The following is a 144,179-nucleotide window of genomic DNA, read 5'->3' as shown; positions in this document are numbered from 1 at the left end:
TTTTTTTTTTTTCTTTTCTAAATCGTATTTTCAGATTCCCGAGGGGGAAAAAAAATACCATATAAACCAGGTGATCTTGTTTAGTTAAGTCCTAGCCTCCACTCTCAACAGATCTTTTAGGAATGTTCCAGTCAGTTCCAGCTATTGCTCAGCCATGTAGGGACAGCCTGTGCTAACGTGGTCTGTGGCGGAAACTGACTGCAGAGGGAAGAGATTACGAACAGAAGAGTGGCTGGCGGTCTCACTGGCCCTCCCTAGGGCCACTACCCATGATGGTCAGGCAGGGCAGCTGTCCCTCCTGCTCTCTGGAATGTGGGATTGAATGTTACAACGGAGAATGACCAGCACATAGTATGTGCAGGAGGAACCCGAGTCCTCAGACTTTACTCTGACTCTGGTCCCTCAGAGACTTGCTTTCTCCATTGGTGGAAACAACTTACCTGGAATCTACCAAAAACAGTCTAAAAAATATTCAATGTAATTTCCAGGGAATCCGGGGATTCTCATTGCTTCAATATTCTTTTTTAGCAGATGATTGTGGATGGAGTATTCATTAGAGAAGAAGCAAGGGCAAGAGATGTGGAAATGCATTAACTTGGACAGTAGTCGGGGTTTGTTTTTTGCCCCAGAAAGACACCAGACCTCTGGGCCCCACATCTTTCTGGGAAGTTTGTGGTACAGGACTGAGAGCAGATTTTGCCCAAATCCAAGCTCTGTGGGTTTTGTTCCAAATGCTTTAAGCCATTTAGGAGATGATGAGCTTCAGCTCAAGGATGGTACCCCCCACCTCTGTGTGCGCGCGTGTGTGTGTGTGTGTGTGTGTGTGTGTGTGTGTGTGTACATGTATGCAGTGTGCACTTGCGTGTGTGAGAGTTGATGTTAGTGCTTTTGTTATAGTGAGGGAACGGACTGCTCGATGAGGCGGCAGAAGTGCTTGCCTGTGGCTGGGAAAGAGTGGGTTGGTGTTAACCCAGCCTCGATCACTGCGACAAATAACCAAGATCAATCCATCTAAGTAGAGGAGAGTTCTTTGGGGCTCTGGACTGCTTTCAGAGGTTTCAGCTCAGATGCTGCCCTGTTGCTTTGGGTCTATAATGAGGTAGTATTTCCTGGCAGGGAGCATGGTGGAGCAAATCAACCACGGAGGAGAGAGGTTGTAAAGGGAGGAAGGAGGAAATGAAGGAAGTGAGACAGGTGCCAATATCTCCCCCGTGAGCATGTGCCACTGACCGTAATCCATTCACTAGGCCCCACCTCCTAAGGTTCCACCACCTCCCAGTATGGCCACAGGGTGACAAATCAGCCTTCAGTACATGGCTCTGGGGTTACACACGAATCATAGCAGATGGGACTTCCAGAGGGAGCCTTGGGGATCTGAGTCCCATGCTGTAACTCCCAAGGAGTCAGGACAGCGAAGGTAGCTCTGCTCAGAGCTTCCTGTGATAAGTATGCAGACTTCTCCTAAGGCAGCTGCCATCCAAGACAGTGACACATCAGCCCATAAGGGCCAAGAGGGAGCCCTTGGATGCTTCCTTTGCTTTTGCTTTTGGGACCTTCCAATCAACTCTGAACCTGGGGACAAACAAGGCAGTAACCAGGCAGGCAGAGAAGGAATATCTTTTCTTGTCATTGCTATCAACTATAGCCTAGGCTGGACTTGAACTAGCAGTAATCCTCCAGCCTCAGCCTCCTGAATACTGGGTTTCCCAGCTTCAGCCACCGTGTCTGGATGAGACTGAATTTGCTTTGTTTTTGTTCTCTGTCTCTCTGACTCTGTCTCTGTCTTTGTCTCTCTGTCTCTCTCTGTCTCTCTGCCCCTCTGTCTCTCTCTCTCTTTGTCTATCTTTCTGTCTTCATCTCTCAGACCTCTCTCTCTGTCTCTCTCTGTCTCTCTCTGTCTCTCTGTCTCTCTCTCTCTCTCTCTGTCTCTCTCTCTCTCTTTCTCAAGTAGGGTCTCTAATGTAGCTCTGGCTGGCCTGGAAGTTGCTATGAAGACCAGGCTGGCCTTGAACTCACAGAGATCTGTCTACCTATCTCTGTGCTCAAGTGTAGGATTACAGACATCTATCACTGTTTGGTTTGGGTTTTTTTTGAAATGACTCATGTAACCCAGGCCGGTCTTGAACTTGTTATGCAACCAAGGCTGGCCTTGAACTCCTGACTTTATGTAGCTCTTGAGTGCTGCACCACTACACTTGGCTCCTGAAATGGAGTTTCTTACTGCTCTTGTAGTGTTTGAATGGCGATAGTTTCTTTAGACCTAAATTTCTGGGGTGGGGGGTAAATTTCCAATTGGCCCGTTATAAACGAAATGAAGATTGCCTGGTGCAGGGCTCCTGCGGGTGTGGGAGGGAAGGTGAGTGAGGTGTGTGAGTAGCATTTAACAAGCAGAAGAACCCCCATCCAGTCCCGCTGGGTTGGCTGCGCTGTTTCCAGAATAGAACTCTGCATGGCTGCCAAGAGGTGGGCTTTCCAGACTGGAGCTAAGTCCTGGATCTCTTGCGTCCGTGCATCTGTGTATCCACGCATCTCTCGTATCCATGCATCAGTGCGTCCGTGCATCCTTGGCTGCCAGGGCAGGATACTGACAGTGTTGCTGCTTCCTCTGGGGATGGGCAGGATGTTGACTCTGGGTGCTGAGGCTGCTGCGTTCACTCAGTTTTTATGGGAAAGAAGAGACTTAGACACTTCTGGGGAGAGCGTCAACAGTTTCCTAACAAGCTTTGGTGTCGGCTACACTCTAGCTGGATGCAGAGAGCGCTGGGGGAAAGTTTTCTTTTGCCAGTAGAAGTCAGTTACAGGGTGAGGGAACCCACTGAGCAGAGAGGGACTTTAGTTTGAGTTGGGCCCCCATGCTGGGCTGGGGAAATTAAAAGTGGTTCAGTGTGAACAACATGTTTTATGTCAAGTTTCTCAGCAGCTACATTATAAGAAGAGGGAAGAAAAAAGTTAAAATGAATTAGAATATTTTAATTTCCCTGGTGAGTTAAAAAAAATCATGGCAGTATAAACAGCACCAAATATAGACAGGCTGAAATATGTAAGCATAATTCATAATAATTTACACGGTTTGTTTTTCATTTAAATGTTTGAATTTATTATGATGCCATATCTCAATTTGAAGTAACTGCATTCAGAAATGACCACATGTGGCTTCTAGCTTGGACATTGCAGTTTACACTAAGGTTTCAACTAAGGCCAGTCTCCCATACCCATGAGATGTGTGGCAACATTTCAGGACATTTTCGTTACAACTGGCAGCTTTGTGGACAGAGTCCCGGCCTGTCACCTAATGTCATATAGTACATAAGAGAATTTCCACAACATGGACTAATGTGTCCTGAGATACTGACAGCTCCCGGGTGAAGAACACCACTGTAGACCAAGCTCTTCCTTTGCCTGGTGCTATGCCCATAAGCCTTACCGAAATCTCGTGTGCTAAAGATTTGGTCCATGGCGTATAGTGAGAGGTGTTAGAATGTTTAGAGATAGAACTACTGATAGATGCACTTAGGGGATCTCCTAGGCTGCCCTACAAAGAAACCAGACCAATGGTTCATTAAATGGCCTTTCGGGTTCCAGCTACAGGTGGGGACTACTGAGAACAAGAGACAGGAAGTGGACAAGCAGCCCAGGGCAGGGACTCTAAAGGCGGCAGCCAGCCTCAGAAAGGTGCTTGGTCGACTCAATCTCCCAGCCAAGAAACCACCAATCAGGAAAGCAGGTAACTATTAAGTCACGCTAAAAAGATAGGATAGGAGGAATAGTTATCCCTTGAAGGAATTAATGTGCTTTCCTTTTCAGAATCTTGGTCCCCTGTGCAGTCCCTCACAGCCACAAAAAAGCAAAGCCCTTCTTTCCCCATTCCCACCTCTTTTCTGGGTGTGCTTTCTTTAGCACATTGGGTGTCACTCTTCTCTAAAGCTCCCCTCCCCACCATGTGTCTGCTTGTCCACCATGTGTCTGATTTCCATGCCAGCTTAACCCAGACAGCCTGGCTTCCTCTCTTCCTTATCTCTGTCTTCCTCCTCCAGGCCACTGCTGAGATTTACAGCTTGTCTACTTTGGAGTTTCTCTGTTAAACTCTAATAGAAATCATCCTTGAATTTTGAAGAAAAAAAAAGGCATATCATATCACAGAACCTTCTGCTCACGCAGGTCTCAAAAGAGATTGCCAAAGGTTGCTTTCTCCTCTCTTGCAGCCTGGGCACCACAATGTGAGCAACCATCATGTTTGACTTCAGCCCAGGCCCAACCAGCAAATCCTGGACTAAAGGCTCCAAAACAGTGAACCTTAATAAAACTTTTCTCTTTATAATCAGATCATCTGAGGTGTTTGTTACAGTACTGGAGAGCTGCAGAGTGCAGCTTACCACGGCGAGATACACAGGATTGGTGTTGACACACGAGTCTCCTGAGCTGATCATGGGGTGTCTAAGGGGAGCATCTTGTCATAAGAATGTGTTTCTTGCTCATTTAGGAGAGGACCCCAAATAGTTTTCTAAATGTCCTAATAAATGTTATTCTTGTCTGTCAATGGAAAGTATCTCGCAAAAAGAAGAGGCTATATCTTAAGTTGATGGGGACCAATAGTTTTGCTTTTCTCTTCTGTCTCCTCAGAGGGTCTTTCCCCCCCCCCAATTGTTGTGGAATTAGAAATTTCTGTAGAGAATAGTGGGGAAGGGGTGATGCACCCCTGGAATGAATGAAGTCCAGAAGATAGCTGGAGGTGTGAACTGGTGTTTCTTCTTGCCTTGCTGTTCAATCACCTAGCTTTGGTGATAGCAAGGGCGGATGCTCTTGACTGACCTTTGGCCTTGCTGATATCTCCCTTTTTCTTTTGTCTCCTCTCTGGGTTCCTCGCCTGCTTCCTGCATTTGTTTGTGGATGGATTGATTCTACACGGAGATTATCCGGGCCATCTCCTTGGAAGTCTTCCTCTAGCCAAACCCCATGAATCTGGGTTTGGGTTGCACTATGAAAACGTCCTTTCTGTGTCCCCTGGGACTGTCTAAGTCTGTGCCCTCTGGGCTGTCAAGGAGGGGCCCCTTTTTATGGTCCTGCTTATCTACAGTTGTTCCACTTACTCAGGCGCAGGCGAGCTCCCATGAATGGGCTTGTTGATGGGCAAACCACAGACCGTTGATCACTCAGTCTGTTCCCATTGTACTGGGACCCTGTAGCTCATCTTTGCTCATCATCATGTGCTTTCCTGCCTGCTAACTCAGTCAGGGATAAGGAAGCGGGCTCAATCCATCTTGTCATTACGGTTGGAGCTGGAAAGGAAACAGAAACTTTTGGGCAGGGCGATTAGATGAGATGCTGGGTAGCTTTCACGCTAGCCTGGACTCCAACCCCATCCGTGTAATCACAGGTTAACAGTCCCAAGGTGCATACATCTCAGGAGTGGTGAAATGCCGGGAATTCCCAACTGGCCCATCAGCGCAGTTTTCTGTTTTCTCTCCACAGACCGTCATTTTCTCAAACCGTCAGTACAAGGATGAGATTTTTCTCACGTGATGAGCTGTGTGTCGCCTTTTTGGCTTTCTGGAAAACAGTCTCAGCCCTTGACAGCGGGAAAGATGGGGTCATAAGCCAAGAACTAAAGGATTGTCTAGGGGAGAAGAGAACCCCTGTGCAGAGTTACGCACAGCTGAGCAGATCTCCATAACTCGTCCTCTAGCTGTGGGTGTAAAATGAACCCTTGGTTCCACTGCGCACTAGAGAGGAGGCCATGGCTACGGCACCAGCATCAGAACCTTTGATGGTGACCCAGCATGTTCACAGGGACAAGCACGAGAGTCTTCTGTTCCCTGCCAACTGTGGATTAAACCCTCTGTGGGTTCAGGCAGATTCTTTCCTTGGTGAATTAAGAGTAGCTTTTAAAAAAAAAGTTTCCTTTCCTCCTCTCACTTTAAACCATATACCTCCAAAGAAGACACCCGGAATCATCCGGGGATCTATTTGAAAGCACAGCTGACTTCTCCAGACTTCAGGACATGGCTGTTGAATATTGTTGAATGTTTCAGTCGTGTGGATCTTCGGGGGGTGTGTGTGTGCTTGTGTGTGTGTGTGTGTGTGTGTGTGTGTGTGTGTGTGTGTGCACGCACACACATGCACGTAGACATCTGTTGCTCTCTTGCTCAGCATCTCTGAAGCTTGGCTCTGTAGAGCCATAAAGTAGGACCCAGATGTGGGGTTGTTTGCTGACCACCTTTGCACACAGGCAGCTCCCGAAGCTGAACATCAGCTCATGCTCCTGTGTAGTCTGGCCTTTTGCTGCAGTCAAATGTCAGGACAGTGTAGACTCTGCAATGTACGGGTCATAATTCATGGTGGGGAAGTGCTCCTCTTGTCTCCGGGACCACGATTTTCACAGTTGTAATTGCTAATCTGGAACATCCTATGGCTGATCTAAAAGTGAATGTGGATGCTCCGAGATGAATTCCCTGAATGCTTCATGAGACATTTTCAGAACATGATGGCTCGGATTTTTCCATGCTTCCACAGAGAGTACGGAAGAGCTCTATTCTGGCTTCCACCGTGGAAGTGGAACTGTGGCTAGAGCATCCCGAGATAACACAGCTCATTTTTCTTTTTCATCCACAATTTCTGCTGCCCTCTGTTTGTATTTTAAAAGTCAATGCCACCTTTTGGTGGAAGGTACGTGCCCGGGGAGGGTGGCAGTTTTAGTAGAAACAAAGAAAACCTGATGTTCCAACTGTGTTTGTTTTTCTGGGCCTTTTCCTATTGTTGCTTAAGAAGCTGGGAGTGCAGAAACCCTTAGAATGCCAATGTGTGTGCCTTAATGGCACCCAAGTGGATCTTAAAGCCATCCACCCCTCCAGCTTGTCTATGTTTGAGGACTGTGAAGCCAAATAGAACTATAAAAACCATTTTGTGCAGTGACCCGCCAATGCTGCCACAGCCAGCCAGCATCCCCACCCCCTTCAGAGGAGTGTTTGCTGAGCCCTGACTGCTGGGTTCCTGCAAGCCATCACTGCTCACTTTTGCACGCCTCGCAGCATCTCCCCCAAAAGAAAACACACTCAAGACTCAAGACGCTGGGCCTGGCCTCTCTCTTTTGTGGCAGCTCCCGGTCTCTGTTTGGCCTATCTTCTTCCTCAGGTCTTCACCCCAGCAGGCTGGTGTGGGCAGCAGGGGAGGGTGGTGATGCATGCTTGAGCCCCAGTAGGGAGGGCTGGGAGGCTGCAGAATCCTCCCAGTCACCTTACCCTGTTTTTCTCCTCTCTTGCCTTCTTGGCATTTATCTCATTCCCTAACAGATTTCCACACTGAGAGTTTAATTCAGGCCAAGAGAGCAGCCCTGAAAGGGAGGTGAGGTAAGGGTCAGGGCATGCGCTAATGAGGCTGGGGCTCCAGTCCCCAGCAGACTCTCCCTGTGGGTCTCTGTTGGCTCCCAGGAAGGCCTTCCCACTTCTCCTGACTCTGTCTAAAGACTCAGAGAGGCTGGCCCCTTCCTTATCTCCACCCCATTGGGAAGGCAGCCTGTTTGCCTTGCTCTTTCAAGGGTGCACCTTCCTCACGAAAGCAGAGGAGTTCTGGGGTTAACTGAACTCCAGTGCCCCTCAGAGGAGAGTTAAGTGGAAAATACCATCCGATGCTAAGGACTTAATAGCTATTCAAACTGGCCTTATAATCATTTTTTATAGTTATAATAAAACTTTAAAGCACTAGAGCTGGGCAGATATCTACCCTATAAGCTGCGAGTATCTACTTCCCTATCAATAACCCTGAGTTATGACTTTGCCATGTTCCCTCTGGGCCACTCTTACTCCATTTTTATTTGGGGGCCCAAGAGTCACAGGTACATAAAGCCACACTGTGGGAACAAGCAGACCGATGACAAGACACCCAGGAGGGAGCACTGGGGAGAAGCTTCCTGGTCACTTACCTCCAGCGTTCCTTGAGTGAACCCGAGGAGAAAGGGTAGAAGACAGAGAGAATTTAATGATGTAGAAACTGAAGGCATTGAAGTCTCTCACCAGCTTCAAGTCAAGAATTCCAACATGATTACCATTTGCTGTGGGGGCTGCCTGCACAGAGACGGTGTCACCTTCAAGTCCTTTGTATACTTTTCAGAGAAGAACGTTAAAATGTCTGTGCATCATGCTTAAGGGCAATGCATGTATGACCCCCAGTACATCCCTTTACAAACCTGCAGTTTTCTAGGACTCTTCCAAGGACCGCCCACCCCACCCCCATTTACAATAAAAGACTTGCCTTTACTCTCTTGTACTACCTCAGGGTCCCATGGCTTGCCTTATTGGATTACAACCCTAACCCAGGCACCTGCAGAGCCCCTCTGTAACCCCAGGACCTGTATGTGGGGGAAGGAGATTAAGAGAATCCCTCTGAACAACTTAGTCATTCCAAAAGCTCCCCAAACTCGGTAGACTGCTTTGCTGGACACTTAAGCAACACTCTCCCTTATGAAGCCCCCACCCATGCTTGGATGTGTCTTATCTGTCCCCAGATGACCCTCTTTCTTCAGCCCCTGTGCTTAAAATCTATGTTAACATTTTTCTTCTGAATAAACTCCAACTCCGCCTCGTACCATCTCAGGCTGAAATTCTTCTCTGGGCCACGTCAAGGGTCCCTACTGTATGAAGTGGATGTGTGCACAAGGAACCTGGCTGCACAGGCAGAGCCCTGTCTCTGACCTTCCTCTGCCACTGACAGGGACAGATAGCCCAGACCTCTGACTTCTTGGTTGGCAACAAATAAATATACCGACGAGTTCCCAGGGCTGTGAAGGGCGAGCTGTTGCCGTGAATCAATATAGCAAAGGCTTGCCAGTGAGGGGGAGCAATCCCTTTACTTACTTCTCTAGTTCCCTGACTAGACTCCTTTCTCTCCTCAGGTCGAGCCTTCAGCTATTTCTGGGTCTCATCTTCTCTCATTGTCAACTTCAGATTACAGCCCCTCAGCCACTTCCACTATATATAATCTTCTTTACTTCTTTTCTCTGGGATTCTCTTTAACCTCTCTGGTTCCCTCAGCAATCTCTGTCCTTTCTGCTCTTCCAGGGGGGCAGTGGGAAGGCTTCAGGGGAGAAAAACAAACAAGGGGCCACTCCCTAAGAGTGTAGATCTCTCTTTACCCCTGTGGCAAGGACTATCCTCCAGTCTTGTTTGTGGGAAGGCTTCTACTTTCCCTATTCCTAGAAATGACTCCCTGCAAAGGTCCACCTTTCCTGCGTGGTTAGAGAAGAGCCTCTATCATGAGGCTAAGTTGTGGCCCCAACAGGCATCTGCTAAAGGCCTGACCCCCACTTCCATATCATAGAATGGCTGCATACGAAGATGGCCCATTTGAGTGTGAAATTGAGTTAAAATGGTCATTTGAGAGGACACACTCATCCAACATGCCTTTATAGGAAGACACTAGGACGCTAACACACACAGGGAGACCACCTACAAGCTAAAGAGAGCCTCAGGAGCAGCTCAGGCCATAACTTAGCCTTAGACAAGAACTGTGAGGAAATAGCAGCCTGCTCTTTAGGCTGCCTTATCTGTGGTATTTGTTATGCAGCCCCAGCAAACAGGTCCACTCTCAAATGGTGAGCACTCCATGTGACACCCACAAGACTCCCAAAGACTATCCTTGTTTACCTCTGACAAGCCTAGAAACAGACCCTCCAATTATCATTACGTGTTTATTTAATGACTCATTCAACTGCCTGTCCTGCAAACTAGCTAAACACAGAAAGAGGGCTGTCTTGTCCAGATGACTGACGGATTGCTCACAGAGCAAAAGCATTGTACCTGTGTAGCAGCACCCTCAGATACGAAAGTCTAAAAGTTTGGGACACTCTTGTCTTTGGATCCAGGTGCCCTTCTGATCACAACAGCTTCATTCCAAGGAGCTCCCTCCCCTGTTAGGACGTAGAAGGAACCAGAACTTTGACCTGTCTTCTCCCGGGCCACGAACTGCTCACTCTTCTATGCCTCCTCCTGCCTGGACATCTTCCCATAGCAAAATAGTGAGGATTTGATTCTCACTCTTAACATTTCTGTATGTCTTTTGTTTTGTTTTCGTTTTCATTTTCTACTTTGTTTTTCCTTGAGCACCTTCATGCTACATCAGAACACAGCAGAAGAAGAGAAAAGTAGCCAAAAGCATCCTTTGTATGCAGGGGCCTGCCTATTCCTGAGATAAGGAAACCATTCTCCTGATATCTATCATGAGATAGAACTGTCATGGCTTAAGCATCTCTGAAAGGCCTCAATTCTTAATATTGTTACCATGGTAGTCGATTTCCACAGACAAGATGAAGGCGATGCTCAAACCGTGGCCATTACTAGTTTTGCTAATGGCTTGTGGTGAGAAATTAGAGATATTACCTAGAAATATAATATAGTGTCTGTTTTCACAGAGTACCTTCTCAACAGCATGAGGCCTCCATCAGAGAGTGGTTCAAGTCAGCACAGTACAAACGAACGCCTTGCAGAACATAGCTAAGAACAGGATATTAAACCAGGGCAGCCTGCTTCTGCCAGAACCTCCTGAAGTAAGAGATACTTGGAGATGTTGTAAACAAAAAGAATGTTAACCTTAATACATGAAAGTGGGAAATGCCCGTTTAGTCCATCTCTCCTTCGCCTTTGTCCAAGGGCCCTTTGTCTTACGTCCACACTAGTGTGCAAGAAGAGATAACCGGTCCCACCCGTGGGTGTCCTGTTCCCTTCCAGGTGCACCCAAGGCACCCAAGCATTGTTACCACTTCTTATTTCTTACCATCCTCCCTAGGAATACACAAGCCATATCTACGGTGACGAATCTGGTAATCAATCACGGGAAGCCTACATCTGAAACTTTTTCTTTCTTATGAGAGCCCCAGGCTATGTAACACAGCTTTCTGTTTAGTTCAACTTGTTGAACTTCTGAAAAAAAAAATATTTTCCCACTGGACTTTCAGTATTCTTTGTGCTCCTGAAGAGCACACATTTGATGTTCTTGGCCTCCCACCTTTTATATTTGTCCTTTTATGGCTGTCATCGATCATCTAATTGTTCTTGTTTGCCTCAAAAGGCCCAGCCCCCCCATTTTTAACCTGTCAAGTGCAAACTATGTTACTTAAAATACCTGATTCCCATTCAGCTCCTGACTCCATCAACAGACCAAATTTGAGATTCCGGACTGCTTCAAGTAGAGCTAGAACTTTCTACACTGCTTGCCGCATTACTGTGCAAAAGCAAGAGTCCTACAAAGTCTTCAGCCTATAGTGACAGGCTTCTTTGACAAGGAGCACCAAGCACCCATGCCTAGTTCCTGTAATGTTTTTATCCTCTAGACAGACAAATCAATGAGATACAGCTGGTCCGAGGTTTGTAAGCGTAAGCAAAACAATCAATCTTGTGTTCCTTCCACCTTCTGAGGACCCAGCACCGTTCTGACCTCATCGTCCTAAAGCTATTCATTCACTTTACAGTCAATTTCGATTTTGTTCTTAAGTACACTTTCAAATTCTCCCCACCCTGCCCTTTGCCCTAGCATGGAAAGGTCAGCGTATATTTGGAGAGTCATGCTCCAGGACTCTACTGAAATCAAATTTATTTCTCTGGAACCCCAGATGTACAAGATGAACCCTATCCCAAAAGTTCACATTGCTGAGACTGAAAACCTCTGGTCTTCACAGCCGTCCTAATTCCAGGTCATTCTCTAGTTTAAAAACCAAATGACTACATATATTTCATTTTGCTGATGGGGACGGATTCTTACAGTCGTGGTCTGCCTGTGAATATTATGGGGTGCAACAAGGACATGAAGACAGTATGGTTATCTGGTATTGTTTTTGGCTAAGAATTGGTCTTCTTGGTTGTAGAAATATAAATTAGCCCAGAGACTATGGGAATTAGTATAAATCTCAAAAAATGAAAGCTAGGACTACCAAATGGGTTGGTTACACTAATCCTGAGTATGACCTAGAGGGATCAAACCATCACATGAAGTAGACTCTTGTACGCCCATCTTTGTGTACACTACTCACAGTAGCCATGCTATAAACCTAGCGTAGTACCTATCAAAGGTTAAAGGAGATGTGGAATATAGACACAACGAATCTCTATTCAGTCATAAAAAATGAAATGGTGTCATCTGTAGAGAAAGGGGTGGGCGTAAAGGTCATTGTATGAAATGAAATCCATTAGACTCAGAGTCGAATGCTACATGGTTTTTTTTTCTGCGTGTGAAGAATATAGAGATAAGTAGGAAGACACAAAAGAAGAGGGGGACATTTTAAAGACATTTGCACTACAGCTACAAATGTGACAGAAAGAACTACAGCTATAAACGTGACAGAAATAGCTTGCCAGGAGGTGGTTTCTTGATTTGTGGTTATCTCGTGCTACCCCATGATAACACAGAAGGCATGGAAGGACTCAGTCTACAATAGTGGAGGAACTTGGCAGGGATCATTTATGCAGAGATGGCTTGGAAGCAGAGGGAGTGGAATCTGAACCAGAACCTTCGAAGCCCTACTGCTGGAGTCTACTTCTGCCAGCCAGACCCCTCTTCTTATGGGTCCACAGCCTCCTAGACCACAGCAGGGATGACTTGAACAGAGGAAGGTGGCCCATGGGACGGAGGGGAGGAGATGAGGCTTAGTGAGGTTGTAAATATGATTTGAGTACGCTGTAAATGTATGATAACCTCATAATAAAATCCATTATCTGTATGAACGGTATAGATTAATTTAAAGGTCTTTAACAATTTGGTCTTGTCACATCATGAAGGGTGACTCTGTGTTGCTGGGACAATAAGGGAGCACACTATGAGTGTGGCGGCCTGTGTCTCGGCTGTGGCTTCCACGGAGGCTTGCTGAGTATCTTCCGGAGTGTTGCTTCTCTCTTAGGGTGGAACAAAAGCACCTTCAGGACTTTGCTGGCTTAAACAGAACTTAGTCTAGAACAGGCCCACTCATGAATGAGTTTGGAAAGTTACTAAATCCTAAGAAAGTAGGAAGGAGAAACCACCAGAGCTCTGCCCTTCCACTGCCTGCTGCGGGCGTGCCCACCCCTAGCATGTGCTTGCCGTGTGACCCACTTCCTTCCCTCTGCATGGGCTGCAAAGCTAGCTGTTGGGAAATGAGGAGGTCTGGCAGGCAGCAAGGCCAGCCAGGGGTGAGGCTCTGGGTGTGTGAAGACGGGCTGGCAGAGGCAGCTCTTTGGCATTTGTCCTCAAAATGAAGGCTAGGGATGAGCAGTGACTCAGTCGGTACTCTGCGCTCAGAAGCTCCACATTTGCACACCCAACCGACCGTGGATTGAAAATAACAAAAACTTGTCTGTGTACTAAACATGCGGTTATCTCTCGCCATCATTCATTAAGCAATGAAGAGGTGATCTGAAGCAAATAAGTAGTCATGCTAGGTCATAGGAGGACACATCACCGGCTTACGACGTGCTTGTGCACCTGATGCATTCACTGCCTCTGGGGCCAGAAGAGGGCGCTGGATTCCCTGGACCCGGCATTATAGCCAATTATTAGCTGTCATGTGGGTGTGCGGAATCCATCCAGAGTCCTCTGGAAGAGCAGCCAATGCTCTTAACCACTGAGTCATCTTTCCAGGCCTCCAACTACCGAAGTTCCAAACAGCCAATCAGCCTTTGTAGAATGCTCAGCCTAGACATTGCTTCTTCCTGGGAGCTTTGGTTCATAGGGAAAACAGCACAACCTCTTATTTTGTCTTTGCGTCATTTATACTGTTTTTGCTTGAGATAAGCTCTCCCTAAGTAGCTCAGGCCGCTCTCAGTTACCAGGATTATGTGTGTCCATCTCTATGCCCAGCCGTGCCGAGTTCGACACCAGTGGATAGGAGGTGCTGGGAGCCATGTCGGTAGCCTTGAAAACACTTTGGAACTCAGCAACCAATGAAGACTAAAGGGGCCAAGTTGGAAGTAGGCTCCACCATCAGATTCCACATAGCACGCCATTTTGAACAACTATCTAACCAAGGCATGTTCCCACCTAAAGAGGCCATATGAGGGAGCACATGACCATTTACCATTTAAGAGCCAACTTATGACCTGAACAAAAGAACTATCAGTCCAATCTCACCTAGGCTAAAGTTAAGCCGGGGGTCTCACTACCTCTCTGTGTCACTTCCTCATGGGTTGAACTTCTGCGACACTTTGTTGAAGAAAGACCTCAGAAGCCATTGGCTTTGCTGTAGACTGTAGTAAGCAAAGCCATGCAGATAATTCCATCAGCCTGCAAGTTTGCCTTTCCCTAGACTTGATAAGTGCCCACCTGGGCCAGGATTGCTTTGACACTGCATAGCACAAAGGCTTCTGGGAGCAGAACTACTTAGGAGGATTTTATAGACTCAAAGCCAACCCCTCAAAGATCATAGGATCCGTCGGGTCACAACCTCACCTGTGGCGTAAGGTGGTCACTTGGGTCACAGATGAAGACTATTTATAGGTAACAAACATGACTGGGAAATGCCAACACTCCAATGTGTTAACACTGCTGTCAACATTCTTAAGTCCCTGAACTTCTCAGAACCATGAAGTATATGGCTGCAGGTGTCCAGTGGAAGGTGGAGGCCTAGCCCCTTCCAAGGTATGACTTGCTCTCAGTTACTGCTGACCTGGGATTAGGAGTTCTGATGACTCATTGCCCAGTGCCCTCTTGGCCCACCACCCCTTACTTCATCCTAAATTATTGCAGGTCCCTCTGGCTGTGGAGCCTTTTAATTGGTACTATTTACAAGATACCCTCTCGAGAATAAGATTACACTTTTATTTTTCTTTTCTTTACTTCCCACTCCTCCCTGATCCACAAAGCCCCAACGCCGACGCCTTCAGTCCCGGCCACTGAAACTCTGGATGAAACCAGTCAGAAAGGCTTCCTGCCAAGTGACTTTTGGCCAGGCAGCGAGCAAGCGTGATGAGCTGAGTGCAAAGGAAAGCCTCCCTGGTTTTCTCATGGATGTTCCACATCAGCCCTGAGCTAATTTGATCCAGCTCAAAAATGTGCCCCAGCTATCCAACAAACGCTTAGAAGGACCGAATTGTCAGGTCCGGAAACAGAGGTAGAGCGTTCAGCCGGAGGCTCTCTAACTGTGCCTCAAAGGACTCTAGATGCTTCCTTGGGAGGGAGCTGTCTCCCATTCAGTTTCTAAGGGTAGGTGAGCTGGGAGTCGATCAGACCCAGTTCGAGGCATCATACAGTTCCTTTGTTTACCTTGGGTTCCTTGTCAGAGCTCTTGTGTGTGGGGACTTTGAGGATGAAAACGATCATTGACAGTTGCAATTGTAAACCAGAGCTTCCAGAACGGTTTTATTCAGGTTGAGGGGAGAAACAGTGATCACCCCGAGGGCAGGGTGCACCTTGCTAGTGACAGGATAGGGCTGGAAGCCGGCTATAGATGCTGCCCCTGACTATTCCACAGGGCTGGCCTGGCCCTTCAAAGAACCCATAGTTTGGCCTTCACTACGATTCCAGCTTCAGCAAAAAGCACGAGGCTGCTTACCTGGCAAAGGAAAGGGACAAAAATCAACACTTACGGAGTGACGCCTGTACCACAGCCACAGAAAATATCTACACTCAGGGCAGATTCTGCAGTTTGAAGAGTTTCAAACGAAGTGGGTTTGTTTTTTCCTTCGTTAAGCTCCATAGGAGCCTGAAGAAGTTCTACCAAGGTTCAAAGAGGGGCATGTGACTGATAGGGCAACTTGGATCCTAAGAAGCAGGACCACCTACAGGCTGACAGCCTTTAACTCCATCCACATCTGCTTTTCCAGGCACCATTTTGCATCCCAATAGGAGTTCAATTTAAAAAAAAATTTTTTTTTTAAGATCTTGATGCAAGGAGTTGAAACTCAGTTAAAATCAAAATGGAACTTGAGTTTTTCTATTTGGAAAATGGCTGGGCCCCCTCTATGCCTTTCAGCTTCTTGTGGTTCGCAGTTTGCAATCTTAGCCCTGTTTTTATTTTTTTTGCTCCAAGTGGAAAATACTATTCATCTTGTCCCTCAGCTGCTGGGTGGATCCTGGAGCAGCTGTCCCTCGGGGACATGGGTGAGACACAGCGCTGTGCCTGCAAATGCCAGTGATGGCAAGATAATAAATGTGCCTCAGAGAGAGAAACCATCACGACATCAGGGTGCCAGCCCTCATCCGTGTCAGACATCTTCAATTGCTGCTGTCTCTCAAAGGACCCTGCGTCTCATGAGAGTGACGGTGGCGCTGAAGCGATTTCAGGTCTTCCTCTTTCAATCACGGGCGGGGGATTTTCACAAGGTGTGGACCCAGCTCGGCTTCTAGTTATGTAAACCTCCCTCCTAGAAACGAGGAGTCGTCTTGAATAAACTGGACTGATGTAAAGGGCTGAGACCCGTGGGCCCGTGGGGTGAGACTGCTCGGCTCAACGTGCAATTGGTGCCAGCTCCTGCCAGGACCCTGAGCACATCATCGAGGGCGTGTCCCAGCTGCTGTTCTTCATGGAGGAAACAGGGTGCAAGCTGTCCTTTGGAATATTTGTATTGTCAGCCTGCGGACCCAGCATCTGTATCTCTTGCTCTTGGAAGAACAAAAGTTGGTGGTAGTGAAGTTGGTTGGTGACTTTGGCTTGGTTGTATGATCTGAATATTAAACTTCATTCTTAAGCCTTTTTTTTTTTTAAATGCCAGCTTTAGAGATAAATATAATTATCCTTCAATCTCAACACTAAGCCCAAACTAACTTTAAAAAATTTTTTGAATCTAAATAATAAAGTGAAGAAACTGTTTCAACTGTTGTTGTTGGTTTTTTGTGTGTTTTTTTTGTTTGTTTGTTTTTTGTTTTTTGGTTTTTTTTGGTTTGTTTTACCTTTTTTTTTTTTTTTTTTGTTCTTTTTTTGAGCTGGGGACCTAACCCAGGGCCTTATGCCTTCCTAGGTAAGCGCTCTACCACTGAGCTAAATCCCCAGCCCTTTTTTGCTTTTTTTTAAGGCACGAAAGTAATACATTAAAGCCACAGTTCCTCGATGACTTTGAGGTTATTATTTATGGTTATATTTATATCTGCTTTAAATGGGTAGCCCTCCGTATCTTATTTTTAATTTTCACTTATTCTCAGAGAAGAGTTCTCACTATCCAGGTGGCCTGGGCTTGCTACAGAGACCAGGCTGGTTTTGAACTGTTAGTATTCTGTGGTCTCTGCTTCCCCAGTGCTAAGATGATAGGTGTATGTCACCAAGCCCAACCTCTCTATTCCTTTTATTTATTCATTTTTATACTTTTAAAGAAGAGCTAAACACTTTGCTTTTCCAAGCATCTGAATCTAAATATTATTTTACTTTTTTTTTTTTTAACTCTTCAGCACGTTAGCAAACATGAAGCAGAGGCCAGCAAAGACTCTTTGAGCAGAGGATCAGTGTCCTTCCTCCTCTGAACACTAGGACACTGTGGACATATCCCTGGGCATTCTCACTTACCATTGGAGGGGCAGAGGGAAAGCCACCTTACACTCTGATGGGCACTGTCCTCACTACCTAATATAAAGTGCATCTGATGTCTTCTCACAATGGAGGAGTCCAAGGACAATACTGGGGCAGACAGACAGACAGAGCCGACCGTCTACCCCAGGGACAGATGTTAGTTGAGAGTGTTGCTGTTCATGGACCACTCCTGACAGTCCCTCTTCTCTGTAGTTGTAGTGAGTGAGCTCAAGCATCGGACCAAAACAAACAATCCAGGGATGAACCACGCTTTCGTGGTGTGCTACACCCAGGAAGGGCTTTCTGTGTTTGTTTTAGAAGAGATTGACTCTCTGTTCTCCGCTGACGTGATCTGTGCTCCCTCTGTCTTTGGTTTCTTTCTCTCTGGGAGAGCCATTTTAGATCACAGGACTGTGGAGAAGAACATGCTGGAGCCTCGGGAATAGGCCTGGAACTCTAGGGACAACATTCTTCATGCTTTCTGAAGAGCTTAGAGGTTTGGAACTGGTGGCAACTGGTAGTTTTCAGTGTTTGGTAAACAGCCAGTATCCGGAGCCCTGGGAACAGCCTCGTTTAGCTCTTTGTTTAAGTTTTGGGATAGAGACTCTGAGAAGTTGGTGCAGGGGAGAGAAATTAGCAACCACTGCTCGTTCACAGCTGGGCAGCCAAGTGGACAGCCCTGAAAGGCCCAAGCTGACGGGAGAGAAAGGGGCCCCTGACCAGTCTTGGACCAATAGCTTTTAGAGCAGGACACTCCCTCACCCCAACCCCCAATTGCTTTGCATCTGCCTGGCCTCTGGCCAGAGATCTGTGCACACTACAGCGTTGGTATGCTTTGGGTGAGGCTCGTGGCCATAGCAACAGGATGGGAGAGACCCAGTTCCTGGGAGTAAGAACTGTGGCCAAGATACAGATTGGGCAGGCAAGGCGTAGGGAGGGGAAGTCAAGGTTGGTTTTGCCTAAAGAATGGAGCCCTTTACTGTTGTGGACAGAGTCACTTCACTCTGGGGTACTAATGGTCCATCTCAAGCCCCTCCTTTCTCCAAGGAGATGTGGCTCAGGCTGATCTCGGGTGAATGTAATCAACCCACTGACCTGCTGATTTCAGAGAGAATTAACCCCTGATCTACTTACTGGTGCCTCACAGCCACGTTTAAATACGTATGCACCTAAATTCTTCCACAAAGGCAAGTTTTTACTTTAGGAAAAAGAGATGTTCAGTGTACATGAGGTCTGTGATTAAAGCCCTGGGTTCACACTGCGGGAACTGAGGTCTAATCCTAGTACTGACTCTTCCCCTTTCCCTGCGTGACTTCTCTGGGCCCTGATTTCTTTATCTATGAAATGAAAGCATTTGGTGATGAGGTAAAAAAAAAAAAAAAAAAAAAAAGAACTGGCTCACGTTCTGAGCTTCTACATCTATGACTACAGAATAAAGGATAAGGGGCATTTCTATCGCCGAGTGTTTCTTGGTTGGGTTTCTTTACAGCCAGCAGGTGTAGCTGACAAGAGGAAAAGTCAACATAGTTCCTTTTCAACGTTCGATCTCTTTAAATTATTTCCTTTAGAGCAGTTTTAAGCTCACACACAGTTGAAAAGTGGGATGCCACACACAGAGATTTCCCACACAACCCTCATGCACCCCCTCCCCCATTGTTGCCATCCTACCAGAGTGGTCTATTTGTTACAGCTGATAAGTACATTGACAGACCACGGTCATGCAAAGGCCCTGGTTTACAGCAGGGCTCTGTCTTGGTGTTGCTCCATTTATGGGTTCACAGAGAATAAGTTAAGTAAGCTATGAATCTACCAGGGCTTAGTGGGTAAGACTACTTGCAACGTAAGCATGGGGCTCTGAGTTCAAATCCCCACCACCTACGTAAAAAGCTGGGTGTGGCCACACACTTGCCTAGAGCCCCAGTTGGTGAGGAAGTGAAGATAGGATTTCTGGGGCTTGCTGGCCATCAGCCTAGCTCCAGGTATAGGGAGAGAACCTGTCTAAAGGGATAAGCGGAGAGGGATAGGGAGCTGGGTACTCAACAGTATCCCCTGGACTCTACACGTGAGTGTAGTAACACGCAGTAAGACACAGACATGCACATACAGCACATACACATACACACACAGCATAAAAAATTAAAAGAAAAAAAGATACATACATTCATCACTATTACATTGCAGCCTGCCCCTCCCCCGCTTTCCCTAAGTCTCTGGCAATAAGGGATTTTTTCCTGTCTCGATGGTTTTGCCTTCCCCAGAACATCATGTGTCTGGAATCACAGCGTGTGGCCTGTGCAGACTGGCTCCAGATCAACTTCCTATTTTGTTGTTACCCTGTGCTTGTGGTGATGCAGGGTCTCAAGGACCTGGGAGCTCACTTTGGAGCCTAGGTGGCCCTTGAACTCAGCAATCCTCCTGCTTCAGCTACACGAGTGCATGACCCAACACACCCAGCTCACGAGCTTTCTTTTCCTTTCTGCCTACCACCCCCACCCCCTTGTCTCTCTTGCACGTGTCACCTGGCACCGGAACTCTCTGGTGGCCTTGCTTTGGTGGCCATTGTAACAACTTCATCATCTCTTGTCACTCTCTATCTGCTTATCCCCCAGTTGTCCCAGAACTCCTTAAGGCCCAATCACTCTCCTCTCTTCCTCCCTCCTTTCCTCCCCCATCCCCTCCACCTCTCTCTCCCTGGTCTCTCCCAGAAATCTAAGCTTCCAGGTCCTCCATCTTCTCCCTCAGCGACTATCACCACAGGCCCAACGGTTATTCATCATTTGGGGTTGTTTTGTTTTGTTTGTTTTGGTTTTCATCTCACCCCAACTCTGCAGAAGAATCAGGCAGGAAATTTTAAAAGAAACAAACAAACAAACAAACAAACAAAAAACAAACAAACAAGCCAAAAAAAAAAAAAACAAAACAAAAAAACCAAACCTAGAAAATGACCCACTTCTGCCTGGTCCCAGGGTCTTGGGTGAGACCTGGACATTTTTCTTTTCAGTTCCCTGGAGATTCTAAAGTGCAGTCACTTGCAAAGCCACTGCTCAAGGAGAATCAACATCCCGTTACAAGTTGTAAGGCATCCTTGTCGGTGACAGTGGAGGTGACGAGGAGGTGACATGCTTGTGTGCAGATGCAGTTGCTCTGTTGAGGCATGGCTAGCTGTGAGATCACTCCCCGAAGAGGATCCTGTGAGCCCCAATTCCTGGTACTTAGGATTTTGTGTTCTCCTCTCCCCTTAAGCCTGGGTTGTACCTAATGACTCAGACCTAACCAAGAGCATATGTCAGAGCTGATGGGAGGGTACTTCCAAGATTGTATGTCCTGCTTCTCTTGCCTGGCTTCCGGGTCCCTTCCCCAGCCCTTGCAGAGTTCTTGCTCTGAGGGACAATGGCTAACAGTGATCCATAGCTCAGTGATGGGGAAGTGAGGCAGTGATGTCCTGATGCCTGCTGACTTCCTGGTGAGCGAGCTGGAATTCACAAGGAGCTGCCCTCTGGTACAGTCCCACTGCCCTGCTGTGACTACAGCTCCAAACCTATGCAGACTGCAGCCTCTGTCAGAGGTCTCCCGCTAAACCACACCTAGACTGGTGACTCACAGAAGCCAGAAGATGGAGAAACGCTTTTCATTTTGAAGCATTCAGTTTTGGGGATTTGTTATAGTTTAAGCGCATAATGCCACACACACCCCATACCCTCCCCCACAGGGTCCTATGTTTGAACACTTGGCCCACAGCTGTTGGAGGAAGCTGAAGAACCTTTGAAAACTAAGATCCGGCTAGGGGATGGGGCAGGAGGGATGGGCGGGCCTGGAGAATTGCAGCTCAGTTCTGTCTTAGGCCTGCCCCTCTGTACCTCATCCAAGGTTATCTGCTACCTTGAGCTCCTGCCACACCTTCCTTGTGGAGATGGACTGTCTTCTGAAGAAGAGCCAAAATAAACCTCTCCTCCTTTAAGGAGACTCTGTAAGGTCAGATACTTTGTCACAGTCACAGTGAGAAAAGTCACTAAAGTCACAGCAAAAATAACTGATACATTTCTTAAGAAAAAACCCTACCTTCTTAAAAAAAGAGCACCTTTCTCTTGGAAGGGACAGATTAAATGTTGAGTTTGAGCTGTGGGAAGGTCTGAGAGAATGTTCCTGGGGGTGGTTGCTATAGGGGCAGTGCCCAAATTGTTGGGGGCAAGGGAAGGGCAGGCAATCAAGAAATAGCACCTTGTTGGCAAGGCCATTGCTCCTCCAAGGTGGATTTGTATAGAGAGGTCCCAGGAGAGCCTTGTTAAGATGTTGACAATTTCAAGCAGGAGCCAATCGGGGTAGTGGTGGGCAAGCTTCTGGTTGGTGATACCGTTGTCTCTTGGGGACCCCGTGTAAGGGGCTAAGGAGTTAAAATGTATTTTTGTTTCTTTCTGTGAGTGTTCCCCTTTAAATGTCTGCAGGAACTCTGAAGGTGAGGCCTCCCGAATGCATCACTTGCCTTTGGGGAGTTTAGGAAGTGGAGCAGCGCCCTCTTGAGGCCACAAGGCGGAGGTGCTGGGGAGGAGGTGCACCAAAGGTTCGCTGAATCAAGCCAGGTAGTCATTTACTAAGCCACAAGCTTCGTCAGCTGGTTTTCTTAAATTGGCCTCATCGTAAAAGGACACGAATCTTAGGAAACAGCTTCAGAAAATCTTTGCGAGTTTTGTTGGTGTTGGTGGTGATGAGTTTTTCCTCCATTTCTTACAAATCAGTAGAATGTGTTTATTGCCATATTAATCTAATTTCCCCCCCTAAACTAAATTTCTACCTTAGCAAGATGCAATTGGTCTAAGTAGTGTTCTCCTGGGAGTATGCCCTTCTTAGGTTGATGGCGACTACCTGCACATCCCATCCCTCAACTCCAAGATTCTACCTCTTCCCTGCTTCTTCATCTTCCTCGGCTTCTGTCTTGACTCTCCTCATAGCCTAGCAGAACTCTTGTCTTTGGTCTCTGCCATGGGTCAAGCATGTTGAATGCTGCAATGTCCCAGGCTTCCGACCATACCACTCTGGGGAGATTGTCCTCCAATTGCACCCAACATTTTGATTCATTTCCATCTTCCTGTCTAGACACCACCCCTGACTGGACTCCCTCTCTGTGCTGTCCCTTTCCAGACCTTTCCTCCTCGGGAAAGGGTGTTCTCTGCCTTCTGGCTCAGTTCCACCCTCCTGGCCAGACCACGCCCTATTTGCTAGGCTCTGCTGCCTTAGCTAGACCACTCCCTCCCGGATATACCACACCTTCCTGGGCAGACCTGGATAGACTCCTCCCTCCTGGATAGATACACAGGCACACAGCTAACCCCCACCTCTGGTTTTCTTCCCTACAGCCTCCTGGTGGAGGAGTTTGGCCAAGAAAAGGATTCAAAGCGATTTCCCCGGGGTCATGTTTTCCAGCCGTTTCTGGGTCTTCCTGAGCACAACAGTTCTCACACTCACGAGTCTCTCAAGAGCCTGATAGCTTGTGTTCTCGGAACCCATCCTGATGACATAGATTTCTGTCCACCCCGGTTCTGCAGGATACACATCTGGAGGGAGAAGTTTGGGGATCCGCACTGCCACACTGTTCGCCATTGCGTTTACAGGCAGGCTTGAGAAGCACAGCTGTGGCTAGCCTACGATCCAGCCCAGACCCCCATGGCCATTAAGGACTCCTCCACTCCAGTCGCCCATCCGCACCGAGCTAACTGCTGTCTTGTTTCTCACTTATAAGATTGAGGCCATCTGTTGTGGGCTTCCCGCATTTCCTGACCCCACCCTCGACATTCTCCACATTTCCCAGTCTGCCTCCTTCTCCTCTCTTAGAAAATAAACATCTTCCCATGGCTGGATCTCTACCCTCCTTGACCGTCTCCTCTGGAACGATGACCCTCTTGATTCTTTCTCTGTACATTTTTTTTCCCCTCGCTAATGGCTTTTTCTTTTTTCAATTAAAAATCATTTTTTGGATTGGACCTTAAGTCTTTTCTTTCCTAAATTACAAAACATATCTGAGTAACTTGGCTTCTCCCTCAAGCTCCCAGCTCACCTCCTGCTTCCTTCTTGAGCCCATCTCCTCTCTGTGTGGATCTCAGCCTAGCACTTACCCTTTCTCATCTTACAGGGTACCCTGGTCAGTGCTGCGCAGAACCCTCTACCGTGAACCTAGTTCAGTGCCCTGAGCCGCTAAGCTAGAAGTCAAACTTCTAAGCTAAGCTAGGTTCCAGGTTTGCCCTCAGACATGAATTTTGCTTTCTCAGACGTGACTGCTCAGATCCAAGGCTACGTCCTTAGAGCCTCCTTACAAGCACATGACACTTACCACCATTTGTCTGTCCGTTTACATTGCTATAACAAAACACCTGAGCTGATGGATTTATAACATGTAGAAGAAGTTTATGTTGGTCCACGATTCCAGTCCACTGTCACTTGGTTTTGCTGAACTAACTCAAGCACGCGGCTGAGCTGTTCATTTCCTAGTGACCAGGAAGAAACACACACACACACACACACACACACACACACAGAACAAAACCAACCAACCAACCAAACACCCAAAACCTAATATCCTAACCTGATGGCTTAACTGCCTCTCAGGTTCCACCTCTTTAAGAATTTTGCCACTTCTAAGCATTACCTTGAGCCTGGGACCAGATCTCCAATACAGAAGCCTTTTGGGTGACACATAACTAAGCCACAGAAATGTGAAGAGCTAAAGGAAGCCTGAAGAGAATGGGTAAAGTGACTGTTGTATGTGGTCATAAGAGCTGCTGAGCTCTACGGGAGAGTTTCTTCCCACAGACTTTGTGTAAGGATTACCAGGAGCTAAGGGACTTCAAGATGGAGTCCACTTATGGGCTGGGCCCAAACCTGGTGTCCCATCTTTATCTACCAGCCTCAGCAGGCAGTTATAATTAGTTAATTAATTAATTAATTAACTTTCCAGAGACTAAGTTTCACTGTGTATTCTTGGCTGGCTTGGAGCTTTTAAACCAGCCTGGCCTTGAACTCATAGAGATCCACCTGCCTCAGCTTCCCAAGTGCCAGAATTAAAGATGTGTGCCAGCACGCCTGGCTTAATGGTCAGTCGTTCTGGAAGGGGAGATGGGCTCTCTGTGCTGCTCACTCATGGCCCTGCAGCTTGGCCTCTCCCTCCCCCATTCTGCCTGATGGTGAGCATCTCTGAGGCTTGTAGGATACCGCATTCGAAATGGACTAGGAAATCCACACTCACAAAGACTCCTTGCTTATTCAGATCAGAATTGCAAATAAAAGCCAGGAGGCGGCCCAGGGCCTTGGTCTTCCCTGTGATGTCTCATACTTTCTTCCAGATGAGCTTCTTTTACAGTTCTTTCACTAGGATCTATCGGGTGCAGCTAAGAGAATTCTTTATGATAATGACCCTTTAATTGAAGTCAGATTCTAGAATGACAACAAGCAGAAAGGAAGATTGCCTGATTGATAATTCAGTTATAATTTGGTGGCTTTGGAATAGACGGTTGGGACAGAACGACCCAGGAGTCTCTTCTGTCATTCCACAGGCATCCTGGTTAATGAAGAACAGGTCAAAGAGAAGCCCAAGAGAAGGAGAACCTTGGCTTTGCAGGGTGGCTGAAAAATACCAGTAAATAAGCACCTCAAAGGAATTATGGTTCTTCTGGTTCCTGTAGCATAACGTCACTTGGGAAGGACAGCACAGAACCGTTGGATGGGCTCTTACCCCCATCTCAAATCTGACACCGAGCTGCGTTCAGTGTACTTTATGACTTGTTCTCTTTTGTGTCTGTGGCGTCTAGCACAATTCTTACTCAGATTAAAGCACGACAAACGTTATTAATTCTGGAAAGCCACATACTTTTGTGGATCCTCTGTCTTGATGAAAAGGGTATTTTAAGAACATATGGAAAAACTCGCAGCCTGTTTGGAATACAGAGCTCAACGGATGTAGAGTCGAATTTGTTAGCTTTGACTCTGAGGTGTGAAGGGATCAACCAATCCAAATCAGCTTGTTTGTTTGTTTGCTTTTTGAGGGAAGGTTTATTATTATTATTATTATTATTATTATTATTATTATTATTTTATTATTATTGTAGACCTGGCTGTCTTGGAACTCTGGGCTTCGAACTCACAGAGATCCACCTGCCTCTGTCTCCCCATTACTGGAATTAAAGGCATTGGGCCACCACGCCCAGATCCGCTCTCGATTACAGTAAGACATCCTGCTAGCCCGAAGTTTAAGCTTACTCGGGAGAAGGGACTGCATTTCTTGCTGTGTGGGTCTCCCTGATTGCTCTTTCCAAGGGCCTCTTTGAGGACAGGACGTGTGTGGAAGACAGGCTTCCATCCTAAAATACATCTGATCCCATTACTGATATCTCCAGGCCGAAAGACTTCACCAAGCCATGCGACTTCAGTTCCAGCTATGTTTGTCTTTGCTTTGAACTTTAGGCTCCACATAAATACCCTTTGGTGTCAGCCAATGAATAGCAGGGGTCAGTGTTCCCAGGTGTGGGGTCTGCTGCCAGCAGGGACAAATAAGGTCCACCAGGCACTGGACTTTCTAACTTGTGGTCAGGGATGTGAGTTTTTCATGCTCAAATACCCTCCGCCTTTCCCAGAATGGACGATTGCTATGTGAGTACTACTTGACATATTGGGGCGTTTCCAAGGGTTTCTGTTTGGTACTATGATAGGTCTTACATCGTGGCCCATGGAACTGATGCTAAAGCTAACCAAACTCCTGAGGATGCTGATTACAACTGTGCACTTGGGATCCCAGGTTTGCCCACCACATGCCACTGAATTCCATAGCAGCACTAGGAGCAGGACAACAGTCATGATTCTGTCTCGTGCATGGCTCTGGGTATTCACTCTTATGTGCGGGGTAGGGGTCATAATGACACTTAAAAGCTTCATTGACCACTAGTCCCGGGACTGAGTCTTCCCCTTTTCTAGTGTCCTGAGCAAATGTCCAACGTCTACCTTTTGAGTGAGGATTACCATAGGTTCGCCTGTGTTCTCTAAAAGACAATCCACTGAAGTCCCACTTCCTAGGACCCGTGGATGGGACTTCACTTGAAACCAGTTTTTGCAGCTCTAAGTGAAGAGAAGGTCATCAGGGCGGATCCTGTTTCAGTTTGACTTGTTTCCTTGCAAAATGGTAATGTACGGGCAGTTACCATGCAGGAAGCCCTGCGGGCTGCAAGAAGCAAGTCCTGAGGGTGCATTCTACGGAGAGTTGAAAACATGGGCCAGCCTTCTTTCTAGGGCCAAGGCACAAATGTACCATGACCTTTTTACCCAAGACTTTCAGATAAACATTCTTAGCGAAGTCTAGAGCTGGTGGGCTCCAAATGAAACGCTACTCTCAGGGAGAAGCTAGATCTCTTGTCTGGCCCCGCCTCCAAAAAACCTTTGCTGGGAATCCTAAGGTCTTTCCAAAGCTTAACTGGCAGCTATGTTTAATGAGTATAGCCCATGACTTCCGGGTATTCTGTTAGGACTTTATTATCCAAACAGTACATCGTAAAAACTCAGGGCCCATTGGGAAGGCACTCATTTCCTTGCGTTGGTTATTTGCCAGTTTTGGATTTAGGAAAGTAAAGGGTGGAGGCCGTGGTTACCGTGGTGACAAGCGCAAGAAGTTGAATGCGCATGCGTAGACACAGAGTGGCTAGGGAGGTGGATGGGTGTGGAGGATCTTGGGACAGGGGAAAAGGCGTGTGCTCCTCCATGGGTCTCATGGGGGTCATGGATCTGTTCGAGTAGGGGAAGGCCACAAATATGACTTCACAGCATTCAAACCCTTCTGGTTTTTAGAAGTAAAATGAAGATGAAAGGATGAACGGAACATTTTTTCTGCCCCATCCCAACTCCCAACTAATTAGAATTCATTCCTCCCTCCATTTCCCCTCCCCTCACTTCCTCCCTCTCTCCCTCTCTCCCTCTCTCCCTCCTTCTTTCCCTCTGTTCCTCCCTCTCTCACTCTTTTCTTCTTCCCATCCTGTTCCTTTCTTCGTGAGCAGTTCTCACCGGCCTGATTCTCCAAATTTCGCTCTGCCTTAGCGTACAAGAAGAGGGTGCAGGGATCCAGCAATGGCATTTCATGCTCTCAGTGATGGATATTGGGATTTGAAGAAAATCATTTATATTTCTTATGCTCAGAAAGTTTTCCAAGGCCTGTTGTGATGGCTTACTCCCTAGAAATGAGCTCGCATGGAATAGGAAAAAGATACAGAACTCAGCTGCCTGGAATTCACAGTGGAGGATCCTTAGAGCTCCAGATGTTACAGTGATGGGAAGGAGGTGGCCGCCGGGAAGAGCCGACTTTTCAAATGGCCCTCACGACCAGCACAGTTCCATCTTCTCAAATGGTCTCCGCGACTGGCACAATTGTACCAAATACCCACCTTATACCTCACCACCTCCTTGAATCTCTCCTGGGGCCTGCAAAAGATGGCTTCTGCTTTATCAGAGGGCCTATGTGGACACGCCACAGGGCCCCTCAAATAGATGAGAAGTATCCATGCTTCCAGAAACAGCTTCTCAACGACCTCAGACAACACATGACAGTTTAACAGCAGAATGTGCTTTACACCGTGGAATTTGGATCCCTTACACGAATCTACCATGTGTGTGTCAAATGATCATAAGCAGAAGGGTAGGGATCTCTACCACAGGGTCCCAAACAGTCTTTACTCTTCACAGTAGCCTACAACTGTAGAGAGGGCCAAACAAGTTGAGATGATGGGGAGCGATTTTACACAGCAACAAAGAAAATTATGAGTGACCTCATGAAAACTAAGGTAAAAATGATGTCACTGTTCAGAAAATTTGCTAAAACAATAAAAATCCTCTTGCTGGTGGTTGTGAATATAAATGGAAATTCAAAATGTCTCTAATCTTTAATAGCATTAGAGACATTGAAAAAAATAGTGACCCTGCCCCACGCTCACTTTAGGGTTCATATAACATATTAGTTTGCAGAGCTTAGCTTCCATGATGTAATCAAGACCCCTAACAAGTCTCTTGACCCTTAGGTTGTGTGCCTCGTGAGAATGCTTAGAGATGCTGTGAAGAAATGCCCAAAGGGCTGCCTCCATCATATCCCCTTCATTGGGAAAAACAATGGCTGACTTAAAGCCTATAGAGAAGAATTGCACAGAGAGTGAAGAATGTGTAGTATTATTCCTTCCTCCACCCCTTTCCTCTTCCCCCTTTCCCTTCCTGTCTCTTCAACTGTTTCCCACTATGTAATCCAGGCTGAGCCTTTAGCCTCAGGTCCTAAACTGAGATCGCAGGAGTGAAGAAGCATCTTGCCTAGGAAAGAATTTATATTTATCTAGAGTCAAAGAGACACCCGTATGTCTAGGATGCACAATGCATATCTAGACTCTAGATCATGAAACGTGCATTTAAAATCTACAAGGTAGGGGCTGGAGAGAGGGCTCAGCGGTTAAGAGCACTGACTGCTCTTCCAGAGGTCCTGAGTTCAAATCCCAGCGACCACATGGTGGCTCACAAACATCCGTAATGAGATCTGAAACCTCTCTTCTGGTGTGTCTAAGTCAGCTACAGTGTACTCATATACATTAAATAAATAAATCTTTAAAAAGAAAAGAATCTACAAGGTATATCTTGGATCTGTCTCTATATCCTCAAAAATGGAGCAAGAGCTGGTAATAAATCCCTTATCTGAATTAGCAGACACAATAGAAAAAATTAACAGATCCATTTACACTCTGGTGGGTTTTTTTTTCCACTCAGATTTTTCAATAGGCAAGATAGTCATCCTTAATCCATATTGCCTATAGCTTAGAATTCAAAAGAGAGAATTTTACTCAGTTCTTCCTAATGTATATTTATCGTACATATTAATGGAGTGATATTTAGGTGCTTAGTACAATGCCAGTTAGATGATTTGGGACATTACCGTTTCTCTGTTTATGAACGTCTCTTCAGCTGTGTAACAGCCCAATTGCGAGCTATAGTCGCATCACATGGTTCCCTAGAACACCAGGACTCCCTCCATCTCTACAGCTGGGCTTTGCTGTTCTTCTAGGTCTTTGTGAAAACTTTTATCGAGAGTAAGCTGAACAGTGCCTTCCCCTCACCATAAAACTCATAGCACAGACCAAACACCATTTCCACGGTGTGGGGAGTTGTCACGCTCTTCTAAATTTGGGTAAGCCACAGCATGTCACACCTTGTCTTTTCAATGCCATGAAATAGCCCCAAAGCTCCTTCAATGTGAACTGCGATTGCAGCTCTGTCGAGGTCCCCTGGCTTCATCTCAGAATCTCTTGAAAGACAGCAGCAGGTTCGCCCGTGGGGCCAGCAGCTCCTCCTGGAATTCCATTTATAGTTCATCATTGCTCACTTACAGAATGATCATTTTTCTCTTTGGCCACAATGCTTTCTCTAGATTATCCTTCCTTCCTTCCTTCCTTTCTTCCTTTCTTCCTTCCTTCCTCTCTCTCTCTCTCTCTCTCTCTCTCTCTCTCTCTCTTTCTTTCTTTCTTTTTCTTTCAAAGCCTCACATGGTTTTGCCATTAGGAGCCCAGAAGGGCGTATATTTTCTACCGTTTGCTGTCTGTCCATGAACTGAACACTTACTGATCATCAACAGATTTTGAAGGAAGATGGTCACTGATCCTGGTTCACACCTATTCCTTATGTACCGATTCGTGGGCTCAGTTGTGCAGCAGAATCCATGATGGCTCTTGGCTAGCATAACTTCCTGTCTGGTCTCTCATTGGTACTCAGCTTCCTGATGTGTCTCAGCATGGCCTGTCCTTTGTAGCCGAGCATCTCTGGTGTCTCTACCCAGGCTTGCTCTTCTTAGAAGCTTGCCGCTTACATCTGGCTTACAGGTTACCTTGGTGACATCATTTTAACATAGTTACCTCTTCAAAGGCACAGTCACCTTCTGATGTTCTGGAGCCAGAATCTGTGTATGAAGTTTGGGGGGGTGGCACAGGTCGTGGTAAGGAGGCAGGACACACACATTTCAAGATGAATTATGATGATTTTAGACATGTGGGAAGAAGGAAAAACATGAATGAGAGAATCAAGAAATCCAGTCGCCTACAGGACTGGTTAGAGTTACTGGATGGACTCAGGTACTTTCCCCCAGTCACCTCTGGCCTATAATACCAGCAGCACTTGGGAGGTGGATGCAGGGAATTGACATGAATTCAAGACCAATCTGGTTTACTTTGTGAGTTCTAGGCCACCCAGGGCTATCTAATGAGATTCCGTTGCCTCCCTTCCCAAAAGGTGGTGTCTATGGATCATACTTACTATGAGGTATTGAAGTGGCCAGTAAATATAGAGGAATAGATCGCTCTGCTGTTTTTGTAAGGCGTGGATAAATATAAGTAGTTAAAATAAGATTCTGCTTGGGGTTTCTAAACATATGTACTGAGGTCCAACCACAACAGCCAGAAGTTGAAACTCTTGTCGTCCTTCCCATCCCCAGAAAGACAAGTTTAAAAAGGGCTCCTTAATTGCTGCTTGCAAAATAGTCCTCCCAGCGGGGAGCAGACCTTCCTTTGGTGGCGCTCTGACCCGTGGGCTGTCTGGGAGTAGTGACACTCCCCTGTCACGGTTCTCTCTGGCCGCACATAAAACACTGATGGGGGGGGGGGAGGATGGGAACAAAAAGGAAATTGCCAGAAACATGGCCCAGGATTGTTTCTTGATAGAGTTTGAAGTGTTAACCAGATTTCTGTCACAGAGACTTAACACCTGCAGACACAGCTTTCCTATTGATGTATTTATTTCTTTTAATTTTTTTTCTTTTGAGACAAAGTCTCGTTTAGCTGTCCAAGCTGGCCTTGAACTCACTTTGTAGTCGAGCTGGCCTTGCTTGAGGTTTGGCTCTTACTGGCTCGGCTTCCTAAACAGCTGGGGTTGCAGGTCTGAGGAGTCTGCCTTAGCTGAGATAAGCGCCTTCTGAGGCGAAAAGTTTGTTTTGGCTCCGCGGTCGCTGTCTCTGGTTGTTAGGTTTCATTGTTTCTAAGCCTGTGGGAGGCCACTCTCCTGATATTCAAGAAGGGGAAGAGGAAGGGAGAGGGAGGAGAGGGAGGAGAGAAGATGGGAGCTGAGGAGGAGGTGGAGGTAAAGAAGACAAGAGGCAGAGAGCAGTCAGCTAGTGGTCCCAGTACCCACCTATCAAGGGCACATTCCCTAAACCTAACGTTTACTCTACCTACCTTTCAAAAGTTTTAGTCTTTACTTGCAAAAAGGACTCAAGTTACAAACAAGACCTTTAATATACTGGACTCTGGGAGACTTTTAAGATCCAAACTCTAGTGTCTGTCTCACATTGACTTATCTCAGTCACAGGTTCAGCTTACAGTCTGAGAGCTCCCCACTGAGCCACCTTTAACCACAGGAGTCCTGCAGCCTTTCTTACCTCAGGAGAAAAGCCTGAGAGACCTCGTGTGGCACGTGTTAATTCTGGAACAAGGAACCAAAAGGGTCTGGGGACAGCAGCCAAGGGATGAAGGCCCCTTCCCTCATCCCTCAAGCTGGTGACACTACTGGTGCATTGTGATTGGATTGGTTGCTATGAATTCCCAGATGTCTCCAGACTTTCCTCTGTGGCCTTGTGACAAGGCCTGTAAGCCTCTGCTTCTTTCACTCCTGCTCCCTGTTCCTCCTTCCTGAGTTGAGTATCTGTCTACTTTAGGGTAAATCCTAGCGGAGGCAGACGAGGGAGGCCTGAGTCCTGAGACCTTGGGCTCTCTACATAGGAGAAAGATGCAACGGGATATTGTGAGGGCACCAAAAACGATACAGATGCTCGAGGGGAAAGGAGGCTGCTGCCCCAGTGGAGAAATAAACCAACGTGGACTAAAAATACCACAGGGGAAGGAAAGAGGAGAGAATGGCCCACTATATTTAAAACAGCCCAGAGAAATGGTAAAAAACCAGTCTCCTAGGAATATGGTTTGCTAAAGGGTGGGGCTGGGAGTTTGCCCACAATTATGCCCTAATGGTACTTAGCACTCCCTCTGCATTCCATCCACCAGTACATGCAAAACGGCCTTCCTCCCCCCCATTCTTAGTTCTACAGCACTAAGGAGGTGAGCCTGTAGCTCCCATTGCAGAGATGGGAAACCAAGGCAAAATGATTGGTTCCTCTGCCAAAGCCAAAAGAGAAAGCCTTGCTGAGTTTGGGGTTATGCTTTGTGGCTGTGGCTTGGGCCTGGCCCCACCTCTTACTGGATGTGACTCTAGGGCAGACAGTTTGCTAGGTTCCTGGAAGGCAGAGGTTTGCATGTGCATGCCTTGCAGTGGATGGGACATTTCACAAGGACAGGAGGAGAAAGCTGCAGCTGGCAAGTCTGAAACTGGGAGGGGAGAGGAAATCGGAGAGCAAGCTGCACTGGGGCGGGGTGGGTTGAGTCCCCCGCCTTCTGTCTTCCCATGACTGGACTTGCCTCTGCCACGGAAGAGCCGGCATCTCCAGCAGCGGCAGCATAGAGCAGGGCTGAGTGTTGTCCAAATACTGCTCTCCAAAACACCACTGTTTAGGTCAAATGCAAAAGACAGTGAGAAGAATACTAAAACTGCCCCCAACGTTAAGCTGCTGCTTTCTCTGCCTACTGGGGGCAAAGAAAGTTGAACTAGCAAGACAATTGGTGCCCACGTGTGACGCTCACAAAACTCCACAGAGGGGCGAGCTTTCAGCTGCGGCTCCTGCTTCTCCTTAGGCTCTGTGTGACTTTCAGCCTTCAGGATGATGATGCTTGGCACTACATTTTGAGTGTGGGAAAAGTGGCCGGACCACAATGTCCTTGGCATGTATCAGTGGCATTTACACGCTTCGCTTACCCCTTCTGACAGTCCCGGGAGGCACGGATTACAGTCTTCCATCCTTTACCCATGAGCAATGAGGAGTTTAGCAAGGTAAGGTAAGCCGAGTATCCCTAGGCAGCCCCACCCTAGCCTGTGCTATTTCCACCCCCATGAAGAAGCCTCCCTGGCTTCTGAACCTTGGCTGTTCAGTTAGCTTCCTGCACAGCTGACTCAGCCTGCCCATGAGTCAGAGACGGCCCAGAGAGCTCTGGGCAAGGTAATCTCAAATCACGGGTTTGTCTCTGGGTTTTCCCACCTTTTTTTTTTTTTTTTTTTTTTTTTTTTTTTTTATGGGTGGCAGGTTTTCCTCCCTTCTAGATTTTACCTTTGGGTAACTGTCAGTGTACCTGGCTGGAGGGAAGCAGGGACACAGAGGTAGAAGGCAAAAGAGAGAAGCAGCTGTTGAATGCCAGTGCTCGGTTTATCGATGGCAGGAGGAATTCCTTCGCAGTGTGAAGACTCCGTACTGCTGTTAGCCTGGTATTCTAGGTGACGTAGCTGGAGATGCTGTTGGTCCTTTGGGAATGTTAAAGCTCCAAGAATTGGTGCCACGGTTTGTTGGTATGGAAATCCTGAAGACTGGTCCGTAGCTCTCTATCTTTGAACTTGCAATTCTGCCAGTGGCTCCAGAGTTCTGGGATCACTTCTGTGGATCACATTAACCAAGACAACACCCGCCTTAAAACCCCCAAGAAGCTCTCGCTGGCTGGTAGACAGAGCAAACAGTGCCTGGGAAAGGACATGGATAACACGATCTCAGAGTGATTCGACAGAGTTAGATTGTGAATGGAAAGGGGCTTAGGTATGTTGTGGCCCGTTTGCTTACATAATTTCCTCTTTGAATCGTGGTACATAATTTAAAATATTATAATCAAGTCTCAACATGATTATTAGTTTTGTGCGTTTGCGTGCATGAGTGTGTGTGGACACACCACAGAGCACGAGTGGAGAAGGCTCCCATCCCTCCATCACATGAGATGGGAATGGAAGCAAGATCACCAAGCTTGGGAGAAAGCAACTTTCTCTGTTGAGCCACCTTGCTGTAGTCTCCGATACGATGAAAAGAAGGATTCTAAGCACTAGGGAATCTATGTGATGCGCCTGGCTCCCCATCAATATTTCCTCTTCTGTGGACCTTCAGGAAAAAAAGATCAATATGGGTAGCGTTTTAGGCTCCATGGAATGTGGTAAGATCTATGCCTTAGGTTTCAATAATTATCAATCTGTTTCTAATGTATTCATGGAAAAATATGGGAGCCATCTTGTCATGAAGCTATTTTTGAAATCTTGTGGAAAAGTGCCAATGTGTCTGTGAGCTAGCTAAGAAACACTTGCACATGAGAGGGAATCGCCGGGATGTGTCCCTGGTGGTCTCTTTGGTGAACTCTTCATTAAGTTAGGATTATTCTAGAGCCAAGATAAATACACAAGCAAGTAAATAAATAGGGATAGGAACAGCTAAAATGTTCCCATTGCAAAATGTGCATTTAAGAAATGACTTTGGTGTAGTATTTTTGCAATGTTTTACTTATTTATTTTCCTCCTTTCCTGCCTTCCTTCCTTTCATTTTTATTTATAATACTATTATAAATAGTTTCTCTGTATAGCCTGGCTGTCCTGGAACTAGCTCTGTAGACCAGGCTGGCCCTGAACTCACAGAGATCTGCCTGCCTCTGCCTCTCGAGTGCTGGAATTAAAGGCATGCGCCACCAGTATGTTTTATTTTCTTAAGATGTCTTTTTTTGCAAGCCAGGCTGACCTGGAACTCAATTCGTGATGCTCCTCCATCAGTCTCCTGAGTGCTGGGATGAGAGGCTTGCAGCACTCGGCATGGCTCGGAATGGCTTCCATGTGAGCATGTTTGTTTAGGAGGCTGGCCCATTCGCTCACTTGCTCCCATGTTGAGTGGCTCAGAATATGGAACCCATGCTTGTAGAGGGCCGCAATAACATTCGCCACCACTAGATGGCGCTGGCTTCCACTGCGCCCCACGTGGAAGGCCAGGTCAGTCAAGATGGCGCTAGCCTTTACCGCGCAAGCCGGCTCCCTATGGGGAGGTTAACTGTGTGCGCATGTGCAAGAGTGCCTTCTTGCCAGGTCTTTGCCCATGTCCTGGGCGTACCTGATGATGTCATGAGTAAGCAACCAATCAGGTGTGGGTGCGTGCACGGGGATAAATAGGCGCCTGGCGGCGCAAGCGGGCTTCCACCATGAGAGAGGAATAGACAGGAATAAAAGTCACTCATAGTAAGAATTTCTATGTCTCGCGTGCTTCTTGCCGGCGGGAAGTCGTGCGTGGGACATTTGGTGCCAAGAAACCCTGGATAAAAACATCGCCGGTGCCACGGGAAGCCTCCATTTCGTGGGAGAAATTCAGAAGCTATGAGTGGGGTAAGACTCTGAGAGACCATGGCTAGCCTTGATCCGCTCCAACTCAGCCCCTTGCCGGACGCTGCAGGTGCCGGAGGTTGCTCTGGCAACCTCGGGCTTTTTTCTATTGACCTTTGAGTTTCTAGCTACCGCCAAAAGGCGTCAGAGGTTACATGGGAACTGCCTAGGTAAAACAACAAAGCGGAGAGTGTTGGGGCGAGGGCGGAAAAGATGGTCAGAAACAGGGGGTAGTGAAAAGTTGCAACGAGAAAAGGAAACTGATCGATCTCAAGTAGCAGTCCCCTCCAATTCGGAGGTGAGAAGTTGGGAAAAGAATGTCCCGGGAGAGAATAAAAGAGGAGGTAAAAGGAACACAGTATTTTGGGAGAAAAACTTTGTCTTGGTGCTTATAAAAGGTATAATTAAGCTCCCGCGCCGGCTCTCGGGACGCCGCGGCGTCCGTGCGCTGACGCGACAGCTTTACAGAGTCATGCTGATCAGATTTGATCGAGGCAGACCGCCTGAAAATTTATTCAGGAGAATCAAACAAAAGGACATCTCAGTGCCCGTGCACAGCCTGATGGAGTTTATGTAATTGGGTTGTGAGTAAAAATATTCAGGGCTGTGTTTCACTCCCATACCATTGGCAAATGTCGGTTGTGCCGCTCAGATAATATATCTTAGTATCTTACAGGAATTGGGTTTCAACACGTTGGTGGACTAGTCCAGGAATTGAGACAATCCATCGCCCATATCAACTCCACCCGAGTGGATAGTCACCGTGGACACCATCTGGTTTTTTCCCTCTTTGTCTATTGTTTGTCTCTGGTGCACCAGGATGTCTCCATGTCTGTCAGTTTATGTCTGTGATTTTTGTTTCTCGTTGTTTAAATGTTTTACGTTTCATGTTCAAAAGAAAAAATGGTAAAAACCTTATCTGCCGGTCGTGCACACCTTGACTTGGTTTTAACTCGTTTCAAAAGGGAACAAATGAATAGAAAAAGGTTTCAATCAGGTCTTTAAAGCCCTGTGCCTAGAGCCAGGTGTCTAGATTAGCTGGAGGAGCTGCTTAGAAGCTGGCTAAGCGTCTACACGGGCTGATCTTAAAGGTGCTAACAGCTTCTCAGCTTTTTTGGTACAAGAGTTGATAGCTGTTTCTCTTAGAAAAATCCCTGACTGGTTAATTGACTCAACAGGTGACAAGGTGCATCTCTTAAAATCATAGCTAAAAAGGTAAAAATGGTGTTTGGTATATGTATTAAGATATGTGTAGCCACTTCAATTTTGTTTCTCATTGGTTTTAAATGTATAAATATGCTCTGCTTGCCTTGGTTGTGGACTATTGGCTTTCAAGTTATTGGATATGGTTAAAAAGGTATAATATTGGTAACAGAAAGTTGGCTTAAAACTGTAATTTAGATGAAATAATTCTAGATAACATGTGACATTGGGCCACCCTAGTGAGACAGGTCTAAATTGAGGTAATATTTTTATGGAATTCTTATGCTAGAAACCAGGCTTCTAAAAGAATTTAGGACATTGTCTCGAAAGGTATTGGAGACCACGCCATTGTGCGTTCTAATGTAGAATTGATAGTCAAACTTTACAACATAATAGATAGACTTGTGGTGCCTTGGTGACTAGATTGTTGTTGGGGGTTGAGTTTTGCTTTCCATAGGTGTGGCTTGCCCTGAAGTTATCTGTATTCTAATGCTAATTTCCACTGCCCAGAGAACAGCTGCCTAGTCACGTATTCAAAGCTCAGGTGACCTTGTGGTGGTGGTCTGCTGTTACAAGGAGAATTTAAGATTGTGATTTAGGATTGCCAGTGTTACATTGACTAACTCAAACTTATTTTCAATTGAGGAAAAATCAAACAGGTAGAGATTGTATTGGATAGAGATTGTTACAGGATTTATAAAGGATTGATGAGGTTTTAGAACTTATGAGAACATTACAGCCAGTTTCCTTACTCCAACTGCCATTTCAAGATAGATTTAGAGGATTGTTTTTATACAGTTTGTTTACATCCTGGCGATTGTGAGTTTTTATTTTGTGAGCTTGCTTATAATTTTAGAGAGCCCATAGAGTGATATCATTAAAAGTGGCTAATAGCCTTATATTATGTAATTTTGTTGCTTCTTCAATGTAAGAAGTTAGAACTTTGAATCTTTCAGTGTATATAAAAAATTTTACTACAAACTTTTGCTCTCAAAATGAGCTTTAATATTTGGGGAGTAGCATGTTACACTACTCCAGAAAAGAATATTTAAAGCTAATTTCAAGCTTCTAAAGATATGTTAATTGGCTAAGTACCTCCCCTTACCAGAGGACTTAGGTCTTTGTTATGCACATTGGAGATAAAGCTTCAGCTGTTTTAGTACAGAGTTGTGGACTGGAGTCATGGAAGTATTTTAATAAGAAACCTAGTAAAACATATCTTGTTTCCAAACAACAGTTAATTGGTTATTACAAAATACTGATATTTGGCCTATCACTTATACAAATTTTTCAGACAAAATTGATAATTTTACTCTTTACATGCTTTTGTACTTCCTACATATTTGTGCGTACTACCCATAGAAAATGCGCTTAGAGTATTTTTCATCTAATGAAAAGGCTACAGGTATGATTAGATCACTTGCTTATTCTCTTGAGTTTCTGCTGCTTCAGCACAGATTATTAAATTCCATGCGCTTTCACTGTTTTTTATATGTTAAAAAATCAAGCTTTCACTTCATATACTGATAGTCATTGTGTGGTTTGTGGTTTACAATTGATTTCAATCACTTAATGCTTTATTGGAGACAGGTTTTCTACTTGAAATCAGTGAGTGATTCCAGTGTAAATTGTCTGACAACTCACTGTCCTTTCAGTGCTCTGGCTCAGAGAACTAAACAAAACCATAGACCCAGCTCTTTGAAATGATAATGGAGTTGATAACACACCCTCACGAAAAGAGGAAGACTCCATTTGCTTACTTTCAACGCCCAGCCTCACCCTGCCAACTCAGATTTCTAAATAAGGCTAAATCTAGACCTTGTTTACAGGATTTGACATTTCTAATTAATGCTTATGTTTAGGTAAATAAAGTTTGTGAGGTGCTGGAGAGATGGCTTAGTGGTTAAGAGCACTAAATACTGTTCCTTTATAGGACATTCAAGAACTCAAACTGGATTGCCTAGACTCCTTAACTAGGGAGGACAGATACCAGACAGATTAGGCCTTACATAAGAAAAATTAGTGAAAAAATCTCATTCTTTATATATCCAAAACAATAATGCTGGAAACAATAATTTGGTATACAAGTCAAATTATAAATACAAGTGCTCAGTGTCCTCAATTTAATCCTCGAGGACTTATCTTAATAAATAATATTTTAACAATTTTAATAAATAAAAGGGGGAGCTACCCCTGAATGCTAATAATGCTCCTTTTATTTCAATTTTAAAATTTGGATGCCAAGGTTTATGGCACCGTACAACTAGGCATACTTCTGCCTAGGTATAATAGAGAGATCCACATATTGACATGATCCTGTCCAGATATTTTATATGGGGAAGAGGGAATGTTTGTGTTTTTTCTACAGGATGCTACAAGAGTGTGCCAGCTGCCTGGGTGGTTGCTGAGACTTGCTGATCCTGGTTACATGAAGATTCAGCTCTTGTGGTTCGGGTCCCTAGAGTCATTCCTCTGCCCTGAAAGGAAGACGGAAGATCCCCCTTCACCTTTTTGTCATCACAGAAATCTTGCCGTTGCTGCAGTCAGTGTTACCGCTGCAAGTGTTCCCGTCCCCACTGTGGCCTACGCTCAGACTCTGTACACTGCTGCTTACTGATTCCAGCTGTTACCCCTGTCCTTCATTTCCCTGGTGACTCTTGCTGCCTTAACTGGTAACTGGTGTTGCCATTTTACAGACTGTAGCTTCACAGAAAGCCACCTGTGTAAAGCTACAATGACTGAGAACTCTGTCCTGGTCATACAGATCTCAGAAATTGGTTCCATTGTCTGCTGGTTGTTCCAGAGAAAAAATGACTGATCCTGAACTGTCCTGAAAAGACCTTGACACTTTCGCTGCTATTGTAGCAGCCATTACAGCTGCAGACATTGTGTCTGCAGTGTCTGGAGTTATCCTCCACCAATCTATTGTTAGACAAGTACAGTGGGTGAACTTTCTGGAGTAGTTACTAACAATTGGGAATTCTAAATTTCATTATAGGAGTGGCTTGACCATGGCCCTTGGTGGCAACAGCTGAGGAGGACCAAATGAGGTGCCCACTACTTATCGGGAGTGGCTCTGTTTGATACAGCCCTATGCTGTGGATCAGTATTCATACCATTGGTTGGTTTGCAAACTCAGACCTCAACAATAATGTGACAAGGCCGTTATTCACTCAAGCACTTATGGCCATTGTACAAAGGGCCTCCACTGAATTTGGTTATCTTGCTCAGGACTTACTCTGTATCTGAGTTCCTGTCCCTGCACCCCAAGGACCTGTGGGTCCATTTGCACTGGGAGGAGAGGGTCTCTCTCTGTATTCTGAGTTCTCTGCTCTTGCACCCCATAGATCTGTGGATCATTGCACTGGGATTGAGAGAGACTCAGTGATTTCCTTTTTGATCAGCCCCCTGCACATCGCTGAGGTTTCCTCATTACCGATATGGGTGATCATGACTGCTATAAAATTTATAAATAAAAAAAAAGGGTGAGATGTAGAGGGCAAGAATAACATTCGCCACCACTAGATGGCGCTGGCTTCCACTGCGCCCACGTGGAAGGCCAGGTCAGTCAAGATGGCGCTAGCCTTTACAAGTAAGCCGGCTCCCTATGGGAGGTTAACTGTGTCTTGCATGCAAGAGTGCCTTCTTGCCAGGTCTTTGCCCATTTCCGGGCGCACCTGATGAGGTCATGAGTAAGCAACCAATCAGGTGTGGAGTGCGTGCAAGGGGATAAATAGGTGCGCCTGGCGGCAAGGGGCTTCCACCATGAGAGGAATAGACAGGAATAAAAGTCACTCATAGTAAGAATTTCTATGTCTCGCGTGCTTCTTGCCGGCGGGAAGTCGTGCGTGGGACACATGCTTCCTTTTGTTCTCTCGAGTTGTCCCATGAGCATCAGTACACACAGTGCGCTAACTTTATCATCAGTGCTGTGGATGTGCACTACGTTTGCTTTTAGAAAAAACACTGTCGACCATAACAGCATTTCCACCAGGACCTTCTTCCCACAAGCCTTAGCTCCCATGCAAGTTAAACCTGAGCCTTGAGAAGCATCAGTACCTGCTGACCTCATGATGAACTTTGTTTCTGCCATGATCCAGAGGACGACAGATGATCTCCACACGAAGGATCCAGTCCTCTGATCTACATCGTTATTTTGAGTATGGCCACTGAATTGTCACTGCGTCTCTGGGCTAGTGGTATAGTCTGGGCTCTGAGGGAATCCAAGTTCAAGAAAGTAGGATTCAGGGAAATGGCATTAAAGCAGAGACCTCCCTGTCTCTTTCTGACCTGGGATGTGGACCCGGGGCTTCTTGTTCAAGCGTCTCCTCTCCTGCTCCCCGTGACTTCTGGGCTCTCAATGCTGAAGTCATGAACTTCACCCATGGGCCCCCACACCCTTCCTCCCCTCAGTTCGCTCTGCTTTCCTGAAGCTTCCATAGCTCCTTGTCTGGGTCCTGCCGTCCATGCTACATGCCTTGAAGGGAAAAAGCATCAGTCTTCTTTTTTTCCCCCTGGTCTGGTGGCTCCACTCTATGTGATAGTATTTAGCCATAAAGAAGAATAAAATGGGTCTGGAGAGATGGCACAGTGGTTAAGAGCATTGTCTGCTCTTCCAGAGGTCCTGAGTTCAATTCCCAGCAACCACACGGTGACTCACAACCATCTGTAATGGGATCTGGTGCCCTCTTCTGGTGTCTGAGGACAGCTACAGTGTACTTATATGCATTAAATAAATAAATCTTTAAAAAAAAAGGAGAATAACAAAATGACCTTGTTTTCAAGAAAATGCTTGTAAGTGGAGATCAGTAAGGGGTGCAAACTTAATTACACCCAGAAAGACAAATTATTCTCATTTGTGGATCCTAGATTTTCTAGCAATAGACGCAATCGTGAATGCATGTTTTACATGAAGTAGAAGCAAAATCGACCAGGGCTAAGAAGGGGATCAGTGGGAGGGAGGAAGGGAAGGAAAAGACAGAGATATGCACACGGGGAACTTAGTCAAAGTACATTACACACTGCAGTAAGATGTCCCTGTGAAAGCCAGTGGGATGTACCATGAATGCACACCAAACCCTTTCACACAGCACCCATTGTCTTCAACATTAGACTGAGCTTCTCTGAATCTTCCGTCTTGCCCCTCCATCCCCCATCAGTTCTCTAGCCACTTTGTATGTGCCTCAGTTTCCCCAAGTGCACAAAGCTTTCCTGCTAGCACAGAGACTCATTCCACAGGAGGAGGTGGGGGTGGAGTCCTGGGATCACACTCACTCCGAACCTCATTGTTCTAAAAACGTACGTTCCACATCTACTTCAGAGCGCAAGGTGCAGAAGGTGTTATTAAAGGAATCCAGTTTGTACCCAGGCACCTGAGCCGTCCTGCTCTGTTCCAGCCTCACGGGGCCTGTGAAGGCAGATACGTTCTTGCTCTGCTTTGGAAAACAGTACATGCTCCCATGAGCCAGGTTGGCCCAATGCAGAGCTTGCCAAATAGTATACCCAGTTCGCTTGCAAATGACACCCAGGACTGGTTGAAGATCATTCCCCTGGGTAATAGGTGTGAAATCGGTGTTCATCACAAGTGGCTCTCCGTTCAGTGGCTTAGGTGAGTTCCTATCTCCCCTCTGACCTGGGCAAGCCTTTCTTTTCTTCCGGTCAGAGGGTTGAAGTGTTTCAAAACCCCAGGCTTCTGGAGCGGAGGAAATCTACACCCCTTAGTGATGCTTATCCAAGCCAGCAGGTGACTTCTCTCCATTTACAAGAAATGGAAAGGCTTGCTGGGGGGAGACTGGAATCAACATCCTCCCACACCCCCCAGGAGCAGAATTTGAGAAGCCCTCTAGGGGTGCTCTGATGTATTTTCATGCAGAGAGAAGAGGGTCTCTGACATTCTTGGCTGAAGCTGAGAAGTCTTAGCAAGTCTGGTGGGTGTGTAGGGTGGGGGAGGGGGAGGGATTCCGGTATGGAATGGTAGTTGATTCTGGGCTAGGGGAGGAATTCTGACTCTCTCTCTCTCTCTCTCTCTCTTTCTCTCTCTCTCTCTCTCTCTCTCTCTCTCTCTCTCTCTCTCTCTCTCTCATGTACGTGTGTGTAGGTGCTAGTATTACAGGTGATGGAATAAGATTTAGGGCTTAAATGAGTGCCCAGTAAGTTTTCAAACTAGCACTACAATTTGGAATAAAACATTATGTAAACTAATAAAACCACAACATGGAAGTGAGTTAAGGATTCTAGGAGGCATAATATTCTCCACATAGTTTATAAAGAAATCAGAAAGTCTGTGGATGTAGCTTGGTGTGAACCCACTTGCCTGCAATCCCCAGTCTCTTTGTCTCTTTGTCTCTTTGTCTCTGTCTCTCTCTGTCTCTGTCTCTCTCTGTCTCTGTCTCTCTCTGTCTCTGTCTCTCTCTCTGTCTCTCTCTCTCTCTCTCTCTCTCTCTCTCTCTCTCACACACACACACACACACACACACACACTCACTCGAGTGCCTTAACCCCTCCCCCCAAAAAAACCCCAAAAAACCACATTCCAGAATCAATAGAATGTATTTTTCAAGTACAAATCTGTGTAACAACAATTAAAATGTCATTTGGTAAATGCCATGGTAGTAACTATTTTAGGTAGGGGTTATGAATATGCTAAAATTAGAGGGCAAAGGTTTGCTGAGGATCAAGATACTTACACAGTTTGCAACATTATGGCAGAGGACCTAGTGGGCACCATCTTAAACATGAGGCAAACATGAGGCCAAAAGGATCACTAGTAATGGATAATCCACCCCAAGAGCCTTCGAATACAATGCAGAACCCCATCTCTGTCTGTCTCTTGCCACAACAGCCGGACTTCAATTTAATCAAGAGAATGTCTCAGGCACACCCAAACCAAGGCGTAGTTCACTAAAAAAACTGGTAGCAAGCTTGGGAAGTGTCAAGGTCACAAGTAAAAACGGACCCAGCAGCTTTAAAGTTTAAGAGTTGAGAGACATAGACAATAGATTCATTGTTTCATCCCGAGCCAGAAAAGGACACTAAGTAAAATTTAAATGAGGTTCTGAAAGTTAGATAATAGTCCTATCTAAATGTTATTTTCTGATTTTAATCATTGCCTCTTGCTTTCCGCCTAATATTTAGAGAACCTCTAAAAGGTATAAATTACTGAAAATATTTCTGTAAGTCTGATTTTCAAAATTAAAAGTGCAATCCTCTATGTTCTAACTATCTGGCTTGTATATCTTTTGGTGGCCCGTTTGCTCTGTGTCCTGATGGTTTGCTGTTCAGGACTGCCATCTCTAATTAACATGCAAGGAAATGAGGAAATGGAGTTTCCAGAGCTTTCGCTGCTTTTCCAAATCCCAAAGCCAAGTCCCTCTGGTGCTCTAGCTGCTTCCTGCCTGCAGCAGAGAAAGGAGACAGAGCAAATTCTAGACTTTCCTCAGCGTTCTCCAGGATACACTATCAAAGACTCCATAAGAGCGACCTAGTGCTGAGACTCAAGGATAGACTTTCTCGACCTTTTCTTTTCTTTTCTTTTCTTTTCTTTTTGATCACTTCTAAGTTAATTTGATCATGTGATTCCTACACACACCACACACACACACACACACACACACACACACACACACACACACACACACACACACACACCCCAGGCTTAACTTTTTATTCTGTCTGGACACTAAACTGTGGCTTCTCCAAACCTTCTCTGTCTGAGCTGCCCCGCAGCTGTTCTGCAGTATGTCAGTTCGCGATAGCCATTTAAACTCCATCTCTCAGGAAGGACGCCATGAAACATGTGTTTGCTTGCGCAAAGACAGCTGGGTACTGCATCTAGGCAAGCATCTGGATTGAGCTGCTCAGGTCTTGGGAAAATCGCTTTCACAACAAAAAGAGCTGGTTATTCACTGCAGCATCCTTCCACCCGCTCCACTTCCCGGAGTTGGGATCTGTGTGGTGGCTGGATGGGTGCTGCCCCTAGACACACCTTCCCACCAGCCCGGAGGAAATTCAGCTGCTTTTCTTGCTTTGCTTCCTGGACGAACTTGTAGCTGCTGGGAAAATACTTGACAGTCAAGCGATAGCTGGGAGGGTTCGACAACTGGAAAGGCACAAACATCCTTTATCTGTAGGGTGAGGTTAGTTTCTGTTTGGGCTTGTGCTTTTGAAAGGAGGAAATAGTTTTCATAAGCATCAGATTAGATTCAGGAAATGTCCACAGGACAATAAGGGGCCGGAGGCCGAGCAAGAGGATTTTTGTCCTTGATTACTACTGCCATCTCCTGGCAGAGTTTGAGAACTACAGGTCATGGACTTGGCCGGTAAAGTACGGAAGCTCATTTTTTTTTTTTTTTTTTTAAAAACAAGTTCTTAGTGGCACAAAAGGGAAATGCCAAGAACTATTTTTTTAGATAGAGTATTTATCGGCATCTTTCACTTATCCTGGAATGATAAATCAAACATAAGAACGAGGACTAATACTGCAGAGGGCTTTTCTTAACTGAAGCATTAGGGCAGTAGTTCTCATATCTTGCATGTCAGATATGTACATTATGGTTCATAACAGTAGCAAAATTACAGTTATGAAGTAACAACGGAAATTATTTTATGGTTGGGAGGGTCACCAACCTCAACTTGAAGAACCGTATTAAAGGGTTGCCCACAGCATTAGGAAGGTGAGAGGAAAAGAATTCACCAAGGTGGCATATCATACTTCTGCTTTAGTCGCATAAACCAATTTATGGAAGAAAGGGTTTATTTTCATTCATCCTGGGGGTACAGTACTACAGGGTAGGGAAGACCCTGATTTAGCTGGCGGCGGCAGGGGCCTCAAGTCTACAGTCCGAGTCAGGAGGCAGAAAGAGGAATACTAAGCCTCATCTTCCTTCCCCCATTTTTATTCTTTACAGGAGTCCAGCCCATGAGCTGGGACTTTACATATGGAGGGTGGTTCTTCTCTCTTCAGCTAAACCTCCCTGGAAACCCTCAACCAGTCTTCTGCAGGGGTGTCTCCTAGGAGCTTTCAAATCCAGGAAGAGGGACCTGCTACTGTTCTGTACCTAAAGTAAGGGTTGTCACAATCTGGATTTTAAAGATCCTTTCAAAAGTTTAGGGAAATGGGCTGGAAGGATGGCACAGGGGTTAAGAGCTCTTCCAGGGGTCCTGGGTTCAATTCCCAGAAACCACATGGTAGCTCATAACTATGTATAATGGGATCTGGTGCCCTCTTCTGGTGTGTCTGAAGACAGCTACAGTGTACTCACATACATAAAACAAAAAGTAAGTCTTTAAAAATATTTTTTAAAGTGTAGGGAAATCTAGAAGGAATGTTGGAAAATCAGTGCAAACGTAAGAGATTGAGTAAAAGGTGCAATATAAGATGGCGTGCCTCTTTAGACACCCCTAAATCGAGCAGTGAAAACATTCAAGATTTGAGACTAATCCCACAGATCTGAGGAGAGTATAGACCCAAATCATGGCCACATTAAATAAAGCACAGGCTGAAGGGTTCCAGAGACCAACACTAGGCATGGGGAAGAGAAGGTTTTTATATGTCAGGAGTAGGAGTTGTCCAAATGGGGGACTTGGCAGGCAATTAAATAGGGGTCACAGAAGCAGAACAGAAGCTCAACACATTGGTCATAAGGACCTCCTGAAACAAAGGCATGGTTGCCAAATGGTCATAACAAGGTGGTTGTCATGACAACTCTTTTGAAAGAAAGGCTTGGCTGCTGAGAGACCAAGTCTTTCGGCTTCAGACTCCATCTTAAAGAGCCTTACCTAAGGTTGAACGCCAGTTAACTAACAGGAACCGGTTCCCAGGTCACCCCCCACCCCCATCCACACCCACACCCACCATAAGACCTGCATCTAACACCAGGTTATTCCCCAACAAATCTGCACCTCCGGGCTACAAGCCGGCCCATGACACTTCACCTCCTCATAACCACCAATCAGGAGGAATGCAGAAGTTAAGTTTATGGTTTGGCCCCCAGCACCAGCCAATTATGTTAAAGGGCATAATGGTCTCCCAATCAGATGTGTATCAGGCTAGATACCCCTTTCTTGCCTCTATAAATGCTTGCCTCAAACTGGGCTGGGGACGGGGCGGGGCGGGGGGGGGGCGGTGTGTGCTCCCATTCTCCTGCAGCAGAGACAGTGGTGTGGCCCAAGCTCTAACTTGAATAAAGAGACCCTAATGCGATTGTACTGGAATCAGCCCCTTGGTGGTCTTTTTGGGGTTCATGAATATTCCATGGCCCAAGAGTTGCCATTTCCTGGAGCAGGCACTGCAGAACCTTGTGTGGTTAAGGCTACAGGTGGGGCATAGCCCACTGCTTGAGGAACAGATTTAATTATACACAGGAGCGGCTTTCAAGCCCGAGATAGAAGCAGGCTGCTTTATCAGGACCTGCCCCTTTTATCACTTGGTATTATTAGTTTAATACACTGGCCCTTACCCTCCTGGAAGGTAAATTCTCTTACTTAAGGCTTAGTGGAGCAGACACCTTCTATACATACACTGGTAGACATATAAAGCCTTCCCGAGTATTTAAGGGTTTGTTTTGGGAAGAAATTACGTTTTATATTTAATAGTGAAAGTGCTGCTACATGGAGTAGGATTTCTGAACCATGTTAGGGATACAAACATGTATCTCTTCCACACCAACAAACCTCAGGTTCCCCTCGCGGAGGCCACAATGGACTGACTATGTTCATAGAAGAGCGACATAAATGTCCGACTTGTGTAAACCAGTGCGAGAATTTTTGTTACAACAGCGGTTTCTCCCAACTGGAAAAAAACCCAAGATTTTATTTAGAAACTCCGAAGGTAAATCACATCAAATGAGGGCTAACGAGTAGTTTGCTTAGCCCGGCTTAGCCCTGAAAGAAACAAGAAAGGAAAACTCAATTATCCAGAACAATCACTGGAGATTGTCTTTGCTCCGTAAGCACCTTTAAGGTGCTAACCTACTCCTTCCTTTCTGTGCTAGAAAGACCCACCTCCTACTAAGGTCTCAGAAGAGGAAACGCTCCACTTCCCACCTCAGCCAGGCTGGCTTAAGAGAGAGGGAGGAAGGGAAAGAAGGAAAGCACCTTGATTTTGACTGTCTGTCAACTCTGGAGAAACCCATTTCCTCCTAAACTAATCCTTCATGAAACTCTGAGAACCTAATAAATACAACCCTCTCTGTGGCTTGACAGTCACCTAGCCCTGTGCTGTTTTCTTGGCCAGTGATATAGGGAATAGGGAGTGTTTTTTTTTTTCCTTTCTTCCTTTCTTCCTTTCTTCCTTTCTTCCTTCCTTCCTTCCTTCCTTCCTTCCTCCCTTCCTTTCTATCCTTTTTTTTGTTAGTATAGAACAGAGTTTATTTGGGGGCATGAGAAGAGGAGTTGAGAAGGGAGGAGAGAAAGAGAGAGAGAGAGAAAGAGAGAGAGAGAGAGAGAGAGAGAGAGAGAGAGAGAGAGAGAGAAAGTGGGGTGCTGGTGGCCAGGAACATGTGGAAAGGGGGAGGGGGAAGAGAGGGAGAAAAGGGTCAGAGAGAGAAGAGGAACAGAGAGCATATGCTTACCCTTTGTGATGACTCTCAAAACACGAATTTACCCATCAAAGCATTTGGGTTGGGCTGGCAGAAGTGGCAGAGTGCCTGCTGGAGTGCACGGCAGCTCAGGAAAAGCCCTGCAAAATGAAGTCAAAACACAAGGCTGTTTGATGATGATGTTCACGATAAATTCAGCCAATATATGTTTTTAACGTGTCCTTGATAACCTAGAGTTACCGGGTTCTCTAAGTCTGCTGATTGGTTAGCAATGTTGGGCCATGTGAGCCGGGAATCTGGATGTAGTCTCGTCTCTGCTGCTCAGTTTCCTGTGTCAGTCATATGTGAATTCTTAGTCTGTGAGACTGCTTCCTCATCTGGAGTATGGGCTTTAGGATAGTCCCTGGGTGGGGGCATTGCTACAAAGATTAAGTCTGATGGGCACTCAAAGCCTTGATAGTAGGAGGCAAGCTCTAAGCAAACAGCAACATTGTAAGCATACAGTAATGATTGACAGTTACTGTCGTTATTTGTAGGACAACTTCCAGCCAGGTGTTATCCAAAGTGGTGTCAACTACCAGCTTCCTGTGGCCACTGAGAGCTTGAAATGAGGTTAGACCGAAGTGGCATGTGCTATAAATATAAGACACTAGGTACTGTACACCTGGAATCTCAGCCCTCCAGAAGTGGAAGCAGGAGGACCATGAGTTCAAGGCCATTCTTGCCTACAAAGTGAGTGGAGGTCATCAGCCCGAACCACATGAGACCCTTTCACAAAAGGAAACAAAAGTGCCAAATTAAAATACAAAGTATAAGTTGGCCACTCTTGTGCCTAGCACTTGACAGGCAGAGGCAGGCAAAGCTCTGAGGCCAGTTTGGGCTACAGAACAAGTTCTGGGACGGCCAGGGTTACAAAGAGAAACCTTGTCTCAAAACACCAATAAAAGATTGGTTTTTATTTTATGCGCATGTTTGTTTGCTTGTATGTATGTGCACTGTGTGTATATGTGTGTGTATGTGTGTGTATGTATGTATGTATGTATGTATGTATGTGGTGTATGTGTGTGTTATGTGTTGTGTGTATGTTGTGTTGTGTGTTGTGTGGTGTGTGTGTGTGTGTATGTGTGTATGTATATATGTATGTGGTGTATGTGTGTGTTATGTGTTGTGTGTATGTTGTGTTGTGTGTTGTGTGGTGTGGTGTGTGTGTGTGTATGTATGTGATGTATGTGTGTGTTGTGTGTGTGTTGTGTTGTGTGTGGTATGTGGTGTGTTGTGTGTGTGTGGTATGTTTTGTGTGTGTGTGTGTGTGTGTGTGTGTGTGTGTGTGTGTGTTTTGTGTGTGTTTCCAGCAGAGGCCAGAAAAGAGCATGAGATTCCTTGGAACTGGAGTTACATGCAGTTGGGAGCCACTATGTGGGTGCTGGGAAATGGACCTGGGTCCTTTGTAAGAGCAGCGAGTGCTTTTAAAGTGCTGAGCCATCATCTTTCCAGGCCCCAGAATGCAATTTGAAGTCTTAGTGCAAAATCAAAGATGTGAAATTGCTTGCCAGTACTTTACAAAAATATTGATTACGTACTGAAATGATAACACTCTGAGGATCTGGGCTAAATAAAATACATGTTGCCATTTGGCACGTATTTAAAACTTTCGATTGACGTACAGAATGGAGCACATCGATACATATGCTCAGAGTGTGATGTCACGTCCCATGTCTATCAGCTCGGGTCGTTATTATTCCTTTGGGTTAAGAATATCTTAAATCCTCTCTACTAGCTGTTGTGTAATATTCATTGTTTCTCATCCATAGTTAACCTACTGCGCTAGTCTTAATACATTATTATCATGAACTCTACCCATTTCTATGTTAAAAAGGCGTTACCAGAAAATTATAACTTCCATGCTTTGGGTATCAGATTGTTGTTGAACAATCCATCCGGTCAGGTAGGTATATTAGAGGGGTAGGAGGCATGGAAATTGGGGTAAAGTGAGCCAGGAACTCTCTGTCCACTTCACTAGTGTCCTATGGTTATTGTGGAACCAAACAAGGGGGGCAGCGGCTGCTCCTCATGGGTGTGGTGGGCACGGATACAATGCGACCCCATAGGTATTGCCTTCGGTCACTGCGTGGTCATTCAGGGAGTGACACTCCATATCAGGAGTTTAAAGACAGACTGAGGAGCTGGTGGTTGAGACAGCTGTGCGGGATCCAAGGTGGAATCTCAGATGCAGAGTGGGGCCTGTTGCTAACCAAGACTGATGGCAGGCAGAGGAGGGAGACGATCGGGGGCAGGACATTTGCTTCCCCCAGGCACTGCTGGCACTCAGATTCAATTCCACAGGGATCGCTTGCCAACCTAGCATGTGCTAGATTCTCTATTAGAAGCTGGAGAAAGCACCGGGTCTGCTTTCATGGTGCTCACTCACTAGTGTTGAAGACTGGGTTAAAGAGTTACACACGATGACCATGGGCTAGAATAGAATGTGGCGGGAACTCTTGGCTGGAAGAGGAATCCATTGTGGATTCTTCTGAGACTTCTGGGACAGTAGCCAGGGACAGAATGGAAAAGCATATCCTAGGCAAGGCCATTGGTGTTGGGGCCCCCAAATGCATTGGGTACTGGGAGCTGCATATGGCTCAGTGATAATGTGGCTGGAAGCTGGAGAGAAAAGGAGACGTGGCTTACAGACCATAAGCAGGGAAGTGATGTGACTACAATTGTGGTTTAGAAAGATCCTTCTGATTAGACTGTAGGGTTCTGGTGAACTCTGTTCTGTGTCTGCTCCCAAAAGGGTTATAAAGTCTGGCATAATTGATGTAAATTGCCCGTTTGAGGACTCCAAAAAGTGACTTGTAGCAGGTGGTTTGGGAGGAGATGATTTAAAATATCGGAGAGCCACCAATGTGCCTCCATTTTTCTCTCCTCTAGGACTTTCTCTAGGTTTAATTAGAGCCTCAACCCAGGAGGGGCATCAGGACAGAAAAAGATTCAGAAGTGTGAAGAATGGAAGGTGCTTCTAATATAAGAAAGAGTTGGGGAAGTCTCCATTTGCACTTCCTGTCTCTGTTCTGCAATCCAGTCCCGAAGCAATCATGCCAAGGTGACAGTAGGGTACCATTGACAGCACCAGCTTATAGAAGCCAAAGTCCTGAGGAAGGAGAGACACCTGGGATTGGGGGAGCTGTGGGCTAGAGCATAGTAGAAGTCTGTGGAAACAGGGGACCATTTCCTTTTCTTGCCCTCCAAGTAAAATTAGTACAGATCAAACGATTTTACTTTTAAAAAATTACCGCAAACATTTTAGCTATAATGTTTTATATCAAGATACAATATGTAGGACATAATGTTTCATTTTAACTGTTTCTAAGTATTCTCTGGTATAAACACAATCACAGCATTGTGTGACTGTCACAGCTGGGCATCCCCAGAACTCTTTCATTTTTGGACATTTGCCTTTCAAGGCTTTTAGGGGTGAGGTCCTGTGTGTGACACACAAGCACTCTTTCACTAAGCTAAATCACCTTGAGCAAGCACAAAACAATTTACTCTCTTCTGCCCACGTTCATTCCTCTTCTACAACGAGGTCTTCACAAAAGGTCAAGCCAAGATTTGTGTTCTTGAACTTTCAAAATCAGCAGCTAAGTAAACGTCTTTCCTTCTTAAAATTTCTTTACTACCCCCAGTCTCAGGTACTCTGTTACAGCAGCTAAAAAGAGATTAAGGCATGTAGGGTCATGTGTTCAGTCTGGAGTTTACTTATATCCTGTCAAACTGAAAAGGTCCTTGCAGGCACTGCTCCTGGTGTGTTCCTGGCCTCTTCTTATGGTATACCTGGCTCATAACATTCAGATCATGAAAGAAGCCTAATGAAGGAGCTCTCAGTGCTTAGTCATACTGTGAGTCAGCAGAGGGACTGACGGACGAGTAAGCCAGCCCAGCCACTAGGGATACACTGCCCCCAAAACAAATACAAGAAATGAGTTAGTGTCCACATTCAGGGCTAGACCACCAGCTCCAGAGTGGAGACACCCCTTCAACACAGGCTCATCCAGTCTCTATGCTTTATCAAAAACATGTTTCTGTGAGGCTACCTTCCGGCAGACACCAGATTCTAACTTCCGTCCTAGTTAACGGGTAATTTACTTAACCTCTTTCAACCTTACCTCTAGACCAGGCTTTTAAGTGGAGATAGCATTTTTTTTTCCACAGGGTGATGGTGGCTTCTACATTTGTAACTTAAGAGAAAGCACTTAGCCTAGCGCCCTTAAAAGCAAGCCAGCCACAAGTATTTTAGGATGGAATAAAAGAAATAAAATGTTAGGGTGAACTCGAGGCAGAGGTGCTCGACGTAGGATTCTCACAGAAGAATTTTACTGTGTTATCGTCTCCAGTTTTATTTGAACCAATTCATTTGTTTACATTGTACCAGAGGCCTAGAGAGGGGGTGGGGCTTTCTCACTATTCCAACTTCTCCAGCAAAGGATATCTACCTCAATGCCTGCTCCATTGAGAAGCTTGTGTCTGTGCCCAGCTTCAGTTACTCTTACAAAGAATATATCATTCTGAGAAAAGTTTAGAGAATTTGTTTGAACAATTTATTATTATTATTATTATTATTATTATTATTATTATTATTATTATTATTGTGTCAACATTTCAGGGTCAAAGACATTTGAGAATGATACAATAGCAGATACTTTGTTTAAAAAATATGGGTGATTGGGAAAGTCATGCCAAGTGAAAGAGGGGCCCATTTCTTTTTCTTATCTTCCAAGGAAAATTAGTACAGACCAAACTTGATTTTACTTAAAAAAATAATGCAAGCATTTTAGCTATAATATTTTACACTAAGATCAGACTGAGCATGGAGATCCTAATGAAGGGGTTAGGGGGAAGGACTGAAGGAGCTGAAGGGGTTTGCATCCCCATAGGAAGAACAACAATATCAACCAACCAGACCCCCTGAGGGCTCCCAGGTCTAAACCACCATCCAAAGAGTACACATGGAGGAACCCATGGCTCCAGCTACATATGTAATAGAGGGTGGCCTTATCTGGCATCACTGAGAGGGGAGCTCCTTGGTCCTGTGGAGGCTCAATGACCCAGGGTAGGAGAATGCTAGGGTGCTGAGGCAGGAGTGGGTGGGTGGGTAGGGGAGCACCCTCATAGAGGCATGGGGAGGGGGAAGGAGTAGGGGATAAGGAGTTTTTTGGATGGAAAACCTGGAAAGGAGGGGATAACATCTGAAATGTAAATAAGTAAAATAACCAATAAAAAATACAATATATAGGACACAAAATGTTTCATTTTAACTGTTTCTAGGTATTCTCCAGTATGAACACAATCACAGTGTTGTGCGACTGTCACGGGTGGGCATCCCCAGAATTTTTTCATCTTTGCACGTTTGCTTTTCAAGGCTTTTAGGGGTGAGGTGCTGTGTGTGACACACAAGCACTCATTCACAAAGCTCAATCACCTTGGGCTAGCACAAGACAACCTCGAATTAGGCCTTAATGCCAGTCCCTTGTGACCTGTGGCACAAACGGTGGAGGTCACACCGTCTGGAGCTTGCCTACTGTGGCCTGCCCCTCCCCCTCCCCCAAAACCTATAAGAGCCAAATTACTCCTTTGTCCCTCAGAACCCCACTGTACTGTCTAGAGTGTAGTGCCTGATACATCTAATGCTCTCCCACCTCAGGCTTGTCACTGAGTATCTACGGACTGAGCTTTCCTACAGATTGACTAATGCAAACAAGGTCAAAGCTATCTATCATTTCTGTTTTCTTTCTTTCCCTCCCTCCCTCCCTCCTTCCTTCCTTAGAAAGTCTAGGGTACGGTGATTCTTTGTGTAATCGCTAACAAATGCTTACTATAAATAGTATCTACAGTGTTCTCAAAAAAAATCCCACTCTTGTCATATCCTTAAAATCAAATATTTGGTAAAGTATTCCAGATTTGCAGTTTCATTTTCTACCCCATAGACTGGATTTGGAGCATGACACCTGGATGGGCCATAGGACCTCGGTGTGCTTCGGCTCAGAGTGGCGATAAATCACAGGATCTGAGGCTTAATGTCAGGAGGGGGAGGAGGGGACTCTGTAACAGGAGTCCGTCTGTCTTTGATCAGAGGGAAGCACAACACCATGGGGACAGTGTGGGCGTTTCAAGTGGACTTCCAGATGGCTGTAGGGGAGAGTAAGAGGAGCTGGGGGAGCAGATGGGGGGAAGTGGGATCCCCATTCTGCTGGGGATCCAAGGGAGTGGGGGAATCCTGTTCACCAGGGACGCTGAGATTTCTGACATGCTTATAGTCTGTTGTTGCTAAGAAGATGCTAGAACAAGAGGACCTTTTAACTGTCCTAGGCCGGTGTGTGTCATGAACTGTCTTTAAGTACTCTCCTCTTTCTATCTTTCATTGTGACAGTTTTTCTTTCCTAGTCTACCCTTCAGCATTCTCTTCCACAGGCTGTTGTTTAAGATCTTGAATCTCCTTGAAGGTCAAGGTTCATTGCCAGTGTCTTGGGAAGAACAAGACACCCAAACTCAGGGTTGCTTATCCCCTGTCTTCTTTGTGTGACCTTTATGCTCAGGTTCATGGAACAAGCCTTACTTTCCTATCAGTGGGTCCCCCACAGAATGCAGCAGGTGCCTTAGCGTCTCTCCAAGTCAATTGGGAAAGCCCAAGTTTTGTTCTTCAGCCTGTTACAGGGAAGATACAGTGGTTGGAATGGCTCTGATGATTGCAGAAGCGTGAGGCTGCTTGTTCATATCTTGGTAGATCAGTAAGCAAAAATAGGGTAAGAAGTAGGGGCAGGTTATAATACCTTGAGGCACACCCACCAGTGACCTAACTCTTCCAAGGACTGCCCCATGCCTTAAAAGTTTCACAGTCTCCCTGAGTAGCTTTACCAACTGGAGACCATGTATTCAAGCACGCGAGGCTGGATTCATATATGACTCCTTTTCTTGAAGAACAAAGAGACCAAGATACTGACGTAAAGAACTTCCTTGCCATCCAGAGACAATCAGATCCTAAAGAGAAAAAGGTAATTATTTTTGGTTCAATTTTGGCATTTAGTTCATGGTGAATGGGTTGAGTTGCTTTGGGCCTTTGGTGAGCAGCACATTATGGTGGGAACATGTGATAGAGTAAATCCACTGAAATTCTTCAGTTGCAAAGCAAAACGAAGAGACTTAGAGCACACAGTTCCCAAGGCCTCCCCCCAATGACCTAAAGACCCCTTGCTAGGCTCTGCCTCATAAAATTTTTACCATATCTCTCAATAGCATTAAGAACATAAAAGGACCCTTCTGTAAAAATACATGGATCCTTAGGGGACACACATGTACCAAACTGTAGCATATATTAAGAGAAAGCTACTTTAGTGAGGAGAAAAAAGTTATATAGATACATTTGAAAGTAGAGGAAGGTTCCTTTCATCTCCAACCTGAACAACTGTAAACACATATAGACTAGAAGGAAAATAACTTTTCAACTCCCATAATGCCCTGTCTGCATGATTAGTGATGGGGAGTGTAGACAGAGGCACTGGCCTTGCTGATTGGGAAAGCCAATTGGTTTGCATCTGAGCCATAGCCCCCCAGCCAACAGGCCATCCATGTTATAATGAGGCCAAGAACCTTGGCCACCTCTCAGCAGCTATTTCTGGCTATTAAGTAATTGTTAAACTGGCACTTGCTACATTTGGATCTTCACGTCTTTGAGGTGTGTCTTTATTTGTAGGGAACAAGTTGAATTAAAATATACACATGCTTTCTTCCAAAGATCCTTTTGGCCTGGTTACAGTATTTTCATTTTGGGGGAAACTTCAATTTATCTTTTGGGGAAATAGATTTTTCTTAAATATTTTGGAGTGCTTAGAGGCTCCAGTCTGTAACTATGAAACACGCCACTGCCCTTGGTCTAAGAAAGCTAGCCATAGCATGCTTAGATAAAATAGTGATACATGTGTGCGTCAAGCTGATAAGGGCTCAATTGTGCTGGTTGGTGTTTTTGCCAGCTTGACATAGGCTAGAGTCATCTGGGAAGAGGGAACCTCAATTAAGAAAATGCTTCTACCCTAGAGGCTTGGCTTGTAACCAAGTCTGTGGGGACATTTTCTTGATTACTGATTGATGAAGGAGGGCTCATCACACTGTGGGCAGTGCTACCCCTGGACGGGTGGGCCTGGGTTGTATGAACAAGCAGTGGAGTAGCAATGCTTCCCTGTGCTTCCTGATGACTTCCCTCAAGCATGGGCTGCGATCTGAAAATGTAAACCAATGAATGCTTTTCTTCCCAAGTCGCTTCTGGTCAGAGTTTTGCTATAGCAACAGAAAGCAGCAAGGCGAGGCACAGTTCCTGAAGTATGGCTAACACAACAGAAGAGGGATGGCCTTCCACTGTTTGGTGCCATTATGGAAGACAGGAGGGATAAGATAGGAGGAAGGTGACAGGAGAGGTAAGGCATTGCCTCCACTGGTGAGCGACCACAGTCACATGATGATGATCTGGCATCCCAAGCATTGTTCTGGGCTGTACATCATTTGAGTCATTGGGGTCCCTCAGACACCCATGTGTTAATGTCTTAGGCTTAAGAACACTGCTGTTGAAAGGCAGTATCCCTTCAACAAATAGACCCTAGTAGAGGAAAGGCAGGCCGCTGGGGCTCTGGTGAGGTCCCAGACCTGTGCCTCACAGCTTCTCCAGGACGCTAGAACTCCCTTAAAAGATCCTTCAATAGGGACTGGAGAAATGGCTCCCAGGCTAAGAGCACTGACTGCTCTTCTAGAGGTCCCCAGCTTACAACGGATGGCTCATAACCATCTGTATCTGTATCTGATGCCCTCTTCTGGTGTGTCTGAAGAGAGCAACAGTGTTCTTATATACATAAAATAAACAAGTCTTTTAAAAAAAGGATGCTTCAGTAATACCCCACGTAGGGAGGTTGAAATCTCCCTCAGAATCTAAAGGCCCGGTGAGGACTATGCTGACAACAGGTGGAGCTTCCCAAAGAGGCCTTTAATTCTGGCGAACAGTGTAACCTCACTAAACTGGTTTTCTTTTTCTCTTCAGAGGTTGGACAAGTTCCTGGAGTTTTCCATGGTGATTTTGAAACCGTAGCAAAGTCTTTTTAGGAGAAGAGAAGTGAACTTAAAACTATTTGACAGACAATTTGGGTTCCTTCACTGCTCTCCAGCCACCTTACCTTATCGTCTAGATCTCAGGTTTTTGGTACCCACTTAAAAAGAAACTTCTTTATTTAATTAAAATATATTTGCATTATCCACCCCACCACCTCCAACTTCTCCCCACCCCCTCCTCCTCAAATTCAAGGCCTCTTACTCTTTAATTACTTTTGTTACATACATACCCAAAAAATACATACAGGCCACCAGCTGAGTCTGTTTACATGTGTGTTTGTATTTTTAGGATTGACCGACTGGGATTGGATAATCATTCAGGGGATGTCCCTGGGGAAGATTAGCTCTCTTCCTCTAGCAGTCTAGTTGTTTGTAGCTCCTTATCCAGGGTCCCATGAGAATTCCCCCATCAACCTTGGCAATGTCAACTGGTATTCATTGTTTTGGTCTTGCTTATGCGATTCCATGGGTGTCCCCTTCCTGTCATATTTAGAAGACAAAGTTGCAATAGATGCCCTAGTCCTCTGGCTCTTACAAGCCTTTGCCCTGTGCTCTACGATGTCCCCTGTGCCTTAGGTGCAGGGGTTGTGTTGTAAATGCAACTGAATGAAGAAAGAAATAAGCGAAGAACATGACTGCTCCTAGGTGTGGTGGAGGAGAGAGTTTACTGTAGATAAAAGGGAGAGCACAGCCAGAGGCAGGGACATCTGTAAGAGTCCAGGGTGAACATGACCAGACTGAGCTTGGCCTTGTGAGGTGAGGGGATGGGGGGGAGGGGAAAGGGAGAGCCAGACCAAGGGTCTAGGAAGGTAAAGGGTAGACAAAAACAAACAAACAGATAACAACTGGGCAAACAGGGCAACTGGGGTAAGGACAGCCCAGCTCCCAGGCTGGGGAAGTTTAGGGTAGGGGATGGGGTATTCCAGCCATACCCTGTAACAGGTAGGGACTGAGGGATGCTGGGAGACCTGGAGGCTTGGTCCACTTTGATATGTTAATGGGCAAGTCTGTTTCTCTTGGGTTTGAGACCTAACACCTCAGTTGGGGCCAGGCACCCAGTCAGCCCTCTGTGTTCCTGTGGCTCTCTGTAACAATCTCTCTGTGCTGCAGAAAGAAGCTTTTTTATTTTTATTTTTTATGAAAAGTGGGAGCTCCCCTTACCTGAAGAACTACCTCTTAAAACCTCTAGTCTTCTGCCCACCACACTAGGACTTAGGTACTATTTCCCATCAAAGTGAGCCTGACCATTTTTCATACCAGGTCTAATTGTATTTTGTAAGAGACTCAACTACTGGCATTTTTACTCAACTTGCAAAAATGAAATTCATGGTGAAATGAAACACACACACACACACACACACACACACACACATACACACTCACACACACTCACACACACTCACACACACTCACACACCACACACGTATACATATACACACATACACACACTCACACATACACCCCCTTAGACATAACCCCACACTCACTCTCACACACACCCCACACACATATACATATACACATACACACTCACACATACACCCCCTTACTTACACATACCCCCCCACACTCACTCACACATACACATACCCCCCACATACACACACACACCCCACATACACACACACTCACTCACATATACACACACCCACAAATGCACACATTCTCACAATACACATATCCCCCAATACACACACATACACCCCCCAAACACACCCCCACACCACATACAAACATATACATACATACCACACACACACACACATACACCACACACACACACACACACACACACACACACACACACACACACCACAGAAGTGTCAGGTTTAAGGAAAGCAATGGGAGAAGACCTGCTGGGACCCTCTCTTGCCTTTGGGAGCCTGTGACAGCTGTTCTGAGCTGCTGGGAATGGGAGTGAGTTCAAATCTCCTGAGGGCTTTCGTCAGTCTCAGGAATGTACTGAGAAAGGAATGGGACCCACGCCTGGAGAGAGAGGGGTGGAGCGGCAGAACGGTGCTGTAATTAGAGGCTTGCTCCTAGGCCTGGCATGGCTGCCTTTGTCTTTTTTGTGAGCAGCATGGACCCACTGCGATCATTTCTGTCTGCCGTCAGCTCAGGGGACTTCAATACTACTTCTAAAGCTCTGACTTACGCTGCCACATGCTCCTGCTGTGACGTCACACTCCACCACAGGTCACAGCACAAGGGCCACAGTCACCAACAGAAATGTGCAAAGCTGTGGGCCAAGCATCCGTGTCTGCCTTGTAAGTTAGTTGTTGTAGGGATTTGTTACAGACATGGAGGGCTGACTGACACAGACGATGAAAGGGAAAGAGTATGTGAGGGCTAGAGAGATGGCTCAGCGGGTAAGAGCACTGACTACTATTCCAGAGGTCCTGAGTTCAATTCCCAGCAACCACATAGTGGCTCACAACCATCTGTAATGGGATCTGGTGTGTCTGAGGCCAGTGTCCGTGTACTCAGACACAAAATAAATAAATAGTTTAAAAAATATGTGACCAAGTGGGACAGCATTGTCACGCTTGGTGGGGTTTCACCAGCTTTTCTCAGTCATGGTCTTAGGGTCCAGGAGCAGCTATGACACTTACAGCTCTGTTTTTAGGGAGGCCACCACTATCTTGGCTTTCTCAGAGGTCACTTGTGCAGCACTGGGGCCCAACACTTGTATCTGAAGAGCACAACTCTTTAACCATAGACAGACTTTACTTATTGTTATTGAGTGAGTCCCAATGAATAGGTACAGGGCAGCTTTTATTTTTATTATTTTATTTTTTTTACATCCCAGGTGACTTCAAAGAAGTGTTGCTAAGGAGCATATAAGAGGTAACTTTGATGAGATGCAATTCTGTAAGGAGAGCCGTTATAGATGGGGCCTCAGGACTGCTTAGAGTCCTCAGAAATAGATAATTTTGGAGGTTTTATTACATCCATTGGGTCTGGGATCATCTGTCCCTAGAGCCAAGATCGGCAGAGTGACCTACGAGAAACTTCTTTGTAGTTCCTCTTTGTCATCGGTGGTTCTTGCAGCGAGGTGACCTTGGGGTTCCCTGAGGCTGAGTTTCCTGTGCATTTTCTTGCAGGCCATGCTCAGGAGCAGGTGACAGTGGCATTGGCACAAGCCACAGTAGCATGGTTTTCATTGTACAGTTCCAGCAAGAGCTGGTATTCTCCCTGCAGGGGACAGAAGCAAAACATTAAGACATGGGCTCCGCAGTACCATCAACCACTTATTACACAGAGCACGTCCTTCTCTACCCCAGGACTGCATATCTGCCCACTCCACCACCTACGGAATGAAAATATTTGCAAAAAGTTTCTGTATTGAACAGGTGTAGTCTTCTTAGTCTTGTGAAGATTCTCTGGACAACCCAGTGTAACATAACATGGAGCTTATATGATATCAAGTATTTTAAGTAAGCAGAAAATGATTAAAGCGGGCCCAAGGATGAGCATAGGTTATATAGCAAAGACTGCTTTAAATAAGGATTTGAGCATCTGTGTCTTAAATGGTTTTCAGTTACTTTTATTTATTTATATTGGCACACACTTGTGTGTGTGCTTGTGTGTGTGTGTACATGTCATAACATATGGGTGTATGTGGGTGAGGTAAAGAACACCTGCTGGGTATTAATTCTTTCCTTCCACCATGTGGGACCCTGGGATAGAACTCAGATCACCTTTACCTGTTAAGCCATCTTTCTGGCAATAGCTGTGGATTTTGCTGTTTGTTTTAGGGGATCCTAGAACCTGTCCTCCACGAGTACTGGGGAATAGTATTTATTGGGCATCTTTTGTGTGCTTCTAGTCTCTGTAGATGAACTTAATCCAAACCAACTCCTGGCCCTGTATACACTGAGAGAGATGAAAAGTCCACAGGGTAAGGAACTCTGCAGAGGTAGTCACTGTGGAGAAATTCATGCAAGAAGTGGGGTGGAAGTGGGCTGGGACAGGTGGACTGATGTTGATTTGCCTCTCTAAGCAGGATGATCAAAGGGAGGCCTTGGAGAGAAAATGACCTTTAGGCAAAGACCTGAAAGAGATACAAGAGGGTGGCATGATCTTGTGAGGTTGATGTCTCCATATTGGAGAAACAGACAAGATGCCAATGGGACTTCATGGGAGGAGAGAAAGGGGAATCGAAAGCCCGTAGGAGGCCAGAGTCTCTGAGCTTGGCAGATATAGTGGGGTATTTTTTTCAAGTATGAAAGGGACCCAGGTGTGACAGTCTTCTTAGGTATGTTCAGAGGCTCTCTGTGGCTACTGCGTTTCGAAGAGGCTGTAAGTGGCATTAGCCTAAAAGAGATACAGCACTTGCAGGAAGGGGCTGCAGATCGTGAATGACAGGATGCATATGCTTTTATGTAAAGGGTGAGCTCACTGAGGGGACCAAGCCTCCCTGGAGGCAGAAGGAGGCATGGGTCACTGGATAGAGAGCAGCCTGCTTCTGCTACTGAGGAGAGCACCGAATGTGCAGGCCAGAAGTATGTATCTGTGTCCTTCATGATTCATGGTTCAGGTAGTACCACGAGGGTGCCCATGTGTTTTGGAAGTCCAAAGGATTTCCAACTTTTAATTCAGACCAGACACAGATAGGGTTATGTGCCGAACCTTAATTTGGGTCAAGGGATTGGATGTGTTAAAAGGAAAATAAACAGTTACAGAGGGCTTTTAATAAGAAAGCTGGTATCATTTCTTTGGTATCATTTCTGAGAAATGGGTAGCAGTAGATATGCTAATCGCCCTGATCTGATCAATATATACTCTGCATGTACCCTGAGATACCACGATGGACTCTATAAACATGCACAATTATTATTCATCAACTAAAAGATAAAGTTTAGGCTAGAGATGTGGCTCAGTTGATGAAGAGTTCAATGCACCAGCACAGAGACCTGAGTTTGTATCTCCAGAATCTATGTAACAAGCCAGGGGTGGTGGCAGTGGCGGTGGTGTTTGAAGGTCGAGAGAAGATCCCTAAAGCTTATTGGCCAGTCAGCCCAATGGAATTGATAAGCTTCCAGTTCATTTCCAGACCTTGTCTCGGAAATTAAAGGGACAGGGATGACAAGATGAGTCAGTGGCAAAGGCACTTACTGCCAACCCTGACAACCTGAGGTTGATCCTCAGAACCTACGTAGTGGAAGGAGAGAATCAATGCCTGCAGGTTGTCCTTTGATCTTCTCATATGCACTGAGACATGTGCACATAACCTACATACACAATGTGAAAAGGTAAAGACGGAATGAGACCAAGAAAAGACATCCAATGGAGACCTTAGGTCTCTACACACACACACACACACACACACACACACACACACACACAGATACACACACAGACACACACACAAACACACACACACACACAAACACACACACACATACAAACACCCACATACACAAACACACAGACACACATACAAACACACACATACACACACAAAAACACACAGACACACAAACACACACAGACACATATCCCTGTGCATGTGCAACACAGCCACACTAGTAAGTATATACTACATACATATATAAGTAAATAAATACATTTCAAAAAAAGAGGAAAAATAACCAAGATATTGAAAAGTACATGCCGAGTAGGAAGAATTTGGCTAAAGAGAAACCTCCATTAGCTCAGAGCCCTTCTCTGGGGGGTCTAGGTGAGGGAGGGGATGTGAGTAGGCCTTCCACTAAAATGCCCTCAACTAACAGTTCTTAGGAAAGCAGAGTCTTTCCTAAAAACCATGTGGAGGTTCTTTCCAAAGCTGGGTGGCAGGCCCTGAGCACCCTGTGGCTGTCTGTGGCCAGTGTGGACAGTCCTTCTAGGGATCAAGGTCCCGGGCTGTTCTGCTGCATAGGTCTGTGGGGAAGGTGTCCCAGGAAGCTATTTATGTCCTCTGTTGGGTCTGCAGGCTGGGCGTGGGCCAGGAGTTTGTCTGGTGTCTGCTTCTGACGTACAGGCCGCAGAAGAAGAGGAAACCTGGGTCAGGACATCCGGCTCACTCTGGGCTGAATCTCTAGGAGCACTGTTATTGGTTGAAGAAGGCAGGCAAGGACTATCTTGCAATACTGTAGCCTTGTTGACTATGTACTGTTGACTACAATATGGTGCCCGCTTACCATGGCTCTACTGATGCTGGTGAGAGATAAAATTAGGCTCAGTAGCATCTGTACTTGGCATTTTCAACTCTCATTATTTTCCAGTTCAAACCTCCTTCCTCACTGGTCAGTGACAGGGAGTCACAGTGCCCCGTCTTGAGAAGACATGATCAAATGCCCAGCACTCTCCTGCATATGCATCCTGCCACTAAACTATGGGGTTCTGCAGGCTGTATGGAGTCAATGCATTTTCAACTTAAGCTGTTTTCAACCCATGCAGAGTTTAGGGGGTGTACTCTTGTGTTAAGATGAGTAACATCGGGGCTGGAGAGGTGGCTCAGCGGTTAAGAGCACTGACTGCTCTTCCAGAGGTCCTGAGTTCAATTCCCAGCAACTGCATGGTGGCTCACAACTGAATGGGATTCAATGCCCTCATCTGGTGTGTCTGACAGTGTACTCACATACATAAAATAAATAAATTAAAAAAAGGGAAAAATCCCAAAGAATGTAAAAAAAATGAGTAATATCTACAAAGCCTTTTATATCTCTGAGGGTAAGTTTCCTTTCAAAGAGCTTCTATGACTTTAAGAGCCTCCCTCCCCTGACTGCGTCTTCATTGCATAGGGATTGCTAAGGGTAACTGATTTTAAAAAGCCAGCCAGGCAAAATGAAATCCAATTGTTAGCAATTATTACATCAGTCTCTAGTGGGTAACAGGAGAAAAATGAGGCAAGGAAAAACGTTCAAGTAGCAGCAATGTGAAGAAAAGCTCCCTGGGAAAGTTCAGGCCTTGGTGCTTAGCAGTGAGGAGAGACTGAGTTTCCCTTCCTGGAAGAAGTCGTGCCTTTCACAGAAAGGCTTGAGAGGATCACTGGAGAATTCCAGAGAGGGAGGGAGAGATTCCAGCTGGGAGCAGGATTCCTGTGGAAACCAAAGTGGGCCTGTTCAGGACTCTGTGACTTAGGAGCTCACAGGGTGGGACAGCAGGGAAATAAACTTAGAGCTGAAACTAAGTGGAAGAGACTTGTGCAGGAGACAGCCTCCCCCCTCGTGTCTCAGATGACTAGAAAGATCAAGCCGAAAGCACCATGTTTAAACAGTGACATTTTTATGGTGTTCCAGATTGTTCTTTCAAGGAACAAAATAGGGAGATGCATGGTGGGTGATACCAGAGCAGCTTGAGTTCACGCACATCAGAAACAATGTAATTTTGAGTAAAAAGGACTTTATGGGAAACCCCAGTCTTAGTTTGGAGTGCTCAGGACAGGTCACCTTGCGACTGTCCCCACTATAAAGTCTGTTGACATAATCCCCAGCTTGAGGTCAGAAGATGTGGGGTCTTTAAAGGGGATCTGCCCTTGTGAGTGGATTCATTCATTTATGCACTAATAGATTAAGGAGTAGTAGGGTTTTCCAGGAGTGGGTGTGTTATAAAAATTTTAACTCCTTTGTTCTCTAATGTCCTCACTTATGTCCCCTAATGTGCTGACTTAGGATGTTGCAAAGTCCTCACCAGCAAGGAGACCCTCAGCAGATGTGCCCCCTTTACCCTTGATATACCAGATGCTGGAGTAGTGAGATGGGTATACTTTTATTCTTTGGTCCCATGTGTCATGTAGTCATGTGTATGTGTGTGTGTGTGTGTGTGTGTGTGTGTGTGTGTGTGTGTGTGTGTCTGTGTGTCTGTGTGCAGATGCGTGTTTATGTGGAATACATATAATTGTGTGTGCAATGCCTGTGGAGGCCAAGGACAATCATAGGTGCCATTCCTCACCTGTCATCTACCTTTTTCCTTTTTTGAGTCAGGATCTCTCCCTTACCTGGAACTCCCTAGGCTGGCTGGACAGCAAGTCCCAGGAGCCTGCCTGTTTCTGCTTTTCCAACACTTGGATTATAAGAACGTACCCCTTCATCTAGCTTTCTAACCTGGGCTCTGGAGATCAAACTCAGATCCTTATGTTACACTTCCCCAGCTGAGCTATCTTCCTGGGCCTGTTCTTTGTAAATCATACAGTAAACAGAAGCAGGCTAACGTCCCAGCTTGACAGTCCTAGTAAAAGGATGGTAACTAGCGGGACATTGAAGCCTTTTGTGGTTTTGTAAACTCTCCTTTCTCTAGACTGCCAGAAGCTAGTTGCCTCCCACATATCCCAAGCAACTTTAGCCATATGGAGTCCCCCCCCCCCCACAGCCCCAGTCCTGTGGACAAGATGCCAGCATTTCAACCCCAGTAGGTTTCGTTCTGGTTCAGCGGAAAGGTTCAACAGAACACCAATATGAAGCATCAAAGGACGAAGCCAGCATGTTAAGCATGCCTCCTAACTACGGCACGTGCTAAGACTCTCAACTAATTAAGTCCAGTTCTCCTCCTCTTTGCCTCCCCTTTCTTCTTCTCCTTTCCCTTCTCCTCCTTCTGTTTTTTTCCCCTCCGAGAGTTGAAAGTCAACTCTTCAACACCATAATACACAACAACACAAAACAGAAAACCTTACCTGTGGAACATCAAGCCCAGGGTTATTGACAGGGCCGGCATAGTATATCTGCTCTGAAAAATAGATAGATCATAGATAATATTATTCATTTCTTTAAAACACACTTCTAAATAAGGTTTTCATATTCTCTGTGGCCATAGAGATGTAGATCAAGTCTGGGTAATAAAAGAAGAGTAGCCATTGATATAAATGCTTTAGTTTCCTGACTCCCGATGGATCTCAGTTGTTAGTGAAGAATAGTCTCTGCCCATTGCTTCCCAATGACAAGGCCGACAGTACAGAAACCTTTGTGAAAAGCACTGTCCAGACATGAGAAGAGCAGAGAGGAAGCAAGCAGGTCATCAAGAGACTCTGGCTGACTGAGTGGTCAAGAGTCTTGACTAGAACTGGAAGCACAGGGTGAAACTTTGAAGCCACCTGCTCTAATGGCCTGGCCAGCCATTTTCTCTTCACACTCAGTTACCTTGTTCCTAAGATGGGTGTTATCATTTAAAAATGGTATCTATACTTCCTAAGCTTGGGAAAAATTAAAAGTTAATGAATGCAAAGCCTGAAGAGTAGCCCCTGGCAAACTATTGCTATCCCCAGGAACAGGGGGATGTTGAGGTTTACAGAAGAGTTGTTCAGAGGTGGCATCACCATGGGGGCACGAGAAAAGAATGAGAAGATTGGGTGCTACTCATAAAGGTGGAGAGTTGGAGAGGAAAAAGTGTGTCGGGGGGATTAAAAGCCTTGGTTTCTAAAACGACCAAGAAAGGGTCTTTGAAAGCAGTTGGATATACAGATTGGGAACTTGGGGAAAAATTAGAGGTGGAACTACAAATACCTGAACTGTTAACAAGTAGCTAGCTATAAAGTCCTGAGTCAGATGAAACTGTCCCCAGGGAGATGGCGTTAGCAGACGGAGGAGTAGAGGTCAGAAGCTCCACGGAGCCTCCCCAGCTTTCAGCAGTTGTGAGAAGGAAAGCCAGCGAACGGCTGGTGGAAAAGAATGACCGAATTGTAGAAGAGAGGAATAGTGGAGAGAAGAGGTTAAGAAGACATGAGGAAGGGATTTGCCCTTGAAGAGAAGAAGCACGAACCGAACTCTGTACATGCAAGAGATCAGATTCTGATTAGGCTCAGTGTAGGCTGACTTATAAATTGGCCAGTGGGTCAAGGCAGGGTGCCTGATTGTGTTGTGACCTTCACCGAACGTCACAGGGAGAATGTGGAGGGTCATGCCTCGGGTGCATTGAGAAGCAAAGGATGTTATTACAATGGTCTTTATGAACAAAGGGGAAGGAGGAAATTCCTTGTGAAGCAGCAGGGCTCCTAGGCTGTGTTGAAGATTTTGTTTTGAGGTTTGTGGCCAGGAATTCAAAGACATTGCATCAGTCCCAGGAGAAACATCTAAGATCTCTGATGCAGGCAAGGGTTGGGTTGTAGTCACTTTTGGTTTTGTTTTGTTCTCTTCTCTAAACACAATGTGTGTTGCTACTGCTGACGGAGTCACGTGGTACCATTTGTACTGTGTCCAGGCACACTTAACACAGATGGATTGTCAGCTGTCCTTTTTTAAAGAAAAGAACAGTGAAGAATTCAGGTTCCTCACATAGTGGTGGCTGTCTTCCTAGTCATCACCCTCTGTGGTGGTTTGAATATGCTTGGACCAGGGAGTGTCACTATTTGGAGGTGTGGTCGTCATGGAGTGGGTATGGCCTCGTTAGAGGAAGTGTGTCACTGTGGACATGGGCTTTAAGACCCTCATTTTAGCTGCATGGGAGCTAGTCTTCTCCCGTCTACTTTCAGAACAAGATGCAGAACTCTCAGCTCCTCCTGTGACTTGCCTGCCTGGGTGCTGCCATGCTCCCTCCTTGATGATACTGGACTGAACCTCTAAAACTGTAAGCCAGCCCCAATTAAATGTTGTCCTTTATAAGAGTTAGTTGCCTTGGTCATGTGTCTCTTCACAGCAATAGAAACCCTACCTAAGACATGCTCCATCACTGACTTAAGAATATTTTCATGGTGCTGAAAGGCCCATCTTTCCTCTGCTCACTTCAGAGGCCTCCCATCTTAGTCACATTAAAAGTCACATTAAATGGCAGTGGTGGTGCCCACCTTTAATCCCATCACTCGGGAAGCAGAGGCAGTTGTGTGTCCCTGGTCTCTAGAGCAAGTTCCAAGACAGCCAGGGATACACAGAAAAATCTTGTATTGAAAAAACAAAAACAAAAACACTTAAAAACAGATCAACTGCTCATTAAAAACAATGGGTTATACCATGACTTTCTGTTTGTTGGTTTATTTTGAGACCTGGTCTCATATAATCCAGGCTGGCTTTGGGTTTACTAAGAAGCTGAGGATGATCTTGAATTTCTGAGCCTCCTGCCTCAGCCTTCCAAGTACTGTGACTGCAGGTGTACCGTCGCCAGATGGCATGCCCATCTTCACACATGTATATTGTGGAGAGTTAGATGGGGAGGGGGCTCTATAGACACCAGGATTATCATGGAAGACAACAACAACAATGATAATGACGATGAAAACAACAACAACAACAATAACAAGAAGCCATTGGCTGAAAGACTGGAGACCATTTCTCACCAGGGATACTTGTAAAAGATAGCATGTATGAGAACATACTGCCAAAAGCCGGGGAAAGTAGATGCTATGTGAATGACTGAAAAGTCAGAATCTAGTGACCTGGGGGTCAGTTCAAGGTGTCTGTTTGCCTCTGTTTCTGTTTCTGACTCTTTCCCTGTCTCTCTCCTCTTTTTCATATTAAAACAAACTATGTTTGTCTGTGTGTGTGTGTGTGTGTGTGTGTGTGTGTGTGTGTGTGTGTGTGTGTGTTTTCCAGGGTGACCATTGAGGCTAGAAGAAGGTATTATATCTTTGGGACTCAAATTATAGGCATTCGTAAGCTGCTTGGTGTGGGTACTGGGATCCAAACTCTGCTCCTCTGATGGAAATGCCCTTAACCACTGAACCATTTCTCCTGCCCTGCCTTTGTTGTTGACAAGCTATCTTCATTTCTAAAACTATCTAATGTCCCTGGTCCAGTTCTTTGTTCTGGATACATGGATCTGGAAATCTCGGCAGGTCCCTCTGGATTCGGATCCATGCCTACAGCATAATATGGTACTTTGCTTATATTTACCCCCTAATTCTCCACCACCCTCCTGCTGGTCCCTTTCTACCCCCAAACTATCCCCCTTACGTTTTCTCTCTGTGTGGTTGGGTTCCTGTGAGAATGCATACTGTATGTCTATTTTATTGCTCTTGTATGACCCAGGGCAAATGACTTGAGCTAAGATATAGCGGTAGTTGGCTACACCGCTTTGATTCCTGGCAGGTTGTACACATCTGCCGAGGAGATCCTTGGATTTTTGAAATGAAAGACACACACACACACACACACACACACACACACACACACACACACCAATTAAGTTTTGATATACTGTGACTAGTATATCAAAGGTTGGGTACTTCGAAACCTTTCCCTGCTAGCAAATGCACCCCTCCACTACTCCTGAGACTCCTAAACCTTCCCCTGCTACCTCAGGCCCAATCAGGAAAATGGCCAATGGTCTCTTGCCCCAATTCGTACATAGCTGGTTGGCTTTCTCTGCTGCAGCTCTTATGTCCCATCCTTCTCCCCCATGTCATGGTAATTCTCTCCCTTTCCCCATGCAAATCGAAAGGTCCTGATTCAGTCTACCTGCCCCGGCAGCCATTTGGTCGTGGACTCTTTATTGATCAATCAAAAACCAATTGGGGACAAGGACCTTCAGCGATTGGACACCTGGATTCCTTTTGGGGGCTGGATTAAATCAAAGCATTGGAACCAATCCCCAACACTAAGATGAAGAGATAGATGGTGTAAGGCCCAGCTCTTTTTGTCACTAGCAAAGTGACAGTGGGCAATCTTGGCACACAGCTTCTGGACTCACAAAATAGAAACAGAAAAACTTCCTGTGGGGCTCAAGGAGGACTACAGACCTTGTCTGCAACCTCATCCAGCAGCGTGGTCCTCGGGAAGGGTAATGGCAGTTGTCACTAGTTGATTGTTAGCCAGCTCAGAGGAGGCTCACTTGATGGATTCTGACAAGCCACAACGACAGTTTTGGAAAGTCTTGGGTAGAAGCATCTGTTGTTCTTCTTTGCATTTTCAGTTTCCAACACGGATGGGTCCTGCGGTTTGAAGAGCACAGTTCGGATGATACCTGCTCTACCCCGATGCTCACCTTGCGCCCTGGGGCTTTGCCAGTTTGTGCTCCTTCTTCACGCCTAACAGGTCCTTCTTTGGGAGGGGTTTTCATTAAATTGGTTTTCTATGCTTCACACTTTCAACTGGAGCTTTTCTGGGGCCCACGAAGCTCCTGAGAATAGCTGCTAGTAACTCGGGGAAGTGACTTTTTGTTGTTAGCTCGACAAAACAACACCTAAAATTAAACTCTCGTCCCTTCCCTTCTCAGGCCCTCTTCGTTTCTGAGATTCCTTTAATTAACATTCTCACCCTCTATACTATAAAAAGATTCCCAGGATACTCTCACCTATTTCTTCCTTTCCCTCATTGAAATACTTCTAAAAACTGACCTCCCTCCACCCCCCTCTTTATTAAAGAGAGTAAATTGGCTTTAGTTTAATTGAAGTGAAGTTGATTGTCTTTTCGTTGGGCAGAGCTTGACATCATGCTTACTATGCAAATGCTGGACCACTAAGCTCCACTCCCACCCCAGAAACTGACTTCTACAGCAGGGACACAAAGGCCCCACAGGGTCTGGAAGACACAGGCTTGGAGTGAAGGTCTGTGCCATGTTCCCTTCTTTGACCATCCCTGGTCTCCTTGGTCTGCACAGATCCCAGCCTCTCTGTTCATAGTGTATCTGGTTCTGGTACTGCCTCTGTAGCTCTCTCCAGTAATGACAGAATGGGTGGGAGGAAGCCCTTGTTGGGTGAATCCCATGACCTCAGTGAGAACCCAGTACACTGAAACTCTCTATTTCAAGGTCTTTAGTTCTGGCTGTACTGGTCCAGTTGTTGCTAGGTTCAGTTTATCATTCTGTACTGCTGGTGTGGAGGTGAGCCATGTCTATAGCAGATTCCATTGCTCCACCTTTTTGTTTCTGGAACCAAGCAGAGGCTGGAGCAAGTGAAAGTGCTCTTGGAGAGGAGATGTTCCCAGAGTGGTAGTGCTCCCAGAATGGTGGTGCTCCCAGAGTGGTGGTGCTCCCAGTGGTGAACTAAATTGGCAACATTTGTAACCTTTCTCAGGCCTTGCTAGGCCCTCATTAGAATCCTTCTACTCTCTTAATATTTACGCATTGGTATAGTGTTTTAACACTGAAAATATGTAGACTAACAATTATGATGCCAAGCCTACTAGTTTATGTAGAACAAGGGTTATATTTAAAAGATGATGATTTTTATGTGCTCTGCTGGGGATTGAACAGAGGGCTTTCCCATGTTAAGCAAGTGCTTGATCACTGGGCTACAATTCTCGGCTCTCCTTTATTTTTATCACTCAGACATTTTCTCAGGGGTCGAAACCAGCGTATTTTCTTTATGATTGACCACTGAAATCCTTAAGATGAATCGGATGTGCAGTAACTACCATCTTGGGTGTAGCTGTTGTTGCTGCATGGACTCCATGTCTGAATCTGCGATGGGCATCTCACCTCCTCCTGGTGGTGTTTCCTCTCTGCCTTGGCTCTCCAGTTAGACTTTCTCTTGCCTTGGCAGGGCGGCTATTTGCCACATGTGGACTTCTAAAGCTGCAAAGGTGAACCGTAGAAAGCTATAAAATTACCCGTGGATGTGTATGTGATCATTGTAAAGACACCTGTGCTGGGAAGCGTTTGTCAACACCATACAAGCAAGAGTCGTGTAGGGAGAGGGAATCACACTTGAGACTATGCCTCCATCAGACCAGCCTGCAGGCAAGTCTTTGAGGGACATTTTCCTTATTAATGATTGATGTGGGAGGGCCTAGGCCACTGTTGGCAGTTCCAGCCCTGGTTTGGTGGTCCTCAGGTGTGTAAGAGAAGTGGTTGATATGAGCCTGAAGAGCAAGCCACTAGACAGTCTTGCACCAAGGCTTCTGCTCCAATTCCTGCCTCCAGGTTCCTGACTTGGGTTCCCGCTCTGTCTTCCCTCCATGATGGATTCTAATTTGTAAGATGAAACAAACCCTTTTCTCCTCAGGTTGCTTTTGGTCCTGATGTTTATACTAGCAATGGAAAGCAAACTTTCTTGTCTTTTGTGAAGCCCACATTCATGGTCTATCAGTCTGTCCTTTCTTGTGCCTCATTTTCAACATCTGACCTAAAGTCTATGGTCTGTAACATCTCTGCCTAATAAACGTACTCACTTTTATTGACTATGACTCTTTCCTGTGATATAGTCAAGGACCTAGCTTTATCTGAGTGGAGGTCCTTAAGGGTGCAACTATGGATGTAGGGGATCATATGAGTCAGGCTTAGTATCAGTGCTGCTCTGTCACCCCAACAGCTGTTGATATTTTGAAGCCATTTCCTTCCTGCTGGGCCAGTAGAGCAAAATGGTTCTCCCAAGCTATACTGACCTATAGCTGACCTATCTAAGACCTTTAAAGCTAAACAATGTAGCCACACACTCCCAGTGTCATTCCCCCTAATAAAGAACAACTAAGATCCACCCTGTCAGCACATTTCCAGGAAATAACACAGGGCTGTGAGGTGTAGTTTCCACACTGTGTGTCAGATCTCAAGAACTGGTCGATCTCATGATCTCACGGCTGGAAGTCAGTGTCAGTGAAGGGTTATGCTGTCAGTTTGACAGGGTGGAGAACTTGCTAGGAGAGTGGCCTCTGGGGACATCTGTGAGGAAGTTTCTACATTGAGTCAACTAAGGTAGCCATTGAGCTATTTTATGGTCCAGAATCTCAGACTGAAAAATGAAGGTGAAAGTGGGCAGAGCGCCAGGTGTATTTGGTCTGCTTCTTGGCTATGGATGTAATATGGCTAGACACCCCTCGACCCCATCCATGCCATGAACAACTGTCTCCTGGACAGTGAACCAAAAGAAATCCTTCCTCCTTTAGGTTGCGTTAGATTTTTGATCACAGCGGTGAGAAAAATTAACTTTAACTTTAGTACAGTACCCTTGGACCAAGGTCACCCTTCACTTCTTGTTGTCCTGACTTTTACTTTAACTATGTAAAGGACACCATGGCACGTCTATCCTCTCTCTGGCTTATTCTACTTCGCACACTGTCCTCCAGTTTTAACCATGGTGTTAGAAATGATGGGATTTCCTTCTTTCAGGCAGAATAGCAATCTGCTGTGTAGTTCTGTCATAATGGCTTCGTTCACTTGTTGGTGCTGATCCTACTTCTTGTCTGCTTGGATACGTTTTTGAAGAAAGGTAACGCTTATACACTCTTGGGGGGAATATAGTACAACTATGGAGAAAAAAAATGGAGATGCCTTCACAACCATAATCCCCCAGAACTCTCTGCATGCAGAGAAGGCCTGTCCATCTGGGAGACACAGTCCATGCTCTGCAAGAGCACAGTGGGATGAAGTCCAACAAAACCTAAAGTGAGATGCTAGGAAAACCAAGAGAGAGAGGAGAGGGTTAGTGGCACACCCTGCCTGTCTCTGGAGAGTGAGGCTGGGAGTGGGTTACTTTACTCTAGAGAGCTGTGTAGAAGAGAGAGTTTCCTCTCTCTACCTCTGGGTATTTCCTGAACCAAACCTAGACAAAAGTTGAGCACAGCTCTTCATTTAGCATGTCAGTCTCCCCTCTCCTGTCCTCTCCTGTCCTTTCCTCTCCTCTCTTCTCCTCCCCTCCCCTCTTTTCTACCCTCCTTTCCCTTCTTTCTTCTCTGTTCTCCACCCCCTCTCTTTTTCTACCCCTTTCCTTCCCTTTACTTCTCTTCCCCTCCCCCTCGTTTCCCATCTCCTCCACCCTCTCTCTCTTTGTGTGTGTGTGTGTCTGTGTGTGTCTGTGTGCGTGTGTGTGTACTTGTGTGCATTTGCACATGTGTGCATGCTAGAGATTAGACCCAGGACCTTGGACCATTTTTACCAGTGTCTTCTAGAGTTCCTGAATTGTTTTTTGAGAATTTTCACTTTTATTCTGCATATATGGGTGGTTCATCTGCATACAGGTCTGTGCAGCACATGTGCCTAGTGCCTTGAGGCCAGATGGGGTCACTGGATCCCCTGTAACTGGAGTTACAGGTAGTTGTAAGTCACCATGTGGGAGCTGGGGGTCGAATCCCAGTCCTCCGGAAGAGTAGCTTCATTCTTGAGCCATTTGGCCCCAGTAATTTTCGTTCTGCTTTGAAGGACACCCCAGGAATTTCTGATGCAAGTCTGCTTCAAGTCTCAGATAGGCCTGTTGGGCCCTGGCATGAGTTTGCAGGGAATGTTTGGTGAGGGCCTGCAGGTCTCTGCCATGTGCTTGCAAGGAGTGGTAAGGGGTGGGAGACATAAAAATCCAGCACCTGCAGTGGCCCTCTGTTGTCATCCCAGGTCTAGGGATAGCACAGGATTCTGCTTTAGAGATGACATGGAGAGAAACCAGGGAATCAATGGTGTCAAACTCCAGAGGATGCCCTTGACCTAGAAGCCTCCTCACCTTGAGAAGGACAATTCTGAAAGACCTACCACAGTTCCCACAATGCCCCCCAAAGTGGTGATCAGATCCACAATACAGTGATGGCTAGCTTTTCCGCCTCCCTGGGTCCCTTTCCCAACTTTGCTCCATTCCTGCTTAGCGTTAGGCTTATGAGCCCCCTATTTCTGTTTTCCCAGGGAGGATCCCAAAGGTAGGATACCCCCTGGTAGATGGTGCCTGCTACGGTTTGAAAGCTTTGTCTGCACCCAAAGTCATGGGATGCCATGGTATCAAGAGGGAGTGGGATCTTCGAGATGCATCTGGGTCACACCCTTACAGAAGGATGGGTGCGCTGGCTCTGTAGGAGCTGCACTGGTAAACAGGAGAGCAGGTCTCCAGTTAAAGCATAGCGGTCCCTTCATCTGCTGTTCTTGCTCTTCCTGTCATGTTATAAAGCAGCATTAGGCCCTCAGCAAACGTGGGCATCCTTGCTTGGACGTCCCAGACTCCAGAACTATGGATCTAAACAAATTCTTTCCTTTATAAAGTACCCAGGCTCAAGATTCTGCTATGGAACTAGAAAATTTGCCACATCAGTGCCCTATCTTCCTTGTCTTAGGGTTTCACTTGCTATGATGAAACACTATGACTCAAAGCAGCTTGGAGAAGAGAGGGTTTGTTACATCTTAAACTTCTAGGTAATGGTTCATCACTGAGGGAGCCGGGACAAGTTCTCAACCAGGCCAGGAACCTGGAAGCAGGAACTAATGAGAGGCCATGGAACAGTGCTGCTTACTGGATTGTTTCCTATAGCTTACTCAATCTGCTCTTACATGGCTCAGGACCACCTGCCTATGGGTAGTGCCGCCCACAGTGGACAGGGTCTGCCCACATCAGTCATTAGTCAAGAAAACACTCCACGGGCTTGCCTACAAGCAGGTCATACGGAGGCATTGTCTCAATTGAGGTTCCCTCTTCTCAGGTTCATCTAGCTTGTATAACGTAGACAAAACCTACCTAGCCCACACGGCAAGGCTACATTTGAGCTAGCGCTGGCTCAAGAAACTCAGCTATTGATTTATTTGCACCTCCTCCTGATGAGAGGACACCTTGGCTACACATTATGTTGGAATGATATGGAGTTCGTTGATTTTTAAGACAAAAACAAGGAAGGATAATTTCTTTTTATGCCTTGAATTGTGCCTGCGAATTCTCGGAACCTCACACTTTGGGAGGAGATGGTGGCTGAGAGAGGAATTTTTTAAAATTTTATTTTCTTTCTTTTTTTTTTTTTTTTTTTTTTTTTTTTTTTGGAGCTGGGGACCCGAACCCAGGGCCTTGCGTTTGCTAGGCAAGCGCTCTACCACTGAGCTAAATCCCCAACCCCTTTATTTTCTTTTTGAGAGAGGGTTTCACATGTCTCAGGATGTTCTTTAACTCCCTTTGTGGCTAAGAACGCCATTGAATTTCTGATCCTTTTGTGACCACCGTTCATGTGCTGGGGTTTCAGGTGTGTGTCACCACACTTGCCTGATGTCACACTGGGGATCTGTCCTAGGGCCTTGTGTATGCGAGAGGTGCATGCTGTCAGCTGAGTTACACTCCAGCTAATACCCACTGGCTGCGTGTAGGGTCAGGTGCCCTGGGAATACTTACGCTCTTCTTTGTGAAACCACAGTTCTACTTTAGAGGCTATAGCTGTTCAAGCAACAGTGGTTACTTTTCCTCTAGATGAATTATTTTCAATTTGGCTCAGTGAGTCCTACTTTGAAATCTTCCTCCCCACATGCAGCCAGACTTCTGACCCCCTTATGGGATTACACTGCCTAGGGAAATCTAATGTTATTGGCAACTCGGAACCATTCCCTGTGAAATTGCAATGGATCATTACAAAATTATCAAATACGAGTTTTCCTGGGTTGAATGAACCACAGCCTTCTCTTCATATCTCTCCGGTGGTTTAGTGATGTGTTCATTGTCAATCTTTTCATTTTAAATAGAAAGCTAGTTTTGAAGTTGGAATGGTTTCAACACATGAGTAGGTCTTTGACTTCTGGCCACATTGTTTCTCTTCTAAGTCAGGGCTATACCAAATAGGGGTGGTTATGAAGTTGAGAAACTGTAACACTAATATCCCAGCGAGGCAAGGCTTTGATATGAAGCAATGATTTGACCTCCTAACAGAAAAACTCATATCTTGCTCTGGGCATGTGGGCAAGCTTATGGTCTAGGGAGTTCATGGTCGTTTGGTTTTCACAAGGTCATTTTAATCAAAAACACAAGGAGCTCGAGGCTCCCTTGGATTATATGTAGCTCTTGGGCTCTTGACATGGCCAGCAGAAGTCAGAAAAAGTATTTTTCTCAGTAATGGTTGCATAGGCAACTGTGGTCACGGAGGCCACATACTAGTCCCCAGAGATCGTGAATATGCCATCTCAAGTTGCAAAAGGGATTTTGCAGATGTAATTCAATTAGGATTTTGAGGTGGGGAGGTGGCCCTGGGTTACCTCGATGGACTCAGTGTAACTAGAAGATGAGAGTGAAGAAGGATCTGAGGAGAAAGAGGGAGAGGCCATGTGTAGACGGACGCAGAGCGTGGAGAGGTGTGGCTGTGAGCCAAGGGTTACAACAGACTCTGAGGTTAAATGGGTAAGATATCAGATCCCCTAAGCTTCCAAGGGCGTATAGCTCTCCAGCCACTTGGGATTTAAATTTGTGGCATTCAGGCTCCAAGAGAACAAACCAGTGCTACAAACTGCATATTCTGTCACAACTTGTTACAGCAACAGTAGGAAGCCAATACAGAGGTTTTGGATTAAGAGAGGAGGACTCAGGTAGTCAGTCTGAGATGGGGCCATGAGTGGTAGCCTCCCCCAAAGGGCACTTTGGCACCATGACACAAACATATTCTAGGATTTGAGCACAAGGGAAAACATTAGGGTTTGAACTGGACCAGGGAATGAGATTTCTAATGCAAGCTATACCAATGAGTTCAGGACAGACAATTACAAGCAATACAGAACAGTATGAAGTAGTAGGTCAGATTTGTCTGATAGAACATTTTGCAGAGATCCCATCACATATGACTGCCACCAACCCCCTGCGGCTCTAAGAGTTTACACTGTGGCCGGTGCAGCAGATGAGTTGGCTTTTTAATTTAGTTTAAAAACATTTTTGAATGACCATTTATGCCTTGTGGTTGGTTATTTTGCTGGACAACGAAATTCTGGGTCAATGCTAACAGAAATACAACACGAGCCACATGGGTCATTTAAGCTTTTCAGGTGGCCATATTTAAAAAAGGAAAAGGAAAAAGTAAGATTAGTGAAAAACATTGTTTAACTCAGTTATTTAAAATTTTTCCATGTAACCAGTATAGACATAAAGTATTCAGATTTACAGCATCTCTCACTTTGGACTTGTCATGGTTCAAGGGCTTTAGGTACTGGAGGCTGATGGCTACTGCACTAGTCAATCATGGATGAAGAAGAGGATCCTGGGAGGAAGTAGTAAGACTTATTTGGAACTGCCTTCCTCTTGCCAGGTCCCTTTTCCTTTGCTGCTTAAGCTTCATGTGAACCATACATAACTTCTGGGAAGCACCGAAAAGAAAACTTAACTCGTTTATTATTTTTCGCTCCTAACCAACCTATTCTTGGATTTCAGTAGACTCTAAATACCACACTCAAATTTCATCAGTTGGTGAAGTGATCGGACTTCCAGGTAAAGAGAGAAGAACATGGGAGAGACAAGAAAGGGGCTTGATCTGCAGAAACCTGGGCAGGGCTGGCAAGAACATTGTGGCTGAGAATTCAACATAAGCATTGAGGAGGCCTATGTGTCTTGGTCTAGGAAACTCTGAGGCCCTGCAGAATGGAGCCCTGGGAAATGCTTAGTTAGTTAAAATGCAAATACCAGCAACCTTAGGGTCAGATTGGGGTAGAATGGCGGAACTGAGAGTGGTCCTTTTAAATTAGCTTCCTAAATGATTATTGCATGAAAGTCTGTGAGTCATTGAGTTAGATTTATGGAATTTCATAACCTGACTAAGAACCAGGAAAGAAGCAAATCATTATCTTAAAAATTAAAATTGCTTCTGGTCCTAGGCCATCATTAGCCTTACTAGATTGGCCTCAAACTGAACAAATTGACTGACGTTAAAAGGTAGTTTTAACCCCAAACTGGATCATTTGCATCTCTACTTGTACTTGAGGATGGAGACAAACACCAGAACTGCACCATTCCTTAACTATCAGGGTCTCTCCTTTCATTTTAACAAGGAAGAGTCCCCCTTGGCTTGGCCATTACTCATACCCTCTTTTTCTTGGCCCTTACCCTTAGGTCTTTGTTCTGCAGTCTAAGAGTGCAGTTCCACTCCTCCAATAAAGAGCCTATCGCCTTTGTTGATTCTCCATGAATTTGCAGCAGCAGTGGCTGCTGAGGAAACCCAGAGCTACTTAAAAGACTACAAACAAGGAATAAAACATGAAGAGGAGAAAGGTTGAAAGCAAAGTGACAGAAATGCAAATGGGGCTTTCCCCAGGGTGCAGGAAGGCCAGGGAGACATCACTGACCTCTGGGGAATATGTAGGCTTAGACCAAAGGCATTTTTTTTCTTGCTACCTGTGAGGAAAAAGAACTTCAGCTTCTAAGTCCCAAGGCCTCTAGTGACTCTCCAGGTGCCTTGTTAAGATGCAGACTTCCACCCCGAGACTGATGATTCCTGAGGGTCTTTGAGCCCTAGCTTGAGACTCTGTCATTAGCTGCTTTAAGGATCTGCTGTGGATGATATTTTGAATGCCTACAGTAGAGAGGCAAGGCTTTCTACACATTAGCCTACATTTCTCTTTCATCATCTATTGGGTTCAGTCCCCTTATTGTACAAACGAGGAAACTGAGGCTCAGAAAGTAAGTGACTTGTCCAAGGTCATGCAGTTAAGTCTGTAGGTCTGGCTCCAAAACCCATGACTGTTCACCAGGACAGAGGTTCTCAGGGTGTGGTCCCTAGATGAGCATCATCATTTTCACAGGTGAGATCTGCAGTCATTCACACTTCTGAGATTAGCCTCCCGTCCACAGTTTGTAAGTAACTCTCAAAACTTATTGGTTCATTAAGTTAAATTTGGGAGTATCCTTTCTTTGGTTTGTGTGCTGGTTTGAATATACTTGGCCCATTGAAAGTGGCTAGGAGGTATGGCCTTGTTGGAATAGATATGGCCTCAATGGAGGAAGTGTGTTACTGTATAGGTGAGCTTTGAGGACTCCTAGTGCTCAAGTTCTGCCTAGAGTGGAAGAGAGCATTCTCCTGGCTGTCTGCAGAGAACAGTCTTCTTATGCTACATTCAGGTCAAGATGCAGAACCCTTGGTGCCTCCAGCACCCACCCTATTTGCCTGTAGGCTGCCATGTTTGCAGCCATGATGCTAATGGACTGAACTTATGAAAACTGTAAGCCAGCCCCGATGAAATGTTTGCCTTTATAAGAGTTGCCTTGGTCATTGTGTCTCTTCACAGCAATGAAACCGTAACTATGACAGTCTGTCATGGGTTTCCTATCTGAGGAGAGCACTCATTGCTCTAGGTGTGCACATCTTCAGAACTTCATGAGCTTGAATCTTCTGGATGGTTCATCCATCTACACCTAAACACAGTCTCCAAGCAAAACTGATGCCTGTTGCACTGTGAGAGTTGCTGGGCTGAGCTTAGTCCCATTCTATCCTCCAGGAGTCAGGCAGAGTGATGAGGCAGGAAGCAGGACGTTGTCCTGAAATAACATTGCTTTGGGTGACACGCTGTCTGCAGTTACAAAATGACAGTAGGAATGAGGATGGCAGGAGAGATTGTCCAATTTTCTAGGTAGGTTCGTCCACGGGAAGAGGGATGAAGACACCTTGTCATTTAGGCTATTGAGAAGGCTGATGAAGGTCAGGATGAGAAGCTGGGGATCAGGAGGGATGGAGAATAGTATGGGGACCATCGGAGCATAAAGTCTGCAGCAATAGGGTTGGAGAAGCAGGTGGCCTCCAATGGCCCCAGAAGCCAGATAAGTGAGCAGGTGGAAGAGGGGTGACACATTTCATAATTGAGGCTTCAAATGGAGCTCCTTAATCTCCTTCTGTTACAGCAGACATCAGTGACCAAATTCCCCGGGCTTGCATTTGTTAAACAAGTGAATAATGAGGCTTGTGGACGCGCTGTGTCTCCTGCATGCTTTATGGAGCTGTCAGGTTGTCAGCCTAGATCAATGCTCTTCAATGTGCTGCCTTGTGTTCTCCGACGGCAGTGCAGGTAGAAGGCATCATACAGACAAGTGCTTAATGGGAATTTTTCTAAATCTAGGCAATAAAGAGAATGCATCCTCATTGTTCACCCCTCTTTCATAGATCACAGAAAGTGGCAGACGGAAATGGAAGAAATGAAGGCAGCAGAGAAGCAAATGAATTCTGGCCTGAGGATTTAGGTAGAGGTGTATGAATTTGGATCTGTATGGATGGCAAGGCTGAGGTAACTTAGAGGTTAATGGTGCCCTGAAGATCACTAGGTGCAGATGCTCAGTGAGAACCAGCACAGCCGGAAACAACCCTCAGGATGGGGCGGAATGGAGGACAAGTAGTCATAAGCGAGTACCGAGCGCACTTACACTTTTGACTTATTCGCAAATGCAAGATCAGTAAGGGCTTAGCTGTTGTCAGGGCTAATATCTGCCTAAGGGCAATATGGTGCTTATATATAAAGTTCTCGATGGAGTTACTGGATCTTAAAATTCTTGTCATTACGATGTATTTACCATAACTGGCAAACCATTACAATAGCAAAGTTGATTTACGCAGAAGATAAGCCAGACAGCAATTGTTTTCTAGACTGAAGAATTATTCAGGGACTTGGGTTGTGGCTCTGTTGGTAGGGTCCTTGTGTTGCATGCATGAGGCTCTGGGTTTGCTCTGGAACACTACACGAACTGGGCATGGTGGTACACGCCTGCAGTCCCAGCGCTCAGAGGATGGACGTAGGAGGATGAGTTCAAAGTCATCCTCTGCTAAGTGGTGAGTTTGAGGCCACTGTGGAAAATTCAAGACTCTTCTTCAAATAAAAAAAATCAGTTAAACACTCAGACGACATAGAAAAGCCCAAGAATTCTTCACTCTGCAAGAAGTGTCACTGTGATCTTTCTTTCAATCCAAAGAGTTTAAAGTTAATGAGTTAATATCCAAACTCATTTTTGTCCTGTATCTTTTATTTTTTTAAGATTTATTTATTATATATGAGTATACTGTCACTGTTCTCAGACACACCAGAAGAGAGCATCAGATCCCATTACAGATGGTCATGAGCCACCATGTGGCTGCTGAGATTTGAACTCAGGACCTGTGGAAGAGCAGTCAGTGCTCTTAACCACTGAGCCATCTCTCCAGCCCTTTGGCCTGTATCTTACATAGCACATGAAATGTCATATGTTTCCATCTGTTGTATTTTTGGTATATTTAAGTCCTATATTTTTGAAGAAAAGTATCTTGGCCAAGGACAGAGGCACCATGAGTCAGCAATCCTTGTGGGTGAGCACTGTCTCCTGCACCTGTCTAGGATTCTAGCACTAAAGTGACATTAAGTTCTTTCAGTGTCTGTTGTGTTGTGCTGTGCCTGTTAGAGACGTCTCAGAGGAGTCATTTATACATATACAGAAGTACGCAGCTCCTTTAAATATGACTTCATACTTGCCTCTCCCGATTTAAAAATTGCTAGTTTAGTTGGTTTGGGGAATAGGTTGCTGCTTTAGTTTTAGTCATTATAACAGATATCAGAGCTGGTCCTCTAAGAAAGAGAAAATATTTATTTTGGTTCAGGGTATGAGAGGCTCGTCCATGATCCGGTGACTCTACAACTTTGAGAGAACACAAAGAAACATGTTCAGAGCAAACCCATTTCACTCATGACTAGGAAACCAGAGAAAGAGACCTGGGGTTCTATGCCTCCAATGACCTAAGGTCCTCCCATGAGACCCCCACATCCTAATGGTTCTGTCACATCTGAGCAGCACTGTCACAAGAACAGATCTTTTAAAGTATGGGCCCTTTAGGGACATTTAAAGCAAACAATAACCGCTGGGTACAGCAAGATACCCACAAACCAATTCATGAACGAGTGAGTTATTTCTAAAGCCAGTTCTTCACTTGGTGCTCTGAGATCAGTACCAATCTTGACCACTCTGGCTAAAATTCACAGAGGTTTAGCCAACTAAGTTCAACAGTGATACATAAGTTACCATCAGGACTGGAAAAAAAATCTCATACTCATTGTTTACCCCATGGCCTTAGTCTGGGCCTTAACTCAAATGTCTATGTTCATTTCCATTTATGGTCCTACATAAAGTACATAAGTTACCAAACTCCTGTGAGTAATTTCTCCCAATTTTTTATTTGGGTGGAGTGTGGTGTGGAGGAGGCCTCTTCCTACTTTCCTGCTAATTTAGTTTCATGGTCAGTAAGTACCATAATTAATTTTTGGCTCTATTTAACTTATGTAACTCTTGCCGTACTGAGATGGGCAAGAAACTCTTTTGAACAACATTAAGCCCACTGAAAAGAGACACAGAGAAGCAAAACACAGCATAGCACAACACACACACACACACACACACACACACACACACACACACACACACACATTCACTGAACTCTTGGTAAATCAGAACTTAAAAGGAGTGGGATGACTTTGTTACACATCAGGCTGTTGGGCCTACACTGTGGTGTGAGTTAAAAATGAAAAAAAAAAAACAACCAGACTTGGGGCATTTCCTATGTTAGATGTCGAAGGAGTTACCTTGTTGGGGCTCTCTGGAACCCTACTTCATCTGTTAAAATAAAGCTAGGAAAAAAAAATCCAAATCATTTTCTCCTCTTATGTTCTCAAATATTATATCTCTGACTGCTAAATATGTGAGATTTACTCCTGCCCCATCCACTTCTTCAGTATCAGCTGGGCATAGAACAGTTCACTTCAGTTCTGACACTAATCAGGTTAGTGTTGACCCCAAAGGTCAAGTGCTCAGTCCCACAAGACTGCCTTCTTTCCCCTTTATCTCAGACACCAGCCACAAGCAGTAGGCTCTCAGAATAGTCACATTTTCTCTACAAGCAAGGGACTCACCCTAGTCTTTTCTTTGCTTGGCAATTTGCTAAAACAACTTGAAGAAGCTGGGAAAATGCGTGCTGTCGTTTCTCAGTTTGTTCCTTGCAGAGGACAGAAGTAAACACACAGGGCAGGTTATGTGGAAAGCTATGCAGAACTTCCATGTTTATTCTAAACACTCTACCTTCCAGGGATCTGCACCCATACTTTAGAGGGAGTCACTCTGGAGCTGCCCCACCACGGACACGATTTGGTACTAACTCAGCCCCGCCATGTCTTATCTGAGACAGAAGTACATGGTGGGATGGGCAATTTCTGGCTTAGAATTTGACTTGACATTTCTGATGACCAGCTAAAGAGTCAACCAAGGCTGACATCAGTAGAACAAAGCCACTGATCACTAAAGAAAGTTCTAGGAATTTAGTAGCTCTATCAATGACTAACATGACAACAAAAGATCTTCCAAGTCCCTCTGAGGATCAGTAAGTTACAAAGGTTTTAGGAGCTGCTGGGAACCAAGGACAGAGAACATTTACTGTAGTCCACGGGACCATAGAAGTCAATAGCAAGGCTTCTACACTTCATCAGGCTCACAGAAGCTTTGGTAAATGTGTGTGACATCCTGGTACAGATGCCTAGTGCAGTCAAGTGCTACGAAAATGCTGACTAAAACTTGTAATGCCTTCCTGAAGCGAATAGAGTGCTCTTTGGCTGTGGTGGGGACTGGACTAACCTAGCTTGCTTCTGACTCCCAGGGATTTTTATTTGGTTGGTTCAGGTTTATAGTCCAGTGTTGGGATCTTCAACATTTTAAGAGGAGGTAATATAATAAATATGATATAAATGTTGTACTAGTTAATATGTAGCATAATATTGTCCACAATATAATATATGATATCATTGCATACTATGTTATTACACAATATAAATACATATTTTATGAATATATTATATCATATCACATGTTATATAATATTATGTTGACTTCATTATAGTTCTATGTACTGGACTGTTATACTATATTAATACATATAGTAATCCTATGTGATATATAGGATAATGTATGCGATATAAGAATATGCAGCTCTGTGCAGTATAATTATAACTCTTTTCAAGTTGATTATCTCAGGTATTGTGATACAGGAATAGAAAATGACTAACCTGTTGACCACAACTCAAACATTGTAAATGGCAACACTGCTAGTTTGCAGATGTCCTTCGGATGTGCTGGAAATTCAGTCTCTGGAGTATTCAATGAGTGGCATTTGGATGTGGGAGTCTTGAGGATATAATCTGGATTTGGCGAGGTCACAGAAGTGGAACCTTCATAATACTATTAGTGGTTTTGGAAGAAAAGGAGAAATGTAGGCTAGCTGTATTAACATATATTCCTATTGATTGACTGTATATGTGTCTGCACGTGTGTGGGTGTGCAGAGGCCCTCAGCTCACTTGTGGAGGTCAGAGGAGAACTTTTTTTTCTTTTTTTTTCGGAGCTGGGGACCGAACCCAGGGCCTTGCGCTTGCTAGGCAAGCGCTCTACCACTGAGCTAAATCCCCAACCCCAGAGGACAACTTTTAGGAGTCAGTTTTTGCCTTCTACTATGAGGGTTCCAGGAACTGAACCCCAAGCTGTCAGGCGTGGCATCAAGTACCTTCTCCCTCTGGATCATCTCCCTAGGCCCCTAATTTTGTTTTTGAGAAGTCACATTTGAAAAAAATACAAGTAGTTTTTCACAATAAGCTAACATATTCTTATTAATAAACACACGCTACATTGATATACTTGACTTAACTCAAGTATATGATTAGAATCTTAAATGTTATGATTAGAATCTTAAATGTTCCCCAGAGACCCATTCATTGCAGGTTCCCAGCCTGTGATGAAAGTTCCCAGCCTGTTGGGAAGCTGTGGAACTTTTAGAAGGCAGAGTCTATGGAGGGAAGTTAGGTTACTAGGAGTGGGTCTTTCAAGGGCATCCTGGGACCTACATCCTTTCCTGTCTTTTTGTTTCTTGGTCATCATAAAGGAAACATCTTTGTTCCATCGCACACTCTCTGTCACACAGTTCACCTTTCATAGGCTCCAGACAATGGAACCAACCACCACAGACTGAAGCCACAAAAACCATGAGCCTAAATAAACCTTTTTTCCTTTCGAGTTGGTATTCTCAGGTATTGTGATACAGTAACAGAAAATGATGTGTCAGCCATGTCCCAAACATTATTTCAGCAGTGCTATAGTTTGAAGGTGTCCTTCAAGTTTTATATGCTGGTAATTAAATCTCCGAAGCCATTTATGAATGGCATTTGGATGTTGGAGTCCTTGGGAGGTGATTTGGATTGGGTGGGCCATTGCTTGGCCCAGGAAGTGGTACTATTAGGAGGTGTGACCTTGTTTGAGCAAGCGTATCATTGAGAGGTTAACTGCTTAGAAGAGCCAGTCTTCTCTTAGCCACCTTCAGATCAACATGTAGAACTCTTAGCTCCTCCAGTACCATGCCTGCCTGCATGCTGCCATGCTTCCTGCTACGGTGCTAATGGATTAAGCCTCTGAATCTGTAAGCCAGTCACAATTAAATGTTTGCCTTTATAAGAGTTGCCTTGGTCATGGCGTTTCTTCACAGCAATGGAAACCCTAACTTTGACAGGTGAGGTCACAGGAGTGGAGCCTTCGTAATAGAGTTAGTGGTTTTAGAAGAAAAGAAGGAGAAACCTAGGCCAGCAGCTTGCCCACTGTCCTATCTGATGCTCTCTTCCATGTCCTGATGCAGCAAGAAGACCCTGACCAGATGTAGAACAGATGTATGGGAATTGGGGTCTACACCTCTAGAGTTAGGAGCCAAATAAAACCGCCGGGTCCTGGCATCGCTGAACTGTAGAGCATTTGTTTAGTGTGAGTGAGGCTCTTGGTTCCATGCCAGGCAATGCAAAGACAAACAAACAAATAAATAAACTTAAGTTCTTCAAAAATCACTAGGCCTCAGATGTTGTGTTACAACAATGGAAAATGAAGGCGAGCGTATTGATGGTGGTAACACAATGAGTTTTTATTTTATATTGTCCTCTAAAATCGAGCCTGCGCTTTATACTTAAAGCACACTGCAGCTCAGCCTGGCTTCCTGTCAGAGGCTCCATCACTAAATGTGGCTTGAGATCCCTGCGTAGGACAGCAGGGGTCTAACTAAATAGAACCCAAGTTAATATCTGCTTAGGCAACCAAATGGATCAGATCAAAGCTAAACCACCCAGCGACAGGGTATTCTAACTGTATGACTGTCCTTGAGTGTGGGAAGGACTACTCTAACTTATCTGTTAAGGTTAGTAATGAAGTGTGCTCATTAAGAGTTGTTAAACCCAATTTACTCTTAAATACTGATACTGAGCGTATGCAGCTCATCTCATAGCACTGAAAGCGAATGGATCTGTTGACCCACGGTAGAGAGGAAGTGGAATAGAAGATGCTTTTTGCACGGTCTCTGTATCCCTAAGCTCAGAGCCTGGAGGAAGAGGCTGAAAGGTCTCAGGAGAAGAGGGAAGAGCTGGCATTAGACAATAGCCTGATGCTCTATTTGACTCCGAGTCAGAACTTCCTACAGATGTTCCTGGAAACAGCTGGCTGGCTTGACTGTAGACCACAGCATCTGGATGCACATAAATGTTACACTTATACCGTAGTGTGCTTTGTTCAACGTGCAACAGCCTATGTCTACAAAAAGATGGATGTGTTTTAGTTTAAAAATACCTATCGCCAAAAAAGTATGAAGTACAGATACAAAGCGAGCGCACGCTGTTGGAGAAATGGTGCCAAGAGACTTGCTTGTCACAGGGCTGTCAAGTCTTCAATTTTTTAGAAACAGTTTCTTCCAAGTGCCGTGAACTGAGGTAGGATAAGACGAGGTGTGTCTGTATTTAATTCCATACACCACTGAATCTGAACTATGTTATGTTTTTCTTTGGATTCTCTTAGATTTCTGTGGGGGAGAATATTTTATCCCCCTCACCCCCAGAGCATAAATGATGGATTGAGCCCAAGGGTTGCCACTTGGCTTTATACTTCAAAGGGCCTCCTGCCCTAGAACTAGTTGAGGTCAGGCAGAGGAGAAGAGAACTACAGTTTAACCATTAATTTTTTTCTCAACCTGAGCTTGCAGGGTAGCCAGAGGGCTCTAGTTTTCAGGAGAGAATGTGGTAAACAGCACTGAGCACTGGACTTGCAGATGGCAGCAGACTGTCTCGCCCGCAGTGGACAGCAAGTTTTTCTTCCTCTGCTAAAAAGAACTGCAAGGCCCCCGGGACTCTGTCCCATGCCTGATGTGGAAACAGCAGCTTGTGCTTGGGTTTGATGACTTCGGTTCTCCCTGGTGTCATTTGCTGCTTCCAATCCCAGGATTAATCACGGCAACTGGCCTGCCTGCAATAGGTTAAACATCACAGTGACCCAAGAGGCCTCTGAATTTTAAGATTTCACTTTTCTGGCTTATTTAATTTACATAATTATTTGTTCAGCATTTGTGTAACCCTTATTCGGTTGTTTTATACTAAATAAAATTTCCTGGCAATTCCCCAAATGCCAGCCCCTCTGCTTGCCTCTGCAGTCATTGTCCCCATAGCAATAAGGAAAGTAACTGACGGCGGGCTGTCTGCCCGGCATTCAGATAAGTCCAAGGCAAGCTTTCTGAGCTGCTAAACAGATTTAGACTCCTAAAACTGTTTGAGGGAACAGTCTTTCTCCTGTTTTATTAATTCTATTAAAACCACGCACAGGATAAATAGTAAGGTTTCCTTGAGCTTGGAGGAGGAAGACAGTTTCCTCCATATGAGGCGCTGATGAGCCTCCAGTGTCTGTCTAGCCATGCAGCAGCATCCTTACACACTCTCATCTGATGTGAACTGGTTGTTCTTGTATCCAGTCTATCGTCTGCCCACACCAAACTCAGCAAAAGAAGTGTTCATTATCTCTTTACTCTGTGATAACTCTGTCAGGTCCACAGACACAGAAAGCCAGAGATATTCCTGCACACACACACACACACACACACACACACACACACACACACACACACACACACACACACAGAAGGTGAGATCAGGGCTGTGGCAGCATGTCTGCCGTCTGCTCCCCCAAAACCATTTCCTGGCTCTGGCAATGACTGAAGCAATGAATCCGGTTGGGTTGGAAAGAAGGAGTATTAGGTTAAATCTGCAGGGAAGACAAATGGAAGCAGGTATTACAGGTCAAAGGCACCACCCATACACAGTACCTGTTACCACACAGGCTGTGGGCAGAAAGTGACAACCTTTCGGTGAGATGCTAAAGGTACAAACGGGGCGTGGGGCAGGATGTGACTGAAGAAGTATGACGCGTTCAAGGATATAAGAGACTTTACTTATTACAGAAGATGGACTTTGGAATGACCTGAGTTCTCAGCACAACAGATGAGTGGATAAAGAAAATACGATCCATGCATAAAAGAATATTATTCAAACATGAATACATACAGCCAAACACCTTATAACAGGATTCTGATAATTTTAAGGCAGGCAGGAAAGCAATTCTTTATTCAGATCCCTTGTTCATGTTTTCGGAGGTGGAACATGAGGGGATGAGCTACCTTGCAGGCTGACCTGCCATTTTGTTTACTCCTGTTCAACGTAAACACCACATGTGGTAACTCTGAACCGGGTTTTTATAGATCTCTTATCTTGGGCCAATAATGTTGAGACAGCAGAAAAACATCCTAGGTTCACCTTGGCTTTCCCAGAGCATTTGGCACCAAGTGTGGGACTTAGTCATTGTGGTAGGGGGAAGGGAGTCAAGGAGGGGTGAAGTCAGGAGACAGTAGAGTCCACAAATGAAAGGAAGGAAGGGAGAAGGAAGGGAACGAGGGTTGAAGGAATTGTGGTAGGGTGTCTACCAGGAGAGTTAGGGCTAGCCTAAGCAAGGCCAGGTAGGAAAGATTAGACCAATTTTTTTTTTCAGTAAAAATACTTGCAAATCAAATGTAAGGAAACATATGGAAGTCCATTCATCACAATCAAGTCCTCTTTATTCCAAGCATGCAAGGATGGTTCAACACATGTAAATCAAAATTGCAACAGCCCATATAGCGCACTCAAGGACAGAAATCTCATGGGTATTTCAACAGATGTAGAAAAGGCTCTTTAGAAAAATCCAACATCGGCTTTATTATGTTGAAGTATATCCCTTCTGTTCTAAGCTTCTCCAGGACTAAGGAGTAGATGGCTAACTGAAAATGAACTCAAAGGTATTTTTGAAGATTTATTTGTCTCATATTGCTCTGTCTGGGTAGTTTTTATCTTCACTGGTCTTTTGTGTGTACATTATAGCTTCCAATTTTGTGTTTTTAATGGTGTGTGTGTGTGTGTGTGTGTGTGTCTGTATTTCTTGTGCTTTTTTCCTTTTTCTTTTTAGAAAATTCTGTTTGTAGGGATAATCCTTTGTGTACCATGTGAAGGTCTGTTCGGAAGAGGCCGGAAGTAGAAGGTGAGAGTTCCGGTAGACAGGTTGGAGCTGTGGGAGATAGTTGGGCGAGAAGATTCCCAGAATTTGTAGGAAGTTGGATGTATGATATGAAACTGAGGGGATGTAACCAGCCATGTGGCAGACATAGAATAGTTTAAACAGGTTAGACAAGTTACAAGCCAGGTGGGGAAAAGCCCAAACTTAAGGCCTGAGCATTGTACATAAATAAGTGATTGAGTCATTATTTGGGAACTGGGGTGCAGGCAGAAAAGCATGATTTTACATTTGTTTTTGTTAGAGAGAGAGAGAGAGAGAGAGAGAGAGAGAGAGAGAGAGAGAGAGAGAAAGAGAGGGAGAGAGGAATTGGATAGGATAGGTATAGGAATAGGTATAGGTGGGGTGGTGAGGAGGATCTGGGATAGGGGAGAAGAAATTGCAATTAAATATGTTGTATGGAAATTTATTTTCAAGAAAAAAAGAAAAAAAGAATGGGAGGTCTTTTCTATTCATACATGTGATAGAGGCTTAATGTTTAAAATGCATAAAGTGATTAAAACACTAAACAATGGGGAAACAAGCCACCCAACTAAAAATAAAGGCCAAGGAGCTAAATTGTGTTCTCAGAAGAAGAAATATAACTGGTCAATAAATATTTTAAAAGATGTTCAACATCTTTATCATGGAAATACCAATTAAATCTATTCTGTGATGTTTACCTCACCCTTGTCAGAATGATTGTCACCAGGACAACAAATGACAGTTAATTCGGGTGAGAATATGGGAGGGAAGAGCATTATTTCCTGCTGGTAGGAGTATGACCAGGCGTGGCCATCGTGGATTTCACTGGAGACATTTCTCTAATAAGATAAAAATAGAACTTCCATAGGAGCCATCTATACCGCTCCTGGGCGTCTCCTCAAAAGACTCTACGTCTTTCTGCAGACACACTTGCTCACCCATCTTTATGGCCAATCTATTCACAAGAGCAAGGAAATGGAACCAGCCAAGGTGTCTTTCAACAGACGAATGGATAATAAAAACAAATTTTATTTAGCCATAAAGAAAAAATGGGATCATGCCATTTTCAGAAAAATGGAAAGAACTAGAAAATATTATATTAAAGAGGTATCCCAGGCTCAGAAAGACAAACACCACACATTCTCTCTCATATGTGTCTCTTAGCTTCTAATATTTTATGTGTATTTCCGTGGCCTAGAGGGAAGGCAGATACCATGAGACTAGAAAGGAGCCTGTATCAGGGTACTACTTTCTCTAAGCTTTCTGTACTGCATTTAACACTCACAAAGTCCTGATTGGTTGGAATTGTGAAAAATTTTAAATTCTTAATTGTGTTCTAGGAATTGCCATTCAGAATCGCCTTCTGATGTAGTTCCTGGCTGCTGATCCTACTGCAGATTGTGACATCCTTGTTATGTACACTTCTCCACATTAAAAAATATAGAAAAGGGGGCTGGAGAGATGGCTCAGTGGTTAAGAGAACTGACTGCTCTTTCAGAGGTTCTGAGTTCAAATCCCAGCAACCACATGGTGGCTCACAACCATCTGTAATGGGATCTGATACCCTCTTCTGGTGCGTGTGAAGACAGCGATAGTGTCCTCACATGAAATAAATAAATAAATCTTTAAAAAATGAAGAAAAGAAAAGAGATTGGTATGAAGTATTCATCATGCTGAGGGAACCTACGCATGTACTCAGCTCATCAAAAATCTCTAGGGCATAAAGGTGTAATAGTGGCACTCACATGCCGGTAGCAACCAAGAGCTACCTGATTGGACTTAAGGTCCATCCAACAGGAGGCAAATCACACATGGTATTGGAACCCAGCCAGTTTCTCAGGACTAGTGAGGCCATGGAACTTCAAAGATAATTGACCATAACCTCTTTGATACACCAACATAGTTCCTTACTGCATGCTATATCTTATCCTTATACCCACAGATAATTGTAGCCACCAACCCTCATCAAAGAAGCCTCTTTTTACAGCAAGTGGAGACAATCACAGAAAACCGCAGCTGGACACAATTCAATGATCAACAGATCACGGAGAGCCCAGCCTCAGTGGATTCATCTATATCCCAGGTCCTGCATCTATGGCCCAGGGAACACTAAGGAAGAGGGACAGAAAGAATGTAAGAACCAGAATATCAGGAATTCTGCTAGGAAACAGTCGGTCCTAGAAACAGCTGCACAAACAAGGCTGGATCAATGGCTGTGTCAATAAACACAATATAGAAGCAGAGAAAATTTCACAGGGTCCTCCTACCCCTAGACAAAGAACTATAGGCCACTAAAGGCTGCTTGTTGGGAGAAGGAGAATTAGCCTTTTCTAAGGATGAACCCTCCTTACTGAAGAGTGGTCAATATAATGTATATACATACATGTATATAACAATAACAAAGAAAAAAGTATATCAGCTTGAGAGTCAGAAGGACAAGAGCGGTGTTGGACAGAATGTAGCTGGGAAGAGCTGGAGGGAGGGAAGGGAGGTGGAGTGATATAATTCTATTTCAATTAAAATATGTTTTAGAAAGTTCTAGGGGCTACAGAGATGGCCAAGTGAGCAAATAAAGCAGTGGCTATGCAATGTGAGAAGCTAAGGCTAGGCATGTGTCACGGAGGCCTACAGAAGGTGAATCTTGGATTACCTTGGAGACCTCAAGATGCTGGCGATGCCAGAGTCATTGGATACCTGTTCAGAGAAGCTGCAAACAGGGAGTGGAACAAGTCCAAGAGAGAGAAGTATGTTGTAGTCAACAAAGCTAAAAGAAGTTAGAGATCTGAAGAGTGCTTTGATCATAGACACGGAGATGCAGAATTCCAAGTTCCCTCAGTTGGTTTTTGGTCTTGCTTTGGTCCAGTATATTTCTTACCACGCCCCTCCCTCACACCTCCTTTTTTGGAATGGTAATGTATATCCTGTGCCATTGTATGCTGGGAACATGTGATCTGCATTTCAATTTTATAGGGGATTACAATTAAGAGATTGCACAAGTCTTAGAAGAGACTTTGGGCTTTCACAGGGTGGACACTGCTATAGGCTATGGGGATTTTTGAAGTCAGACTAAGTGCGTTTTGCATTATGATATAGCTACAGGCCTATGGGAGCCAGGGACTGGCATGTGGTAGGTTGAATAAAAATGACCCTTTATAGGCCCGTTGGATGTGGTACTATTAGGAGTGGTGACGATGATGATGGCAAGTTCTCCAAGAAAGCTCTAGGCCACGTTCTCAGGGGAGAGGGGATGGGGGCTCTGAGTGTAGCACAGCTCATTGTGTAAAGTTATGGTTACCCATCTGATGGCTTTCCCTCAATTTCCATTTGCTTTTCTTGCAGACAAACATCTTTTCCTCTGTATCCATGGGTAGGGGAAGAGGATTCCAATGCCTCCTACATTTTTTGTTTAAAAGGGACAATTGGGTCATGTCTTAGTTAGGGTCTTGCTGCTGTGAACAGACACCATGACCAAGGCAACTCTTATAAGGACAAAATTTAATTGGGGCTGGCTTACAGGTTTAGAGGTCCAGTCCATTATCATCAAAGCAGGAACATGGCAGCATCCAGGCAGGTATAGTGCAGGAGGAGCTGAGAGATCTACATCTTCATCTAAAGGCTACTAGCAGAATAGTGATTTCCAGGCAGCTAGGATGAGGGTCTTTAAGCCCATCCCCACAGTGACACACCTACTCCAACAAGGCCACACCTATTCCAACAGGGCCATACCTTCCAATAGTGCTACATCCTAGGCTGAGCCTATACAAACCATCACAGGTCATTTTGACAGGATCCTCACTGCTTAAGGGTCCAGGTTCTTGGAGTGGAGAAGAAACGGTCAAGGGTGTGTTTCTGGAACATGCATGGGGTTGGATTATACCCCCATGGTCAATGAAAACAGGCAGGAGGGAGCAGCTAGCAGAGACCCAACTTCTGGGGAGCCCAGCGCAGAACAGACCTAAGTTCTCTTAAACAATAAAGCATCTTTAGGTCTGGAAGGGGAGGTGGGAGGGAAAAGGAGAGGTAGAGACATATGGGTGAGCTTGCCTGTGTGCCCAGGGACCAAGCCTAGCAGAGGATCAAAACTTAGTGAAACCAAAAGAAGGGAACTCATAGCTTTCTGTTTCTTTACTTGGAGCACAGCTACCTGATATCCCCATCAGGTAGGCCCCCCCCCCCCCGGGAGTGTGGGTGGACAGCAGCGATTTTAGCAAGTTTTGCTTTATTTTCTTTTGAGTTGTTGCTGTATGGGCCAGACCTTAGCACAGCAGAGATCACCAGAGAAAACCTGGAAACACGCTGACTCCTCATAGGTTTTTGGAAACCACTGGTTCTTTCTCCTGCCAGTCTTTTGAGTAAGATGCTGTTATGTGCAGGGAAAAGGCTCCATTAGAATGATCTACACATCTTTCACTTCAGTACTTACAACATCCCTCTAAGGGAGCTCTCTGCACAGCATTGCCTGGTATTTTTATGCAGCAGGTGCTGATGAATAGGGTGTGAGTTGCCCAAAGGTGAGTGGAGAGAGCCAGGGCTCTGTCTACCGGGACCCTGGTGTGAGCAGTCAGTAAGGCTTACCTCCTTTCCTTCTTCCACAGAAAGAGAACTTGGGCTGGTCCTCCTCACAAAGGGGATAGGAGTAGTTCAGAAGAGAAGAGCCTTTCGCCACAAAAGCTATGTCCAGAAACAGCTTTCTGATGTCTTCTCCTATAGAGAAAACAACTTCATCACTCTGTGTCTCCCCTGCAGGGAGGCCACTCAAGGCTCAACAACACTGTGTAAAGGAACTCCGCAGCCTTCAGCCTGCTGCTCGCCCCCCACGACAGAGCAGCATCACTAAGATTTCCCCCTGTTCAGGATAAGGCAGCTCATTGGCTACCTTTCCCTCTTGATGCTCAGCACTCTGTCCTATCAATGTCTATAGGTCAGGCCTTTAGAGCTCCGTAGTTCCATGCTGATATTTATCCGCCATGATAGTAGCAAGGCATGGCTGGGTCTCCATGTTCCCACTACTGTTGCGTGGTGGATGCTGCACACGGCTCCCCAAGGAATTCCAGCGAGCTCTGCGGGCCGCCTCCGCTTCTTCCTGGACCCCTTTCCCTTCTTTTATCTTTCACACATTCCTCGTCCCCTCTCTGTTTCCCTGCCCATATCATTTCTCCAGTCGTTGTGAGTCAGGATAGTGTGCAGAGTTATACAAAAGACCCAGCCACACGAGAGTTCTTGGTCTTTGAGAATATTCCTCTCATTTCTCTGAAATGATTCTCGGCGCTTGGTTTACTGAATGCTTCTCTTCTGTTTTGAGAAAACTGATCTTCCACAAAAGGGGGATAGTTTATTAGCTATGTTAAACATACTGGTTTACTGTAATGGCATGGGTAGCCAAGAAACTACCAGGAAGTGTGTGGCCTCGCAGCCTGGGGTAGGAAGAAAGATTTGGCCACTCTTCTCCACCCTCTCCCCCAATTTGTAAGAACTTTCATTAGTTGTTTGGGAAGCAAACTAATGTGAGTAACAGATCATGCTGTGAATAGAGCCGGTTTGTCTGTGGCAAAGGTAGTAAGGAAGCCTCTTGTCTGTGTAGCAACCAGACAATCTTTTCTTTTCTTTTCTTTCTTTCTTTCTTTCTTTCTTTCTTTCTTTCTTTCTTTCTTTCTTTCTTTCTTTCTTTCTTCTTCCTTCCTTCCTTCCTTCCTTCATTCCTTTCTCTCTCTCTCTCTCTCTCTCTCTCTCTCTCTCTCTCTTTCTTCCTTCCTCCCTCCCTCCCTCCCCCCTCTCCCTCTCTTTCTTCCTTTCTTTTTCTTCTTTTTGCTTTCTATGGTATCCAGGAGTTGACAGTATTGAAATGAGCATCTGGAACATCTTTAATACAAAAGCCCGGCATTTCATGACCATGAGGGACTAACTAGAGAGGGTGTGTGAGAGACAAAGGTAGGATACTTGGTGAAGCCTACTGTACTAGTCAACGTGAGTCATCGGATGTGTGGAGGAGGAGGAGGAGGAGGAGGGGGAGGAGGAGTAGGGGAGGGGGAGAGGGAGGGGGAGGGGAGGCTCTGCTATGCTTCAAGTCAAGGTAACCACATCTACTTACTCAGAATGATGCCAAATCTAATGTTGAGATTTGGCTGGATCTGTTTGGAACACTGGTCAATGGAAAGGCCAAAATCCTGTAAGGGATCTGCCAAAGAGGACGTGGAGAGATTAGTCATGAGCACACTGCAAACTCATCTGCAAAATCTGCCCTAATGATTTTTACAGGACTCACTGAAATGCCCAGTACTTAGAAACACCTGTAACTTTTCGGCAGCTCCTTCCAGTCTGTCCACAGTCACTGTCATGTTCACCCTGACAACAGGGCCTCAGTAACAGGTGACGAGTTTAATACTTGCTTACGTTCTTTTAGTCCCTAACCTTAATCTTGCTGTCAGATGAGCCTTTACGATTCTGCTTTACTGTATGTCATCCTATCCCATTCAATATCCCTATTCAATGCACCTCCCCCAGCCCCTCTCCCCTGTCCTGCCCTGTGCAGAGAAGATATTATGCTAAACAGTCAGAGCTAAAGATAATGTGTTTCACATGTAATTTTTCTTTATTCAAGCAGCACCTTATGAACCAGAATAAAGAACAGAAAGAGCCTACTGCCCCTACCCTGAGCCAGGGGGCAATTCATGGCATGTGTGTGCGCATGCTACACACACACACACACACACACACACACACACACACACACACACACACACACACCTCTGATTAAACATTGTATACTTTTCTCATTTCAAATGTTTCTTGCTGATTCTTACCTTTTGTGAGGTTTCCCTCATAGTGTTGAGAATAGTTGTGTATTCTCTGAATTAAAAAAAAAACCCAAGTCATGTCTGATGTACTCTTTAAACTGTGCAGTATGTCTAGTCATCCTTCAATATCCAAGAGGAATGAATGCATCAGGATACCTATATACCAAATCCATAGATGCTTAGGTTCTTGATATAAAATATCTTATTTTAATAGAATCTATGCAATCCTCATATATATAGGATATGTATATATATGTGTGTGTATGTGTATATATGTGTGTATATATATTCATTTTTAAATATATGCATGAATATCTACATGTATGCTCGTGTACACATGGGTATCTGTGGAGGCCAGAAAAAGGAGTTAGATATTCTAGAACTGGAGTTTACAGACAATTGTGAGCTCCCATATGGGTGTTGGGAACCCAAAGTGGGTTCTGTGCAAACCCTTTTAACCAATGAGTCTCCTCCCCACAGATCTTTAAGGTCATTTCTAGGAGACCTACCGTAGTTGTAAGTGTGATGCACTCGTATGATACAGAACAAATGCAGTGTGAGTCATCTTACATTGTTTTGTTCAAGAAACACAGGAGGGCGTTGGGGATTTAGCTCAGTGGTAGGCGCTTGCCTAGCAAGTGCAAGGCCCTGGTTCGGTCCTCAGCTCCAAAAAAAAAAAAAAAAAAAAAAAAACACAGGAAGAAGGAAGTCTGCACATGCTCAGTATACTCATATTCATATAATACTTTAGATCTGTTTGTGTTTGAATCTGAGGATGTGGCAACGGTGGATGCAGAAGCCCAGCTGTACCGCTTGGTAATCTGCTCTGTGCATTAACCCCGTATGTAGCACCTAATGTACACTTAGACTTAAGGCAGGAACTGTTTTTGTGTCTTTTATTTTTCCTTTCCCTTTCCATTGTGCTTCTCACTGGGCCTAAGAGAGGGACGCCATCTTGAGCTGGGAACACAAGAATTTTCAGCATCCGTCCTCAGACTCCCCGTTACGAAGCCCATCCGACAGGTAGGCACCCCACAGACACGCAGGATGAATATGAGTCCGGGTTGTCCATTAAGCTAGCCTCATCTCGGCTCTGAACGCAGCCTTTGTACTTTGCTTTGTGTGGCCGCCGCCCGTCTACAATCATTCCTGTGTTGCACATACTCAGGGGGCCAGCGAGAGATGGGAGCCGGAGCCAGGGACTGGGCTTGCTTAGCAACATTTTCAGTGGCGCTTGGTTCCAACAGATGCTCCTTTTGCACCTTCCTGGAATCAGCTCTGTGGATTCCCAGACCTCTGCAAAATAGAGCCTCAGAGGTGGTCACTCTTCTGCCTCAGATCACAGGGTCTGCCTCCCAAGCGTCCAGGTTTTCATCCTGCCAGCTTTTACCCTTAGCTCTCCCAGTCCTTGAGGAGGCAACTCTTATCCACTGTCATTTTACTCTTTTGGTTTCTCTCATTGTTCTATGCAGCTAATCAACATAGTCTCTATATGAAATGATTTGTATTAAAATTAACTGGTGAGTTACTACTGCCTCTGTAGCAGCAGTTCTCAAACCTGTGTCTTGAGGACCCACCAGAAAACACAAGGTCCTAGGAACTGAGATACTGCTCAGGAGCAAAATCACAGTTATGAAGGAACAATGGAAATAAATTTAGGCTTGGGGGTTCCTAGGACCATCAGAAATTTGTGTCATCTAATGATTGCGACCCACAGGTTGAGAACCTCTGCTCTATAGGTTTCAGATGGGTAGAATCAGGAAGACTCTGGGAAACAGGTGTGACTCCTCCTCCTTTCACAGACTGCAGCCTATACTCAAAGAGGTGGTAGTAGTTTACCTCGATCCCAGCACGGGAAGCCCCCAGGCAAGCTGTAAATGCAGCATCAACGAAAGCACAAACAAAACTGCATTGCTGCTTAGAAGGACCATATACTGGAGTTAATAGGTCAATCCTGAAATATGCATGTTAACTTCATTTTTAAGGTTGCCTGGGGGGTTTTCGGTACAGACACATGACACTGGGTAGTGTAGTCTTATACCTGCTTTCTGCTGTGGGTTTCTAGGTGATGCTGCAGACAGTGTTCTAACCTTCCACATAGTAACCCGAGAGATGCGTCATTGTCTCTGATACCTGTGATGGCAATGGCCCCTAGACAAGTCCAACCTGGCAAATCTACCACAGGCATCGTTCTGATTGGGTCGCTCCCTAATTCTCCTAGGGAAACTGTCCCTCTTCTCTGAAGCTCTTTGACTTCTTTCTAAACATTTCCATGCTGTCTCAGGACTTCTTTCAGATTGTTAAACATTGGTGGGGATGAAAAAGGCAATTGCTCTTGCTACACACTTAGCACTCAATATCGAAGGAGCCAGAGGCCACTTAACAATAGATGTTAAGGAAAGTGCACCCTCAAAACTGTGCATTAATTTAAATTGCCATCTGAGGGAAAATGAACAAAGGTATGTATTTCTCAGCTAGCAGTTACAGAATTCCAGGGTGCGTTTATCATTAATATTTTAAAGCCGTATATACATAGAGTAAACTAAAAGGAGGAGAAAGAAATAAAGCCTTTTCTTGGGATTAGAAAAATAATTTTAATAAGAGACAAAGTCACGAAGGAATCAGTAGGTTGCTTGTCTCTTCTCTCTAAGGAAATGTATATGGAAAGAGAAAGATTATTTTAAAAGTACTTAGGGAATTTTCTGAGCTTCCCTGGCAATTTTCTCAAGTTTTTAATGCAAGAATGAGGTCTTTGAATGTGACTATGCAGTCTACAGGAAAGCTATGCTGTCTCTAGGAAAAGGTGACATCACTTCGCTCAAATCCATCCTCACACTAATACCTTGTATTTTCTTATTTCTCCATTTGGGTGCTTAGCATGCTCTGAATTATGTACATTATACACCCCACCATTCCTCTACTAGACATGAACTCCCAGAACCAGGAGCATCTTGTCTTAATATTACACTAGCCCCTCCGTAACTACTGGGAAAAGGAACGCTGTAGGTTATTATGGGATAATGCCGTTGAGAACCTTAAAGCTGAACAGCTTAATCTCACGATTATTGTCATTTAGTTTCACATAACGTTTGTAGACCGTAGGCAATCCGCACCTCCAGTTGCTATCCATGTGATAGAAGCATCCCTGTGACAATCCATAATGTGACAGAACTACTGAAGGCTGACCACCTCCGGGCACTAACTCACCCTCAGTGAAGAAGCATTAAGGCATTGTTTAAGGCTTAACGCATTGCTTTCTTGTGGACAGGGACCTTTGCAGGACAAGGAAGGGAGTGGGGACGGGGGATTGTAGATGAAGCAGAATCAATGAGGTGGACTCAGGAAAGATGTAGGAGCATGCAAGAACCAGGCATGAAAGGGACGACTAACCCAAAGCCACATGAAAGCTACTCTCTTATGTCACAGCCCAAGGTAAAAAAAATAAGTGGAGGAATAGCAGAATATGTGGAAAAAAGAAAAGGAGGGTGAATACTGAGAGTTTAAAGCATTAATTAGGGTTAGAAAGGGAGTGAGGAGGGATGGGGGGCAATAGGCAGGTTAACCAACCCAAACCAAGCCAAACAAAAGAGAAAACCAACCTAGGGATGTAAGTAAAAAGTAAGGAAAACCTCCTTAGAATGATTAATCAGGGAAGCCTCAGAGGCCTCACAAACAGCACAGGTATTGTTACTTCTCTTGTTATCCATCATACCTACACGGTAGGCCCCTGTTGCTAATGATATCACACACCGTGGCTATAAGACATAGAAAAACTAGTCTCAAACTGACCAGGAAACATGCTTCCCGCTGGCTGGCTTTCTTAGTCCTAGAAAGTATTGTAGAGGCTGAGGGGAAGAGAAAAGACATTAGTATCTTACCCAGTGCTGGAATCTGTAGACGGCAATACTGACCTGCCAGCTGAGACGTGCTCACTGATGCAGTAGTGGCACGACTGTTACGGGGTGACTAACCACTTTCTGACTGGATTTGAAGGGTGCTTCACATGGGAGCATCCTTGGCCCTGTATTCCTTGTCAAAAGCCAGTAGCTTGGGTGATTTTAGCCCTTTGTGTAGAACTGGTATTTTAGTTTTTTACCTAATGATGATGCTGTCAAGTTGTCCTCTAAATATTTGTGTTTACAACCGTAGATCTGGGCTGCTCTCAACTCGGAGAGCTTTGTTTTGCTGTGAAGAAGAGTCAGTGAAAATATGCGTAACTGAAGTGCGTAAAAGACTGAGTGCTCAGCTCTCACTGGGGCATCTATATTAACCCTACCACCACTAAGGCTCAGGGAAGATGAAGGAAGAGGAAGCATGAAGAATGTAAGGATTCACATGGTAGGTGGAGTGTTGTGAACTACGGTCTTTTAGACACGACAGGGCCATTGCATTCATGAACTTACAGTTGCTGCACAAGATCTATACAAGATCAAGCTTGCTCAAATCCCAACCTAGATAGCGTAGATGATCTCTAGGTTCTGCTCTGTAGAGAGGAGCTATAGGGCAGGTAGTCATTAAGGGGCAGAGAGTGATTCTTTATTGAATTTTGATCACTGCACCGGTAGGTTTTTCATGCTCCTGTGGATGACCACATACACGCATATGTGGGCATCACATACATTGAGGTGCAAATTGGTAGGACATGGGGAGAGATGTATACGAGGGATGACTGTGATCATATTTCTTTGTGTATGTATAAGAAATTCTCAAAATTAAATTTAAAAAAAATCTAAAAAGTAATTACTTTCTCTGTCACCACAGACTTTACCTACAACCTCAACCTCAGGACCACCTTCAAAAGAGAGAGGAGCTTACACTTTCTAAGTAGTTCTCCTTGTACAGTGAAGTGTTTGGGGCTAAGGGAATTTTCAATGGGCCCATGACTCAAGCAACTCAGATTGTTGAGCATTGAATTTTTTAAAACAACCAAAATAACGGAAAGATTTGTGAACCTTGTTCCCATGCCACCAGGGCAGGGACAAGGGTCTTCTCACTATGGAGAAAGGAGGAAGCAAACAGTGTTTTAGGAAATACAAGAGATATTCTTTTTAAATGGTTTTCCTTTGTTCTCCATGTTACACCCTCTTTCCTGTCTGCTCATTAACCAGTGAGCTCCTGCCTAAGCAAGGCTACCATGCCCCTCCAACTGCCTCTGCTGCCTCCAATCACTCTGCTATGTGTACCCCAGAAGACCCTAGAAGGTTCTAGAAGACACGCTCGTCTCAACCAGGTGGCCGTCAATCCTGCTGGAGAAGAGGAATAGACTCTAAGTCAGCAGCCAATAGCATCTTTTGGCTCACGAAGGTCAACAATACCATATCTGTCTTGGACATTCTGGCAAATTTGTGGAGCAAAGCTGCAGAAACCGGTGGGGCTTAGAGAGAGCAAGGCCCCAGTGAATACCGAGATTTTCTTGGGCTGTGGACTTTATTATTTGCCTGGGATCTCTTGCGCTGGGTTGACTAAGGTGGTGACTCAGAAGATGACACCCTGGCTTTGATACTTCGGACAGTGTGTGTTTGGGGCAGACTGAGCTTTCAACTGGAACTGGTGGGAAAAAATCAAAACAATTGTGGAAATACAATTCTTTAGTTGAGGGTGATGAAACATGGGGGTACCCCTCTGGCCTTCTCATTGGCTCTGTCTCAGGTAGTCCATTGGATTTGTGTCACTAAGTCATAGAATTTTGGGCTCTGTGAAGCCTCTGTGTTTCCTACTGGGTAACCCAACTGCACAGAACTCCTTCAAAGTTCTTCAGTCTTCTAGTTTTATTCTGCCACTGTGGTAAAGACTCTGACCAAATGCAGCTTAGGAGGGGGAGAGGTGGTTTAGTTGGCTTACAATTCCAGTCCATCACTGAGGGGCAGAAACACAGTAACCTGTCATATCTCATCTACAGCCAAGGGCAGAAAGAGTGAAACGGATCCCCACTTGCTTACTTTTGGCGAAACAGTGGGATGATCCAATCCACAACTGTCCTAGTTAGGGTTGCTACTGTTGTGATTAATCACCATGAACAAAGCAATTTGGGGAGGAAAAACTTTAGTTGGCTTACACTTCCATATCACTGTTCATCATCAAAGGGAGTCAGGACAGGAAGTCAAACAGGGCAGGAACTAGAGGCAGCGCTGATGAAGAGGCCATGGAGGGGTGCTGCTGACTGGATTGCTCTCCACTCAACTGTCTTTCTTATAGAAGCCAAGTCCTACCCACAATGGACTGGACCCTTCCACATCAATCACTGATTAAAAAAATGCTTCTACACCTGCCTACAGAATGATCTTACGGTGGCATTTTCTCAGTTAAGGCTCCCTCCTCTCCAATGACTCTAGCTGTGTCAAGTTGACATAGCATAACAACTACATCAGTATCTCCAAGACAGGCTCACAGGTTAGCATAATCTAGCTTATTCCTCAATAGAGATTTTAGGTGATTTTAAGTAGTTAAAACTAGTCATCACACCAAATTTTACAATCACGTGTGTGGCGTGCGTGTGTGTGTGCGTGTGTGTGTGTGTGTGTGTGTGTGTGTGTGTGTGTGTGTGAGAGAGAGAGAGAGAGAGAGAGAGAGAGAGAGAGAGAGAGAGGAGAGAAAAGAGACCTGCCCTTATCTTTGGTTCTACTCCTTGGATTTAAAACATGTTGGAAATTGGCTGATTTTCTCCCACAGGGGTGGAATTCTCTTTAAAAAGAAGGGTAGTACCTCACCTACTTCAGATCTACTAACTGTCCTTGAGCTTGTGTCTAAAGGCAGCTTCAAGCTTCTGTACTTCCTGTTCTGGGAAGGCAATATCTCTCTCCTTTCTTTCTCTTCTCCCTTCCTTTTATTTCCTGCTCTGCTCCCTGCCTTCCTTGATCTCCTCTCTACCTCTCTTTATTTTCCCCTGATACATGCTCTTCAGAGCTTATACCTGACCGCACTCTAGGGCCCCAAACACTAACTTTCCCCCTAATGGATTAAGGTTCTGTGTGCATTCTCACCTCTTCTTGAGTTCTGGTTTTGCTTCCTGCATGCGCTGTTAGCAGAAAACAGGCTGACCAAGGAGAACGCTAATGGGAAGGGTAAGGCTGCTAATGTGCTTGGCCACTTTCCAATAAATAAATTAGTGAAAGGTTTATACCTCATACAATAAAACTCTAATTATCTCTCTCCTGTAGTCTCTCCCTCCATACCTGGCTTAACCACACCTCTCGAGGATGCCTTCAGAATCCCTAGTTTGCCCTTTCTGTGGCGTCTCACAGTCTATTGTACGTCATCATCACACTTCTATCACCTTAAAGCAGTGTGGAAGTTAAGGCTCTATTGCTACTCCTTGTGGCCCAGGATACCTGTGATAGTGACTCAATAAATACTCATATATTAATGTATGCATGGCATTATGGGATTTCTTTTGGTAAACTTTTTTTGTAACTCAATTGTGCCATTCTCCCGTCCACTTCCAGGTGTAAGAAGTCAGGTTAGGAATCGTGTTTTGTTTATTCATGTTCAGATAACCGGTGTCTGTTAGTGGACATGCCCAAGTTGGTTGGATACATAAGCAAAAGGACAAAACCAGGTGATTTGACAAGAGCAGAAGGTATTAGATAAAGGAGTCTTGTATTCTCAGCCTTGACTTTGGTAGGTGCTAGCAATTACATGTGAGGCCTTATTGTGAGGCCTGTGAAAATTCTCTTTAGTCAGTTTGGCTCTCCAGGAAGCATTGAGTGCATTAATTTTTCTAGAAAACAATGGAAATATTTACTTTGGTGCTCGAGATAAGAGTTTCTGGGTCTGGTCCAAGGTCAGATGCAGCAGACGCTTCTCTGTGCCGTTCACCAGATAATAACAAACAGACCTTACTTAGACATTATCCAGTAGGCTGCCTGGTTACCAATGCTGCAAGCTTGTGTTCTGTTTATGATTAAAATCTAGTGCGTGTTGAAAGTTTCTTTTCTCATGTGGTGGTTTTGACTGGGGTCTTAACCCTCTTGTATCGATTCATCCAATATCATTTGAGGGTCATCGTAGGTCAATCAGTGATGATGACAGCATAAGGCTTGGGTGAGATACCATTGCTAGAATTCATCTTCAGCAACTCAAAGCCAACTTTCATCTTTTATGTTTGTAAAGTTATTGTTTTGTCTGCGCAGTCTCCCCCATTCCCTGCTTCTTTGTACTATAGGAAAAAAAGTAAGTCTAGCGTGGGTAGATGTATTCTAGCTGTGTTTTCCTGGTCTCTTCCCCTCTTGTCAAATCTCACTATTAGAGAGTAGCTTAGCAAGGCTCCAGTGGCTCCCTTTCAAATGATACTAACTCTATTCCCATTCAAGTTTCTTCTCCCAGAGTGTCATAGGGAATTTCTTCATTCAAAGTTGTACCTCCGATGAAGTTACTTCTGTTTTGTTCTGAAATATTTAGATGCTTAGATATGAATTTTTGTTTTAAATGCAATAAAAATGTCATGGATACCATCACAGTGTACTGTAAGTGAGTTGAGGGCTTAAACATTTCACTGCTCTGCAAACCGTTTAGTAATGGCGGTCAGTGTGATTTTTTTTTTTTTTTTTTGGTGTAAAGGAATGTTTGGGTTGATGATGGAAAATCCTGGAAACTTTATTAGTTTCTTTTCAATTGCAAAATCAGTGAAAATCATTAATAATAGCCTTTTAATGACAGAAAAGAGGAGGGAGAACTTTGGCCTCAGAATAAGTGAAGTGTGCCTACCCCAGCAGGTGAGGGAATGGTTTGTTTTGTGTATAATACATGAACTCTCCCCCAGCAGGAGAGGGAATGGTTTGTTTTGTTACAATACAGTGTTCCTTCTCTTATTTTCCATGTTTGTTATTATAATTAGTTATCATCCAAAATCATTAAAGTGCCTCAGAGTATACAGTAGGTAATTTTCAAATTGGTGCCATTGAGTGCCAAGACAGAATCTCAACACATTCCCTTTGGGAGGTGAATTGGCCTTTTGTCTGGTATATCTACATCGTATACATAACCCACCACTTAGCAGATATCTTGGTTATAAAAACTACTGTCTCAGGAATGTGGAATGTTCAAGTAATCCTTATTTGATTTAACAATGACCTTGAAGCAAAAGAGCAATAATGCTAAAAATTCAGACATGCAGCTTTAAAATACTTCTATGTTAAAAGATGAGTGTTTTTAGCACAGAAAACAAATTACATGCCGAGGTGACTAAGATCTATGTAAGAATGAAATATGTGTACAAAGAATTAAGCCTTCTCCATTGCTTCACATCCACTGGAGGGATCTTGACTACATTCCCTAACAGGAGGAAACTAAATAGGAATGCATTGGGCATGACTCTGGTTCAGAGTGCACTCTCCCTCCAAAGATGGCTGTCCATCAAGTGATGATGACTGTGAATATGCCAATGTCTGATTCCAGTCAGCCATTCTGATTTAATGTGTCTGGATGCTGCTTTGGCATGGAGATTTTTAACAGTCCCCAGGTGATTCAATTACCTATTTTATTTGGAAACCACTGTTTAAACCATATGGGCCTTTTTGCTTATCTCCTTGGTGTACAATTTTGTAGGCAGATCTCGATGCAACATGTTTTACCACAAGTTCAAAGCTTAACTCTGTAGTAGATTCCTAACCTATCTCCTTGCAAACCGTACCCCATGATTTGTAGAATTTATGAGAATTTGAGGAGCTTCATGTGGGAATTCCTCCCACCCAGACCACTGGTTATCTGTGCCCGACTCCCTCGCTCCCTCTCTGTTCATCTTACTCTAGAAAGACCACGTTTCTTCTATTTGCCATGTCCAGAACTGTAAGCCACTGGGACCCAAGCAATTACCCAGGTGGCTACTCTAGAACTCTTCGAAGAAAGGCACAGATCTGCTTCGTGAAATTCTTATAAAATGGTCTTAAAAACTTTTCTTTTTCTATTACTTGAGCATCCTCTCTCAACTAATATCATACTAACCATAAAAAGGCCTAACATGAGAGTTCCAGGGAAGGAGAAGACAGAGCTGAAAGGAGAAGTGATGATAATCAATGGAGGGTGATGGGGAACCCAGCATGCATCTGTTAAGAACTTCCCAGTGTACAGAAGATGGGGGAGCAGCGGAAGGCTTGGGGGCTGGCAGAGCCAAACTGGGAATATATATATATATATATATGATTTATTGTAATAACTTACAGGTTCTAGTCCTGCTAATCTACCAATGGCTGGCTGTGAATGGAATGTTCAAGAATCTAGTAGTTGTTCAGTCCACAAGGCTGGGTGTCTCAGCTGGTCTTCTGTCTGTGCTGGAATCCTGTAGAAGTAGACTCCAATGCCAGTGAAGGAAGGGATGTGCTAGCAAGATGAGGGCAAGCAGGCAAAGAGCAAACGCTTCCTTCTTCTATGTCGTTATACAGACTTCCAGCCAAAGGTACGGCACATACTGAAGGTATGTCTTCCTGCCTCAAGGTCCTGACCAAAGAAGTGAATCTTCTTGCCTCAAAGGTCTGGACTAGACGTTCATTGATCCACCTCAAACCATCTCTCACAGGTTTGATCTCCGTTTCTGAGTTGTAGTTCATTTCAAATGTAGTCAAGTTGACAACCAATAACAGCCATGACAGATACTCACTGATGTATGGACTTAGGCGAGGTAGGGAAACCAATGGTACACTACAGTGCTATTGCAACAAAGGTTCACTTGAGACCCTAATTAGTTCCTTGGGCTTACTTACAGAGCATACATCCCTTATAGAGTTACTTATAGGAGCATAGGTGACCCTAAAGTAACTGCATTACCAAAAGGTTTTACTTCAGCGAGCTACATGGAGAGGGTCTCACCTTTAGTTTGCCTTCCACACTGTGTACTCTATTACTGCCCAAGACTATGAAATCACATGCAGCTTAGGCAGAAATACATACAGCTAAGAAGGAAGTGTAGGAAGGTAATGGCTTGAATCTCAAATGAGTGTCTACTGACCCTCCTCACCCTCTCCTATTATGGAAGAATGTCAATAAGCTTGATCTCGAAGGTCTCTTGCAACTAATCACAGCTGTTCTGATGAAGAGGGTAATGGCTGCCATGCTCAGAGGACAACGATCTACAACACACAGGGACCCCAACTTTCCCAGAATTGCCTCCAGAAGAGTTCTACAGGGCTTGACATTTGGCCACTTCCTGTCTAGTACTGACAAATCTACCATCAACTCACAGACTGGTTTTTGCATTGTGCCTTTTCTTTCTCTGGAATGAATACCCGCAAGTGGGATGTCTGGTCGCCCGACAGGAAAATGTTCAGTTCCCTGCCAATTACTTTCTACAGTGGCAGTGCATTTGAAGCTCTCCTTCCAAGAGGGATCCAGCAGGCAGCGTCCTACCTTGAAAGAAACTCTTGTTAGAGAAGTAGGATCCCAAGGGAAAAATTACAGGAGCCTGGTAATCTAAGGTATATTTGAGAACTTCCTGAGAACTTCTACACCTACTCAGATCTTGAAGAATCAGCCACAGGACTACCTTTGTGTACCACAGGGATGGGGTTGTTAACACTGCAGGGAACAGAACAAGGATACCCATGACCTCTGGCATCCATGTTTAGCCACTTCTTTTCTTCCTGAGGTCTAAAGCCTGAGTATTAATTGCTAAGATGTAGTTCCCAAATGCTTTTGATCGTGGGACCAGCCTGATGTGTTTTCTGTTATTTCTGTATATCTGGTAAATGAATTGTCCAGTGCTGTCTCCAATCCCTTTGCCTACTCCTAGGAGATCAGTTTACACTTCTTCCAGGAAGCAGTCCTGGTGATGGAGATGACGCATAGTGAGAGTTAGCGTGTCTCAGAGGACCAGTGAGGAGGATGCTCGTGAACATGGCTGCCTCTGATTCAAGAGAAGAGTGCTTCTACCAAGTAGCACTGGATTCAAGGAATATCATAGCAGCAGATATCCAAAGCATATAAAAGCCCATTATCTCCCAGGTGCGAGCTCCTAGGCTTCTTACAGCTATAGTGAAGCTTTCCAATGGAGATGAAGAGGTCCACTGGGAACGCATCTCAGGATATCATGTACTGAAATCACGGGAAATGCATTCTTCCTGTATCTCTTACCTTGGCTTCACTACTTAGATGCAGGAAGCTGGACAACCTTCTGTTGTCTCCTTAACACCATTTCTGTAACCATTTGGATATTGTTCAGCCTTCTCTTGCCGTCTGCTGATGTGTTTTCAGGGCATAACTTAGGAACTGTTAGTATGTATAGAAACACCCCTAGATCAGTCTTGATGTCCTTATAGCTAAATACCTTTGACCCAGCTTCTGCTTTAAAGAGTGGACAAGGCAAACATTTGGGTCAGGAAGCATCTTCTGATGTAACAGACATACACATGCGTGTTCACACAGAGCATGGGAGGCAGAGACAGGAGAGAGGACCACAGGTTTAGAGAAAACCTGGGTTACTTGGAAAGTTGCAGGCAGACCTGGACTATACACATATAATAAACACTCTACAGCCGAGAAATGATTTCCTTAGATACAACATACTAGCTGCCCCCTTAAAGAGTGCATTAAGTTAGTCTCCATAGAAGTGGCAAGTTCAACGCTCACCTTCTGCACTTATGGTTGACAATGTTTTTCCATGTGGACAGTCATGTTGGCTGTACATTATACAATTTTTATATGTTTTGCTTACTTCTCAAGTCCCTAAATATACTTTACCTCACAGCTCTGCTAAGAGCCTTCAGTGGGATGTTGGGTGGAAGAGATGGTGGACATTTTTGGTGTGTTTTTTTTTTTTTAACTTTAAACAAAACGCATTTTATAGTTTGCCATGCCCACTGCAAAGTCGTAGTCTAGATAGATTTCTTTAGAAGACAGAGAGCTCATTTTTAAAAAGACAGTCTGGCTTTCTTGGGTATTTTTAAAAATCTATGAATTTGGTCAATTTCTATTTATCATGACCCACCTTCCCCTCAGAATTGACTTCTAGTATGATTGCTAGGAAGTGCTCTAGATTTTGTTTGGCCAAAAGATCTTTGATTGTCGATTGTTACTGATGGGCATTGAACTATATATAAAATTCTAGATTGGTGGTTCTTTTCTTTCTCCTCTGTGGGTGTTGATAATGCTCTTTATGTCGGCCTCAGCCCCACTGTGATCTGTTGTTAGGCAATTTCTTTCCCTTTGTCAGGTCACAGAATCTCTCTTGAGAATCTACACAGGGAATCTAAAAATTCAGACCTTTCAGAGTTCTAGAAAGGGAACCAGTGATTTTGCTTAGAACTTGCCTTTCTCTTAGTTTTTTTCCTGTAGTGGTTTATATTTTTCATTCTCTTACTTATTCTTCCATGGTTTATATTGAATAATATAACTCTCAACATCTCTCCAGCTTTTTTTTTTGGAGCTGAGGACTGAACCCAGGGCTTTGCGCTTGCTAGGCAAGCGCTCTACCACTGAGCTAAATCCCTAACCCCTCTCCAGCTATTCTTAAGGCTCTGTTTTAACTTAGCAACTGTTCTTTATTTCAGCCATTAAATATTCCATGATAAGTGGCTTTCTTTTGTCAAATCTCCCTGATATTTATTGATATTGTATTTTTTTCTTCTCTCGTATTTTAAAATCCCCATGTCTAATTCTTTAAACAGTTATATTATTATTCATATTATGTGTCTGTACTTCCAAATTCTAATATCTCTCAGGGTATGTCTCCTGCACTTGAGTTCTCTGCCAACTATAATTTATTTCCTTCTGTTTTTAGATTTTGGACTCTGAGCTCATGGAATCTTTAGCATGCCAGCGAGACATAAACTGAGGGTGTTTGTTTCTCTGCCAATACATTCCAGATGTTCCCAATCAAAAACCACTTTAATTTCTGGGCTTGGGATTTCCTGAATCCAAAAGATAGTACATATGTATTTGGGCCCAAGCCTGTGTGTTATCATATCTGGGACTGCTCACTCTCACAAATGTTTTCCCCAGTGGCCTGGCAGAGGTAGCTTTATTTCCTTGTCTAAGAGTACTTTGGTTTTGCTCATTTAAAAATAGATTTATGGCTACTGCACTTAGAAGATTGCATCTTCATAAAGGGTCAAGAAGTCCTACATGACGCAGGTCACTGTTGCAAACTACTTCACAGTCATTCACATCTAACTTCTAGTTGATAGAAGGTGGCTGGTCCTCTGAGGGTACTCAAAGCTTCGGTATCCTCCCTTAACTCTGTCTTCTTTCTTTTTGGCTTTGTAATTGACCTTGCTCCTGGAGAACCCCTCCCATAGCCCTGTCAATACAAGCTCAGATATGCACTGAAAATGATTTGTGCCTCGTGGCAGCCCTTATATTCAGACATTATCCAGGCAGACAGATTTCTACAATAGCTCTCAGGAAATTGGCCATTCCATATAGCTTCCCTGTGTACATTATCTTTTCAATGAATGATGCAAATCTCTCTTTTACCAGTGTCCTGTTCATCAGCATATTCATGTGAATTCAGTAATTCAATGTGCAATTCAAATGTTCAAAGGCATTATGGCATTATAGCAGAGTGCTAGTCTAAATGCTGAAGTCTTAAGGCAGTGGTTTTGGAGGGTAAAGCCTCCAGGAGGCGGCTAGGCACGTAGTCCTTCATGAGTGGGATAAGTTAGTACTTTACGAAAGATGCCCAAGGAAACTGGTACACCCCTTCCACCACAAGGACAAAGTCAGAAGGCAGCATGTGCAAAGCTGAGATCAATATCTCATGAGATGTTAAATTTACTGTTACCATGGATTCTTAGCCATTATCTACTTAACCAAAATAAGTCAATAAAGTAACATGTGCCTGTTGATACGACAGCGGCATGGCTGTGATGGGGCGGGTAGCCAATTGATTTCTCATCCGATTTGACATCCATGCCATAGAAATGGGTTCATGACCAGTTGATTAAATAAGTTATAACTGAACATTAGAATTCTATTGCACACAAATTATCCAAGCTGAGATATTTTGTTTTGGTAGCTTGAATGAACTAAAACCCATAACATTTAATGCCATCAAAGTTTCCTCCTGCAAACTCTTAGGACTTATCCATTGCTGTCAGAGTAAGCCTGCTTACTGACACACTTAGGGTGGAAGTGTTGGAATCCAGTGCCTCTGGGAACAGCTCCTGGGAGTTGACAGATCAATACCATAGCTCTTCTGGTTCTTGGGGAACATCCACAGACTTCCTGAGGTCCCCAGCACAACTGAGAGTCTTTTCTCACAGGGGCCGCTTAGATTGGCCTCATTTTCTTTCATGTATAACTTTCTCATTCTCATCCCGGGGTTTCCTAGGGAACAGTTCTTAAATAAATTTGTACTCCGTGCCTTGTTTTAGCAGCCATTTCCAGATAAACCTTTAACATCAGCAATATTCAAGCCAACCCTTCTAGTTTATATTGAGTACAGGCTGTGCATTTTGTTCTAAAATAAGTCAGATGTGGTTTCATCTCTAGCATAATTTATGGCTGCTTTCTTATTTTTCATTCCTTTTAAGACATATATATGTATCAACTTTCCAGGCAAGATGTGCCTAGTCACGGTGTAATAGCGGCATGATTATGGAGTAAACTACTGACTTCTGCTTGATTCAGAAGCCCCCTCCACAGGAGAGACTGACTCAAAGACCTCTAATCGGAGGCTGTAGGTGAATTTAGTCATAGTCCAGTGGAGACCTTCACTATCGCGCCTACAGTGATGGCTCTGGTTAAACCCAATGGGCTACAAAGCCAACCCCAAAAGATATGAAAATGGCATGGGGACTTATCTGGAGGAGAGACAGTTGGTGGGGATGGGCAGGAGTAAGAGCAGCTGACTGAGTGTGACCAGAATGGATTGTATACATGCACAGAACTGTCAAAGAATAAATTAATTTTAAAATTAAAACAAAATATATTTTAATGACATTTGTATGTATCAAGAAGCATTTTGATAGACTTGGGTCAAAATTAGTACTAAATGGAACCAATGTGAACTAGACAGACTTGAACATTTTGGCGGTTGGGCTAGTGAGATTATTGCTAATTAAATGAGGGGGTGCAGAGCTATTTTACGTTCAGACCCCTTAGAGGATTTATGTGAAGGCTTGCTTGACACAAAAGGTGATGTGTTGGTCAAACTGACCTTGAGGTGCCCTTTGAGATGCTGCGCAAACCTGGGAGCTACCCTTGGGAAGGTAGCAGGAAGGGAGTGGTGTAGAAGGTCATGACCCCACTGAACCCTTCCCTCTCCAGCAGAGGGTGGCACTCAGTGTCATTTATGGCTTCTGGGTATGTTTTATTGATTTGCATCGAACTCAAAACCAGGCTGTCCGGGGTTGGGGATTTGGCTCAGTGGTAGAGCGCTTGCCTAGCAAGCGCAAGGTGCTGGGTTCGGTCCCCAGCTCCAGAAAAAAAAATAAAAATAAAAACAAAAACCAGGCTGTTTTCCATAGATGTACATTAGGACATTGTGTCTGTGGGCTAGGTCTTGGTTTCTCTGGAAAAATTAGGAAATCACAGACCTCACTGTTCTATATAGCTATCGGATGGAGACGGTCATCTGAGTCCCATTGGAAATGGGGCAGGTGGTCAAGATTTCACATTGTAAATCACATTTAGCCCTCTCTATTAGGTACAGACACACACTTTTTAATGATGGAGCCACAGCCTTGTAACCTCAGCAGAAGTTAAAAAGGCATGTACTACCCTCAACTTATCAACATCCTGGCTTAGCAGCAGAGTGTGCTAGAGGGTATCGTTTTCCCGGTAAATGGGCTGACTGGCAACCCAGGCTTACTGCTACTTCTGTCCATCTGAGAAAGACATCATCACATCGCATTATCTGTAGATGAGGAAAAGGTGAGAACTCATGGCTTCAGCTATAACATTGTCAGGTCGATGGCCCTTGTGCTTCTGACTTTAGCCCCACCTCCTCTGACAGAGGTGAAATATAGACTCATGGCTTAGCAGGAGAGCAGCTACAACAGAGTAGCTTCCCCTCATGCTCCTGCCATCTCTCTTGGGACTTAACTGCCCCAGAAGAGGAAGCTTGCCCTCAGATAACCCACAGAGGGGGCTGCCTGCTCCTTCTGCTTACTGGTTCTGAAATCTCAGGCACAGCTTAGGTAGGGCCCTGGACCAAAGAACTCAACAGCGACCGTTTTCTCCTTAAGTATGTTCCGAAAACACCAACACTTATTTGTCTATGAATACCCTTTTATTTAGTCAAAATTTAATCCACATGTGAGGTGGAAAAGCCGTTTCTACCATTGGAAATGACCTCCTTGTCCACTCTACTCTGCTTGGGTCCCAAATACCTCAGTGTGGGTCTGCCTGGGACTTAGTCTCTCTCTTACAACACCTTTCTCGCAATTATTGAGACTGAAGGCAGATGACCCCAGTGGTAGGCACGGTAGCGGCAGCCTTTGGGTATTTGTCTGAAGGCTGAGGTTGGCTGCCTATGGCATTTCCATAAATGGAGAAAGGAACGTAAGATGCAGGCTCTGGGGTCACACTTTCAGGCTCAAGGGCCCAAGTTGTCGGAATAACTTTCACAGCTCTCCTCTGACACTGTGTGTGTTTACTTGAAGCTGTTAGCTTCCCAGGGGAGCTTTCTGTCACAGAGGATGCAGCCCTTTCTCTAAACAAGCCTTTTCCCTTCTGATAATCTAAAAGAAAAACCACAGTAGCTGCTCGCCATCTGCAGTTTAGCGTTTTGCCATTTGTTACCACCATGAGCCAATAATACCAACATGGAAAATTCTAGAAACAAACCATTTCTAAACTGTCGATTGTACACTATTCAGAGCAGCACAATGAACTCCCATGTCATCCACTCTCTCTCACCTGTGTCCAGAACATCCATCCTGTATGAGGGACTCACAGATCAGTCACTTTGTAACAATCTCAGTTATCAGGTTGGTTGTCACAGGATCAGAGTGCTTTGCACGCAAATGACTATTATCCTATTTTGCAATGCCCCTAAAGTGCAAGAGTAGTGATAGCGGCAATTTAATTAGAACCTGTTGTTGTTAAAATGATTTTATTACTAGTTGCTAGTTGCTGCTTTTCCTGGGCCTATTTATAAATTAGCCTATGTCATAGGTACGTGTGTGTAGAAAAAGTCAAGTATGCAGGAGGTCAGCACTCTGTAACGCCAACCGTCTATTTGGGGTGTCAGACCATGTCATGAATAAAGGAAGAAGTAACACGACACATGCCGCTCCCACATAAAGTCCACAATTATAGTATTTTTTATAAAATTGTTGTTCTTTTCAATTAGAGCTGAGTCCCATGGGTCATTTGCAACTGGAGAGCTTCATAGTGTATACAAGTTAGGGCAGGAAAGGACCTGGACAGGTTATTTTTACAAGGTGGGCTGTCTGGAAAGAGGAAATTTTGTTCTTTGGAGACTTAGGTCTGGTCTTGGTTTATGTGGTAGTTCTGATCTGAAACTGGGCGTGTTTTCTGGGCGGTTTGATGCTGGAAGAGGAAGCTGAGGTTACTCAGAAGGGTCCCATTGCATTCGTCCATCGATTGGCTCCATGACCATCTACAGTTAGAAATGCTTCCTTGTAGGCTCAGAGGTTCCCCTTTTCAGAAAGGGTGACTTAGATTGAAAATTCAAGGCTCTACAGGGCCTGGCCTTATTCCTGTCCATAACAGAGCCCCTGGTTTGCCTATCAGAGGGGATAGCAGGAGGCTAACCCATCCTGAAAAGTGCCAGACTTTGGGGTGATGGTGGGGGAATGCGGGATTAGTCACCAAGTGACAACTTTCCTACACCCCAAGGTTTCACCAGGAGCTACAGATAGACTGCCAAAACCAACAGGTCTGCCTTTGGAGACACAGAAGTCATCTCTGAGAGCTGCCTGGGTTCCTCGTTCTATACAAGGCCACGTTTCCCTCTCGCACTATCCACTGTAGTGATGATGATCTAGACCGATGTCCTCTTTGTCAGGCAGTCTAGTGTGACCTGTCATGCCTGTTAGAGGCAGAGAATACCAGTCAGGTAGAACACTGCAGTGTCTTAGCTGACCGTGGCCAGTGGCGTGAGTGGTACTAGGAAGCTGCCGGTGCTGGATGGAATACGACAAGGCTATTCTGATGTATCTGAGCTCGTGTCTTATGGTTCTGTCTCTAGGGGTTACTTAGCAGGCATGTGTGAGTGACAACAAAGACGGGAAGGAAACTGGGTCACATCCTGAGCACTTCCTGCGCATGAAGCCTTCTTCTCTGTTCTTTGGAATTCAGGATGCTTTTATCCATATGGACAGAGCAGAGAGAACGCCGAAGTTTTCTCTATCTTTGAGCATGAGTAGGAGTGAGGACAAAGAGTTGTGAATGAGCCAGACAGCCTTGGCAAAAAATAGAAGGGTGGATCAGTTCAAGTGGTCCCGTTTAAAAATCTAGTAGATGTGCTAAGCGTATCTATCGCTTGTGGCCGAGTGCTCCCCTGGTGCACATAGAACTCTGAGTTCCTTCCTCAGCACGCACTTCCCCAAAGTCAACAGAAAGCTGGACTAGCACCAGCAATTACAGGCTATACAAGGGAAAGACAGCTTAATGCTAATCATGAGTCAGCTCAGTTTTATAAAGAAGAGTTTTAATCATGCAGGCGAACTCTGTCCTCTCCTCTAAATGACCCCTTGATTTTTTTTTAATTGAGCTGTCCACAGTAGACATGAGCTCCCAAGCATAGGATAATGGCAGGGTGCTGAATCACCAAACAGTGACCTGGCAGACCTCGGTGTACTTTTGAAAGAGAAGGAGCTCTGTGGGAAGAAGAGTCTTCAGAGGGCTTCAAGTTGTGGTAGGGAGCATTATTGCCAGGAGTACTTAAGCCGATGACTGGCAACCGAGCCCAGAATCAACTGGTCGGAAGTCAAAAAAATGCATTCTTTGAGCTGGAACGAAGAAACACCTCACACACACCGCCACAGCTGCAAGGAAGAGTAAGTCTCATAGATAGGAGTGGTCATGCTAGTGCCATGGTCTACAGCAGTTACTCAGGAAGCTGAGACTGGAGGATTGAGAGATGGAGGCGGCACTGGGGAGACGCCAATCAAATTTAAAAAGAAATGGAGGAGTTGGGGATTTAGCTCAGTGGTAGAGCACTTGCCTAGCAAGCGCAAGGCCCTGGGTTCGGTCCCCAGCTCCGAAAAAAAAAAAAAAAAAAAAAAAAAGTAAAAATAAATAAGAAAGAAATGGAAGAGGAGAAAATGAATAAGTGTCAATATAGAGATGAAAAAAATTAGGCCCATAGAGCCAATGTTTAGAACCAAATTTAAGAAACATCATAGTGAAATTATTTTGTGATAGTTGATACACACTTCCTCTGCTATTTAATGTTTTAAAGCAATCAGAAAAACTCTGTGGTAGTCTACCAAACACTTACAGAAATTCCATTGATAAATTTGTGGATAATGTGCACCCCTGCAAAAATTTGTTAAGAGGACAAAACATTGGAAATGTCAATTGTGTGAGTAGGGTTCACATGTTTAAAGGGACATTTCAAAACACAACAATAGAAGGACAAAATCATCACCAATGTATAAGAACACCTCTTAGATAAGAAAGGCTTCTGCTACTGGGGAAGGGGACAGCACTCATGGCCACCATACAAAGGTTGTTCTTGTATTCTATACTCATGGTTAAGAGCCAAACAGAGTCCTGCTATACCGTCGTAATCCACACAATGTCTTCTGTGCATTGGCCAGTCATCAGCATAACACAATGTGCAGGCACTGGCTTCCTGGTTGACCGCTGTAACTTCCAGCACCTGTCTGGTATTTCCAGTCCTCTAGCACAAAACTACTAGGTCAGAGAGCTAGAATCTGACCTTAGGAGGAATCTAGGAAAGGCATAACACAAGCCTAGAGTGCATAAAGTTACTGAGAAGGACACCCTTCTCTTCCTGTATAGAGCCCTGACCTGCTGCTCAGGTCTTGAAGGGGGTGCCCCTTGCTCTGTGTATCGTAGATACTTCTATCAAAGTCCTGACAGCCTCTGACAGCTGCATGTCCTTTACCACTGTCCAGATGGAGCTCACAATGGGCTTTTCGTTGAAGGCCACTTTCTCAGACTCTGGTGTCCCATGCCCTGCATACATCCCCCTCAGCCAGTCCTGATGGAGGCCATGCCCTGGACTCCTGGTGTTGAGGATCTCTTGACTCTGAAAACCGACTGCTGACCTGGAGGACAGCCTATCTCATCTCAGCCTCTCCCAAGATTCTCCTCTCAAAATACAAATGGAGCCAGGAGCCCAGGGAGATTTCATTTTGCTAGAAAGGGCAGTGCATAGCCTTTCAGAACACACCTATTTCCTGCCTACTAAGGAGGCCCCTTTAGAACCGCAGCCCTGGCTCATTCCCTCTGTTCACCCGGTCATTTAGACTCTTCTTTTTAATGTGCTCAGGAGAGCTCTGAGCATTGCTCTGCAGGGTTAGCTTCTAAGTGGTTTCCATTAAATGCAACCACTAGAGGGTCCCTGTGGGGGCCTCCCAGGAACCTATCTACAGGGACTGTGTCCTTTTCAGCGTGTGCTCTCACTAGCTTAAAAACAAACACTTGCATCTCTTGTATTTTCTAAGTCAATTTCCTGTTTTAAAATTGGACCAAAAAGCCAGTCCTGTTCCCAGTAAGTCTGCTGTTCAACCTACATCTTGTATGTCTAAACGTATCACCTTGGAGTACATATTCTCTCTGTCTCTCTGTATCTGTCTCTGTCTGTCTCTGTCTGTCTCTGTCTCTGTCTCTGTCTGTCTCTCTGTCTCTCTGTCTCTCTGTCTCTGTCTCTGTCTCTGTCTCTCTCTCTCTCTCTCTCCATTTCTCAATATTTTCTTTAATTGCACAACAGCATAAGCTAAGAGAGATTACTTTCTCTGCAGGATTAGACATCATGGCTAAATGACTACATGACCCGAGATTCTTTTTGATTTTATTATGTTGTTTCTTTGGTATTTGTTTTATGCTCCATTTACTTCAGAATGGTCAGGTTCCAGAGGGAAGAAAAGGTTCCCTTTTCCTCAGTTCTCGCCTCCCAGGGCACCTTAAAACTTTTGATGAACAGTTTATCCGCATGTCTTGTTGCATTGGGCTATGGAGTAAGTCATTTGTAGTTTGCCCTCTATTCTACGGGAGATTTTGCCAGCATTGCCTTGCATTTCTAAAGCCTGATTAATTGTCCTGTTTGACTACCTTGATGGATTATGCACGTACGTGTCCGTGACCAGGTTTAGACTTTCATAATTAAGGGACATTTTGGAGGTCAGTTAAATTGCCCAACCTGAAGCAAATGTCAACAGCTTATAAATTCTATTGAGACACATGTGAATGAGGCTGGTTACCTTAGAGGACAGGAGGGTAGATGTTAAATTAACTCTAAGTCTAAAGCTTGAGGCCCAGGTGCAGCACTAATCTGACTCTAGGAACTCTCAGGAACTGGCTGGTCCTGTGGGACCACCCACAACATACTGCCCAAGACAGAGCATCCTTCTTTCTTCACTAACTGCTCCACAGGGGAACCTGTTGTTGTGTGTGGGAAATAGGCTTCCTTAGGAAATAAATATGCCAATTGCACAGCAGGGCTCTGACTGGCAATATATCACTCTTAGTGGTAAAAGAATCCCCCCTTTTTAAAATTTGGGGAATGCCACTCCTATGTTCAATCTTGCGACTTGGGACACATCATTACAAATGTTAGTATGGTGGGGAGGACCTCCTCTTATAGCTACTGAAGGTCCCTGATGGCTGCTTAACCAGAACAAAATTGAGCCAATTTGAGTATGTAAAGAGATGGAGAGAGTGGGGATCTGGGTAGTGGGACAGGAAAAACTGTTCTTTAATCAGAAGATATTTCCCTCCTTCTTTCTCTCCTCCTAGATGTTTGCCTTTTAGAAAGCCTAGAGAGGGGTAGCTGGAGTACCTAGGTTTGTATTAAGCTTAGCATTTTATCTTGTTTATTTACTATATATGTCCCTCAGTTTCCACATCTATAAATGGAGATCCCCACCGGACCTCGCTCCAGGATTTTTTTTTTTTTTGGTAAGGGTTACAGGAGGCATTCTAAGTGACTATTCATTTTTAAATATCTGCAATGGAAAATGTCTATACCAACATGGATGGGACTCACAAAAGCTGGAGCTCTACTCACTTAAGAGGGAGATTATAAGAACAAAGAAAATTCTCGGAGAGAAAGCCTACAAATTTCTGATTAACATGATAGTTTTATTTATCTAGCCACTCTATTGCTAGAATCACTAAGAAGATCCAGAACTTGAGGATCCACTCTAGTGACAATCTTGATAGATTCTTTCCTACCTTTGGCCAACTATGTCTATAAAGATGGTTGGTATCTAAGGCTGTGTGTGGCACGTTATCAAGCTCACACTTCTCTACATTACTGTTATGGTACATGAGTAGCCATCAACTATACACAAAGGAATGGACACAGCTGTGTGCCAATACAATTTTACTTATGGACACACACACATAAATTTCACGAAGTCTTCATGTACCACAGTGCTTTAGCTTGGATCTTAAATGTCTCCCAATGGCCTATGTGTCAAAGGTTTGTTCACTAATGTGGACTTATCAGAACGTTTAAGAAGTGGGGCCTAGTAGGACTTTGCATAGTAATTTCCTATAATTGGTTTAATTGTGGAAGAAAACTCATTAAGACTCAGAAAAATCCTTAAGACTTAGGAAGAAGGCAAGTCAAAAATCTCAGAAAGTTCCTGAAACTTACCAGATGAACAAGATCCCCTCCACTCTCCAAGATAATACAAGCAATATGGATTCCTGAGGAGATAAACCTCTGACCTGTTAAGTTGCCTACAGGTGGTTTTGCCTATAGGTCGAAGGGTCCAGTTTTTGTGAGTCTCACTTGTGTTGGAGTGAGCTTTTGGTGACACAACTCCTTTGAGTCATCCCTATTCCTGTAAGTGACCCCTGACCCACATATCCCAAACACTCATTGCTTCACCAAGTTCGTCTTTGGTGGCATTGTTACTTTAGTCTGTCATCAGTTCCCTGTCTTTGGAGAATTGGTTCAAGTCTTCCCAGGAATACTGTCAATAGAAGTCCACAGGCCAATGTAGGCATGCCCTCCAAAGGGAGCTGAGAGACCCGGTCTCTTCTTTTACTATTTCACTTTCTGCTTATGTGGTATACTATTTCTTGCACTCCTGATTTTAAAAGCATCTCACATGGGCTTGAAGCAATGGATATAAAGAATCACAGACAGGAGCCTCAACTCTATAAAGCCAAAATATCTTTCCTTTTAAAGTTAATCATATCATGTAGGTCTCACAGTAATCGAGGTATTATTCTTATTTTGAATTCTTTAATCACTTAAAAATGAAGAAGCAGCTCTTAGCTCATAGGCCACACATATGATTTAGCCCACAGGCTATAGTTGGCAGTCCCCTGTTGCAGAGACTATTCCCAAGAACTCTTTCCATGGCTAGGTTGACTGTGAGTACCAGAGGAAACAAAAGGGAGCACAGAGCTATTTAGGCATGTGACACAGATTCCTGCATCCTTGATGATGAAGTACGTGTGAAAAGGATGTGGAGCTTGGAGTCTGTTCTCAAGCTCTGCCCGGAAACATCACCCAGATGCCCGCAATCTAAGCCGAGGGAAGAAACTACCAACAAACCCCACAGCAGCTGCAACAACAATAGTTATGAAGGCTCTCTTAGGGCGTGAATGGCTCATTGGTTCCTATGACAACTGAACTTTCCAAATGAGCAGGTCCTCTGTGTGCTGCATGCAGGGAAGGGTCTCCAGTGGCTCTTTGCATTATGTGCTCATTTTAGGCCTTCATCTACAGCAAGGGGACAGTGGTACTGCTTAGAGGTGTCATCTAGGAAGCTAGTTATTCAGGGGAAGTTTTCTTGCATTGTTTATACCTCACAATCAGTTGACAATCCTCTTGAAACGGTTTTATCTTGGAAATGTCATGTCTTTGTTTGAATTGCCTTCTACAAAGCCTATAGGCAGATATACTTTTATTGCAGTGGTTCTCAGTCTGTAGTTTGTGACCCCTTTGGGTGTCGCATATCAGATATCCTGGGCATATTAGGTATTTACATCATGATTCATAGCAGCAGCAAAATTACAGCTATGAAATAGAATGAAAAAACATTATGGTTCTGGGGTCACCACAACACGAGGAACTACATTAAAGGGTCACAACACTAGGAAGGTTGAGAATCACTCTTGTATTGATTATATAATATCATATAACGTTACCAGTGGCCAAGATTTATTAAGCATGTAGTATATGAGGAGAAATTTTCCCATAGTCCTTTTCACCAAATCCCTATAAGGTAAAATATTATCTCTCTTATAGTAGGCTGAAAATGGTTGCCAAAACCACCCAGGTCCTTTGACCTTGTCTTGGTTAACCCATGAATGCTACTGTATGTGGTCAGAGGCTTTGCCATTGCAGTTACGAATCTTGTGTTTGTGAAGTTGTCCTTATACAAATGTCCTCATAGGAAGGAGGTAGAAGGCTTTGCCACAGCATAGGAAAGCAATGAGATGACTGAAATAAGATGCTACAGGGCTGCCTCTGAAGATGAAGGAAGAGCCTTAAACTAAAAAGCACAGTAATTTTCTTAGAGCTTTCAAGGAAGTGAGGCCCAGGCAGCACAGTGACCCAGAAACCCAGTGAAACCCTCAGAACCCTGAAATGATTAAATACACACACACACACACACACACACACACACACACACACACACACACACGTAAATATTTCTTATTTATATTATTATATGTATGTGTGTTGTGTGTCTTTGTTCATGTGTGTGCATATATGTGGAGGTCAGAGGTCGACCTCAGCTGTTGCTCCTCAGGTACTGTCCATCTTAAGTTTTGAGACAGGGTCTTTCATCTGTCCTGAAACTCACTAAGTAGGCTGGGCTGGCTTGCCAGGGAGCCCTGAGAATAGCTGTCTCTTCCTCCAGGTGCTGGGCTTGCAAGCACACACTTCCACATCTCCCATGTGAGGTCTGGGCATTGAACTCGGGTTTTCACAGTCATATAAGCTACCAGTTCAGCTGAGTCCTCTGCCCGCATGCATTCTATTTTAATTCATAGAATGGAACTTGGAGCGTGACTGGGGACAAATATCTCAGCAACAAGGGCCTGGGAACTAGAGTCTCCCTCAACAGTTTGAATGAGATCTGCCCACTCTAGCTCCTTAGTCATTGTCTGTCACCTGACTCATCTGTCATGTGTGTTTTGACCTAGTTTGCTTGTTTCTCTTGACTCGGGCTGCTATGGTAAGCTGCCATAGACAGAGTGGCTTGAACAACAAACTTGGATTTTTTTCAGAGTTCACAAGGTTAAAAGTTCAAGGTCAGAGTGCCCAGGAGGGTTGGGTCGTTGGAGCGATCTTCTGGCTCTAGAGGTCTCTTTTGTAAATGAAAAATCCCATTTCTGTAGGTTTGACTTTCATGCTCTAATCGCCTTATCTCTTAACTTATAAATATTCCTAAGTCTTATAAGTAGGATTTAACATATACATTAAATTTTGTTATCATTGTGTGAGTGTGCACATGAGTGTGTGCATACCCATGATATGATGCGTATGTGCAGGTCAGAGGACAACTATGTGGAATCAGTTTTTTCTTGTACTATAACACGCATATATTCTAGGAGTCAGTTGAAGGTTATCAGGCTTACAGATAGCACATTGGTTTTAATGTGTGCTTTTTTTTTGGTGGGACTCATGTTCTCTCCATAACACCGCGTCTTTCTTCATTCACACTGTTTAATCTACTGCTATTAATTTTTCTTCTGTCATAAGTACTTTTTTTTTAATAATCCACATTGTATCTTTGTGTGCTAGAGGCTGCATATGAATACATTCACTAGTAGGCACCGGTGCCATATCCCTAGGCAAGCATGTGTGTGTGTGTGTGTGTGTGTGTGTGTGTGTGTGTGTGTGTGTGTATTCTTGTACTTTACTTTGACAACACTCACTTTCTTTTTCTTTTCAGTTCTCTTCCTTGAATAAGTTAGAACTTCTGCTTTTCAGAACGTCTTGCTCACTTCCTGCTTTGATTTTTTTTTTTTTTTTTTTTTTTTTGAGACCAAGCGTCATATAGCCATGCTGGCCTCAAAGTCACCATGAATTCAAGGATGACCTTGGCCTTCTAGATCCCCCAGTCTCCATTTCCCAGCTGTTGGGATTCAAGGCATGAGCCAGCAAACCTGGCTTCCGGATCCATACAGAACATCCAGCGGCCACTTCCAATGTTCCCTCTTTCTCTTGAAGGGATTTTGTTTTGTTTTGTTTTCTATTTTTTCTTTTCAGAAAGCGACTTCCGGTTTAAGGTCTCCTTCTCTTGGGACTAAAATCACACATGAAACGAAAAGAGACAAAGGAAGCACAACTCCAGGACATGCAGCAACTCTGTTTCCAGGCATGCAGTGGGAGCCTAGAAGGACCTGACGTGTACTAATACTGACTTAGCAGCTCATTGGCCAGAGTGTCACACCAGGAAGCCTGTATCTGAGGCAGCTGCCCCGCAAACCCAGCAGCAGAGTGAGAGACAATCTGTATCTGGGAGTGTACAGTCTTTCAACCTCCAAGAGCTCAGGGCCATTCAGAAGACCGATTGAGCACCACCCCTGCTGGAGCACCGAGGGTCCAGCTCACCTGTCTGCTGATCCTAGCGTCTACCCACAATCCTCTTAGTCTAAAGACTGGTGAATGGTTTTGATGATGACTTTGCTTTTCTCCCTGAACTTTCTGAACATCGTGATGTCCACCTACCAGCCCCATTTCCAGCCCCATCCACACCCCTAGCCAACATTCCCTTGTCTAGGGCTCTGACTGTATCTCTCCCATCATTCCTCAGCCCCCTGAACTTGGCCTGGTCATGCCACACCTCTTTGCGTTTATGCACGCTATTCTCTCTGCTGAAATCTCCTTCTCTAGCCTCCTCTATGCCTCTCTGTCTAACAACAAAACTGTACACACAAGGGTTGTTAAAACCATGGCGTTTGGATTTAGGGAGACCAGTGATCAATGTGTTTTAGTTCCACAAATATTTATTCAATGTTTTGTCTTCTCTGCAGTATAATTTCTACAGCATTGGCTTGATAGCCTTTACAGTGTTAGCTGGCATCCCTGGCTCCAGGTTTACACATCTACAAAGCAAGGATTATGCTAATGAGCCACCAAGCATGGTCCTCAAACACACAGGCAGACCCCTCTTGTGGGAGACACTGTCCAGCTACTTTTTATCATTGTTTTCAGTTTCAATTAACATTTGATAATCCAGATCTTGTTCTCTTCAAATCACTGTTTCTCCTGGCAACTGCCACCTACCTACCTCTGAGATATCCCTTCCACAAAGCTGTTATTCTTTGGTTTCCTTGGCTGATTCTCCCACTCTTCCTGGATGAAAACCTCATCTCCTCTGTTCCTTTATTCCAAGTGCCCAGGGCTTACTCCTGAGGTTTAACTACTCTGCAGAAAAGTCCCACCTTCAAATAGATGCAGCGTCCCAGACAGCGAGGCAGTACATATATCCCTGTTCTTTCCCTGACAGACCCAATCTTCTTACCTCTTGTCTAGATAAGTGGAAGGACACATGAGACTTGGCTATAATCTGAGGGAGAATCTTAGACAGAATAGCCAATCACACGAGGCTTAATGTCCTGGAAAATCAAATCCCAAGTAGTCCACGTGACCCAATCCGGCTGTCATCCTACACCTTAAATGAGTACTCCCCCAGCAATCTAGGCTCCCATTTATCCTGAGAACAGCAAGTGTCATGAGGTCAGCACCATCTCCATCCAACCTTAGCTCATCTCTTTTTATTTTATTTTTAATTTTTAAAATGCACTTCAACATTTTTTTAAAAAAGGAATTAAAAAATCCATCAAATTACCCCCAAACCAAAGTTGGGTGGCAGAATTCGGGCTGAGGTATTTGCTCGAGGGTTGCTTTCATTTACTCTCAGCGCACGGTGGGAGCAGCACAGGGGCTCAGTGTCTCCCTTTCACATTCTTCAGCTCAAGCCCCACTTGTCCCACCTGCCAATGGATTTCCAGGTTTCATAATTTCTGCCTTCCCACAAGCCATTTGTTCTACCGGCCATTGGACATTGATCGTAAGGCTCATTTCTCCTCACTGTGTCACAGCATCGCAGAAGGAAAAAGTGAGATGAGGAAACACATTCAGACTTTATAGCTAGCCCACTCCTAAGGTCTGGTTTGTGGTGCCAACAGTGGAATAGTTGCACTGGGGTTAAGTTTCTAATACATGCTTCAGGACACAGGCAAACCACAGCACTCTGCTTTGTTGTGCTTGTGCCTAGGAAAACCCTGGCATTGGGTGCTACTTCTAAAGTGCTTCCTACTTTAATGGGTGGCACAGTGTGGCATGACAAGAACTCAGGAGGGGATGGCTGAAGGACAGACTTTCTGACCAACGTGACTTGATGCTCACCCAATTTTCAAAATGGCTGTGGTGGAGAGCTAGCACAAGTGCAGGATTTGGGAAGAAAAGCTTATTGGAAGATCGCTGATCACTGCTCTTAGGGGGGGGGGGGTCGAGCTCTTAGAACTGGCTCCATATCTAGACCACTCATTTCTCTCTTTCTTTGGTCTTCTTTGTTATTTTCAGAAGGCTGTCCCACTCTCCCTGGCCCTTCCCTCCCCGCAGCTCCCAAGGGCTGTCTATGGCCCTCAAAGATTCACCATAGCTGCAAAACGCATTGGGCTGCTGATAACCTCATCCCTCACCCATACCAACTCAGTGCCCGTATTGCCCACTCGTAGCTTTAACTTCCCTGTAAACACAAGCGACCATTTCATAAGACCTTACCACAGCTCTGGTAGACTACTTCCAAGCCTCCGCTGCTGCAGGCCGTGTGCGTGGGCCAACCTTTTTCTCTGCCATGGTCACTGCTGCTGGGAGAAATCAGAATCCACACAAGGAGGGCAGCTGCGACACTGTTCATGGTGAGGGGTTGTGTGTGACCAATGATAAGCAAGTCCCATAAAAAGGCCTGTGAGGTTCTTCCTCCCCCACTCATGAGAGGAGTGGTGTGTTCAGTTTCACTTCTTGAATACTAGGCTCTGGGGAATACAGTGAGAGGACAAAAAGAGAGCAGGAAGGGGCATTTAAATACTGTTCCAAGGGTCTTCACACACTTGAAATAGTGTGTGTGTGTGTGTGTGTGTGTGTGTGTGTGTGTGTGTGTGTGTGTACAGGTATGGGTTAGGTTGAATGGTGACTTCTTGCTTTCACAGGAAGAGGTCCTGCATGACTCCTCAGGACAGCCCGTTTTAGATCCTTTGTCCCCAGTGGGACTATAAACTGAGGAAAACTGAGCTTTGGGCCACCATGTGTCTTCTATCAGCGTACACATCGCCGATGTGAGTCTCAGAGCCGGCTAACACCAGCGGGTACATTTGGCATTTTGGGGGTGGTATACCAGCACTTAGAATCTGGAATGGGGATTTTGGATTTGGCTCTCTTCTGGCTTTGGCCCTGGGCTTGGGATTAGGAGTCAGCAGTACACGGTCCAGCAGAACCGGACAGTGCCCTGGGAGCCTCACAGAGCAGCTCTGGAGCTGGGCAAGGCAATCCCTCCGAGACGTATACTATCATTCATTTCTGAGCCAACAGCCACAGGAGGAAGGATTTCCCTTTTAACATTTTTATCTTATTTATGTTTAGTGTATACGTGTGTCCTCTCTCTGGGTGGATGCGTGTGTATGAGCATGTGGAAGTCAGAAGATAACTCTCCTTTCCCCGTGGGTTCTGGGAATTGGCACTCAGGTCGCCAGGCTTGTGAGGTGAGTGCTTTTACCCACTGAGACATTTCATTGGTCCGTGCCTTCCTTTAAGGCTAGTTTGACTACTGGTCACAGGCGAGGTCACTGGTGCCGCTTCTCACAGCAAGATGCCTTCCTCCATGGACCCTTGCTGTTCTGTCTCAGCACTGTAAGCGCGCTGTACCCTAACTCCACTCTATTCAGTTCATCAGACCCACGGCTAAGGGTGGTAGTACTTCAGAGCACTGTTCCCATGGCAGGAAGAGAGGAATTATATCCCGTTGAGAATGTACAATATATTTTTAGAAGACTTCTCAATAAAAATATTATCTCCTTGTGTGACAGATGGCATTTTTTCTGTAACATGTAATGCAACCTTATAGGAAAAAGGAGTTATGCGAACTCGTCTTTCCTACCAAGAGCCAGGACTTGGCTCTGATTAGGGGTTTTGGCTCACCTGTTTTAGAAATCAGTCCATAATAATGTCATCTTGAGTTCTGTTAGGGCTTGGATATTAGCCGTCTCCCAGAGTCCCATGCGCTGCTAGGCCCTTGGCCACCTGCCTGGGGCACTATTGAGACATGGTGGGACCTTTAAGTTAGATCATCAGGATCAGACTCTTAAAGAAGATACTGGGATTCTAACTTTTCCTATCCCTCTTTTTGCTTTGATTCCAAGCTGCCACGAGGCAATCAGGTTTCCTCATGTGCGACCCCACCCTGACATGATCCACTCCAACCCACAAAACAATGGGGCCACCTGTCCATGCTCTGAAACCTTGATGCCGTGGAGGCAATACCTACTTTTCCTCCCTTCGTTTATTTATCTTAGGTACGCTGTCACAGTGACAGAAAGCTAGCACAGGTGCAGTGGTTTGCATAAGCTTGGCCCTACAGGCTAATATATTTGTCACCAACAAATGGAACTGTTTGAAAAGATCAGAAAGTTTGGAGGCGTGGCTTTCTTGGAGGAAGTGTGCCACTGGGGGTGGGTTTTGAAGTTTCAAAGGCCCATGTCAGTTCTCTGTGTCTCTCTGCTTCTGTTTCTGTCTCTGTCTGTCTGTCTGTCTGTTTGTCTCTCCTTTTCTCTCTCCCTCCCTCCCTCCTCCTCCTTCTTCTCTGTCTGTCTGTCTGTCTGTCTGTCTGTCTGTCTGTCTCTGTCTGTCTCCCCCTCCCCCCGCCCTGCCTATGGCCTGTGGTCAGAATGTATCTCTCAGACACCTCTCCAGCACCGTGTCTGCCTGCTTGCCACTGTGCTTCCTGCCATGACGATAACGGCCTAAGCCTCTGAAACTGTAAGCCAGCCCCCGATTAAAGGCTTTCTTTTATAAGAATTGCCTTGCTCATGGTGTCCTGTCGCAGCAATAGAACAGTGACAGAAATAAGTTTTTGACTAGAAACTTTATAAAGACAACAAAACATTCTTTGAGAATGTCCTGTTCCTTACTATAGAATAAGATTCAATCTATCTTATGATAGCTATTTAAAATATGGTTATGTATATGTAAATGGTAACCGAACATTCTGCCAGACTCTGGTATCATCTCCCCCCTCTCTCCTTTAGCAAGTTGTGGCTAAAACGGCAATGTCTCTGCTCTTGGCTGCATTTCTCTTCTGCTTTTTGACAGTCCTCTTCCTCTGTCTCCCACTGTGCTCCTTTCCTAGTGGCCATACTGTGAGTGCTGCCCTCCTTTTCCTGCAGGGTGAAAATAAGACTGACTAAAGATGGAGAGAAAACAGCAAGGAGGGGAAGGAGGAAGGAAAGCAAGGTGAGCTGGGAAAGGGCGGCTGCTGAGTGGGCTGAAGCATCCTGTCTACGGGTGGGATGCGCCAAAGATATCTAAGAACAGAGCGTGAGCACTTAAGAGGCTGAGATAGGAGGATTAGCACTTTGAGGCTGGCCTGAGTTACGCAGTGAGAGCCTTTCTCAAAACAGTAATTGTCCCCCTAACCAGACGATGATAAAACATGTTCTGATTCATTGGGCGTGCAGTGTGAAAGCCCCCTTCAGATCAACTTACAGACCTAGACAGGCGTCTTCCCTGAATCCATGGTGTGTGTGTGTGTGTGTGTGTGTGTGTGTGTGTGTGTGTGTGTCAAAGGAAAGAGGTTCACCTTTGCAGCATTTTACTGGGAAGTAGGAAATGAATGTTACGGAAAGCCAGCCCCTTGGGAAGGTGATTCAGTTTCAGTGCAGACATTGTACTTCCTTAGGGTATGGAAGGTGGTTTGGATCAGTTTTATCTCCCTCTTCCATGCTGGTCTGAACATTAATGTTGACTTCAATGGCAACGTTGCTTTCATTCTTCTTTGTCTTCCACGGTGCCCACCATCCTCTAACTGCCATAGGATACTTATTCCAGTCCAGAACCACACAACCATTGTCAAGGACTGACCATACTTACAAAGGCGGCCAGCAGGAGCAGCCTCGTATATCTTGTGTTTATCACATTGCTTGCTTACGTCATTTTCTCTGTGCTAATTTAGTCTCTAGTTGCCTTGTTTACTGTGTCCCTGACAGAACCCACTGCCAATGATGTCAGTAAGAGGCTACAAGAAGTAGCTGACCTAGAAAGCAAATTCGAAGAGATTAAGAACAGCAAAGGTAGAGAAATCAGAGGCTTACCATGTGATTGGGGGCCATTGCACCATGGTTATGAGCTTGAAAAATAAAATTAAAGTATACCATTGAAAAGCCAATTTTGAGATGAGACTCACAGTGATCTCAACAGTGATGAGATTCACAGGCATTTAAAGCAGGCCTGTATTAAATATGGAGAAGCAAACAGAGATGGGACGGAAGACCAGACACAGAAGTGCATTTATCCTAACACAATGACAGTCGTGGTCAGACGAGAAGTTTGTTTTCAAAGTTGCAGTATAGACCTCGACTCAGGTGCAGATTTGAATTTCCTTCTGTTTCTGAGAGGCTTTAAGGATTGGAGAATCTTTGCACAGTGGGAGTCTGGAAGGCGATGCCCAGGCATTTTGGAAGGAGTTTTGGAAATGGTAGATCGTGTACATGCAGAAGAAATTTTGCTCAGTGGGCTGAACCCTCAGTGCCATCCAGACCTGTGTAATTAGAACGTTTTGTTCTCTGTGATGGTCACACAGTGGCCCAATGTTCCCTATGATGTAGTTCTCAGAGCTTGTCCCACTGCTAAGCATCCATGACGAGAGAAAGCAAACCGTTTCTCGCACTTTGACCCTGGTTTCTTTCTCCTTTCCATTGTGTCCTGTCCCTCGGTTTCTGTCACACCCTGGTGAGAGGAGACAGGCTTTTTAGACTTCTAGATTTAATGAAAAGTGTAAACTGCTCTTACGTGAAGATCAAGGAGATACTCCTTGGTGGAAGTAACAATGCACTTATTTGTTGGGTACAAACTTGCTTAATAGAGGAAAAAGAGATGAGTTATTTTATTTACACGAATTGGTTGAATGTGTGTGTGTGTGTGTGTGTGTGTGTGTGTGTGTGTGTGTGTGGTGTGCGTGTGTGCGTGCGTGAATGCATGCATGGGAGCATATGCATGCCACCCACACTTCCACCCTTGTGAAGGTCAGAAGACAATCAATGGTAGTCACTTCTCTACTCCCACCATAGGGATTCTAGAGATCAGATCGTCAGGCTTAGCCTCAGGTTGTTGGATCTCATTCTCATCACCCTTAGGTGCTGAGCCATCTCCCTGGCTATGCTTTTTCGCTTATTTATTTTAGGTACACGTTCACTCTGGATCCATCCTGACACAGAACTCACAGGGATCCCAGGCTGGCCCTGAACTCATAGCAATTCTCTTACCTCAACTTCTCAAATGCTCGGATTTTAGGCATGAACTGCCATTCCCAGCTGGAAAAGAGATTTGAAGACTGAAAAGTAGGGTTCTTTGATTGAACTTTCTGGAATATTTCATTGGTTACCGCATACATACAATAAACTATAAAATTTCCCCAGACCAGTAGCTCATTAAGTTTTTTCCATGAACCATTTTCTCTAATGTATTAACCATAGCAGGCTTCTATGAAATGCCACTTTCCCCTCATTTTGTTATTGTTGCTGCATTTGTTATCATTATTAATGCCTAATTATTCCAGGAACATAATATGTAAAGTATTTTGTTTCTAAATGGATCTATAAATTCTATAGCAAACTCTAAACAGAAATGAATTTTGTTTGAGGAATGTGTTTGCTATTCAAGGGAAGAGGAAGGCACTATAGATCAGCTAGATCAATTTCCCAATGATTTAAAGGGCAGTACACTGCAGCATCTGATTAAAGCAGAAGAAATTACTCAGAGATTCAGGGTGTGGAGGTCTCATTTGGAAAGACTGATACCCATTGTACTCCGAAGCACGGGATAAATTAGCAACTTGGAGCTAAAACTCCGCCTCACAAATTTGAGAATGCTTTCAAGATTGAAAGAATTTCAGTAAGTTCAAGGAGGGATCCCCAGGGGAAACTAAAAGCATGTAAAGAGTAGGGAGGTGGCTGTTCCATGACAGGTAGTGGACAGGCTCTTATGTGGCAGGTACTGCAGGTAGAGCATGGGATGTTGGCTTCTATATATGCCTCCAATTTTGGGTGATTTCAGAATGTCCAGATGTTGCTATAGGATGTGTCCTTGCCACATTTAAGCCAACTCTCTGCACTGCATATGATGTTGGACTGGCAGATGGTAGTTGGAACTAAATAACTTCTTACCCCATCAGCAGGCGTGAACCCCCCCCCCGCCCCCTTTTGGAGTTAGATTCTTTACTAGAAATTAGTTCAGGCAGATGCCCTGGTTCTGTGATCCTACAGGTCACAGTGAGTGGGTTTCTTTGCAAGAGCCTGAGAGGCTGGGACCACTGAGCCCCTGGGTTAGAAGCAGAACTGGAAAGCCTCAGATTCATGCTACTTCCATGTGTCCAAGCTGGGAAGCAGGGAGGAGTGGCCCATGACGTTTCAGGTCTCTCCGTCAGATACCTTGGAGGCCTGGTAGGACAGCAGCTGTAAACTCACCTGTGCAAGGAAGCCGATCATAGTGGGCACAGGGTTGAAGGGCCAAGCCCCGAACATGAGCAGGGGCTGAGCCCTGTGTAGAGGCACCTCTGACCTGAAGACAGCTCTGCTGAACACCTGCACCATTGGTGTGGTGCCCTGGACCAAGCCCACAGCTTGGTAGGGGACACCTGCCAGGGCCACAGTCAGGAGGGATTTCCCACTGTCCTGTTCCCCTGGGGGCCACAAGACTGTGGGGGGTGGTGACACTGAAGCCAGCCTCTTTCACCAGTAGCTTAGCATTTACCAAGTTCACATCTGCCTGCTTTGATGCTACTCTTAGAAGGCTGACAATGACTGCAGCGCTCAGGCAGGTCCCAGAATTCTTCATAGATGTTCCTTGTATAACCACCTGGATGGTCCCTTTAGGGGAGCCAGCCCAGACATACATCAGCGTGCCCAATGCTTCTGCCAAACCAATCCAAGGCTTGGTGTGTGGAGAGAAGGCACTGGTAAGGGCCTGGGCATTTACAACCCCTGTTAGAGATTTCCCCTTCACCATGTCCATAAACTGGACTGCGATTTCCTCCCTACAGAGGCCTCCTTGATGCTGGTGCCCAGGTGGGGACAGCTGACGATGTTCTTGTGGTTCACCAAGGCCTGAACCCACGGTGGCTCTTCTGAAAACACATTCAGTGCAGCACCAGCACACTGACCAGACTGTGGGGCACAGAGCATGTCACCTTCATCCACAATGCCTCCTTGAGCACGGTTCACCACTCTCATGCCTTTCTTGCACCAGGCAAAGGTGCTGTCATTGAGCAAACCTGTGGTGGAGAGCAGGAGTAGGGTATGGACAGTGATGAAATCACAGAGAGGCCAGAGCTCCTCTAGAGGCAGCTGTTGAACACCGAAGGAAGCAGCAACTTCAGGGGAAATGATGGGGTCATAGCCTACAGCCTTCATTCTGAAGCCTGCATTCGGGTGGCCACCTCTCTTCCAATTCTGCCTAGGCCAAGAATTCCCAGTGTCTTCCCATTCAGTTCTGTCCCCATGAACTCCTTCTGGTCCCATTTACCATCTTTCATTGAAGCCATTTTCCTGGGGAAATTTGCCTGGCCAGGTACACGGTCATCCCGCAGGTGAGTTCTGAGGCACTGAGGCTGTTTCCGTTGGGAGTGTTCATGACCAGGATGCTCTTCCTCATGGCAGCCTTCAGATTCACATTGTCCATGCCTGTACCAGCCCTGCCCACCAGCTGGAACTTCTCTGCTGTGTTGGTGACATCAGCAGTGACCTTAGTAGCTGATCAGGCAATAAGGGTTTCACAGTCCTGGATTTCCACTATCAGCTCCTCCTTGCTCAAGTTCTGCTTCTCCACCACCTGCAGCCCTCCATCTTTCAGGATCTTCCAGCAGCCGGGGTCCAGGCTGTCACTGATAAGTACTTTGTGCAGATTAGCAAAGGCCATTGCTGGAGCCAGGCCTTAGAATCAGTTGCTTTGGTGGACAGAAGCACTGAGTACAGGAAACTGCAGGCAGGGCTGGCTCTGGTGACTGGGCTGAAAAGCCCTTTTTTTGAGTTGTTGGTCAGGGTCCAACTTTTGCCCAAGAGTCTCCCCAAACATTATAAGCTATTGGTGTTGCCCAATAAAGGTGGAAGGTAAGTGCCTACTGCTGAAAACACCATACATTTCAGATATAGGATATAGAGCTGGAACTAACCTAAAAGTCTCCTTTCTGAGGACTGTCTTTCATGGTACCAGAAGGTACTCTAAAGAGAAGCAACAACTGGTCTACCCAGATACGATGTCTATGAACAACAGCAATGAGTAAGTGTGGCACTAGTACTCTAACCTGCAGCAGTGGCACAAACACCTTGGCAGTAACCAACAACTCTCTAATTGGACTCAAGACATGGTGAACGAGAGGGAATCCCATTGCTGAGGGAAGTCAGGGCAGGAACCCAAATAGGGAACTTAGAGGCAGGAACTGAAGCAGAGGCCAGGGAGGAGCGCTACTGAACTGGCTGGCTCTCCACACTCACGGTCAGCTGACTTTCTTGTTTGCCATGGCCACCAGCTTCAATATAACACTGCCCACAGTGGACTAGACCTTCCCACATCAATTATTCATCAAGATATGCTGCACTGATGGGGACATTTTCTCAACCTAGGTTCCCTCTTCCCAGATGACCCTAGTTCATGACAAGCTGACAAAAAACCTAGCCATCCTTGTTCATACTTTCTGCAGTTTTCTGTTTCTCCTCATTGTTGTAAGCTGGCTGTCTAGTACACAATAAGTATATAAATATACTTATAATAATAAGTAGCCAATAAGACAGTTTCTATTGAATGGATGAAATTCCAAGGTCATATGGACCAACAGGCTTGTCTTTTTGGTGAAGTCTGCTGGACTTCCAGATTCCATTGGTCATCATCAGAAAGGCAAGATGGGGAACTTCTTACCAATGAGTCTGTGACACCCCCAACATTATCAAAAGTGCAGAAGCATCTTTTACTAAAAGTAGGTGAGTTTTTTTCCCCTCTTTTTGTTTCTCATGCATTTTAACTGAAGAACTTTCCAGTCAGTGAGGCTAAAGGAAGGCGGAAAGGAAACACCAATAAACCTCAACCTCTAACCATCTCCAACCATCTGAGGCTTGATGAGATCTCATTTGAATGTGTGCACACACATCTGACCTACACAACCTACACTGGGCATTTGTCTCCTTCCATTATATAATCTCAATGACTGTATGTTCTTCTGCTGTCTAGACTGCCTTTGTTTATACTTTGGACACTCAGCTAGTTGTCAATAGCAAAATAATAGGAGTTAATGCTGAGGGGAATTTCTTTATTATGTTTGAATTTAGCCACAACTATTTCTTCAGGGTAAATTCCTCAAAGGGAAGTTCATGGTAAAAAGAATTGCCAGACACTTTAAGGCTTCATACACATACGATCATATTTTTACTCAGAGACACTGGGCAATTTAGCAATCCTTTCAGCAGTTGCATATTATAATTGATTGTTTTTGGCCATATTAGCAGACAAACATTAGTGTCTCCTTCTGTCTATTCACAGTTCTTTCAGTGTAATAATACAAGAGAACATCTTTTCACAGTGCGGGGCTGGTCGTTTGTATTCCTGCCTTTGTAAACTCTTGTCTATGATCATTGCCTATTTTCCTCTTATGTTAAATTCAAATGAAAGAAATGAAAACTAGGCATTTAGACCACCATGGAAATCCCATCAACAAGCATTATTACCCCCTTGTTCCTGCACAGTGATCACCGTCCCTGAATAGACTGCCATGAACGATGTGAGCACAGAAAAATCTGCTATGAGGTGTCCTTGAGATTCAAGTTCACTCACTGGACGATGCCAACTGTTAACAAAACACAGAGTGCTTATAATGCATAAAGTATTCTGGACGTAAGAGGCTGCGTTTGCTTGGATCACACTCTATCTGAAGTTGATTAACTGGGAAGTTGTGTGGGGGTGGGAGTGGGGCTGCCTTCTTCAGCAATGTCGCCCCCAGCTCCTGCTCTCGTCAGTACACACAATTTTGATTACTAGAAACACTTACTTGGCAGTGTGGGCTGCTTGGTCTCTCTGAAACCTCTGGGTGTTTGGTAAGAGCCACTGGGGGCATGAGACCCGCCTGCTATTCTTGAACAAAGGATTCAAGAATTATTGCTCAATGATTGCTTTTCCTCAAAAAGCCTCAAGAAGAGGAATGCTTGTAAGGAAGGGGTTGCAAAGGTGATGGAATGAGACCAGTGTGGCTAAGGGTCCCACTGCTCTCTTTTTTATGACCTAGGTAAGGCCCAGACCTGTGCTGCAACAAGAGTTATATAGCTTCCCGATTTGAGTCATCAAGTGTACCTGGCTATTTGAAACTAAAACCCTGGTAGTCTTGTTGTGATTTGAATGTGAAAAGGCACCATAAGGCTCATGTGTTTGAGAAACCACCCGGTAGCTTTACTTTGGGAGGCCATGGGAACTTTAGAAGGTGGAACTTTACTGGAGGAAGTGGTTCATTGGGGGCGGGCCTTGAGGTGTTATAGCCCTAGCCCATCCTACCTTCCGGTCAACTGTTGCCAGTCCACAGTCACAACCATTAGCCGCTCCTCACTCCTTCTTGTCACCCTACCATCCCTAGTCTGATGGCTCTGTTCCTTCTTGGACTTAAAGCCAAGCAAACCTTTCCCTGCTTTAGTTGTGTCTATAAGATGGCCGTTAGCCACAGCCATGAGGGAACTGACACTACTGTCTTGGTTTCATTTCCCGTGGCTGAGACTGAAATAAAATACCATCATTAGAGAAAAATGCTTACACAGTAAATTAGGGGCTGAGGCATAAGTGAATCACAGTGAAGAAAAATGCCAACGGAATGCTACCGTAGTGTCAGGGCTGGACAAGGGTCAGAAGATTTGGGTTTCTTGATAAACGAATATGAAGCTCTTAAGTTAGATAAAGATAATATACCCTCCCCCCCTTACTGAGGTAATAAGATCTACAAGTTTTCTGTACCATCCTAAGTTAGATCCATGTTTGTGGTTTTAGTGAAGATTCTTGCTATGTTTTTCCAGGGAGGAAAGCTTCCATGCTGCGATGTAAAAACTCATGTAGCAACGTTTTTATTTCCCCTTCTGTCCCTCTTGTGGCATCATCCAAATAGCCATTTAGTCAGACAGCCAGACATCATGTGTGTGGCTTCTCAGCGGACGCAAAGAGCTCATTCTCGATGGTGTCAGAACCGGAGTTCTTGGTCCTTAGAGGTGGTTAATTGAACATCAGGAATAAACCAGGAATGCCTGCTTTCGCGTGGATTTGAAGTGGGAATTGTGGGATACCTCTTCTATAAGCTAGGAAAGGGAAGTGTAGAGAATGAAGGCATTTAACCAAGGTCTCCTAAGGGCAGAACTAGGACGATGCAAGCCTAGGGATGATATCCAAGGGTTTTCGTCTTTTCTTAACAGTTGATGCTTGCTAGAGAAGTGGGTATCGTTGTCCTAAATGGTGTAGCTACTAGAAAATTAGGTAGGAAGAACAGAAGGTTCAGAGAGAAAGAAGGGGAGACACTAGAGGGTAACGGGGGTGAATATCATTACACACACACACACACACACACACACACACACACACACACACACACACACACACACACACACACACACACACACACACACACAGAGGAAGCTCTCAAAAAGAAAGAAATATTCTGTTTCCTACCAATACTGCCATCCTGAACACTGTGCTCTCAACACACAGATCTCTAGAGACACTCAAGTTGATTTCAAACCACAGCAGGCAACAGTAGAAAAGAGTAGACAAACTGGACTTTATAAACGTAACAACCACCACCACAACAACACAATGCTTATTGAATTTACTATCAGGAGACGTGTGTCACAGAATGCAGAAATTATTCACAAACCACACACCTAAGGATCAGGATAAGAAGGGGCCTCAGCTCAGGAACACAACAGCACAGCTCCACAGTGGGCCTAGGACTCGATGTACGTTTTCTCTGACGGTCCACAGTCTGTGATAAGAGGCACCACATCATCACTCACTAGACGCATGTAAGTACACAAGAAGGCCAATCTCACTCATTAGGACGGTAATCAAAATAGCAACAACAGAACATGCAAGGGCTGGTGCTGCAGAGACAGCTGAGCCTCTGTGTATGTTGAGGAAATGTGAAAGGATTCAGACCCCACATACCCCCCTCCCCAAAAGCATTTTGACAGCTCCTTTAAAAGCTAAGCGGAAAATCCCAAGGGCTCTGGAAATTTTGCTTCTAGGAATCTATCAAAATGGACTGAAAGAAGGGACTGAAACAGACACCTGTGCACGAGTGTTCGCAGCGTTATGCACAGCAGCCAAATGTCCATCAGCGAGTGAATGGATAAGTCAACTTACATGCATATCTCTCTGTGAATAATTATATGTATATTTAAATAGCCACACAATCGAATATCACTCAGCTTTGAAAGAATGGAAATATGGGACATTACTGAACCCTATAACCATTATGTTAAGTGATATAATCTGATTACCAAGGGACAAATGGCAGACAGTTCCACTGAGTTGAAGTACTGTCTCAGGGTTTCTATTGGTGTGATAAAACCCCATGACCTGTGATAAAACCCCATGACCAAAAGCAAGAAGAGGACAAAAGGGGTTTATTTAATCTTACAGTATAAAGTCCAGTATTCAGGGAAATCAGGGCAGGAGCCTGAAGGCAGGAACTGAAGCAGAGGCCACACAGGAGCAATGCTTACTGGCTTGCTGCCCATGGCTTGCTCAGCCTGCTTTATTATAGTACCGAGACCCACCAGCCAACAGGTGGCACTGCCCACAGTGAGCTGGGCCTTCCTCTGTCAGTCATCAATCAAGAAAATTCACTACAAACCAATCTGGTGAGGGCCAATGTGTTGGGTCATCTTCTCGACTGAGGTTCCTATTCCCAAAATGATTGTAGCTTTGTCAAAATGGCTTAAAACTAGCCGGTATAAGTAGGCAAATTTATGGAGACAGAAACTAAAGCCATGGCTACTAGAGGCTTAAAAGATGGGGATAGGGGATTTTTTAACAGTCACAGAGCTTCTATTTGGGGTAAGAAGAAATATCTATAAAGGGCCTTTATTACAGTTACTAAATTACACACCTAAAATGGTTGAAAAAAAATGAGGTCAAATTTGGGTTTGAAAACAAAATGGCGTCGGAAAGGAATGTCCAAACTACTGTGACCGCAATTATGTTGGCAGAGAAGAGAGTTTAAAAATCCCAGGGGAAGCAGGATGTGTTTGCAGGGCACTTGGCACAGCTGGCAAACTCACCCTGGCGTCTTGCACTGCTTTTATTTTTCTTACCTGCTCAGGTCTGACGATTGTGTTTCCTGCACATCTTTATGTCGAAAGGCAGAGTTTTTCAGACCCACTGCTAATTCTCCCCAAAAGCTATCGACTGGAGTGTTGACACTAGGGGGCCATTCATGGGAGCACAGAGCCAAAAGTGATACCAGAAATGCATACATAATGCATATATTATCTATGTATCCTATATTCTATATCCTATATTCTATCTATCTATCTATCTATCTATCTATCTATCTATCTATCTATCATCTATCTATCTATCATCTATCATCTATCATATATCTATTTCTCATCTGTCTGTCTGTCTATCTCTATATATGCCCACCACGATCACATGTTCTGTGACATGCAGTGAAAAGAACATACGTATTAGTTCCTTTTTCTCTTTGCTGTGACTGAATCCCTGACAACACCATTAAAGAAAGGAAAGGTTAATTATTACTTCGTGGTTTGAAGAGATCTAGTGAATCACAGTGGGGAAAGCTAGACAGTAGGCACGTGGGGTGGTTGCTCATATTTTGTCTTCAAGCGGGAGGCAGAGAGAGATGGGAGCTAGTGCTTAACTTACTTTTTCCTTTCTGTTCAGTCTAGGACACCTGCCCACCAGACAGTGCTGCCCTCTCAGGATGGGTCTTTCCCATTCAGTCAAACATTTCTAGAAATAGCCTCCCAGACAAGCCCCGGGCTACATCTAGATGATACCAAATCTAGTCCAGCCCACAATGCAGAGGCCCCACCAGAGGGTACTCAGTGTCTGCGTCGTGCACGGTAATCCAGTTAACACTTGAATGATTGGAAAAGAAAATCTGAAAATAGAGCTCTACTTGGTGCCAAGTAGAGATCGCCACTTTCATTTTAAATGTTACTTCCTCAAACCTTAAATAACATCCCCAGGAGCTTCAAAAGTCAACTTCCTGTGTCAATATCATCCTTTTTGTTTCATCTTTAACATTTTGCGTGAAAACGAGGAGAATGCAGTGGGCAGTTTGCTTTGGTTTTGTGGGATGCCGATGTTTCCCAGCTGCCAAGAGCTGCCTTTAACAGATGTAAGAACCTAACGCCACTACATCAGAAAATATTGAAATAAACTAACATGTGAGCTAAAATGTAAGAACTGAGAGGGGGAACGTTTTGTCCTTAGAGTGAAAGTGCCTCCATCTTGTGTGTAGCCAGTGTTTGAGCCTTCTCCAGGAATGGTGCCCTGGACACTTGGAGGAAGTAGGGGACACATCCCTGAGGAATTACTTGCACATGAGTAGTTTAACAGCGGCAGTGGCAGTGACAGTCTTTTGGAAGGAAAGCAGAAGCTAATCCTTTATGGAAGTTCGGACTCGAGCCTGTCACCCTTTTGATGACTCTGCATTATATCTCCCGGACTTGCCCTCTCCAGAGACAGTGGAAGCCCGTTTGCATTGAGTAACCTTTGCCTAGAAAATCAGTTGCAACAAGGAATGAAAAGCTGCAACAAGCAGATTCCTACAACCTTTGAGGACTTCACACGGAGGAGCTGAAGACACCTCTTTGTTTAGACTGGGCACAGATTTTCAAAATGTCACAGGCAGCATGGGAGTGAGTCTTTCAAAGTCCCAAGCCTCAAATTACTTGCCAGCCTGGGAGAACAAGGAGAATGAACCTGGACTTCAGCTGCTGTGGGAGAAATTGTGGCCTCTTAAAAAAATTCCCTTTAAAAGGGGTCATTCTTCTTTCTGCCCATGATGTTGTAAAACAGAGAGCTGGTCCTTGTTCCCTTCTCTTTGCATGGCTCCTGAAACTCTAAGAATGTCAAGGGTGATGTGTATGTCTTCTATGAGAGTGGGTAACTCAAGGCTGGAAGCCTCTGTAGCTTTAGGATGGCTGATGAATGTTTAGCTTAATTTCACCATCGAGATCAACACAGGAGAATTATGAGCACCTTTAGCCCCAACTTTTTGACTCCAGGAGCCCAAGGAAGTGGATCACCAATGGCCAATGATAGCATCAAAGGCCAAAGCCAAGTTTGATGGTGGTATCCTCTGGATAGCTGATCTTGTGGAAGTTTCTAGAGGGTGGCCTACACAAGGAACCAGATCTATACAACTGCCTATGCATCTCCTGTGTCTGATTGCTCATCTGTAGACTTTCTAGCATCTTCCAGAACAGATGGGTAAGTATGCCTCCCTGGGTACTTTGAGCAGCACATTAGGAGAACCCAAGGAGGGGATTGTGAATCTCTGATTTAGAGTCAGTGGATGAGAAGGACAGCCCACAAGGAGGACTTTGTGGGAGCCACTGGGAGGAGGAGGAGAGTTTCCTTGAGGTTGAAGGCTTCAACTTGTGGACAGCCTCCAGGTGAGGTGGTCTGGTGTTCACTGAAGCCTTGCTTTATTGGTACATGGAGGGAATCCCAGCCATCTGCCACAAGAAGTACTGCATTGAGTGGCAGTGTTGGAAGACAGCATTAGAAGGGGAGCGGTTTGGTTTAGATGCCTTCCACTGTAGCTCCGGTGGACCTCTCCATGTTGACGGTCAACCTCAGAATCTATGTTGCACTTAAAAGTGTTGACTCTTATCTCTGCCTATTCATGTTGTCAGTGCGCTGTGTAGAAAGGGAATGGGCCCAATAAGATAAAGCTCGTGGAGAATCCTAAAGGAAGCCTTGTACCCAGAGATGAACATCTTCCCCTCCTAAAAGCCTTAGTGTCGATGCGCATTGTGAAGATGACCCCTTTGGTTTCCCCAGTGTCTGAATGTGAACTCCAATAGTCCTTGAGAAAGCGTGTACTTCAGGCTCAGAATTCAGCATTGCGAGAACACACAGATGCACACACAGGATGCACACACACACACACACACACACACACACACACACACACACACACCCCTTTCCCTGGTTCTTCGGGTCATCCCTTTTGTGTTCTCGGTCCCTCCTCAGTCCTGGCCTATGCTATCTTGCACCTGAGCTAGCAAATTAGCTTCCAGTACGGTCTCTCTGCCTAGAGTCTCTCTTTCAAAGTCATCCTCTGTGCTACAAGGACAAGGTGCCCTGCATATTTTATCTGAGATTCATCATCTCCTCATGCCCATGTCTTCCCTTTGAGTGTTTTGCTCTGCCCATGATGCTACTATACGCTTTGGTCTGATACTCACAGCTTAGAGTTGATTGCTCCAAAGTAGGGGTACATCCAGGTCACCCTGTCCACAGCATGGGGTTGGCATTCTCTTCCCCTTCACAGCAGGACATGTGAGCTATAGCCCCTTACCTTTGTTCTTCTTTTTCTCTTCTCTGCTACAGTTTCCATGGACTCTCCCCCGAGCGCATGCACAGTGCTTTCTCTTTTTCTGTGGTATCTGATCCACTGCTCAATGTTTAATAAAAGTTGTGCTCTGTGCCATCGGGGTCTTTCCCCTTCTCTGGGTAGGAAACTCATGGAGGGACTGTCACTTTCAGCTTGAGACTTCAGAATCACCAGATTGCTCCCAGGATCAATGCCTTTGAGTTAATTAGGGGAGAGAAAATGAGAAGTGTAAGAACACCGCTCTCCCCGATCCACCCCTAGTCTCTCTCGTGACGCCTGTAGCTTGTCTCAGATAATTGCTTGATACTATTTGAATATGGGCTTTCCTGGCTATTCATTCTGTAATGAGTTTTTATTGAACCCCTGTGTGTGTGTGTGTCAGACGCCAAGGTGCCATCGTGAATAAAGACCCTCCTGAGTTCATTTTGTTTGCAGAAGTCTTATTTCAATTTGTTCCACGATCATTTGAGGATGGGCCCATGTTCTGCGGAGCCTAGAATATTACAACTTATGAGCTTTCCTGGGTAAAATAAGATACAAAACTGCAGATACAATAAATATTTAAACTGAAAGGAATACAAGTCCCGTTAATACTGCAAAATACATAACAATCATATTTTATTCAGTCGCCTATCTGGTTTTGCTTATATTTGTCTCATGTGAGTCTCTTGGCTTCCTACTTTTCAGTTCTCAGTCTTGTAGCATATGCCAGTGTAAGGATTGGGAAGATGAGTCAGTCCTTCTGATAGCATTATTGATTGAATTGATTAATAATAATAATCAACAGTTATCATTATTGGCTTACAAAAGGGATGTTTTAGTTTCCCAAGTAGTTATTCAGCTTTTGGACTCTTGTGAAACTCGAGTCTGCATTTGTTGAGTTTTTTCTGTAAGGACAGTAAGGATTTGTAAACTTTCTCTTATGCTCATTAATGTCTGAAATGTCTTTGAGCAGGTAACACCGAGCAGCTGTTCTGTCACCAAGACCCTCATTAAGTGGCTTCTCAGGTGTTATCTGGGTTATCGCTGCTGCTGTCACCATGCCAGATCCTCAACCGTCACCCC

The 144,179-nt window shown here is 44.9% G+C and overlaps 1 protein-coding gene and 1 pseudogene across 1 annotated transcript; both read right to left on the bottom strand.

The window, feature by feature from the left end:
• Positions 1-60,353: 60,353 nt before the first annotated feature.
• Ly86 (lymphocyte antigen 86) lies at positions 60,354-127,247 on the bottom strand. The gene is made up of 5 exons (XM_032884782.1): positions 127,019-127,247; positions 96,519-96,605; positions 95,006-95,134; positions 66,207-66,259; positions 60,354-60,787 (listed from the first exon to the last, which is right to left on the bottom strand). Exons 1-5 carry the CDS (start codon positions 127,227-127,229, stop codon positions 60,704-60,706), a joined length of 564 nt encoding a protein of 187 aa, XP_032740673.1. The 5' UTR covers positions 127,230-127,247; the 3' UTR covers positions 60,354-60,703.
• A 5,581-nt stretch (positions 127,248-132,828) lies between these two features.
• LOC116884021 lies at positions 132,829-134,484 on the bottom strand (annotated as a pseudogene).
• Positions 134,485-144,179: the final 9,695 nt, after the last annotated feature.

This window comes from Rattus rattus, chromosome 14 (assembly GCF_011064425.1).
Source record: "Rattus rattus isolate New Zealand chromosome 14, Rrattus_CSIRO_v1, whole genome shotgun sequence".
Classification (NCBI taxonomy): Eukaryota; Metazoa; Chordata; class Mammalia; order Rodentia; family Muridae; genus Rattus; species Rattus rattus.
The sequence above is the reverse complement of the archived record's forward strand: the minus strand, read 5'-3'. Positions and strand labels throughout refer to the sequence as shown.

Coding starts and splice junctions, on each gene's coding strand:
- Ly86 (XM_032884782.1), bottom strand. CDS start 127,229: ATGAGTGGGGGAGGAAGAACCTCACAGGCCTTTTTATGGGACTTGCTT. Junction 96,606..127,018: donor AGTAGTCTACCAGAGCTGTG/GTAAGGTCTTAT, acceptor CCTCTTTGGCAG/ATCCCTTACAGGATTTTGGC. Junction 60,788..66,206: donor CTGGGCTTGATGTTCCACAG/GTAAGGTTTTCT, acceptor TGTCCCCTGCAG/GGAGAATACCAGCTCTTGCT.